The sequence below is a fragment of the Nicotiana sylvestris genome, chromosome 10 (assembly GCF_000393655.2).
Source record: "Nicotiana sylvestris chromosome 10, ASM39365v2, whole genome shotgun sequence".
NCBI lineage: Eukaryota > Viridiplantae > Streptophyta > Magnoliopsida > Solanales > Solanaceae > Nicotiana > Nicotiana sylvestris.
The window spans coordinates 35,851,910-35,996,088 of record NC_091066.1 but is presented as its reverse complement, the minus strand read 5'-3'; the positions used below and the strand labels follow the sequence as shown (position 1 = coordinate 35,996,088).

Below are 144,179 nucleotides of genomic sequence, written 5' to 3'. Positions count from 1 at the left end.
GATCTAAAAATCTGTGATGCCTGTGCTAGAGGAAAACATGTGAAGTCCTCTTTTAAGTCTAAAAGAGATGTGAGCACCTCAAAGGCACTAGAGCTTCTGCATATGGATCTGTGTGGACCTATAAGAGTGCAAAGCAGAGGAGGAAAAAGATACATTTTCGTAATCATGGATGACTATTCCAGATTCACATGGACTCTGTTTCTTAGAACAAAAGATGAAACTGTTGAAGTGTTTGTGGCCTTTGTGAAGAAAATCCAAGTGAAGATGGAGTCTAGAGTTGTATGCATTAGATCAGATCATGGGACAGAATTTGTCAATGTCAAATTTGATGAATTCTATAATGAAAATGGCATCACTCACAAGTTATTAGCTCCCAGAACTCCCCAACAAAATGGAGTAATAGAAAGGAAGAACAGAACTCTGGAAGAAATTGCAAGAAAATTCTTAATTGACAGTGGAATTGCAAAGAACTTCTGGGCTGAAGCTATCAACACTGCTTGCTACTTAGTGAACAGTTGCATGATCAGATCACTTCTGAACAAAACCACGTATGAATTGTTGAATGGAAGAAAACCCAAGTTGACTCACCTAAGAACATTTGGATGCAAATGCTATGTTCTCAACAATGGAAAGGATCAACTTGGTAAATTCGATACCAAGAGTGACGAAGGAATATTTCTGGGATACTCTTCTTAAAGCAAGGCTTACAAGATATATAACAAGCGTACTCAATGTGTTGAGGAAAGTGTCCATGTTATTTTTTATGAATCTTATCCATCATTTGAGAAGAGTGCTGAGGAAGATCAAGATGGAGAACCCTCACTAGTTCCTGGTGAAGTCATTAACATGACAAACGGAAAGGCAGATATGATGAGTCAAGTAAAGGAGCCAAATGAAGAAAATGCTGCCTCATCATCAACAGAACCAAGAACCTCAATTACAACCACTGAAGCTGAAGAAAGAGTGGTTGATGCAGTTCAGGAAACTCAACTAGCACCTGAGAGAATGATAGAGGAAAATCAGCCAAACATACCTTCCTCTTCTCATAATGAACCTCAGGCGTCTAACTGGAGACACCAAAGCTCTCATCTAATAGACAACATTATCACTCCTCTAGATTCTCGAGTACAAACTAGGTTAAGAGCCAGAAATTCACTTGCCTTCTCAGCCTTTCTCTCCCAGATAAAACCCAAAAATATCAAGGAAGCCTTGAAAGGTGCAGATTAGATTACAGCCATGCAAGACGAGATGCATCAGTTTGAGAGAAACAATGTGTGGCACCTAGTACCTAGACCCCCAGATCGAACCATTATAGGAACCAGGTAGGTATTCAGAAACAAGCCCGATGAACACAGAATTACCACAAGGAACAAGGCAAGGCTAGTTGTCCAAGGCTATAATCAGGAGGAAGGGATTAACTATGATGAAACGTTTGCTCCAGTGGCTCGCATGGAAGCTATTAGAATTCTAATTACTTTTGCATCTCATATGGAATTCACCTTGTTCCAAATAGATGTCAAGATTGCATTTTTGAATGGACTCCTTAAGGAAAAAGTCTATGTGAATCAACCCCCAGGGTTTGAATGTCATGAGCATCCTGAATATGTGTTTAAACTGGACAAAGCCTTGTACGGGCTAAAGCAGGCTCCTCGAGCTTGGTATGAAAGACTGTGAAAGTTCCTCTTGGAAAATGGTTTTAAGAGAGGGAAAATTGACAATACTCTTTTTTTAAAGAAACGAGGAAGGAACCTACTCATTGTTTAGGTTTATATTGATGATATCATTTTTGGAGCAACAGCTGACTCTCTGTGTGAAGAATTTGCAAAACTCATGGGAAGTGAATTTGAAATGAGCATGATGGGGGAACTAAACTTCTTCTTGGTTATTCAAGTAAAATAGTCCCCAAAGGGTATATCCATTTGCCAGCAAAAATACATTATGGAGCTCTTAATGAGGTTTGACATGGAAGCATCAAAGGTGATAGACACCCCCATTACAACTACCACTTGACTGGACATGGATGAAACTAGATCTCTTGTGAATCAAACCATGTATAAAGGCATTATTGGGTCTCTCCTCTATCTCACTGCCAGTCGACCTAATATTGTTTTCAGCATGGGGCTGTGTGCAAGGTGTTAATCAAATCCCAAGGAATCTCACTTGAAGGTTGCCAAAAGAATTCTGAGATATCTCAAAAGAACACAGAACCTGGTATTGTATTATCCATCAGGTGATAGTTTTAATCTGATTGGGTATGTTGATGCAGACTATGCAGGTTATCTTGTGGACAGGAAAAGCACTTCTAGAATGGCTCACTTTTTAGGTTCATATCTTATCTCTTGGGGTACAAGGAAGCAAAATTCAGTGGCTCTTTCAACAGCTGAAGCTGAAAATGTAGCTGCAACATCTTGCTGTGCTCAGCTTCTATGGATCAAGCAGTAACTAGAGGACTTTGGGGTACTCACTGAGAGTGTGCCCCTTCTATGTGACAACACAAGTTCACTCAACATGTCCAAGAACCCAATTCAACACAAAAGGACAAAACATATTGATGTAAGGCATCATTTTCTGAGAGACAATGTGGAGAAAGGGTTGATATGGATGAAGTTCTACAGCACAGAAGATCAAATTGCAGATATTTTCACCAAGGCGCTAAGTATGGAACAGTTTGAAAGAAACAGAGTGAAGCTGGGGCTGTTGAAGCCAAATTGAGAACCTGATTCCTCTTTAGCTGGCTTTTACTCTTAAGAAATAACTGGCTCAAAGTGTTTTCTGGCCATGTCTATGTCACGCCCCAACCTCGGGAGGCGCGACCGGCACTAAATCGAGTGAACCCAATTGAGCAAGCCTTATCAAACACTTTCTACCCAACCCGATATGATTAAGGAAACCATGCATTTGTTTATTTAAACAATAGGAAAGATTGCACATTCAACATTGTTAGTTCATTTTACATCACAACCTTAAGCCGTAATTAAGTTCCCAAGATTCAATACAATTTCACTTTAGAGAAATAAGATTTAGAATAACAACATAGTTCATAGACCCATCTAACACTCGTACATAACCCACACATACAGTTACGGAGCCTCTAAGGATACAAAAGACAATGATGACAACGCCGGAAACAAGGCCCCGTCTATACCTCAAAAGTGGATCTCTATATCAAAAGATGTACAACATAGCCCCTTGAAGGAGAAAGGGGCTCACCAAGACTTTGAGAAGAAGGTACTCCGCTACGTGCGATCGGCACTATCTGCAATGGAGCCACCTACATTCATTTAAAAATGTAGCGCCCCGGCAAAAGGGACGTTAGTACCATGGAATAGTACTAGTATGTATAACTAAACACTATCTAGTTAGAAGAACTTTCATACAAGAATAAGGAAATCACAAGTATAACTCAAACACTTTAAAGGATCACAACATTATCAAATAAAAGAATCATACAATTTTCACATTATTTTCCCATAGCTTTTAGTTTTGGGGCATCTCATACTTTTCATCATTGTCCACAATACCACCGCTATGTTGAGCGAAGTCCGATCTCGACCCGATTGGCTAGGCTGCCTCATTTGAGACATATATGTCAATCACAAATACAATACCACCATGTGTGCGGCATGGCGTCCGATCTCGGCCCGATCGGCTAGGACGCCTAGCCAAGGCATTTTCCTTTTCTATCAATCATCTCATTTCAATATTTGTTTCACATATATCATTTCATAGGCACTTGGGGCCACAATTATCACATCATTTCCACTTTCAATGTTAGATTTGTAGTTTAGGATAATATGTGCACACAAGGGCAAATAAAATTGTAAACATAGATGAGTCTTCACATAGATGGCACAATATATGCAGCTTCAATCTCACCTTAAGGTCTAAGCATCTCAATACATGATTCATATTCCTTGCACTCTTTCAAGTTATCAAGAATAGCACATTGATCATATTGAGACACATCTTTCACGCATATAAGGTCACAACCCCAAATTCATGTGAAACAACAACCAAAACAACAATTCAACTTTAATCTTACTGTATTTAAACAAACACTAACGGAGCTCAATTTCTAAAACACGGTGTTTTAGCCATACAAACCTCAGTAGAGCTTTCCTTAAACCCTTACAATAAATTTCGAAATTTCCTAGCAACTTCAATCTATTTTATGAAAATTACAATTTGAACCAAGAGTTAGAGGCATGAATGAGATTCCAACTCATTTAACTAAATTATCAAGCACTAAGTGTGCACAACTATTTTAGGACACTTTTGTAAGAGATTTTCATCATCCTATACGACAATTGTTATCTCTTTCGGTTCATAACCACCCCATACCCCATTATCTTTTATGCATGCAAGATTATCAGCCCTTATTCCCATGAACCCCCTTGCTAATCACTTATTTTAATGGAAATTTTGAAATTATAGATGAGGGTACAAGCTCTTACCTCTTAGGGTGAAGACCTAGCAATTTCACTTGACAATCTTCAAGGATTTGGGGCAAGGATGGAGTGGGGACTTGATGAAGATCACTCCCTCTCTTTCTTGAACTTCCTCTCTCACTCTATATGCCGTGAAATAACAGGAAAATGGTCTAATGGATTGTTTTAATGGGATGGGGTCGGGTTATAAAAGTTAGAAAATAGGAGCCCCGACACGATTTGTGATCGCATAATGAACATGCAGCCCGCAAATTGGACCACAAAAATGGTCCCAAAATCTGGACAAATTGTCTGGGTATGCGACAGAAATGCGGTCCGCATACCTGTTCTGCGATCGCATATTGCACCGCATAACTGCCTTTCATAAAAATTCCAAGGGGATTATGCGATGATCATGCGGACCGCATATTGATTATGCGATCGCATAATTGGCTACATAGTTGGCCTCAAATTAACCAACACACTGACTGGATCTGCGGCGACTATGCGGTCCGCATACCTATTATGCGACCGCATAATAGATCGCAGAAGCGCACTTTTCTGGAAAACATAATTCTTAACTTTTTAATGCACCGATTAATCCAAAGGGTCCGAAAATTCTTTTTTTTTTTATTAATTTCTAACACATGATCCTATCTTGGCAACACGAGATTCGGGTTTTTGAGTAGAAATTTCCACGGGGCCTTACATCCTCCCCCAGTTAAAATCATTCTCGAATGAGGATCAAGGTTCACTTATTAGCAATCTCTATGGAACCTCAGCTTTTCACAACATGAAATATATCCACAACTCTAAATTTGGCTAACTCCCTAAATTTTCAAAAATTTTGCCAGGGCTTTCTTTGTAACTAGGCCTATCCACCTGTTAGAGAGCCCCAAAAGCATATTCTAACAGCATGTGCACATTTTACAGTCATAACATAACCTGTACAATACTAACCATGGCCGCATAGGCAACATATAACCAAAACAGGATAGTTTTACATAGATCAAGTCATAAGATAAGAGTTCATAGGAACCAAATGCATAAAAGCTATTACATGACTATTCAAACAAATATGAGTACTTTTTTCTCATTTCTTCCTCGGCTTCCCAAGTGGCTTCCTCAACCTGCTGGTTCTGCCATAACACTTTTATGGAGGCAATTTCCTTATTTCTCAACTTCCGGACTTGCCTATCAAGAATGGCAACTGGAACTTCTTCATATGACAATTCTTCATTAACCTTAATAGTTTCAACTAGCACAATAGTGGACGGATCTCCCACTACCTTCTTTAACATAGACATATGGAACTGGATGTACCAATGACATCTCGGGTGGCAGCTCGAGCTTGTATGCTACCTGACCAATCCTCTAAATGATTCTGTATAGGCCGACATACCTCGGACTTAATTTCCCTTTCTTTCCAAATCGCATGATACCCTTTATTGGGAAAACCTTCAGAAATACCCAATAATCTTCTTTGAACTCCAAATCTCTACGACGAATGACCGAGTAAGACTTTTGACGACTTTGAGCAGTTTTCAACCTCTTTTTAATAATCTTGACTTTCTCCATAGCCTGATGCACGAGGTCCGACCCTATCAATTTAGCTTCTCCAACCTCGAATGACCCAATGGGAGATCTATATCTCCTACCATACAACGCCTCAAATGGTGCCATCTGGATACTAGCATGGAAGCTATTGTTGTAAGAAAATTCTATGAGTGGAAAATGGTTATCCCAACTACCTTTGAAATCAAGAGTACAACCACGCAACATGTCCTCAAGCGTCTGAATAGTCCGCTCTGCTTGCCCATCGGTTTGAGGATGGAAAGTTGTGCTAAGATTTACCTGCGTACCCAAACCTTGCTGAAATTTCTTCCAAAAGTTGGAAGTGAACTGAGACCCTCGATCTGAAATGATTGAGACTGGAGTGCCATGCAACCTGACTATTTCTTTGATATACAACTGAGCATACTGTTCCACTTTGTCGATAGATTTAACTGGCAAGAAGTGTGCTGATTTCGTGAGTCGATCCACGATTACCCAAATTGAGTCGAACTTACGTGGAGTGCATGGTAACCCTACCAGAAAATCCATATTAATCATCTCCCATTTCCACATTGGAATTTCTATTCTTTGGGCCAATCCACCGGGCCTTTGATGTTTGGCATTCACTTGCTGACAGTTTGGACATTTTGCCACGAAGTCCGCCACATCCTTTTTTCTGTTATTCCACCAATAAACTTCCTTGAGATCAGATACATTTTCGTAGAACCTGGGTGCACGGAATACCTGGAAATATGAGCTTCTGCCATGATCCTCTCCCGAAGACCGTCAATATCCGAAACACATAGGCGGCCTTGGTACCGTAGGGTACCATCATCCATGCCAAAGGAAAAAGTTGTGGTCTCGTATTTATGACTCCCCTCTTTCAGTTGTGCTAACAATGGATCGTTGAATTGCTTCTCTTTCACTTCCGCCACAAGCGATGATTCAACCCTATTATGCACAATTACTCCTCCTTCATTAGAGTCCGCAAGGAGAACTCCCAAACTAGCCAACTGGTGAACCTCCCTGGCCAACTGCCTCTGATATGCCTCCAAATGAGCCAAGCTTCCCATGGATTTTCGACTAAGAGCATCCGCCACAACATTAGCCTTTCCCGGGTGATAGAGAATATCAATATCATAGTCCTTGAGTAACTCTAGACATCTTCTCTGTCTCAGATTCAACTCCTTCTGCTTGAAAATATATTGAAGGCTCTTGTGATCCATAAATACATCCATATGGACCCCATACAAATAATGCCGCCAAATCTTTAGCGCAAACACCACTGCCGCAAGCTCTAAGTAATGAGCTGGATAGTTCTTTTCATGATTCTTGAGTTGCCTAGAAGCGTAAGCAATAACATTGCCATGTTACATTAACACACACCCAAGCCCAATCCTTGAAGTATCGCAATACACCATAAATCCCTCGATACCCTCTGGCAGGGCTAGTACCGGTGCTGTAGTCAATCTTGATTTCAATTCTTGGAAACTCCTTTTACAAGCATCGGACCATTGGAATTTAACTGCTTTCTGTGTCAATTTAGTCAATGGAGAGGCAAGAGTAGAAAACCCCTCCACAAATCTCCTGTAGTACCCAGCCAAACCTAGGAAACTACGAATCTCTGTTGGAGTGGTAGGTCTGGGCCAATTCTTTACCGCTGCAATCTTCTGAGGATCAACCATAATTCCTTCCCTGGAGACGACATGACCCAAGAACTCAACATATTCAAGCCCAAATTCACATTTCAAAAAATTTTGCATACAACTGATGTTGCTGAAGAGTCTGCAGAACTGCCCTGAGATGGTCAGCATGGTCCTCCCGACTTCAGGAATACACAAGAATATCGTCAATGAACACTATCACAAAGGAGTCTAGAAAAGTCTTGAAGACTCGATTCATAAGATCCATGAAAGCTACTGGGGCATTTGTTAGCCCAAAAGACATCACCAGAAATTCAAAGTGTACATACCGAGTCCTGAAAGTTATTTTTGGAATATCCAGCTCCCTTATCTTCAATTGATGATACCCGGATCGCAAGTCAATTTTTGAGAAACATGTAGCACCTTGCAATTGATCAAACAGGTCATCTATTCTTGGCAGAGGATATTTATTTTTGATTATGACCTTGTTGAGTTGCCGATAGTCAATACACATCCGTAGCGACCCATCTTTCTTTCTTACAAACAAGACCGACGAGCCCCATGGTGACACACTCGGCTGGATGAAACCCTTTTCTAGCAAATCCTTTAGTTGTTCCTTTATCTTTTTCAATTCTTCCGGTGACATTCTATAAAGTGGAATTGATTTAGGCTGTGTGCCTGGCATCACATCGATCCTAAAATCGATTTCCCTGTCTGGTGGGATCCCAGGGAGTTCATATAGAAAGACATCCTAAAATCTATTCACAACTGGTACAGACTCAAGGCTAGGTGTCTCGGCATCGGTGTCCGTAACCCGAACTAAATGATAGATACACCCTTTCTTGATCATCTTCGCGGCTTTAAGGTAAGAAATAAGCCGATCTTTAGGCACTACATTATCTTTCTTCCATTCAACAACGGGCTCATTAGGAAATTCAAGACTCATGGTTCTAGTACAACAATCAAGTTTGGCAAAGCATGAATAAAGCCAATCGATTCCCATTATTACATCTAAATCGACCATCCCTAATTCAATAAGATCGGTTGTGGTATTTCTACCCCACACCGTAACAACACAACTTCTATAAACTCAAGCAGCCGTAATTGACTCACCAACCAGAGTAGACACCGAAAATGGCTCATGAAGCTGATCCGGTTCTATCCCAAATTCCATAGCAACAAAAGGTGTAACATAGGACAAGGTGGAACCAGGGTCAATAAGTGCATACACATCATGATATTGGACATTCAGAATACCTGTAACAACATCTGGAGAAGCCTCTGTGGTCTGGCAACCACTCATAGCATAGAACCGACTGGGTCCTCCTGAACTCTGTGCACCACTCCTAGCTGCACCACGCCCTACGGTTGCTAGGGCACCTCGAGCTGGGGAAGGGATTGAAGATGTAGCAGCTGCTGGACTGGATGACTGTGTTGTGCCCCTACCCGCTCCCTGGTGGGATACACGACAATGCCTCTAAATATGACCCATCATCCCACATCCATAACATATGGGTAACTCCAAATAGCAAACCCTTGAGTGCATCTTCCCGCACTTGGGGCACAGGGACATTCGCTGCTGCTGGGACCTCTCTCCTGACTGACCCCATTGATGGGATCCCCTGTTGCCCTGACCGGGCTTGAAACGACTCCACTACTGCTGGCTAGGCCCTATTGGCGATGCACTAGCTGAAGACTGTGCAACAGACTACGATGGCCCTAATGATCCTTCCCTGAAAGCCGATCTTCCCCCACCTAATGACTCTCCCATGTTTCCTGTAGATCGGGCCTTACTATTACCCTTTCTCTCCATTTTGTTCATCAGTTTATGGTTCTCTGTGGCCTGAGAAAATGCTACCATCTTTCCATAATTCATATCAGAATTCAACGCAGCCGTATAAGCCTCATTAATAGTCAAAGAATTAAGGCCCTAAACAAATCGGCGCACTTTGTCCTCCATTGTGGGCAACATATGAATGGCATACTTGGACAGGCGAGCAAAATCCATGTGGTACTCCCACACACTCCTACTACCTTGCTTCAGATTTTCAAACTCGGTTGCACGGGCTGCCCTTGTCTCAGCAGGTAGGAAATGATCTATAAAGGCATCGGCAAACTCGCTCCACCTTTCCGGAGGGCTCCCCTCCTCACGGGAATCTTCCCACAACTCAAACCAAGAATAGGCCACCCCTTTCAGACGATAGGCAGCCAGCTCTACTCCCTCTGTCTCAATTGCACGCATAACCTTGAGGGTCTTGTGCATCTCATCAATAAAATCCTGGGGGTCTTCTTCTGGATTGGCACCCATAAACACTAGAGGGTCTAACTGAAGAAATCTTTTTACCTCTGGAACTGGTGGAATCCCCTTGCTGGCTAGATAAACTGGGTACAGCATTCGACCTCTAGGCCTGAGAGGCCACTAGCTAGGTCAACATCAGAATAGCTCCCCTAAGATCCCCATCAGAAATACCAGAACCGGAAGCTGGGGCTAAAGGCGGAGCAGGAGTATCAATGGGAGGTATAGTGGTACCCTCCGCAGGTATAGGAACTGGGGTAGTTTGCTCTGGAATAGAAGAACCAGGCAGGGTGATAGCAGGGCAACTACCCTCACCCGCAGTATCAAGCAGTGATTCATCAGCCACTTCTGAGGTGGCATTGGCTTCTTGGCCAATTCTCGCTTTCTTCTTAGGTGTCATTTACTGATAGATAGAACAATGCACTAATTAGAGAGGGAACATTTTCACCGCACGATCCAGAATATCAAAGAAGGGTGTTATTCCTAAATGCCCAAGTAGCCTCCAACTTATAGATGTGGTCGACTACATACCGATAAAAAGGCCTCTACTAGACACGGCTCCGAGACATCCTAGGACACTTCAAAACCTTAGGCTCTGATATCAAGTTTGTCATGCCCCAACCTCGGGAGGTGCACCCGGTGCTCAATCGAGTGAACCCAACTGAGCAAGCCTTATCGAACACTTTCTATCCAACTCAATATGATTAAGGAAACCATGCTTTCGTTTATTTAAACAATGGGAAAGATTGAACATTCAACATTGTTAGTTCATTTTACATCACAACCTTAAACTGTAGTTAAGTTCCCAAGATTCAATACAATTTCACTTTAGAGAAACAAGAGTTATAATTACAACATAGTTCATAGACTCATCCAACACCCGTACATAACCCACACATACGTCTACGGAGCCTCTAAGGATACAAAAGACAATGATGACAATGCCGGCAACAAGGCCCCGGCTATACCTCAAAAGTGGATCTCTATATCAAAAGATGTACAATATAGCCCCTTGAAGTAGAAAGGGGCTCACCAAGACTTTGAGAAGAATGTACTCCGCTATGCGCAATCGGCACTATCCGCAATGTAGCCACTTACATTCATTTAAAAATGTAGCGTCCCCTGCAAAAGGGACGTTAGTACCATGGAATAGAACTAGTATGTATAACTTAACACCATCTAGTTAGAAAGAATTTTCATACAAGAATAAGGAAATCAAAAGTATAACTCAAACACTTTAAAGGATCACAACATTATCAAATAAAAGAATCATACAATTTTTACATCATTTTCCCATAGCTTTTAGTTTTGGAGCATCTCATACTGTTCCTCATTGTCCACAATACCACCGCTATCTTGAGTGGAGTCCGATCTCGACCTGATCGGCTAGGTTGACTCATTTGAGACATATACGTCAATCACAAATACAATCCACCATGTGTGCAGCACGGCGTCCGATCTCGGCCTGATCGGCTAGGCCGCCTTACCAAGGCATTTTCCTTTTCCATCAATCATCTCATTTCAATCTTTGTTTCACACATATCATTTTATAGGCACTTGGGGCCACAATTATCACATCATTTCCACTTTCAATGTTAGATTTGTAGTTTAGGATAATATGTGCATTAGATTTGTAGTTTAGGATAATATGTGCACACAAGGGCAAATAACATTGTAAGCATAGATGAGTCTTCACACAGATGGCACAATATATACAGCTTCAATCTCACCTTAAGGTCCAAGCATCTCAATACATATTTCATATTCCTTGCACCCTTTTAAGTTATCAAGAATAGCACATTGATCATATTGAGACACATCTTTCATGCATATAAGGTCGCAACCCCAAATTCATGTGAAACAACAATCAATACAACAATTCAACTTTAATCTTACCGTATTTACACAAACACCAACGAAGATTAATTTCTAAAAGATGGGGTTTTAGCCATACATACCTCAGTAGAGCTTTCCTTAAACCCTTACAATAAATTCCGGAATTTCCTAGAAACTTCAATCTATTTTATGAAAATTACAAGTTGAACCAAGAATTAGAGGCATGAATGCGATTCCAACTCATTTAAGTAAATTATCAAGCACTAACTGTGCACAACGATTTTAGGACACTTTTGTGAGAGATTTTCATCATTCTATACCACAATTGTTATCTCTTTTGGTTCATAACCACCTCATATCCCATTATCTTTTATGCATGCAAAATTATCAACCCTTGTACCCATGAACACCCTTACTAATCACTTATTTTAATGGAAATTTTGAAATTATAGATGAGGGTACAAGCTCTTACCTCTTAGGGTAAAGTCCTAGCAATTTCACTTGACAATCTTCAAGGATTTGGGGCAAGGATGGAGTGGGGACTTGATGAAGATCACTCCCTGTCTTTCTAGAACTTCCTCTCTCACTCAATATGCCGTGAAATAACAGGGATATGGTCTAATTGGGTGTTTTTAATGGGATGAGGTCGGCTTATAAAAGTTAGAAAATAGGAGTCCCGACACGATTTGCGATCGCATAATGGACATGCGGCCCGCAAATTGGACCGCAAAAATGGTCCCAAAATCTGGACAAACTATCTGGGTATGCGACAGAAATGCGGTCTGCATACCTGTTTTGCGGTCGCATAGTACACCGCAGAACTGCCCTTCACAAAAATTCCAAGGGGATTATGCGATGACCATGCGTCCCGCATATTGATTATGCGATCGCATAATTGGCCGCATAGTTGGCCTCAAATTAACCAACACACTGACTGGCTCTGCGGCGACTATGCGGTCCGCATACCTATTATGCGACCGCATAATGGACCGCAGAAATGCACTTTTATGGCAAACATAATTCTTAACTTTTTAATGCACCAATTAATCTAAAGGGTCCGATTTTTTTTTTTATGAATTTCTAACATATGATCCTATCTTGGCATCACGAGATTCAGGTTTTTGAGTAAAAATTTCCACGGGTCCTTACAGTCTAACTCACTTCAATATCGTTGTAGGTAAACACGCATGATGAGCATAGAGGCGATAGATGCAGTGCATGAATGATAAAAGAGGATTGATTCTTTTCAAAAAAATAAAATCAAGAACCTGGTTCTTGTACCAAAGGTTAGTAGTTGTGTGCATCCTTTAATACACGTCTTAAAAAGGGTACAAAATACAACTACCATGTCATCAACGTTTCAGATCCTGCTGTCACGTCTCTTCATTTCAAAACGTTCCATCTCCCTCTAAAACATTGCAATTCTCCACGCCCAACCACTGTTTCAGAACCGGTGCTTATTCCTCTCTCTTCATAATTATCCTCTCCTTTTAAAAACCCTCTCTTCTGCTCTTCCTAACCATAAGTCTTACACTAGAATCACCCAAAAAGGAGGATCGTCAAACCACTTCTTTCAATGGCTGAGACGACTTCCGATCTCCCTGCCTCAGTTGTAACTACCACTGATCAATCTATGGAACCTTCCGTTCTTACTGAGCCTTCCTCACCCTCTATTACTCCTACTACTACAGTCACATGTTCCCCAGTTTCCCAATCTCTTCCTAATTTAGAAACCCTTGAAACTACTACTTTGTTCTCCCCATCGTCTGATGTTCCCATCAGTCAAACCCTAAGTGGAGAACAAGGTCAAAATCCTGAGGTCATAAAGGGTTCTGCCATCATTACCACCGATTCCATGGTTGTGGAACCACTGGTTGAGGAAGAGAAAAATGTTGTAACTGTGTTTGTGGTATCCGGTGATGGTGTATTGCATGAGATTACATCTCAGAAAAATAAGACACAAAGTGTGGAGGAAGAAGGGGACATTGTAGTTGTTGAAGGGGATGCAGTAGCAGATACTACTGGGGCATCACATGAGGAACTTGATCCCTCTCTAGAGGACCCAGATGAGGGCTCTCATCCCCAGGACAGTGCTATTCCTGCATTCGATGATGTGTCCCTGGAAATTCAAGCACCTGAAATGAGATCCAGTGATGAAGAAGACCTAGATAATGTGTCTCTTGATGCATTCATAAGTAAGATGAGGGTTGTGTCCACCCCTAAGTCTGAAATCAAATGACCTACTATCAGGCTTCAAGTTAAAGTGGCCTATGATTCTGCTCTTCAAAAGAGCAAGAAGAGTAGTAAGAAGAAAAGAAGAAAGTTGGTGAAAGATGGTGTACCTGTAAGTGATAAGGTGATCCCTGTAGTCGACGTGGAAGAGGGAACCCCAGAGGAACCTGGTTCACTTGTTAGGCGTTCTTCGAAAAAGACAAAGCCTATTTCAATAGAGAAAGGGTCAACATCTAGGTCTAAGATGAAAGAGGTAGTGAGTGAGTTTTCCATGTCTGATGAGGATTTCCTAGCCAAATCCAAGGGAAAAGGCAAAGTCAGTGGAGAGAAGTCCGGGAAACACAAGTCTGAATTTTTTGAAGAACCTGGTTCTGTGAAGAAAATGAGAAGTGAAGTCAGCCTTGGCTCTGAACGCCTGAGGCATCAAAAAGTTCTGTTGGGTCGTACGTTTGACCCAGCAATCTCTGAGATGGCTGGAATGCACCAAATTCTGGAAATGGTCGAGTTTCAACGTTGGGTGCATCTATTTCAAATTGATGCACCTAAGGTGTATGAGTAAGAGGTACAAAGTTCTTTGCTAGCCTCTTTTTAGTTGATACTGACCATGTTTGTGCTTTGGTCAATGGGGTGGACATCGTCTTTGATGTAAAATTGATTGGAGAGATCTTAAAAGTTCCTACAGCTGGTGTGTTCAGTGTAAGAGATGTGTGTCAGCATAACTTCAGAAATGAAGTGGTAAAAGACAATGTTAACTAGAAAGTGGACCAGATCCATAAGAAAGCACCACTCTTTGTTTACTAGCTGTTGTTTGAATTGGTTAACAATGTTCTATTGCCTCGAGCTGAAAGGAGGTCAATGACTTCTAAGTTTGACCTATTCCTAATGGAGCAACTGGATGGTTTTACTCATGTGAGTCTGCCTGCTATTATGATTGAGTACATGCAAAAGGTTTCCACCTTCAAAGATGATAATCATGTCCTTTCTTATGGATTCTTGCTTCCTCTAGTGTTCAAATTCTTTAAAGTCCCACTGGGGACGGGCAAAGTGGGGACTCGAAAGTAGACTTTCTTACAGACGACTTTGGAAGAGTGTGAATGTGTGGAAAAGTATGGGGGTAGGAAGTACATCAACCATTTCACAGCTTATCAATGCCCAGAATAGTACAGCTGAGAAATTTTATCGGTTAAAGGCCAGGAATGCTATCCTGGAAGGTCAGCAAGCTTGAGGGGTTCCGATGTCGAACGATGAAGTGGCTCGTTTGACACAAGAGAATGCTGATCTCAGGGCGTAAGTAGAGAACCTGAAAGCAGAACTGCTCAATGAGCAAAAGTCGGTAAGCGCCCGAATAGAACTCATTCTCCAAACACTTGTTGCAGCTACCAAGCCTTTTACTCCTAGTGCCCCCTAAGTACCCCTTCAGTGACTAGTTTCTCGATATGTTTGCTATGTTTTTCTTTTGATGGTTTGGAGGATGTTTTTGCTTTCTTTTTTTGTGTGGTTGAGATGAAACACTACTTCTCCCGTTAACAAGTCCAATGTTGCCTCTCTCTTTTTCAAAGTAGAGGCATATTAAAACTTTATTAATATTAATCCTCGTTTTATTATGTCAGTACTCTCTTTCTGTATTCTATTCTCTATCATGATTGTGTGAACATATGTGGCATGAGTTAGTTTAGCTGGACTTCTTTGTGCTATTATTTTTTTTAATGATGCCAAAAGGGGGAAAATAATACTCAGGGGGAACTCTGTGTTCCTTTAATACTTAAACTGGTTCTTACTGCTCTAACTCCACTCTATAAATGTTATGTTTGTCATCATTAAAAAGGGAAAATTGATAGATTTTAAATATTCTTGCCTTATGTTTTGATGATCTAACAAACTTACTATTAAGAACCAGATAGGGAACCTAACCTACTTGGACTACTGCACGCTTTAACGGATTCCAGCTAAAGGTGAACTGCTACAGTTTCAGGAGCTATGAACCTACACAAAGACCTAATACTCTTGTGGCTTCCTCATAGCAGTACAAAGTCAATTGGACACAGCTGGAAATGAAGTGACTGACGGCACTGTTTCTGCCGTACTGCAATGTCTCCAGCGCCCACTCATTCTCTAACCAAATAAAGTACTCACATCATTTCAAGTAATGTGATCAAGATGAACCCACAATGAGTTTTATCCAAAATATCAGGTGAAGGTTTCTGTTTCTCATTCAATCTTCTTGCAAAAACAGAGAAATCAATCCTCACAAGCTTGAAGAACAAGGTTGAACGCAACTACGGACCAGTTCCTAAAAGATAGCTTGTTGTTGTCCTAGTTGAGTTGTAAGTTTGTTATTTTACTTATTGTATCTCCTAAACTACTTACCTAGAAACGTTTGATTAGGAGTCCTCTTGTAAATCCGTAAACTCCTTGAGTTTATGTTGTGACTAGATTTAGTCATAAGGAAAAGTCTTTGTAATTGTAGAGTTACAAAGTGGCTTGTGGTGAGAGCATCACAAGTTAGAAAAAGCCTTTGTAACTAGGAAGTCACAAAGTAGCTTGTGGTAAGAGTACCACAAGTTAGTTGAGTAAATCCTTTGTAATAGGAGTTATTGCAAAGTGGCTTGTAATAAGGTCTTTACAAGTTAGTGAAGTTAAAAGCCTACAGGTGTAGGTCGTGATTTTTTGATCCCCTTGTGTGGGATTTTTCCACGTAAAAATCCTCTGCCTTATTTACATACTATTTTACTAGCATTCTCAGCAGAATCTTGTAGAGGACCAGGTACTCTACGGTTTGGTGGACTCATATGAACTAACAGATGGTTTCTATAAGTATTTGAATCCTCTGTATAGCCTGAATGAACTCGGAGGAGTTTAAGACTATGAGCATTTAGAAGAGATAGAATGCTGCCCTAGTAGGAGAGTAAGGGTGTAATTGTAATAAATGTTAAGATAATGATATTTAGGCTTTCGATTGAGTAATTATTCAAAGAGAATGGATTACATGAATTGTATAGGATTAAAATATCCCCATAAGGTGAATCACGTTGGGATGCTATGAAATACGATTATTGAAGTATAATATTGTCCCAAAGTGGATCAGGCAAATAACTCCAGATGTTCCCCGATGAGACGTGAGCCCTAGTGATAATATATTACATAAGAGGTTTCACATGGTCAACAACAATATAATCTCTCATAGGTGTAGACACATAGACAAGAGAACTCAAGGAATCACGAGATACACCCAAATACTAAGAAAAATAAGATGACACATATAAATAAGTGGATCCTGGATCAAATAAGACTGATGCATCTCTATGACAGACCGGAACAATACCGGGAATGACAGAGTCGGATGCAACTACCTCCATCCTAGCAGGAAGAGCATAATATTTGGCCTGGCCTCCCCCTCTAGGGCGACCTCTACCTGCTCGACCTCCACCTCGAGCTGGCTATGCAGGTGGAGTGGTAGTTGGTGCGGTAACCATAGCCTGAGGATCCAATGGAGCATGCAAAGCCTGAGTAGTCTATGGAGGTGTACCCTTCCTGAGTCTGGGGCAATCCCTCACCATATGACGAGTGGCAGGAGGTGCACTAGATAATGGAGGTGGAATGTCGCTGGATGCTGGAAGTGCTGAATGAACAGGGTGACTCATATAGACCCTACCATGACGAGATGTAAATGGGAACGAGTACCACTATATGTGCCAGACTCTCGAGACCTCTTGACATCCATCTCCTCTCTCTCTCCCGAGTCAGCATATCCTCCAATCTTCTAGCAATCCCCACTATATGTTGGTATGCAATGTCCATCTCCAACTTTCGGGCCATGCTAAATCTAATACTAGGCTAATCCCCTCGATAAATCGACGGACCCTCTCTCTAACAGTATCAACCAAGGTTGGTGTATGCCTAGCCAAATCACTGAACCGAACGGCATACTCCGACACGGCCATAGAACCCTAGTACAACTGCTCAAACTCTACATGCCATGCATCTCTGAGTCTCTAGGGAACATACTCCCTTAAGAACATATCTGAGAACTGAGTCTAAGTGAGTGAAGCTACCTCGGCCGGACTACCCAACTCATATGCTCGCCACCACTTATAAGTCGCTCCCTTAGGCTATAACATAGTGAAAGCAACCCCACTAGACTTAGCAATACCCATAGTACGGAGGATAAGGTGGCACTCCTCAAGAAAACCATGGGCATCCTCTAACACTAAGCCACTGAAAGTAGGAGGGTGGTACTTTTTGTAACTCTTGATCCTGAGTTGATCCCCCTCAAAAATTGTTGTCCTAATCTGGGGCTGAACTGGGGCTAACGCTTGTAGTATGCCCTTTGGAACCTGCTTGACCTTAACCTGCTACTCTGGGGTACGGGCAGCAGGAGTCTGTGCTCCTCCCCCGGCCTGGGATATGGCAGGGGCAAGTGGGATCAACCCTGCCTGAGTTAAAGTGTCGAACATGTCAAAAACTGGGTGAGAGTCTCCTGGAGAGCTGGTGCAGTAACAGGCATCTCAGGTGTATGTGCTCCAACTGGAGCTACTGGTGTCTCCTCTATAGCAGCTTGTGTGGGTGCTCTAACTGCACCACGTGAACGTCCTCGGCCTCTGCCCTGGCCTCGGCCCCGACCTCTCGTGGCTCTAGCAGGGGGCGCAGGTGTCTGGTCTTCTGATCTGGTTGTACGTGTCCTCACCATCTGTAAGAGAATAGAAAGATAGAAGTTTAGAATCCTGAAGTCAACAATTTCACACGACAAGGAATCAAAGAAGTGAAACTTTTCCTAACAGTTCCATAGCCTCCCGAAGATAAGTAAAGACGTCTATGTACCGATCCCTGAGACTCTACTAAACCTTCTTGTGATTCATAACACCTATGAGCTTAGAGCTTTGATACCAACTTGCCACGACCAAAACATCCGTTCATAGGATGTCATGACGGCACCTAGTCTCTAAGACTAGGTAATCCTAACAACATGCGAATAACTGAAATAACAACTTTAAATCTCGAAGCATCAACTGTATAAAATGAAAACTGCAACTCAATATGTGTACAACTTCCAAAACCTGGTAAGAAATAAGTCACAAGCACTAGATACAATATTGCACAATCCTATACATCACTTTCTATCAAGAACATAAAGAAACAAAGAAAAGACAGGAGAGAAGGGGACTCCGAGTCCTGCGGACACGGGCAGGTATACCTTGAAGTCTCCTATAAGCAAGTCACTCCACACACTAACATCGAGGCTGATAAGATGCACATGGATCTGCACAAAGCATGTGCAGAAGCGTAGTATGATTACACCACAATAGTACCCAGTAAGTGTCAAGCCTAACCTCAGTAGAGTAGTGATGAGGTCATGTTAGGGCCCTACTGGAGATAATAAGAACAAGGTAGAAGAATTTATGGAAAGTAACAACACAGAATCAAGAAACAGCACATACAACAAGAAAGATTACAAGAATCTTACATATTAAGGGAACAAAAAAACAATAGTACAGCAGACAGAGAAAATCAATAAGGGCACTTGATCGCTTCCAACTCCACACTACTAAAAAGTAGGAAGAGAGGATCGCAATAGATTTTACCCGATATGAGGGTCGGGATCGATTTCCACATGGAGCTAGGAATGGAGTGGAGTATCTATCTAGGCTAGAAGTGTGTATTTGTTCCAAATATCACATCTATACATTTTTGGGTTTTAGATTATAAACTACTATTATCAAACTCTTAATTGAAACTAGATTATGCTACGAGATAATTGCTAAGTTGTATCTAATAGGAAGAAGGGCACTAGGGTCGTGACATTACCTAGATGGCTAATTGACGGGTAAATGTTACTAAGGTTCGATTGACATACTTGGGGCTTATGCTATAATCGTTGCACAATGTTACCCACTCTCACACCTCTTGGTAGAGAGAGTGATTTTGCCCAATTTACTCTCTCGAGACCAAATGGGTAGGCAAATTAGCTCAAGCAACTAGGGTTCAATTTGGGTAATTACTCTCTCGAGGTTTAACCCTCTAATTAGGACTATCAATTCTCTTGAGTCCATCCCAATTCCTTGTTGGGTCAATTTTGGAGACTTAAGCTCTCTTTCTCAAGAAGAGCCAAGTCAACTTAGCACAAATCAGTGTTTGCAACCACCAATTCCTAGATTAAATAAAAAAATTGACCCAAATAACAAACACTCATAGTCAATCTAACAATAGATGGCAGCACCCATCAATTACCCACACTAGGGTTGAGCCACAACACTAGCTAATGGGTTTAGCTACTCATTCTTGAAAGAGAAAATAGAGAAATAGATGAAGAACAAGACATATTAATTAAATGCTAAATTAAAATACAAGAATCTATCGTTAATTTGAAGCTAAGATGCCAAGAAATGGCTATAGATCAAGTTCCCACGAGCGTAGCTAAGTTCTGGATATGTCTGATGACCTAAAAATGGTAAAATGTTCTATTTATACTAGGCTGGAAAAACTGGACAAAAATACTCATGTGGGGTTAGCGCGGGCTGCATAAAATGGATCGCGGTCGCGCTAGGCTCTTGGACTTTGATTCTGGGCTAAATGACTTGGGCTCCACGGACCGCGTAGAATGGACTGCGGCCGCAGAGGCAGCTGTCGTGATCCGCACAACCATGATCGCAGACCGCATTGGCATTTTGCCTCTCTCTGAATATCTCTTCCACGGACCGCACAAAAAGGTAGTGCGGCCACAGAAACTACATCGTGGGCCGCATAATGTGTAATGCGGCCGCGTTGCCTAAGCCTAGTTTTTGTCATCTCTCTGAATCTCTCTTCCGCACAAAAAGGCAGTGCGGCCGCGGAACCTTTACCGCAGGCCGCGCAGTGTGGACTGCGGCCGCGTTATTCTAAGCCTGATCTTGCCATCTCTCTGAATCACCTAGTGCGTCTGCATTCCATTTTGTGCGGTCCGCACTAGGCTTGTTTGCCCTCAGTTTACTTTGCCTTTGATACTTGAGCAGGTTTCACTTCTTTTGAGCCGATCTTTGACATTTCGTCACTTTGTCGATCAAACCTGCAATCAAGCACAACTTATGAGCCTTTTGGGACTATTTTGTAACGATTTATAATCAAACCATAGGCAAGAATGAGCATGAAACTCGTTAAAATCCCTACTTATCAACTCCCCCAAATTTAAGCCTTTGCTTGTCCTCAAGCAAACAAAATAAGACACACCCCTTAAGGGAAAATCCAAGTATTTCCAACTATCCTAAAGTAACCTCAACAAGCATCAATTGGGACTAACAATTGCCCTCAATACGAATGAATCATTAACAACATTTAAACTTTGAAAAACTATGGATCAAGTGTGACACAAGAGCATCAAGAGTTGACTCATTACATCAAAGAACTCTCTCAATTACTTTGGTCATTGTGGAACCCAAACTCACACATCCTCAACTCTCCCTAAGCAAACCTCACCTTTTAGAGTATTAGCACACAAACTGAGGTTAATGGGAATTCACTCATCTCTCTCAAGGAAAGGTCACAAGTCCGGCTCTAAGTACCATATGCTTGCCCCTCATGTAAGTATCCACTAATGTAAGCGTCCTTCAACTCAAGATCATATAGGGCTTTTGAGGAGTCAATGTGAAGGCTTTTGGTTCAGGGTAGGAAAAGTTTGGTCTAAATGGGTTCCATCTTCCCTTAAGCACTTCTTTTGATTCATTTGGCACAATTCTCTTGACTCTTTGAGTATCTCACTTCTTTTTAAGGGGTTAAAGAGACGTAATGTCACTCTTCTTATTGCACTTCAAAGCGTTTCTCCTTTTTCAACTTTTTCCATGCTTTTTTCTCTTTTGTTTTTTTTTTCTTGAATCCCTTTTTATTCTTTTTCACATTGGGCTTTCTTTTTGTCTTTTTCTTTGCTTTAGTACCTTTTACCACTTTTTTCCCTCTCTCGTCTCTCCCCCCAAACTTAGAATTTTGCCATTTCTCAAGGGAAGATCGGGTGTCAAAAGAGGGTATATTTTAGAACGGATATAAGCTTATAGTATTGGTTCTTGAAAGAAAATGGTTTAAGGCTCAAAAGGGTTAACTAGAGATTATATCATTGGTGGGCTATGGAGTTGTTCAACTATCATTTGGATCAAGGAGAGCCTATAATCACTTCTCAAGCCAAATTTCACTCAAGATTTCGCCTCAACAGACATTCAGGGCAAGTTCTAGACCATTGGCTCGGAACTTGGACTCACAATTCAATTTCTCACCACACAAGCTCAAGGATTGCTAAAGACATAGAGTCGGGGGCCCACAACAACCTTAGACACGATTGAGCCCACAATAGTCCCGAAAGACCACATGATGATTGTTTAGTCAACATAAGAGTCTCAAGGTCACGACTTTTACTATCCTAAACACAACAACTTGTCTTTGATCATGGGATCAAAGGCAAATGTGTTAGGCCCAAGTGAAGCTTTCCTTGAGGTACCCTTAACTATAAGTTACCAAAAATAAAAACAAAAACGGACTCAGACCCTTAAGAAGGTTGTCACGCCATCCATCATCGGGAAGAGCCACCTGGTTCACACAATATTCCACCTTTGAAAAGAACCGTGGCATTAAGAAAACCAAAGGCTTATTGAAGCGCCAAAAAACGAAACAAAAAGCTACAAGCCTATCTAAGAAGCTAAAAACGAAAAACAAAAAAATTACGAAAATAGAAAATAGAATGAATATATACAATAGGGGATTTGAATATGCAACGGGGGATGAATATATACAATAATGTAACTTTATATACAAACCAAATGAAAGATAAAAAGTGCGATAAAAGTAACGAAACGTAAGATTATATACAGACCAAAGATGAAAATAAAAAAGACCTAAAATGTAACAATATATATAGTCATCCAAAAATGTAGGGCGCACCTCCTCAAATAAAAGCTAGCATTGTCCCCAATGCCAACTAAACAAATAAGCACCAAAAAACATATATGGAAAGGATATGGGAACTCCTTAAGCTGTGTCCGTCTGAATGGGATCATTAGTGGTCCCCGGGTCCTCTGTATGCGCGGGAACCTCAGACTGGTTCCTGGTCTCCTACTGCTCAGCTGCTGGGACTGGGGCCTGGATCTGGACGGGCTGAATATCAGGAACATCCTATGGCTGACTGGAGGACGCCTCTGGTGGGTCCGCCAACTGGATGATTGCATCATCTGCACTGGGGAGCTTCCTCTTCATCTTAGGAAGCCTCTATGTCTACTCCTGTTGTGGCTCTACTGTTGGTACTGCTGCTGGAGCTGGATCCTCAAATAGCAAATCTAAAGGCAGCTGGTCTACCTTCAGTATGTCCACATCCGCTCTAAGCTCCTTCACTGACTCCTTGGAAGCCCGTGTTTTCCGCAGCTTCTTGTGCTCCCTGGAAAGCTCCTTCAGGGCCTTGCCATGTGAATCCACTACCTTAGCCAAGGCAGCCTAAGAATCAAGGATCTTCTTCTGGTTGGCAAGAATCTCCTTAAGTGAATCCTCGATAGACTGGGGCACCTGCACTGGCTGTGGTGCCGACTGAGCCGCAATGGTGGAAGTTAATGTAGACAACTTGGACGAAGCAGTCGCCATCCAGTTGTTCAAGCTATGAAGTGTCTGGCTCAGCTAGTGGGCTGTGATAGGATGGGCCCAAGAAGATGGAATCCCCGGGCCAGCTGAAGTAGAGGGACCAGCAGTAGTGGAAAGTCCAGAAGGCATGTCAGCAACTGTGGAGGCAGGCTCAGTAGCGGGCTCTACCACAACCGGCTCTTCAGACTGGCCAGTTGGGACAGAAGCAGGCAGCTTGTAATTCTTGTCCTTGGGGTTGTCTGACCCCTTAAAACTATTCCACAAAAACGGAGCCACAGGTTTGACCTTGATGTCAAAAGGTCTCTTCTCCACCTTCAGATCCCGGAATACATAGTGAGGGTGCTGGGAAAAGGGTAGTTTCGGTCATGCTCAACCCCCATTGCAGAAATGATGCGGGACATCATATTGCCCACGTTGATAGGGTATCCCGCCATAATAGATGCAACAAGAACAGCCCGGGAAAGTGGAATAGTCTGATCATGGGTAGTGGGGTCGATCCGACTGCACACAAACGTCAACCACCCTCTAGCCTCAAAGTTAAAGGTTCTTTGAAGTATTTTGGCCCCTACTTGCAACCACTCTGGAACCGCACCCGGGATTGCCAGGTATGAAGCTAACCACGAACAAACCTCCTCGCCCATTGCCAGCTTCTCATTGTAAAGGGACTCATCTTCTTCATTGAACCCCAGGTATTCATTTAGTGCCTTCCCAGTAAATACCATATTTCTGTTTGGCACTTTGGTCACTTTAGTGCCCTTCAAGATGTGGGCCACATTGCTATAAAATTCCTTGACCATGTGCTCATTCGCCTTCACACAATTATCTTTGAATTGCTCCCAACCCACTCGAGCTCGAAACTGTCTATGTACATTGGGGTATAGGAGTAGAAGGTCTTTGTCAATGAATCTCCTTTCAAAAATCACATTTCGTGTCGGCCACCATTCCCTAAACTTGTGGAACGCCACCTAGCTGACGAATATGTCTTCCCAAACAGCGAGATTTCCCATCCTATCAACACCCCCAACCTGAGGCACACCACCCCCAAGTAACTCCCCATCTCCCTCATCACCCCTAGCACCCTCTCCAGATATTGATGCTATGGGAGAGGTAGAGTATTCATCCCCACTACCTGCCGCTGAGCCCTCAGACGACCTAGAAGAAATGTTGATTGAAGCTTGAACATCGGGGGAAGAGGGAGGAGTGTCTCTATGTATAGCTCTCTCCGGATACGGGATGTATAGTGGGACTGAATCTGAAGGGATCTCCCCGGAGGGCTCGTACTCACTCCCCGTGTTGTCAATGGCTCTGTCAGCCGCTTTGATTGTTTTCCTCATGTCCTTTATGTTTTTTCTAGCCTGGGGAGTGAGTTTTACCATCCTCTGCTTCCCTCCTCGGGAAGAATCACCTCGGCCAGGTTGTTTCGAGCCTTTGCCTCATTATTTAACCATTATCTGCAAGCACAAACATCTAGCTTTGTTAGTATCAGCACATGCAGTGAATCAGTTATGGAAAATGAATTGCAGAACAGAAGCCACAAGCTGCAGAACATGTTGCAAAAACAGTGCATCGCGGCGCGCACAAAAAGGAGTGCGGCCGTACTGGGGGCACCGCGGACCGCTTAAAGGCGATCGTGGTCCATACTGAGGCAAGGTCTATAACACCACCTCTCTGAATCCAACCACCGCGGTCCGCACAAAGTAGCACCGCAGCCATGGTGGGCCAGCATGGACCGCACAGAATGCAATGCGGCCGCGTTGGGCAAGAGGTCAACTCCTGAAAAATCCTCGCCGCGGTCCGCACAAAGTGGTACCGCGGACCGCGTCGAAGCTCCGCGGACTGCACAAAAATGATCGCGGTCCGCGGTGGGTGCTTGGTCAAGGCACTAAGTTAGGGTCCTTAGTCTTGCATTTTTGTTCAAATTTTCACCTAACTTTGTCCCTACTCAATTTACCCAGTTAATAATACTCCTCAAGCACACAAAACTTAACTGTTAAACTAAACTAACATCAAAATTGAAGAATTACGGGGGGAAAGAAGTCTACACAGTTAATAGAAAAATGACATAAAATAAAATTAAATAATTAAAATAACAAGAAGTGGTTGAATTGTTACCAGATATTGAGAATAAGTGAAGAAACACAATGCAAACAAGCTAGTACGAACATGAGGGAAGATGAACAGTGATTTTTAGGTCTCTGAGAATTAATTTTTCGAAAAGGGTAACCGGTGACCTCTGAGGTCTATTTATAGAAAAGCACGTGGAACCCAGCCTCGCCTACCAGCGCGGCCGTACAAAACGGACTGCAGACCGCGCTGGATTTGTTCAGAAGAAGCTTGAGAAGGCAACCTCCGTGGTCCGCACAAAACAGACCGCGGATGCGGAGGTCCACCGCGGTCCGCACTTGGTCTTCACCAGGTGACAAACTTCAGAGAGTACCTCACTTGGTCTTCACCAGTGCGGACCGCACAAAGTGCAATACGGCCGCACTGGCGACTTCAGAGACTGTTCAATTTTTCCAAAATGTTTTGCACGGTATCAACACAATCCCTGCAACATCTCACAACCAATTAGCTCAAAAATCATTCCTACACTACAAAGAAAATCAAAGAAAACAAAAAGAAAAAGACATGGGTTGCCTCCCAAGAAGCGCCTGATTTAACGGCGCGGCACGACGCATGTTACCAGCACATCACTTTAGATGAAGAAATGCTACCACGTGGATGTCATCAAATTTTCCAAGATAATGCTTGATCCGGTGCCCATTAACTCTGAAAACTTCGCCATTTTTGTTCCTTAGATTAAGAGCACCAAATGGGGTTACAAACACAACTTCAAATGGCCACTCCACTTTGACTTGAGCTTACCAGAAAACAGACGTAACCGGGAGTTGAACAAGAGCACCAGATCTCCAACCTTGAACTCCTTACCCCGAGCATATTTGTCGTGAAGGTACTTCATTTTGTCCTTATACAAGGATGAACTTGAGTAAGCATGGAATCTAAACTCATCGAGCTCATTGAGTTGTTCAACACGAAGATTTGCCGCAACATCCCATTCAAAATTCAACTTCTCAAAGCCCACATGTCCTTGTGCTCTAACTCGACTGGAAGATGACAACCTTTTTCAAACACCAACCGATACGGAGACATACCAATCGGAGTTTTGTAAGCCGTCCGATAAGCCCATAGAGCGTCATCCAACCTTTTCGACCAATCGGTCCTATTAGCATTAACAGTTTTTGACAAGATGCTCTTAATTTCTCTGTTGGAGACTTCCACTTGACCACTAGCTTGAGGATGATAGGGGGTAGAAACCTTATGATTGACACCGTACTTGGAAAGCAACGTGTCGAAAGCCTTGTTGCAAAAGTGAGACCCCCCATCACTAATAATCGCACGAGGAGTGCCAAACCTTGTGAATATGCTCTTTTTAAGAAACACAACAACACTTCGGGCTTCATTATTAGGCAAAGACATGGCTTCAACCCATTTTGAGACATAATCAACCGCCACAAGAATGTAGGTATTCCCACAAGAGCTAACAAAAGGACCCATGAAATCGATGCCCCAAACATCAAAGATATCCACTTCTAGAATCGTATTAAGAGCCATCTCATCTCTTTTTGAAATTTTGCCCGCTCTTTGGCACTCATCACACCTCTTAACCAAATCACGCGCATCTTTGAACAAGGTGGTCCAATAGAATCCAAAACTAAGAACTTTCGAGGTAGTTCTCACCCCACCATGATGGCCACCATAGGGTGAAGAATGGCAAGCCTTTAAGATACTTAATATTTCTTCCTCCGGGACACATCTACGAATCACACCATCCGTGCAAATATTGAACAAGTATGGCTCATCCCAATAGAAATCCAAACTATCCCGCTTGAGCTTCTTCCTTTGGTTAGAAGAGAGCTCACACGGGATTATTCCGGTCACAAGGTAATTGGAAACATCAGCAAACCATGGCATATCCTTCATTGACACCGTAAGAAGTTGTTCGTCGGGAAATGAATCATTGATCTCAAGGCCGTCACAAGGCCTCCCCTCCTCCTCCATACGGGACAAGTGGTCCGCCACTTGATTCTCACTACCTTTCCGGTCAACAATTTCTAGATCAAACTCTTGAAGAAGTAACACCCATCTCATCAATCTTGCTTGGGAGTCTTTCTTGGTCATCAAATACCTAAGGGTCGCATGATCGGTGTGCACTATATCTTTGTCCCCCATAAGGTAGGGTCGGAATTTTTCCATAGCAAATACAATAGCCAACAATTCTTTCTCGGTGACTGTGTAGTTCCTTTGAGCCTCATTCATGGTCTTGCTTGCGTAGTACACCGGATGAAACATCTTGTTGATCCTTTGGCCCAAAACAGCCCCGACCACAACGTTACTAGCATCACACATGAGCTCGAAAGGCAAGCTCCAATTAGGTGCAGTAATGATGGGGGTAGAAGTCAACTTGAGCTTGAGAAGCTCGAATGCTTGCATACAACTCTCATCGAACAAGAACTTTGCATCTTTCTCTAGCAACTTGCACAAAGGGTGTACCACTTTAGAAAAATCTTTTATGAACCTCCGGCAAAAACCCGCGTACCCAAGGAAACTCCTCAACCCTTTGACAGAAGTAGGGGGAGGAAGCCTCGAAATCACCTCTATCTTGGCTTTATCTATTTCAATTTCTAGCTTTGAGATTTTGTGACCCACACTATACCCTCTTTTACCATGAAATGGCACTTTTCCGAATTGAGAACAAGGTTGGTGTCTTCACACCAGGCCAATACTCTATCCAAATTTTTTAGACACTCATCAAAATAATCCCCAACTACGCTGAAATCATCCATGAAAACCTCCAAGATATCTTCCACCATGTCGGTGAAAATAGCCATCATGCAACATTGGAAGGTCATCGGAGCATTACACAATCCGAACGGCATTCGAGAGAAAGCGAATGTGCCATAAGGACATGTAAAAGTTGTCTTCTTTTGGTCCTCCGGGGCAATTAAAATTTTATTATACCCCGAGTAACTATCCAAAAAATAATAGAAAGCACGCCCTGCAAGACGATCTAGCATTTGGTCAAGGAATGGCAATGGGAAATGGTCTTTTCGGGTCACCTTGTTTAGCTTCTGGTAATCCATACATACTCTCCACCTGGTGACCGTACGACTAGGAATGAGTTCATTGTTGTCATCGGTCACCACAGTCGTACCACCCTTCTTCGGCACACATTGCACCGGAGAAGTCCAAGAACTGTCAGAAATAGGATAAACCACATCGGCTTCTAACCACTTGATAACCTCTTTCTTCACCACTTCTTGCATCGCCTCATTTAATCTTCTTTAATGCTCTAAGGAAGGCTTTGCATCCTCCTCCAAGATGATTTTGTGCATGCAAAATGTGGGGCTTATTCCCCGAATGTCACCTATAGTCCATCCAATTACCCTTTTTTGCTTTTGAAGCACCACCAACGTGGCCTCAACCTGCATGTTAGTAAGGCAAGAAGAAAGAATAACTGGTAAAGTAGAATTTGAACCCAAGAATTCATACCTTAGGTATGGAGGAAGTGGCTTCAACTCCAACACTGGTGGCTCCTCAATTGATGGCTTTGTTGGTGGAGTTTTCCGGTTTTCAAGATCCAAAGATAGCTTCCTCGGCTCGTAAGAATAAGAGCCCATCCCATGTAGGGCATTCACGTACTCCACTCTACTAGCATCATCATTGACATCCATGTTCAAGAGCACTGCTTCAAGAGGATCTTCCATGTTGATCATAGCATTGGTATCATCCACAATCACCGCTGTGACAAGGTCTACAAATGAGCACACCTCGGTTCTATTGGGCTGCTTCATAGATTTACAAACGTGGAAAATGACCTTTTCATCTCCCACTCGGAAAGTGAGCTCACCCGCTTCAACATCAACCAATGCCTTCCCCATTGCAAGGAAAGGTTTGCCCAAGATAATAGGAACCTCATAGTCCACCTCACAATCCAAAATCACAAAGTCGGCCGGCAATATGAATTTGTCCACCCGGACAAGCACATCATCAATAATTCCCAAAGGTTTCTACATCGATCGATCCGCCATTTTAAGTCTCATTGAAGTTGGCCTAGGTTTCCTAATATCCAAAGTTTTGAAACCTGAGTAGGGCATCAAATTGATACTAGCTCCCAAGTCACAAAGAGCTTTGGCAAAATCCGCACTTCCAATGGTGCAAGGAATGGTGAAGGCACCGGGATCTTTAAGCTTCGGGGCCATTGAATGCACTATAGCAATAACTTGGTGAGTCATTTTATAGTTTCGTAGTCCATAGAATGCTTCTTTGTGACTAAGTCTTTCATGAATTTTGCATAGCCCGGCATTTGTTCAAGTGCCTCCACCAATGGCACATTAATAGATAAGCTTTTTATCATATCAATGAACTTTTTAAACTGATTATCATTCTTCTGATTCGCGAGCCTCTGAGGATAAGGTGGAGGTGGCCTTAGTAAAGGAGCCTTGGCTTTTGGCACAACCGGCTCGGGCATGTCAATCACGTGTTCCCTAGATGGGTTCACGGCATCTTGGGTTTCTACGTCGGCCTCACCAATATCAATCCTCACATCATTGTTCATATTCTCTTCAACTACATCTTCAACAATCAAAGGTACATCATCATCCCGCAACTCAACATCTTCATCCACAACTTGCTTTTGCTTTGAGGAATTCACATTACCGCCTCTCCCACTTCTTGTTGTAACTGCCATCACATGATTGTTATTTCCACCCTTCGGGTTCACTACCGTATCACTTGGTAGAGCACCCTTCGGGCGAGTATTCAATAACTGAGAGATTTGGCCTAATTGCACCTCCAAGTTTCGGATAGAGGTGTTGTGAGAAGCTAACTGTACATCCGAATCCGCATTCCTCTTTGTCATCTGCTCGAACATCATTCAATTCTACCCATATCATTACCAGAAGAACTAGGACCCTGAAAAGAGAAAGGGGGTGGATTGTTCAGTTGTTGGTACATTGGGGGCCTTTGAAAGCCTTGCCACATGTTGCCTTGGTTTCCATTGTTGTTCCACCCGCCTTGATTGTTGTTGTTGCCCCAGTTGATGTTATTTCCATTCCAGTTGCCTTGATTGTTGTTCTTATTACCCCAATTGTTGTTTTGGTTGTTGTTCTAATTGCCACCACTTTGTTGTTGATTGCTCCAATTTCCTTGGGGTCGCCATTGTTGGTTTGAAGAGTTGCCTCTATTACCTTGATAGTTGTTGACATATTGTACCTCTTCACTTTGGTCATCATAACCATCATTTTGACACCCATCATATTCATCAATAAATTGCTCAAAATTTTCTTGATTTTGTTGCCTCCTTTGCCTTCTCTTGTTGACAAGCATACTAACACCCTTCATGGCATTCACTTGGCGAGGATTCTGAACTTATTGCAATTGTGCCTTAGCCAATTGATTCATCGTGGTAGTAAGCTCAGCTATCGCTTTCCCGTGATCATGTAATTCCTTGTGCAAGTGGATAATGGTAGGGTCACCTTGAGGCACATTTGCTCTACTCTGCCATGCTGAAGAAGTGTCTGCCATTTCATCAAGTACATCACATGCCTCCTCATAAGAAAGTTTCATAGAATTGCCCCCGGCCAATTGGTTAACAATGCATTGATTTGTAGTATTTATGCCCCGGTAGAAGGTTTGTTGGATCATGGCCTCGGTCATATCATTATTTAGGCACTCCTTCACCATCGTTCTATACCACTCTCAGATCTCATGCAAAGGTTCCGTTGGCTCTTGCTTGAAGGCTAATATTTCATCTCGAAGTGTCGCCATATGCCTAGGAGAAAATAATTTGGCAATAAACTTATCCGCCAACTCATAACAAGTTGTGATGGAATGGTTGGGGAGTCTCTCGAGCCAATCCAATGCCTTTCCCCAAAGTGAGAAAGGGAAAAGTCTCAATCTCAATGCATCCTCGGACACATTCGTCTGTTTGCTCCCACAGCATGTATCTACGAACCCCTTGAGATGTTTGTAGGCATTTTGATTTGCAGTGCTCGTGAAGTACCCACGCTGCTCAAGTAAGGTCAATATCACATTGGTTATCTGAAAGTTGCCCGCCCGGATTCGGGGATGGACAATAGCACTTGCATAGCCCTGGTTCAGCAATACTCTGGGAGCCACTCTTGGAAGAACCGGGGGAGGGTCTGGAATATTGTCATTTGGATTAGCCTAGATAGATACTCAACTTCATTCCTAGCTCCCTGTGGAAATCGATCCTGACCCTCATATCGGGTAAAAGCTATCGCTTCCAACTCCACACTACTAAAAAGTAGGAAGAGAGGGTCGCAATAACTTTTACCCAATATGAGGGTCGGGATCGATTTCCATAGGGAGCTAGGAATGGAGTCGAGTATCTATCTAGGCTAGAAGTGTGTATTTGTTCCAAATGTCACTTCCATACATTTTTGGGTTTTAGACTATAAACTACTATCATCAAACTATTAATTAAAACTAAATTATGCTACGAGATAATTGCTAAGTTGTATCTAATGGGAATAAGGGCACTAGGGTCGTGACATTACCTAGATGGCTAATTAACGGGTAGATGTTACTAAGGTTCGATTGACATACTTGGGGCTTATGCTATAACCGTTGCACAATTTTACCCACTTTCACACCTCTCGGTAGAGAGAGTGATTTTGCCCAATTGACTCTCTCGAGACCAAATGGGTAGGCAAATTAGCTCAAGCAACTACGGTTCAAGTTGGGTAATTACTCTCTCGAGGTTTAACCCTTTAATTAGGGCTATCAATTCTCTTGAGTCCATCCTAATTCCTTGTTGGGTCAATTTTGGTGACTTAGGCTCTCTTTCTTAAGAAGAGCCAAGTCAACTTAGCACAAATCAGTGTTTGCAACTACCAATTCATAGATTAAATCATAAAATTGACTCAAATAACAAACACCATAGTCAATCTAACAATAGATGGCAACACCCATCAATTACCCACACTAGGGTTGAGCCACAACCCTAGCTAATGGGTTTAGCTACTCTTGCTTGAAAGAGAAAATAGAGAAATAGATGAAGAACAAGACATATTAATTAAATGTTAAATTAAAATACAAGAATCTATCGTTAATTTGAAGCTAAGACGCTAAGAAATGGCTACAGATCAAGTTCCCACGAGCGCAGCTAAGTTCTGGATATATCTGATGACCTAAAAATGGTAAAATGTTCTATTTATACTAGGCTGGAAAAATTGGATAAAAATACCCCTGCGGGGTCAGCGCGGGCCGCATAAAATGGACTGCGGCCGCTCTAGGCTCTTGGATTTTGATTCTGGGCTCTTTGACTTGGGCTCCACGGACCGCGTAGAATGGACCGCGACCGCGGAGGCAGCTATCGCGGTCCGCACAACCATGACCGCGGACCGTATTGGCATTTTTCCTCTCTCTAAATATCTCTTCCGTGGACCGGTCAAAAAGGTAGTGCGGCCGCGGAAACTTCACCGCAGGCCACACAATGTGTAATGCGGTTGCGTTGCCTAAGCCTAATTTTTGTCATCTCTCTGAATCTCTCTTCCGCGGACCGCACAAAAAGGCAGTGCGGTCGCGGAACCTTCACCACGGGCCACGCAGTGTGGACTGCGGCCGCGTTGCTCTAAGCCTGATCTTGCCATCTCTCTGAATCACCTAAGCATGTAGTACAAGTTGCAAATAAGAGATAAGATAAGTAGACATGTGAAATTAGGCTAAACGTGATGACCATACATACTAAAGTAACTTAATTAAGGCATAAAAAAGAAACTACTTAGCTAAAATTGGATTTTCAACATTTAGCCAGTGTATGCACTGGTCACCTTGCGTACACGACCTTTACATATTGTAAATTACCATAGTCGTACCAAATCCTAAGGGAAATTTCCCTCACACAAGGTTAGACAAGTCAATTACCTCAAACCACGCTCAATCAATCAATTAGAAGGCCTTTCACTAGATTTTCCATCTCTGAACTGCTCAAATATAGCCAAAAATAATTACATACTATAAATATAACTATAGGAAACTAATCTAAATAATGAAATTATGATTTTAGCAAAGAATTGGAAAATCTCCCCAAAAAGTCAACCCGGGCCTGCGTCTAGGAATCCGACCAAAATTATAAAAATCCGAACACCCATTCGATATCGAGTCAAGCTATAAAAGAATTATCCAAATTCGAACTCATTTAGCCTTTCAAAACTCATGAATTTGGTCTAAGAACTTTTATACCTTTTTCCTCAATTTTTCAACTCAAATCCTTAATTAATTGAAGAAATCGAAGATAGATTAGTAGAATTTAATTAAAAACGAGTTAGAAGCTCTTACCCCAAATATCCCTCTGAAAATTCTTCAAAATATCATCTCAATCCGAGCTCTTAAGTCCAAATGGTGAAAAATGACATAAACCTTCATTTTGGAATTTAAGTTTTGCTACCCAGTAATTTACACTATGCGATCGCGAAAATACCTATGCGGTTGCATAGAACAAAATTACCATCAACTCAAAAGCTTACACGCGAACGCGGAGTATCGGTCGCGAACGCGGAGAGGACTCTTCCCAAAGCCATGCAATCGCGTGCATCCATTCGCGACCGCATAGAGTAAAGCATCCACTACCCAGGTCCTCCCTTCTTCACTGCAAACGTGGAAACTGCCACGCGTTCGTGATTCACTGGCCTTGCAGATCGTGTATGCATTCATGTGATCGCATAGAACAAAACCACTACTACCGAATCTCAGAGCTTCGTGATTGCGTTCCCCCTTCCGCAATCGCATAAGAGGAAACCAGAACTGGGAGAACTAGAATTTCTGCAACTCCAAAATGATCCGAAATGCATTGAACAAGATCTGAATCACCCCCGAGGCCCCCGGGACCTCAGCCAAGCATACCAACAAGTCCTAAAACATCATACGAACTTTGTCGATCCTTCAAATCACATCAAACAATGCTAAAACCACGAATTGCGCATCTATTCAAGCCTAATGAACTTTTGAACTTCTAACTTTCACATCTGATGCTGAAGTCTATCAAATCACGTCCGGTTGATCTCAAATTTTGCACACAAGTCCTAAATGATATTACAAGCCTATTTAAACGTTCGGAATCGGGATCCGACCCCGATATTAAAAAATACACTTCCAGTCAAATTTTCCAAGAATCTTCCAACTTTCTAACTTTCGCCAATTTATGCCGAAACGACCTATGGACCTCCAAATCAACATCCGGACACGCTACTAAGACCAAAATCACCATACGGAGCTATTGGAACTGTCGAAACTCCATTCCGGAGTCGTCTTAACACAAGTCAAACTACGGTCAACTCCTACGACTTAAACTTTCAATTTAGGAACTATGTGTCCCATTCCACTCCGAAACTCTCCTGAAACCGACACCAAGCACCCCGACAAGTCATGTAACTATAAAATAAAATAGATGGAGCAATAATTAGGAGATCGGGGTTCATACTCTCAAAACGATCGATCGGGTCGTTACAGGGAGTAAAATAATTTCTCTATTATTTGAATGTTCGGCTGATCAAATCTTAGAGATCATATCAGTCTATAAATTAACAGATTAAATTCATATCAATGCAGCCTGGCACGTGATGATGCAGCCTCTTTCCAAGAATCTATCGTTGATGAAGTTTGGACTTGCAAATCTGAGTGCTAATTAATTATATTATCTAACATTTGTATAATAGTCAACGAAGTTACTTTTTACGCGGCGTGTTTATGTGACCTTTATTTTTGTTGATTAATGTACACATATTAGAGAATAGAAGTAGCCAAACTTCATCAATAATAGATTCTTTTTTACGCTAGTGTACTTATGTTACCTTTATTTTCTATCTTACACATTTTCAATGAGACATACAATATGGATTGGCTTCTAAAATTTTAGATGCAGTGGCAAATATGATTTTAGATATTGTCGTTTTCTTCATCTTTTTCAAGAGAAAAAAAAATTCCAATTTATGGAAACAGTAATTTTTAGTATCTGGTTGATTAGGTCAAGCACAAAAAAATATTTTCACCTCTTCTATTTTCTTCTCACACGTGAGTTGATACAGAACCAAAGCTATAAATAAAGAAGAAAAAAGCTGCTTGTTAAATTACTCACAACGAGCTAGTCATTGTGAATTTACGTTAACCGATCAAAATAGGGAAGTAGTTTAAAATATTTGTATCAATTTGACATGATCAAATCATGTCAGAATTTTATAAATAGATTATGACAAATTCATGCTAATTAATGCAGCGTCACATGATGCTGCAGCACCTCCATAATTAATGACCTCAATCTCGAAAAATATCATTCATTTTCAGACCCCAGAAATCTAGGTATTATATATATATATATATATATACTGCACAGTTATGTAGTAGTATATTGTCTTCTGTTTCTCGTCAGTTCATTGATATTTTCCATTCACAAACTCTGAACCAAGAAAGAAAAACCGATGAAATTCTCAAAAATGTGTTTGTATTTTTCAAATCTGTATTACACGGTTTTGTTTTGCTTTCTTGTTCTGGCGATCTTCCCTCAGCTTGTGGTTGCTGGTTCACCTGTCAAGTATCTTCCTGGATTTGAAGGACCACTCCCTTTTGAACTTGAAACAGGGTAATTAGTTTTGTTCATTTGCATGTCTTCATTAATTAATTGGAAGTTGGTTTTAGTCTTAACATTAATGTAACACTATATATACATATACTTGTATACATGTATAGAGATGAATTTTTTCTATATTGACGTACGATTAATCCTAAAACTAAGTTGTATGTCAGATACATAGGAGTCGGTGAAGCAGATGAAGTGCAGCTATACTACTACTTTGTAAAGTCGCAGTCTAATCCAAAGATTGATCCTCTTATTCTTTGGTTTACCGGAGGACCTGGTTGCTCTACGTTAAACGCCGTTGCACTTGAACTCGGTAAACCATATTCGTCAATTTTAGTTATCCTTTTATCGCCGGGTCCCATATTTGTTGAAGTTTATGCATAAAATTAGAGGTGTCAATTAAATGGGCGGGTTGAGCTGATTTTGGGCGGATAAAAATGGAACTTTTTTCACTTTTAGTCCGCGTCAGAAATTATTTATGTTCGGTAATCGAAAAAATGTATAAAATTTATATAATTTTTGTATATAACATACAAAATGGATATATATAAAAAAATATTTTTTCGGCTATTATTTTGAGAGCGGTTATACAGTATTATTTTCTCATAAAAATTGGTTGAGTCAATAAATAAGCAGGTCAATGACCCGTCCAAAAATAACTTGGATTGAGATGTGCTCGGTCAAGTTAGGCTAACATTTGGGTCATAGTCCAACCCGCCCAACTCTTACCAAGATTTAATGAATGTGTATTACTTTTTTATGAATTGTTTAATTATCAAATAAGAATTTTTTTTTCTTTTGTTATAGTCATATATAACATATCATACAAAAAAATTAAGATATTTTAGCAAAGTTACTTATAGATCAATTTGGGCTAAAAATCAGCCCAACTTTTGATAGATTAAAATGGGTTGGGTCAAAATGGGCTGAGTTCAACAAATGGACCGGTCAATGACCAGCCCAACCTTGAATGGGTTGGGCGGGCCAAATGAGTTTGGGCTCAAATTGCTGCCTTGCATAAAATTTACATGACTTTGACTAATTTTTGAAAACATATTGCAATGTCGAAATCGTAGAGATGAGATTAGGGTTTTGAGAAGAAGATAGAGAACCGACTTTCATTTCTTCTCTATAAAAAGTGAATTGAATAGTCTAGAAAATCTATTAAAATATCTATATATATATATAATGGGCCTAACCTGGATGCCCTTAGTTAACTTATCTGTACATTAAATAAAAGGAAGCCCAAATCAAGTTTTGTGTTTGGGCCCAGACGCCAAGTAGTCTTTCATCTCATCCCCCCCTCCCCCAAGTTTCTGGGAGTGAACACCTTCAACTTGGCTAAATGCTGCTAATGAAGAGGTCCAGACAAAGGCTTAGTCAGAATATTATCAGGTTGTTTTCCAGTGGAAATGTGGGATAGAGAAATCAAACCCTCTAAGAGCTTTATCCAAATGAAGCGGCAATCCACCTCTATGTGCTTAGTACGCTCATGAAAAACTGGATTCTTGGCTATGTGGATGGCTGCCTGGCTGTCACAAAACACAAAAACAGGAAGAGAAGCAAGCACACAAATATCAAAAAGTAAGCGAGTTAACCATATTAATTCAGCAACTACTTTGCTCAGTGCACGATACTCTGCCTCAGCAGAAAACAAAGAAATAATTGGTTGTTTCTTAGACTTCCACCCAATTAAACTATCACCTAAGAAAATACAGAAAATAGATTTGTGTGTATCTACACAAGTAGCCCAGTCATTGTCAGAGTAAGCAGTCAAAGAAAAATCAGAAACTGAGGAATAGAACAAGCCAAGGTCAACAGTCCCTTTTAGGTATCTTAAGACATGTAGAGCAGTTGTCATGTAAGGCACACGAGGAGACTGATTAAATTGACTAAGGTGTTGCACTAAAAAACACAAATCTGGTCTTATGTGAGTAAGGAATAGCAATTTACTAATCAAACTTCTGAGATACTGGATTAGGAAGTAAATCTCCAGAACCTGGCAATTTTAGATTCAAATCCAATGGACAAACTACAAAACTAAAATCGGAGCAATAATATTCTTTGAATAAGTAAAGGATAAACATCCTCTTATTTAAGAGTACACCACTAGGAAAGTGGCTAATTTCAATCCCCAAAAAATAGTGCAAAGGTCCTAGGTCCGTAATCTTAAATTCAACATCCAAAAATAGTTTAAGAGCAGCAATTTCATATAAGTCATCCGCGGTGAGGACTATGTTATCCACATAAACAGCCAATATCACCAAATTGTCAGGCATACCTTTAACAAATAAGGACTAATCATTAATGGAGTGAGTATATCCTCTTGTGCATAGAGTTTGGGACAACTTGACATACCATTGCCTAGAAGCTTGCGCAGCCCATAAAGAGATTTCTGTAGTTTACAAGCCAAAGGAGCAAAAGTGGAGCCAGACACACTAGAAACTGAAAGGCCAAGAGGAATTTTCATGTGGACTTCTTTATTAAGATCACCATGAAGAAAGACATTGTTTATATCTAATTAGAATAAAGACCACTATTTCTTGACAGCAACAACTATTAAACATTTGACAATAGACATTTTAACCACGGGAGAGAAAGTCTCATTGAAGTCTATCCCTTCCACCTGGGTATCTCCCCTAACAACCAGTCTCGCCTTGTATCTTTCAACACTCTCATCAGCCCTATATTTTACTTTATAGACACACTTACACCTAATTGATTTCTTCCCTTTAGGTAACTCAACAATTTCCCAAGTTTGATTGGTCTCTAAGGCCTCAAACTCCTTCCTTATAGCTTCCTGCAAGCAGGAATATGTGCAGCCTGAGAGTAAGAAGAGGGTTCTACTTCTGCATGTGGAAGAAGTACAGTTGTACCAGAAAAGGAAGAGCGAAGTTGATAGACATAATCTCGCAAATGAGAAGGAAGAGAATAATACCTAGTAGATTTTCTAACTGCCGGATTAGTAAGTAAAACTGGGGATGAAGAAGATAAGATAAAAGGAGCAGAATGTTATTGTTGGCCAAAAGCAGGAAGCAAAGGAGATAGAGGAGGAGACAGGGAGCCAGATGGAGCAAAATCAAGGGGAGAGGAAGCATCAGGTATAATAGGTGGAGAAGGAGCAGCAGGGGAAGAGGAACCAACAGGTAAAGAAGGAACATTGGTGAAGACATGTGAATGGAAATGAGTGTCATCACAGTACACCTGAGGTTGAGCAGGTGAAGAACGTGGCACAGATGTGGAGAAAGGGAAATTATTCTCATGGAATACCACATCTCTAGAAATGAAATATTGCTTAGTCTGCATATTATATCCTTTCTTGGCAAAAGGGTATCCAAGAAACACATGGTGTGGCTCTAGATTTAAATTAATATCTTTGAGGTATAGGAACAGTAGCATAGAATAAGTACCCAAAGGTCTTAAGGTGAGAATAATTTGGAGGAAAACCATACAAAAGTTCAAAAGGTGATTTGTTATTTCGAATTTTGAAAGGTAATATGTTAATGATATAGGCGGCTGTAAGTAAACAGTCCCCCCAGAACCTAATAGGAATATTAGATTGAAACATCAGTGCCCTAGAGGCCTCAAGTAAAGTTCTATGCTTTCTCTTTACCACCGCATTTTGCTGAGGAGTATGAGGGCAGCTAGTTTGGTGAATTATGCATGATCAGAAAAGAATGGGACAGCAGAGCTACTGCCTCCTAGTTCAAGAGCATTATCACTTCTCACTTTTTAAATAGTGACATTAAGCTGAATTTGAATCATTGCAATGAATGCCTTTAGTAAAGAAAAGCATTACTCTTGGACCCCATAAGATGAGTCCAAGTAGACCTTGAGTAGTTATCAACAATGGTACAAAAATATTTAGAGTTAGAATGAGTAGGGGTGTGGTAGGGTCCCCAAGTATCTATGTGAATCAACTGAAAAGGTTTGGTGCTATATATGGTACTATTAGGAAAAGGAAGCCTGGTTTTCCTAAACAAAGGACAAATATGACAAGAAAAAGATTGTTTATCAGAAAGGACATCGGACAATACAAAAATAGTTTTCATTCTCATAAAAGGCACATGTGCAAGTCTATATGCCAAAGCACATCTGATTTATTCATAGCAGTTTTATTGCAAAGTGAATTATGTACAGGTGTAGAATGTGAAACAGATGAAACATTTACAAGTGAATGATCAGAAACACTACTACATAAAGACGCTAAGCTGCAGATTGTGTTATTTAAAAGTTGGACTTCAGGAAAAGTATGATGAGGTGCATCCTGTTGCACCAGCTTATAAAGCCCATTGTCCAATTTACCAAGTTCCAGAGGCATCTTCAGAGAAGGGCCCTGTAACACACAAGAGTAAGGGCCAAACTGGACAATGCAATGTAACTGCTTTATAAGCTTTGACACAGAAATCACATTATGATGAAAAGAGGGAATGAAGAATACATTGTGAAAAGTGATAGAACATGTTAGAGCAAAAGAACCAATGCAAGTCACTTTTGCTTTATATCTATTAGGAAGTGAAACAAGTAAAGGTATACTGAGTGTAGTGATATCAAAGAGAAGATCTTTACTATCAGTCATATGATCTGTGGCACCAGCATCCACAATCCATACCGAACCAGAAGAATGTGAAAACATACAAGAAATAGAAGAACCAACTACATTAGTATGCAACAAGGAACCAGCAAAATTGGCAGAAGCTGCAAGCTTGGATTGTGGACCAGATTGACCAGAATCTGACACATGGGTTTGTTGCAGCAAGGTTATCAGCTGTGAGTACTGCTCCTTTGTAAGACCAAGCACCAAAGAACCCTTTTCAGACTGAATTCCACCCATCGGAATAGTAGTCTCATTCATACAGGCATTGGCCACCATCCTTTTGCCTTTAGTGAACTTGAAGTTTGGCGGGAAACCATGGAGTTTATAATATTTGTCAATAAGATGCCCAGGTTTCTTGCAATATTTGCAGAAGAGATTGCCCTTTTTATGATCAAAATTAACCCTCTGATTGTATAACTTTTGAGTAGAAATTAGCTAAGCTTGAGATTTATTAGAGAAATTCACATTGACAGATGATGACTCTAGATTAAACTGAGATGTGGAATTGACTTGTCTCTGCCTCTCATCTTGGAGAAGAATGTTGTATACAGTATCAAGAGATGGTAATGGATTCATCATTAAGAGATTACTTCTTATACTCACATATATTTCATTTAATCCCACAAGGAATTGGTGTACTTTATCTTCTTCCTCTTCCTTTTGAGTACCAGACTTGGCAGGGCGGACACAAGACTTTGAATGTTACTTACGCATCATCTCTAACTCATCCCATAATTTCTTAAGTTTGTTAAAATATGAGGCTATATCTGAGGAACCCTGAGAAGTAAAAGTAGTTCTTTCTTAAGTTCAAAGACTTTGGTTCCATTCACAACACCATATCTAATCTCCAACTGTATCCATATACATTCATCAGTTTCACAATATTGTACAGATTCAACAATAGTTGGGGTTAAGAAACTGGTTATCCATGATATTACCATGTTAGTACATCCGTTCCATTGTTGAAGTTATGGAGAACTATCAGGTGGTTTAGGATAAGTTCCATCAATAAATGCAATCTTGTTTTTCGCAGACAGGGAAACCACCATACTCTTTTTCCAACCTCCATAACCAGTACCAGAGAAAGGAAAAAACACCAAGCACGACCCAAGAATATCAGAGGAGTGAAGATGCAGAGGACTAGAAGGGTCAGGGAAGTATGTAGAACTAGAAGGAGTAGAACTATCAATTCCCGTCATATTCAATATTTAACACACAACAACAAGCCCCTCAGAATAAATGCTTGCAAAAAAGGATAACAGCCCAATATGAGAAATGACTTGCAGTCTAGAAAAGAATTACTTATGAGCAATAGATCGGAATTACCCCCTTCTTCAGCACTTGAAGAAGTTACATCCTTCACATATCAAAGACAATCAATTTTGAAGACGAAGCCAAACCAGGTATGAACCACAACAAACCCTAGTTCAAGAATTCTGAAAATTCACCACCAAAACTTGGAATCAAGAAGACTTCAGCAACAATTGAACATCCTCCACTCGATTACAGGGGGATTAAAGAGAAGGATCACAAAAAATTCAAAAAATAAATAAATTTTTGACGAGAAAATAGTCTCACTGATGAGACTACGAAACCCGACCAAATATGGTGAAGGTTAGTATCGGACGAACGAGAATGACAAGATCTTTCACATCCGGTAGCTCTGATACCATGAAAACATATAGCAATGTCGAAATCGTAGAGATGAGATTAGGGTTTTGAGAAGAAGATAGAGAGAGAAGTGATAGAACTGACTTTTATTTCTTCTCTGTAAAAAATGAATCGAATAGTCTAGAAAGTCTATTACAATATCTATATATACAATGTGCCTAACCCGGATGCCCTTAGCCAACAAATCTGTATATTAAATAAAAGTAAGCCCAAATCAAGTTTTGTGTTTGAGCCCAGACGCTTCATCTCAACAATTTTATTGATGCTTAATTCTCAGTTAAAATTTTGATTATTTATGTAGTTTTGCACTTTATGAATGTTGCTTTCTGATAATTATATTTTAGCCAATGTCAATGATCAGATAATTGTTACACATTTGAATTAATTATCATGAACTAAACCACGGGGTATACTTTCGGATAGAAGGAAATGTTTTCTTTTTCACATTTTTAAGTTTGTTTTCTTTTGCAAACCCTTTTAATATAATTGGTTTTGAATGAAACTATTTTTGCCCGATTTTTAAGTTACTAATATATGATAAAATTACTTAAACAAAAATCAACAGGACCTATGATGTTTGATGATAGAGAGTATAATGGTAGCTTGCCAACACTGTCTTCCAATCCATTTGCATACACAAAGGTGAGAGATAAATTAATACTATGCTTTGTGGTAATATGTTTTTCGTAGAAATGACACCAGATAGTCACTGTAAAGGGCTGATATTTATGAATTAGCCAGTGTATTCTGAATTTCAGTTTTTCAGTTTATTTTTCTATGACAAAAATGTCGTGAAATTTAGATTTTTAATTTAAAATTTTAGAACAAAATAAATACTGGCTAATCTCTAAATAGCGTCCCTGAGAATAGCTATGTGTGCACTTGCCTCTGCTAATGAATGAAATTTTAGGTGGCAAACATTATATTTGTAGATTTCCCAGTAGGGACTGGATTCTCGTATGCAACTACAGTAAAGTCAAATCATTCAAATAATTTACAAGCAGGTGATCACGCTTATCAATTTCTTCGTAAGGTAAGTTTAGACTTCATTAATGAATTTCAATTTATTTATTTTCATATGTACTTATCTTCACATGAAAAGTTTGAACTCATGTGGTTTTTTAATTTACTAATTTTCTATAGTATTTTACAGTGGCTATTAACTGAGCACCCGGAATATATCAATAATCCTTTCTATGTTGGTGGAGACTCATATAGTGGAATTACTCTTCCTGTTGTTACCCAAGTGATATCATATGGTAAGAAATTAAACATGAATTTTGGTTTATGCACTGACAGAGTAAATATTTTTTTTTGGGCCAGTGTACAGTTTAACCTATAATAGCGTGTGTAACATATATCCTTGCAGGGATTGATGCTGGAATCAAGCCATGGATCGATCTTAAGGTTGGTAATCCTTCATCTATTTTAGTTAATTATAAGAATAAAGAATTCAAATACAAGCATAATGATAGGATCCTTGGCGGAAACACAAGTACACAACATATGCTTGTAAAATAGACAAATGCGACATCAAATAACATGAAGTAAAAACGTTATACCAAATTAATGATATATTATTGGAAAGCAATATAGTTGCAGCTTCCACAAATCACACAGAGTTATTTGTTGAAGCGTTTGACCATCTTATATAAGAAGTTACTTTGTTAGAATTAGTATATTTATTTATTTTCTCATGTCCGAGACTGATTCTGTTTCATTTGTTAATCACATGGAAATTCTTTCTTAATATTGGTAAGACTCGAACTCATGAATACTAGGCTGAATTGTTTGACTATTTCATCTAAAAGGTAAAAATATTAGAGAGAACCCATTTTTATTTATTTGATTTTACTCTTGAGTAATTACTCTTCAATTAAGTTAGTTATGAATCGTCCACTAAATGGTGGCAGGGATACATACTTGGGAATCCAGTAACAATTATTCCTGATCAAGATAACTATAAGATCCCTTTTGCTCATGGGATGGGCCTTATTTCTGATGAATTATACAAGGCATGGAAACTACTCTTTCACATTGCTTCTTTTCTTTCAAGTTTTTGTTATCACCCACCAATACTTAACCTACTCTACTAATTAAGTGGATTTGATTATTTTCTTAAACAGTCATTAAAGGGTAACTGTGGAGGAGAGTACAACCATATTAATCCAAGCAACACACTCTGTTCAAAAGATATGCGTACTTTCAATTGGGTTAGCGATACACTTTCGTCTGATTAAATATCGATTCCTACCTGGCCAGTACTGTTTAAAGTTTAAACTAAACAAAATAACTTAAATCTTAATAGTTAACTTGTGCAGTTGCTTAAAGGAATTGTTGCAGCTCATATTCTAGAGCCCAATTGTGACCAGTCGTTGTATGGCTCAAGAAGATCGTTGGCTCGCAAGCTCCCTCTAGAGCTTAACACTCCTGCTAAACCTGGAGTAAAATGTCTAGTAAGATATATATTAAGCATCTTTTTTCTTCCTCTACTACAACGTCAGCATTTTGAAACAAATTCAATTTGGCTAAACGACTAACATTTGGGACCTGACAAAGTAGGGCGCCGTGGAGTAACAGTCACTTTTAAGCTCGTTATTTAAAATATTTATATTTTACAATGTATTTAAAGATTAGCCAATTTACCCAAATTCCAGGACTAAGTAGCTTGAATTTGGAAATTCAGGACTTAGTGTCCTGAATATTTGAGCTGCTATAATTTGAAATTCAGGACTAAGTGTTCTGAATTTCTGAACTACTAATTTAAAATTCAGGACATAAGATTCGAACTTCTGGACACAAATTTCGAACTTTAGGACACGATGTCCCGAAGTTTGAACTTTGAGGTTTAAACTCTAGGACGTCGTGTGCTGGAGTTTGTGCAAAATTAGCTAATATTTAAATATATTGTAAACTGTGAATATATTTTAAACAGAATGCTTAAAAGTGGTTACCTCATGTCATTTCCACGACAAAGTACTTGTTAATATTTTCTCATTTTCCTTGTCGATTCTATTATGGATTGAATGTTTTGTTGCGATTTTACCACTTGACCAAATATTTACGTTAGTGGGTGACAGGGCAGGGGCGGAGCCAGCCTTTCGGTCATGGTTCGACCTAACTCAATAACTTGAATCTAAATCTTGTATTTGTCTTAAGAAATTTATTGGATATATATAAATTATTAATTTAGAATGCAATAGCTTAAAAAAACTAGAATCTCGCACTCATTAGCTTTAAATCTTGCCTCCGCCTGTGTGACAGGGTGAGTCTGTAGTGTTGTAATTCAGCATGTATTTCGCATATAAAGTAATTGGTGCTCCTGTTGTATTTTATAGGGTGATTGGCTACATCTCTCTGAGATTTGGGCTAATGATGAGAATGTGAGAGAGGCTCTTCATGTTCGAAAGGTATGAAATTTTATTAAGAAAAGAAAAGGTTCAATTTGGAATACTGATGTTGATGACTAAGTTAGGAGATCAAACACGTACAGGGGACAATTGGAGCTTGGGAAAAATGCAGGAGTAACTTGCCTTTTACAATGAATGTGAACAACACTATATCATATCATGCATATCTTAGCACTAAAGGCTTGAAATCTCTTATTTACAGGTAAGAAATGTTTTCTAAGAAATATGAGAAATAATGGACTAGACATATTTCTTATGCAACTACGAAATTTTTGGGATGCCCCTGGCATTAATTCTTTCACTACCAAAAAAAATTGAAATTAGCTAGAACTTCATCGCTAATCTATTGTTAAATTGCTCGTAACTGACAGAATTTCTTGATAATCCATCGCTAAACAGGATTAGCGACGGATTTTTCTATTTCTCTATAGAATTTGTCCGTCTAATTCCTAGTATTTTTAGTAGTGTTTATTTTTGTTTCATCTCTTTGTTGACATGAACCTTGAGGATTCTAGCTTGACACTGAAGCGTAATAATCACATCTTTTGTTTTCATCTTTTTTCGAGAACAGTGGTGACCATGACATGATAACTCCATTTATATCAACGCAAGCATGGATTAAATCACTAAATTACTCCATTGTTGACGATTGGAGGCCATGGATTGTTAATGGTCAAGTTGCAGGGTGTGTTACCAAAATCTTATTTATTTTTCTTCACTTCTAACTTTATTTAGCACTCCTCTAGATTTAAAGAGTGAAATTGAAATCTTTAATCTTTATTGTTGCATAGATATACAAGAAGTTTTTCCAACCAAATGACATTTGCGACATTGAAGGCAAGAATAGACTTCCATTTGTTTTCTATTACCTAAATATATATTTACTTCATTCTTTTGGATCTAACTCATGAGGGCATTAATCTATTTCAGGGAGCAGGACATACTGCGCCAAATTGGGCTCCAGCGGAATGTCTTGCCATGCTAAAGAGATGGTTATCAAATAAACCACTCTAGACAAAAGGGGATTGCTAAGATGGTCAGCATCCCCCACCTAGAACCCAAGATCGTGGGTTTGAATCACCAAACAAATAGGATCAAAGGGGAATTAAAAGGGAGGGGAATAAAAAAAAAATGAACCACTCTAGCTGATTTTAGAATCTATTTCATAATTTTTTTTCTCATTGTTGTCTTTCTCTATAATAATGGTCTATGGAATCTCGTCAATTTTATGATAAATAATTTTAGAGATATATCTTTTGTAATTCATAAAGATTTGCAATATTCTTATAATCGTCACAACATTGGTTAGGACTTAGGGATGTGATACAATCAATATATATATATATATTAATTTCTCATATCTATATATATATATTAAAGCTATAAAGTTGCCATAAATAATTGATTATGTAGTTAAGCCAAGTGGCAAACTAATAAATATCAATAGTATATGGTAACTTTATTCTATATTTGACTATGTTAGTCAAATATATATATATATATATATATATATATATATATATATATATATTATGTTAGTCAAATATATATATAAAAATTTAAATTTGAATTAAAATAAAAAAAATATCTTTTATTACCATGTTATCATACTTAATTCGGTTAGTGATCATATGCAATTATATTAGGAACTTTTGTTATCTTAATTCAGATTATGTAAATTCCACTTCGCCTCTAGCAAAAATAAATAAATAATATTTCATATAACTATAAACTCTTTTACATTTAAAATCTTATAATTATAATTCTTTAAAACACTATAGCTAGATTTGAATAAAGTGAATTTCTTTTAAAATAAATATAATGTATAAGGTACATGTCTATGTTTATAACAACAAAAAAAGTTTAAAAGTTGATAAAAATTTACTTGCATATATAATGAAGTAAACCTACATGCTGGAGAAAGAAACATTACAAAAATCAATCAATATTCAACACAAGTTGTTTTTTTTCTTTTTGAAAAATATTTGTTTGAAGAGTCAATTTATATAAAGGACATCAAACAAATAACAAAACTTTGACTATATAATTGATTAATTTCTATTTAACTCCTTCTAGGAATTGAAGGATATAAGCCGACCTCTTCATTTAGCTGCAGTCAAACCAACATTGCAAGGGTGTAGTATTTTTTTCATTGAAAAATATTAGTTTTGAATCATTAGATTATGTGAAAGATTTTTTTCTCGAATTCAAAAGGAGGGATATTGGTTTCTAATTGATAGTTTCTATAGCGATTTTCAAGTGTAACGAAAAAGTATATTTAAAAAAATTGGTATTACGTGAAATAGTTATTTTTAAAATGTAAACAAATTATTTCGAAATGGAATTATTTTTTAAATTATAATGTAATTTTTAAAATAAAAGATAAGATATTTTTAAATTTTAGTAGAGAGTTTTAAAATAATTATAATAGAAGTCATATCATGGATAAAATCAAGAAACCAAAATCTTATGGATTATTACATAAATATCCGGCCAGATTTATTATTTACTTTTTATAGCTAATATACATAGATGATATACCTATTACACACGATTATACACATGTTACATATGAATTATAAACAAATTACACATCCTTAATTTTTTAGTTTAAGTGGTTGGGTGAGCTCCTGTTTAGGTTGATAAGATAAAGCCAAAAGAAAAATATGACAAAATTTCAACTAAAGATTAAAAATATAAATAGAGTTCTTATGTAGACAATATCTATTAAAACTCATCATTTTATTACGAAATTACTTAATTTTGTGTAACAAAAGAAAGAAAAACATAAAAAAAATAGGATAAAAGAAAATAAATATAGAAAAAATGTATGAAAAATTTAAAAATCAGAAATAAGAGACGACAACGAATTTCTTCTTCTGTTTCATCTTTGTGGAGTGTAAAAAATTTGGAAGATGATCTCATCGATTTCAAATATTTTTTTCAACTCAAATACATAGATTATAAGATAAGGATATCTTAGAATATTTTTTTTATTTACATTGTGTGTCGTTTTTAAAAAAATCACTATTGCTAACAAAGTGATATGATATTCAAATTTGAATTTAATTATAATTTAAGTAGTTTGCATTGAGGTTAAGCCAAGCATGGTGAAAAAATTGCTTAGCAATTTTAAGACAATATATGCAATGTTATATAATAACAATCAATTAATCTAACATTTAATGATTCAAAGAACAAAAAATCTGTATATGTAAGGGTATTCAAAATTTGAAATTTGTGGCTAGAGATATCGATAAATTCAAAATGGAGTCATACTGAAATAAAATTTACCGACTAAAGAATCATTTAAATTTTTTGCTAGCCGATTAAAGTAAATTTTAAATTAAGGATAATATCTTCACTTGCATCATTATAAAAATAATTATTTTATTGATATATATATAATGTTGTAGAAATTGAAATTTTAAAATAGAAATATTTTTTTTAAACATAATAGCATACCAAATAAGAATTTAAATAGTAGTAAAAGAGTCACGTCGTAACCAAAGAATCGTTCATATTGTGCCAACCTTTGTGCTTTTCCAGAGCTCATAAATACGAGTTATTATTTCGTGATTATTTTTAGGTTCCAATGACACCAATAAGAATGGTGCAAAAATAAAATTATCACTACGAGATTTGAGAAAATGTTAGCCTTTTTTCATGTAGTGTTTCATAAACAATATCTAACGATTATCTATAATTACCTAGATCGTTTAAATTTTAAGGTTATTTACATATAATTCAAATAACTCACATATTTAACATGGTTAATGTCAAATATCAAAATGGAGTCATACTAGAAAGAAAATCACTGGCTAAAGAACTTTTTAAATTTTAGATAACCGACTAAAATGAGTTTTGAATTAAGGATAATATTTTCACTTACGTTGTTCATATAACTATTATTGAAAAATAAAATTTTAGAAACTGAAAATTTAAAATAGAAATAATTTTAGAATATATCAACACACCAAATAAGAGTTCAAGCTGTCGTAAAAGAGTCAAGTCGTATCCAAAGAGTCATTCATAGTCTCAACCTTTGATTGTTTTGCCATAAATATGAGTTATTATTTTGCTTTCTGACTATTTTTTTTTATCCAATGACACCGGCGAGAATGGTACCAAAAAAGAAAAATAGAATTATAACTAGGAGATTTGAGAAATGTTTAATCATTTTCATGTCTTAATTAATATTCAATGATTATCTATATTTATCGAGAAGGTTTAAATTTTAAGATTTTTTACGTATAATCCAAATAACTCAAATATTTAATATAGTTAGTGTCCGCGCATCTGCGCGGGTGCTAATACTAGTTAAGAAATTCTAAGAGAATGTGATACAATTAGGTAAGAAATCTAAAATTTATAGGAATTGAATTACCATATATTTTATTAACTGTTCTGCATTTAAAAGGTTGCGATCTCGTGGAGGAAAATTTGGTGATATTAAGAAGTTACCTCTATTGAAAGAGATATATTTTCATTACGTTCAAATCTCTCCCACAACTTTTTCCAAGCTTATCAACAAATGCCCTTCTATTGTTGAATTAACGTTGAAAGATTGTTCCTCCCAAAATTCCTTCTGAGTGCCTTATCTGATTGAACTTAAAAAGGTTCATTTGAATGGCAAAAGAAATTGGGGCAATAGAAATAAAAGCACGAAATTTGGAGGAGTTCCACTTGTTTAGTTCATTATCGCCAGCACTGAAAACTGAAAATTGATTGTGAATACATTCCCTAAAGAGACCTTTATAGCAAGAAAATAAATAAAATCAAAGTTTTGAGTCATGAATTGGAGAATTTAAGCTTAAGTGATATGGTTGACTTACAAGAATCTATCATTGTATTGACCGGTTGGTTCAAGGCTAAGGCTAATGGAAGTTGAGATTGGATTGAAGTATGTTCGTGCAACAATAGGTTGCTTGAGTTGAGAACTTCTTATTACTGAAAATTTGGGCACTGGAATGAATGTTCAGATATAACTTTTCAGTGGAAAACATTATAGTGTTAGCAAGCAACAAGCTTTTTCCTTAAAGGAACAATGATACCCTACCAAACTGCAACAACTAGAAGATGGAAATAAACAACAAATAAAAAACAATTCTCAGCTGGACGCCACGCAAACAAAAAACTGATAGACCAATAATTTCAAATGCCTGGCTATCCAGCAGATTGGTAATATCAAGAGACAGAATAACATGTAGGAATTGACTAATAAAAGTCAGTTTAAAACTTCTCCAAAAGAACATACAAGTTCTGTTATCAGATAACCAAATGATAATAAGGGACAAACTCCTAAGCCAGCATTAACAAGTCAAAAATTGATCCACATCGTCGAAAGCTCAACCTTGGCGACTACACGATTTCCAGCAGCTTTTTTATATCCCTCTGCAACAAGAGCGTGAATCCATAAGAATCAATACACAAGTTATGTTATACAAGCAGTTGGAGGAAAAACTAGCACACAACAGTTACCTCAATTGTCAGAGGAGAGGTGGTAGGATAATAGCGATCAGCAGCCTGTCCATTCTTATCAACCAGGAACTTAGCAAAATTCCACTGAATATCATCCCCAAATATTCCCCACTTTCCCGATTTCAACAACTTATAAAGAGGAGATGCATTTTCGCCATTCACTTCAATCTAATTCAACACATAGTTGGGAATAAAAAGAGACCCCATTGAATAGTAAATCATGAATTCTAGGGAAACACGTTATTTCACAATGTAATGGTGTCCTTTTACAATGCAACACGAATGCTTATAGCTGACGGAAGATGCCTACGAATTTTATTGTATATAATCTAATTTAAGGATAGAAAGGCAGCTTTTCTGTTTTTTCAGGATATTCCAACAGAATAGTAATCACTTTTAAAACACTGAAACACAAAAGTAGAGAGAGGTCTGTTTAAAACATGGGACATACTACCAAGCAAATCATCAATTAGTAGCTAATAAAACAATGATCTATCAAGAATATTGTCCTTTCAATACCTTGTCAAATATAGGGAACTCTGACTTGAAACGTGTACAAACGAAGTCTAAGATCTGATCATTGCTCCCTGGTTCTTCCTCGCCAAATTGATTGCAAGGAAATGCCAATATTTCCAGGCCTGTGTTTAAATATGAAAAGAACTTTAAGTTTCAAAACTAAATGGAAAGAACTTAAAAGACAATTAATGGCAGTTTTAATGTTGAAACCATAATTATGTGATTCAAATAGTCTAGATGTAGACTTTAACTGAACATAATGTTTCATTCTTTTCAAACACTACCCCTTCTTCTTCTTTATTTGCAGAATTCATCCTCCGTTTAGGAGGAATTGGTCCAGGAAAAGAGAGATATAAGTTGAGAAACAACCAGAAGGGTAAAATGGTAACTTGAATAAAGACACATACCTTGATCTTTGTACTTCTCATATAATTGGTTGAGTTCTGCGTAGTTTGAGTTAGTCATCCCGCTGTGGACAACACAATCGATTACATTGAAAAGTTCAATGAAGTGAAATGAATCATAGAATGTGTAGAACGAATGAAAGAAAAGAAAATAGTTAAGATAGGTAGCAATACTTGAGAAAGCCGACAATGTTTTGTGTTGGCTGAAGTTCTTGTAATACTTATTGGTGATTAATAAAATCATTTAGTTACCAAAAAAGAAGAAACCAGTTCTTAGAGTTATGATTTTCATCTGAACAAAGGTTGTTTGTTTCCCTGGACTTCAACTGGTATCAGAGAAATTACAAAAAGAAATCACACACGCATACAACTATAAATATGATGGATGGAAATAGATGATTTTACCACTTGGAAGCAACATTCACGATAAGTAGGACCTTTCCTTTGTAGCTACTAAGATCTATATCATTTCCCTTTGAATCCTGTGAGCAAATGAGACAGCATGTTCAGGAAAGGGAAAAAGGTACAAGTAAATGAACAATTTCATTGTGGTCACTTGTACCTTTTTTATGGTATATATTTGTAGCAGACTCAACCAAGTTATTTCATCTTTTTCTTATGAGTAGGGGTCGGGTCGGATATGGTTCGGGTCGAAAACGGATAATGAAAAAAACCGATAAATTATCCGATCCGGCCCATATTTAATACGGATAAAAAAACAGGTTAACCGATGGATAATATGGGTAACCATATTATCCATGAGTTCTTACATATGATCACTTTTGGGAGAATTCTAAGTCTCTCTAACTTGGGGAACCCCCAATTTGAGGCTTTACAAATGTAAAAGTTAGACTCATTGGTCTTATCCATTTTCTAAATGAATAATATGGTTCTTATCCATATTTGACCCATTTTTAAAAAGTTCATTATCCAACCCATTTTTTAGTGGATAATATGGGCAGTTAACTGTTTTGTTTTAACTATTTTGTCACCCCTACTTATGTGTTTTCTCACTGTTTATAGGGCGAAAGCACATAAAGGTGCTATTTCAGCATGGGGAAGAACTAAAGCCCGGAGGCATGGGGTGAAAGCAATTAAGGTGTAGAGATACTAATAGAAATATCTAAGCATGTGTGTATCTTCTCTGCCTCCTTTCATTCTGTTGAATGGTTGAAATTCAGTATTACTTCAGGTCTTTTAAGATGTAAATGGGAACTATAAATGGACAAACATTGGGTAATAATGGGAGTGATTAGATAGTAAAGTTGGCATAAGGGATTGGCTAAGTGCATAGAAAGGAAAATGCAAAGATCTTACATTTATGAAAAAGAACCCTTTTACAAAAAATGGTAGGCGATTTCTTCCTACTTTCTTAAACCTTGGTGGCAGTGTTCTCAGTACTTGTGCCAGTGAAAGTTACAAGTAAGGTGAAATAGTCGAGGAACGCGCAAGATGGCCTGGACATCACTATTATTTTATTTTTGTTTTAGAAAAAGAAAGAAACATGCTTTAGGGGTGGCAATTTAAGTTCAAGCCCGTTCAACCCACCCAAGTTGTCGAACGTTGGGCAACTCATTGACCCGCCCAACCCGTCGAACGTTGGGCCGCTCATTGACCCGCCCATTATTTAACTTAGCCCATCTTGATCCAGTCGATCTAAAGTTGGGCTGATTTTTAGCCCAAACTGATCCATGAGCAACTTAGCTAAAATATCTTTTAAAATAATTTTTTTTTGTTTGGATATTATATATGAGCACAAAAAAAAAGTCTTAGTCAGTAATTAAACAATTCATAAGAAAGCAACAAGCATTAATAAAAGCTTGGTAAGAGTTGGGTGGGTTGGGCTATTACCCAAATTTTAGACCTTCTTGGCCCATCCCATCTCAACCCAAGTAATTTATGGGCGGGTCATTAACCCGCCAATTTATTGACTCAAACCCATTTTGACCCGCTCAAAATCCGTCCAACCCGCTCATTTGACACCCTAATTCTACTCAAACATAAGGTACTTATCATACTTTATACTTCCATCCAATCTTTCCCTCAAATATATGCAACCAAACAGATGAGAAATCCCTTCAATCGATGCCTATTCTAGTGTAATACTTCCCCTTTCAAAAAATTATTGGGGATCATACCTAAGCTTACTTTTTTTTTTTCTTAAAAAATTTGGCAGTATATATTGGACAGATATACAAAGAACTAGAGTTAGATCAGAAATAGAAGGGATTAAGTTAGTTATGGCAGTAGAATTAAAGACTGAGCACATTAGGAGCTAACCTTTACAGTGAAGTCAAAAACAGATTCTGGTTTCTTCTCTGATTGGCTGGCCATTGTTGATATGAGAATTTGGCTTCAGGTACCGAAGTCTGAAATCAACACCCCAAAACACAAAATATCCAACCAGGCATTGACCCATTAACTTAGGAAATGTAGAAGGTTAAATTGATTCTTTTATGAATTATAAAAAATGTTCGTCTTTAGGATATTCTAGGGGGGGAAATGGTCCTATTTGCGTCATAGGTTTAAAATAGTCCATTAAATATACTCTGAGCAGTTTTAGTCCTTTAGTGCCAATAATGCTGCAAAAGAGTTAAGTTGGGGGGGGGGGGGGGGGGTCGTTTGATATGGTGTAAAAGAAAGAAATAATCATCGTATAAGGGAGTTGTTAGAGTTATTTCATGTTTGGTATTTTCTATTCATATATTAATAATTGTATAAAGTTATATGCCAAATTGGATTATCACTTTCAATATGGAATAACTAATCCATGTATAACTTATGCGCATATGCAACAACAAACGAACAAAAGTATCGTTATTTTTTTCATAGAAGCCTATGAAAGTAAAATAGTCAAGGATACAATTGTAAACTCATAGCCTATTACTTTTAAAAAAATATATGTTAAATAATATCTTGTATATCTAATTTAGTACAATAAAGCAAACACAAAACAAGAAATAATTCCTACATACTAACTCATGTATTAATTACTAATTCCTATATTATTAATCCATATATAACTTGTTTTCGGACTAAACGACCCCTAGATATATATGGAATACATAGGGTAATGCCCAAAATCTAATTACTCTTTTAATAACTCCCCTCCTATGCCCCCTCCTCAATGATGATTCAATCTGTATTAAGTTTGTAAGTTGTATTTTCTGGTGATATCCAACGAATAAATTTGGTAAATGTTTTATTCTCACTTTTTAGACCATTAGTCAAAGCACTAAATTGGATAGCACTTGTTGTGACCACTTGGGGAGATATAATTATTGTTCTGAAGATATTATTGTTTCTGTCCTATCATAAATGCCATAGAATAAAGGATAATAGAGTGCTCCAATATATTATGGCTTGAATTATTGCTAAAGCAAGCATTTGTTCTTGATCAATTATATGGATAATTATTATTTATATGGTCAAGGGTGAAGACCCAGCTAAAAACAGCCGATACGTAGAATAGGAACAGCTTCAATTAAGAAGATTAATGTCACTGAACATAAGCTGACTTTTCATTGTTTCGAGAATAATGGCAACAACATACTGTATTCTTTTATACTAAGCAAATGTTCATAGTGCAGGCATATAGAAGCATTAAACATAGTAGTAATTGTTTCCAAATGGCTTAAAATTCAAACGCAGATAAGGTCGTCTGCTTCATTAGGTCTAAGTGCTTGCTCCAGCAGATGGCTGCTTCTGGAAAATCTCTTTAACTTTGAAGAGGGTTGCATGTATTTCATCAAAATGAGGTGCTGTTGCACTCTTTACATCATCAATCCACTTCAAAACATTCTTGTGCGGACTTAATATCCTGTCACGATCCTTCTCATCAACAAACTGCATTCAACAACAAAGATTCCATACACTGCTCAAGTCATGATATTCAGCAATGGATCAGCTAAGCCTAGTGAAATGTAGCATACAGTCAGATCTCTCTATAACAACATCACTATATAACAATCATTTACTATAAAAGCTAAGTTTTTATGGAACCAATTATCATCTTATTCTTTATAACAGCACTTTGCTATAACAGCCAAAAAGATCTGGAACAAACGAGCTTGTTATGGAGAAATTTGACTATATATTGAAAAATGCATGCACCAAGATGATGGTAGGATGGGATAAAGTAAGGTTATGCAACTGAATCTGCAATAATTGTATACGCTTTGAATTATTCTAAGTCGAAAAATGCAACATCACAAACAAGAAGAATCTCTATATATACCTCAAGTTGCATAATCTCACAGACTAAGTTAAGATCTGCAATGGAAGGTTGGGAATTTCCAAGCAAAAAGCTTCCATCTTTCTGCAGCCAATAGGTATCAATCTTTGCTAAAGATGCTGAAAGGATCTTCTCACCTTCTGCCGCGGCTTGTGGATTCAAAGGCAACCCAAGTGCAGGTGCCAATGTAGAATTAAGCACATAGCCAACTGAAAACAGAAGCTTTATTAGAGAGAAAAATTCATGATGTGATATAACAAAAGAACACTGAATTTGCAAATGTATATAGGCTTGCAGCGATTTTGAAACCATTAGCAAAGTATTTAGCGTGTAGCACATCCTTCACTTTGTTAATGCAAACAAATTTTCCATCTATTTTAAAATCCCAATATCCCTTCAGAATCTTATTCAATTACTCTGTGGCCTTCCTTTCCCAATTACTCAGAAATTCAAAAACCCATAGTAAATTGACCAAAGGAAGGAACAAATAGTTACAAAAACAATCTTCAACATAAACTCAAAGCACCTGAACCACGGCGTAAGTTAGAGTGGTGCCAATCCAGGACGGATTCGATTTTTGCTCTTTTCTGCAGGTCACTTGGATACCTTCAATATAAAGCATAAAACAGTGATAATTGCAGATTACAAACCTATAGGTTATAGTCAAGTCCCGGTGTACTAAGCTCCAGCTAGGCACGGGGTCTGAGGAAGGGCCAAACCACAAGGGTCTTGTTGCGGAAGCCAAATGTATATAGTGTGAATAAGTCACAACTACTATACCAAAAAGTATGACAGCCACCAAATAATAAATAAGACAATAAAGCAACAATAAAGGGAACACCAGAATTTACGAGGTTCGGCTAATTTTGCCTACTCCTCGGACACAACCAATATTTTATTTCACTCCAAAAATACAAGTGAAATAATACTAAAGAGAGAAATACAAATGCCTTAAACAGATGAGAAGGCAAATGAGAGGTGTGTTTAAATCCTAAACATTAAGTCTTCTTTTATAGGGGGAAAATCCCCCCAACTTTTGTTTTCCCACCGATGTGGGACAAACATTTTGCCAATTTCAACAAATCTCCACCTTGGCAAAATTCCACATCTTCAATTTTCTCTCAATAACAAATTTTGGTTGTGTCTTCATCTTCAATCTTCAGTGTTCAACAATGTTGATCAAATCCAAACAATGTTGAAACTTGATCGCAGTCACCACCTTTGTCAGCATATCAGCAGGATTCTCCGTAGTATGAATTTTCTTCACTGTGACTCCACCTTCTTCTATGATTTCTCGTACGAAATGATACCGAACATCAATGTGCTTCGTCCTTGCATGATACACTTGGTTTTTCGCTAATTGAATAGCACTTTGACTATCACAAAAAATTGTGATACCTTTTTGTTCAACACCAAGCTCCTTTAGCAATCCTTGAAGCCAAATTGCCTCTTTCACAGCCTCTGTAATAGCCATGTACTCTGCCTCTGTTGTAGACAAAGCAACTGTTGACTGCAAAGTAGACTTCCAACTAACTGGTGCCTTTGCAAAAGTAAACACATAACCAGTAGTTGATCGTCGTTTGTCCAGATCACCCGCAAAATCTGAGTCACAATATCCAACTACAGACTGATTGTCTTCCTGCTCAAAAACTAACCCGACATCTACAGTATTATGAATATACCGTAGAATCCACTTCACAGCTTGCCAATGCTCCTTCCCTGGATTGTGCATATATCTGCTAATAACTCCAACAGCTTGTGAAATGTCAGGCCTTGTGCAAACCATTGCATACATCAAATTTAAGTGACAATATTCGAAATGGGATTATTTATTTAATTCAGAGTCGCCACTTGGGAAAAGTTTGGCTTTTGGTGTCCCAAGTCACCGGTTTATCTTTAATCCCAAATCGAGGAAAATATTCGACTCTTCCAAATGAAGTCTGCGAACCAGAAATTCTAAGTAAGGAATTCTGTTGACCCGAGGGAAGGTGTTAGGCACCCTCGGATCCCGTGGTTCTAGCACGGTCACTTAAATTGTTATAATGGCTAAATATCTGATTTAAATACATGTTATGACTTGCGTGCTCCCATTAAGTTTAAACCGCTTTTATCATTATCATTTATTTTTATAGAATTGCAACGTCGTGAAGATGCGTCTCGAACCACGTCACAATCAATGCACCCGTGATCGTCAACACATCTTGACTTCGCTGAGATTTGGATTTGGGTCACATCAATGTGCACCTGAATTTGAGAATATATTTTAACTTAAAGTCGCGCCTAAAGAGTCTAAACGCGTTATTATCTTTGGGGAAGGTAGTGGAATTCTCTAAACAGTCCCTCCCAAATTCTAAGTATTTATCGTGATCAATTATTGAGGGCCCCGCAGTTTGCATTTTTATTCGGCGAGGCTCGTCTCATTATTTAAGAAGGGTACCCTACAATGACTACATTTCTACTACATTTATCTTTAAAGAGAAGGATGATGCCGAATTTTGCGGGTTTGGACAAATACGGACTGAATCCTTATTATGTTTGCCGAAACTAAACTTGTTTGATTACCTGATTGATTGTTCATAAGGTGGGGGTTACCGCATGCTTTGTCTTCATCGAGTGGATAACTTATTAATTCGTTAAATGAGATTGCAAACAAACTAACAACATATATTGAGTTATGTTTAATGACCTCCAAGTTCTATTTTTTAACACTTTAACCTATTTGAAATTGATAAACGAAATCGACTGTTTTACCAGGGGAATTACTACTAAGTGAACTCAAAAAATGGTTATTAGTTTTTCTCAACAATCATCACATTATTTCGAGACAAACAATCTATACCGAAACTCAGTATCGAACCTGCATTGGGCGAATGAACTGACAGGAGAACTGGCATTCATAGCCAGACTCTTAATGTGACTGCATGGGAGTTTGTTTGGGATACATTTATCCCGGACCCAGTACCACAATTTTGTTGATTCAGTGGTCTAGGCAAAATACATACAAGTGCCTATGACTCTATGTTATACAGTCATAACTAAACCAAACAAGTGTTATACTGAACTGAATGTATACTAAATCAAAACATGTTGTCTATGTCATACTGTCATTACTATTGAACAATGCTATCTGACAATCCATCTCAAACAGAATGTATGCTAGTTTATACAAAGTATTTGCAGTTTGCAGTAAAATATACAATCCCAAATATCATTCGACCTATTTTTAACACCAATGTTATAACATGAACAACTGTTCTTTTCTCTATTTCTGCTTCAACTTCAAACTTTCAACCATACAAAGTTTCAGAGGTTGTGTACCTGGAAATATTTGACAATTGGAGGAAAGGGGGAAGTCAGCAGAGTATGATGACAACAAAATGCAGCAGCAATCACAGCACTATCAGTAGCAGCAGGGCAGAATAGCAGCAGACAAAGCGATACAGCAAGAAAACAAGCTCGAGTGCAGTGATACAACTATGGCCAATAGAGAACAAATGGCCAAATAACAGCAGCACCCAGTGGAGTAGAATCAGAATTCCAGATAGATCAAAACAGTAGTAAACCAATGAAAGCACTCAACTAATAGACACAACTGAGATTTCAGAGGATCAGAATTGGTTTGAACAAATTGAAACAACTGAAAAACCCAATAACAATAGGAGGAAGAAAGTTTCTGATTATTGGTTGTATCCCTTCTATCCCTTAATCTCCCTCTATCTATGTGTATCTATTTTGCATGTATTTCAGCTCTCCTTTTCAAACTCCTCACAGTATGTCTATATTCTTTTCCCTTATCTATTCAGCTCTCTTTCCCCAGAAATTCCTCACTGTGTGTGTTTATTTTCTTTTCAGCCCTCAAGGTCCAGTCTCCCTCTATCTATTCTGTATATCTCCCCCTTTTATAAGTCCCTATCCTACTCTTTTTTAAACAGCCTGTTTTCAGAAATCCAGTACCCTTCCCATGTGCCTTCTATTTTCAATTCCAAACTTTAGCTAATTAAATATTAAACCCCATCAACATTCCCTGGCAGATTTTACTTTTAAAAGGTTTAAACACTTCTTTAAACTAAAGCCAAGTATGGGCAGTAGGATAGCATATGCTGTCAAAACATTTTAAAATCAAACAAGGACCTTTATGCAGGCCACAGGTTGTGCACAAAGCACATGAGGAGCACCAATGCACATGAGGTGCACCAATGCAAATGTTGTGCAGGAGTGCACATGCCATCCAATTCAGCATTTTAACCAAACATCCCTTTTACATTACTGATCTAAATCAACAGCTATAAGTAAACAAAATTGTTTCTCAATTGATTCAAAAAAAAAAAAAAAAAATGTTCGACAGAAACAAATCGCTTTGCTATGCTCAGATAGTTGAAACTAATTGACGACTCATGTCGACTCGACTATATTAGCATTATCGTACACAATCGTAGCCGAAAATCAAACATTCAGAAGTATGGGACACATGACTCGACTTATACTGATTAAAATAGAATGGTGCATCCGAGGAATCAGTTAGTTAGTACAAATTGGAATACAACCAATACGCATGCCGTATCAGAATAGGAGGAGAAGGATTCAGACAAACACAGATGTTCAAACAGAGTGGACGAACAAAAGTTGATAAAAATTCAAAACACAAATTGACACAAAACATGAACAGACATCTAATCCCTCACATGGACCAAACAAATAAGGGAAGAAGGCAGACTCACCTCAAATCCTGAAAAATCGGAAACCTTGAACCGGACTTGGACAGACTTTCTTAAGGCTGAACGGACTTTAATCGAAGTGTTTCTCAGATGAGAAACACTTCGATTAAGGTCCCTTGGACCTTAATTTCTTGGCTCGAACGGGTATGAACTAGTGACGAGGAACTACAAAGTTCCAAAACTCAGATCCGGGATTCATGTTTCCCTGGTTAGATTCGGACCAAACCAAGTATGGTTCGGTCACGAGGGGGGTCTGGGGAGTATCTGGTACAAAACTGGGGTTGGTTGGGTCAGATCGAGTTTTGACTCGAATCTTCGAATGAAGATTCGAGGACCTGGGGGGTGATTCGAAACATGGGGTTGGTAGATTTGGGTTCAGGATGGCCTGGGGGTCCTATGGTGTTCAAGGGAAGGTCACCGGCATCCATGCCGCCGGCTTTCATGGCGGAAGTATGCAGAGGCGGCTAGGGTTTTAGGGCTGTTCGTTTGGGGAGACGAAGCAGCCGGGGTATTGGATAGGGGGGGTAGGGTAGTGTTATGTACTTATATAGTTAGTGGGCAAGTGGATCCTGGCCGTTGGATGAGACGAGATGAAGGGCCAGGATCCTTCGGCTAACAGGGAACGACGTCGTTCCAAGGGTGAAGGGTTAGGGTCGGTCCGGGTGAGACGGGTCGGGTTTATTGGTGGGTTATGGGGATTGATCTTGGACCGTTGGATCGGCTCGGTTTAAACGGTTATGATGGGTTGGCATCGAAACGACGTAGCTTTGATGTTAAACTACGTCGTTTCATGGCCTGGGGGTGGGCTGTTTGGACTGGTGGCTTGGGCTGTCCGCTTGGGCTGAGTTCGTTGGGCCAATTTTAACAAATTGGCCCAAGTCCGGAAGGGCCTTTTCTTTCTCTCTTTTTTTTTATTTTTTTTTATTTTTTATTTCTTTCTTATTTGTTTTAAAACAAAACTAAAAAAAATCAAATTAAAATTAAATACACACTCAAATATAATTATTTGCGCACATACTAAAGTATTTCAAAACCGGTAAAGTCAAACCAAACAAAATCACGGACGAAAAATGCCTATTCACGATTTTCTATTTAATGACCGAATTACGGTTTGAATTACGCAGGACACATATATATTTTTTGAACTTTATTTTAATAAAGTAAATAAATAAGAATGGGCCAAAATCACAAATAAATCCACAAGGTGCCGCACAGAAATCCGAAATTGTACAGCGGGGCCAATTATATATTTTTTATTTCTTTTTGGAGCGATTGTCGTGTGAAGCAAAAATCACGTGCTCACAGCTGCCCCTCTTTGTTCGGAAACACGAAGGGTTTTCGTGCAAAGATCAAGTGAGCGTGTATGAGCGATTTTTGCCTATAGACCACTCCGTATGAAGCATTTTTTTTGAAAGATCTGACCGAATCTTGCTTCAAAGATTTCCTACATATCCTGGGCTAAACAGGAATCAGGTCAATGTAGTTCGGGAGGTTTTGGTAGCTGGGACTAACATGGGATTGCAATGCTTGCTGCTACTGCTGCTGCTGTTGCCACTGCTACGTTACTGACCGCCTTATTACAACCAAATGGAAATTGGAAACTGAGCTAACTACTTATATGCATGTCAACTGCTAGTTACAAGATTCCTATCTATGATTCTTTTACGACTTGATCTTGGGTCTTAGCTGATTCTGCTTGTAGACTCCGATCTGAATCTTGATGCTTGCGAGTTGCAGCGACTTGTTTAACCTCTGGGATACTGAGTGAGACGCGATTGGCAGGGTTCAAGCCCTTAATTAAACGTTGGAGTCAATCCTCCTTGCATTTACTCCGATATCTCGGGACATCTTTTTTTTTTTTTTTTTTTTTCTTCTTTGATTCCGAACTGGGATTCATCTCGTGGGTCATTTCGATTCATGTGGCTCGAGGTCAGACCTGCGGGAGAAAACAAACGAACGAAATTTTCTGCCCCAGTTTCACTAGGAAAATTTCGTTAATTAATCACCAGGAAGTTCATAAAATTGATGAAAGAGGATATGCGTGCTCAGTTCGGGGTTGGAGCCCTAATATCGACTAGCTGGGGAAAGGTTCAGTGTAGGGTTTAAAACCCTAACGCCGAACAAAGGAAGAATTCAGTTTAGGGTTTAAAACCCTAATGCTGACTAAAAGGAAAATTCAGTTTAGGGTTTAAAACCCTAATGCTGATTGCATTAAAAAGCTCAGTTTAGAGTTCAAAACTCTAATGCTGGCTAAAAGGAAAAAGTTCAGTTTAGGGTTTAAAACCCTAATGCTGACTAAAAGGAAAATTCAGTTTAGGGTTTAAAACCCTAATGCTGATTGCATGAAAAAGCTCAGTTTAGAGTTTAAAACTCTAATGCTGGCTGAAAGGAAAAAGTTCAGTTTAGGGTTTTAAAACCCTAATGCTGACTAAAAGGAAAATTCAGTTTAGGGTTTAAAACCCTAATGCTGATTGCATGAAAGAGCTCAGTTTAGAGTTTAAAACTCTAATGCTGGCTGAAAGGAAAAAGTTCAGTTTAGGGTTTTAAAACCCTAATGCTGACTAAAAGGAAAATTCAGTTTAGGGTTTAAAACCCTAATGCTGATTGCATGAAAGAGCTCAGTTTAGAGCTTAAAACTCCAATGCTGGCTGAAAGGAAAAAGTTCAGTTTAGAGTTTAAAACCCTAATGCTGACTAAAAGGAAAATTCAGTTTAGGGTTTAAAACCCTAATGCTGATTGCATGAAAGAGCTCAGTTTAGAGTTTAAAACTCCAATGCTGGCTGAAAGGAAAAAGTTCAGTTTAGGGTTTTAAAACCCTAATGCTGACTAAAAGGAAAATTCAGTTTAGGGTTTAAAACCCTAATGCTGATTGCATGAAAGAGCTCAGTTTAGAGCTTAAAACTCCAATGCTGGCTGAAAGGAAAAAGTTCAGTTTAGAGTTTAAAACCCTAATGCTGACTAAAAGGAAAATTCAGTTTAGGGTTTAAAACCCTAATGCTGATTGCATGAAAGAGCTCAGTTTAGAGTTTAAAACTCCAATGCTGGCTGAAAGGAAAAAGTTCAGTTTAGGGTTTAAAACCCTAATGCTGACTAAAAGGAAAATTCAGTTTAGGGTTTAAAACCCTAATGCTGATTGCATTGGAAAAGCTCAGTTTAGAGTTTAAAACTCTAATGCTGGCTGAAAGGAAAAAGTTCAGTTTAGGGTTTAAAACCCTAATGCTGACTAAAGGAAAATTCAGTTTAGGGTTTAAAACCCTAATGCTGATTGCATGGAAAAGCTCAGTTTAGAGTTTAAAACTCTAATGCTGGCTAAAAGGAAAAAGTTCAGTTTAGGGTTTAAAACCCTAATGCTGACTAAAGGAAAATTCAGTTTAGGGTTTAAAACCCTAATGCTGATTGCATTGGAAAAGCTCAGTTTAGAGTTTAAAACTCTAATGCTGGCTAAAAGGAAAAAGTTCAGTTTAGGGTTTAAAACCCTAATGCTGACTAAAGGAAAATTCAGTTTAGGGTTTAAAACCCTAATGCTGATTGCATGGAAAAGCTCAGTTTAGAGTTTAAAACTCTAATGCTGGCTGAAAGGGAAAAGTTCAGTTTAGGGTTTTAAAACCCTAATGCTGACTAAAGGAAAATTCAGTTTAGGGTTTAAAACCCTAATGCTGATTGCATGGAAAAGCTCAGTTTAGAGTTTAAAACTCTAATGCTGGCTGAAAGGGAAAAGTTCAGTTTAGGGTTTAAAACCCTAATGCTGACTAAAAGGAAAATTCAGTTTAGGGTTTAAAACCCTAATGCTGATTGCATTGGAAAAGCTCAGTTTAGAGTTTAAAACTCTAATGCTGGCTAAAAGGAAAAAGTTCAGTTTAGGGTTTAAAACCCTAATGCTGACTAAAGGAAAATTCAGTTTAGGGTTTAAAACCCTAATGCTGATTGCATGGAAAAGCTCAGTTTAGAGTTTAAAACTCTAATGCTGGCTAAAAGGAAAAAGTTCAGTTTAGGGTTTAAAACCCTAATGCTGACTAAAGGAAAATTCAGTTTAGGGTTTAAAACCCTAATGCTGATTGCATGAAAGAGCTCAGTTTAGAGCTTAAAACTCCAATGCTGGCTGAAAAGAAAAAGTTCAGTTTAGAGTTTAAAACCCTAATGCTGACTAAAAGGAAAATTCAGTTTAGGGTTTAAAACCCTAATGCTGATTGCATGAAAGAGCTCAGTTTAGAGTTTAAAACTCTAATGCTGGCTAAAAGGAAAAAGTTCAGTTTAGGGTTTAAAACCCTAATGCTGACTGGCTGGGGATAAAGCTCGAGAATACTACACGATCTATTTTTGAGTTTTCTTGTTTTAGATAAAAGGGAGTTTCGTGGAAGCTTACCTTTCGAGTGAATTCCTTATTGCCAAAATGTTTCTTGTACCTTCCTCTTTGGGCGACACCTGCTTCTTGCACGGTTGTCTTGGATTATACCTGTTTCAACTTTTCAGATAAAGAACAATTGTTAGTTCGGAAATGACGGTTGGTTCGGTGACCTTGATCGTTCCCAATTGCTTTGTTGCATCTCATATTTCTGTTGCGAAATCGCGCCATTGATTTGATTCGAATGGCGAAACCTTTAGACCGCTTAGGCTTGTATTTCCAGATTCTGTGATGATTTGCCTCGTAAGGCTCTTTTTTTTTTGTTGTCCCGTTTTGCTTGGAGGTCCTCAACGGGGATTTTATTGGAGGTATTTTGTGGGGATTTGTACAAAAGGGAAGCTTTGTGGGGAATATTTACAAAGTGGATTCTTTGTGGGGAATTTTGTACAATGGGCATGCTGGGGATTTATTTCAAAGTGGGATTTCTAGGATTTGTTGGGGTAAGCTTGTTGGGGATGTCTACAAAAGGACCCGCTGGGATGTGCTGGGGAGGTTCCATTTTTTCCCTTTTTTTTTTTTTTTTTTTTTTATAATTTTATAATTTGGGGGGATTCTGTGGGAGATTGTACAAGACTCTGTTGGGATTTGTACAGGGGGGAGACTCTGTGGGGATTCGTCCGAAGGTGGACTTGCTGGGGAAGATTTCAAGATTTCTCTCTTTTCCTTTTCTCCGGAACACCATCAAACGTCATGATTCATCATGCTTGGGTAATCATATCAACGAGATGAGGTGCTTTCCTTCATGAGACGGGATTCCGTGTAAACAAACCATGCCACCTACCCTTTCCGGTGTGTCCTGAACTCGGGGTTAAAATGCAAAAGGGATTCGAAAAGAAACAAAGCAGGGGAAAACAAATCAGAAAAGAAATACCCTTTTCGGGGAGAGAAAGACTTATCTGAGGAAGATAACGTTGGCTTTAAATGACATGACATGCCCTTTGGACTGGACGTCTGACCTTCTAAGAGCTTGCGTTTTCCTGAACCAGAAACGGACCTGTGATTCCAAACTGGTGGCATTCTGCCGAGACTTTCTTGGGGTGGCGTCATCCTTTTCGGCCGACAGCGCCCTTTGCGGGTTTTCGCTGGCTGACCTCTCTCATTTCTCTCCCTGTCGTTGCTCGATAGCACTCTTTGCGAGTTTTTACTAAACAAGCTCTCTCATTTTGGTTTCTCTTCTCCCGTCGCCTCGTGGTGCCCGAAGGTTTTCACCGCCGAGACTCTCTCATTTTATTTCTCTCAACTCAGGGTGTGCTGGTTTCCTTTGGTGATGCTTATTGGTTTCCCACCATCTTTGGTAATTGATTTGAAGGCTTGTGCCTGGTGAAGAGAGGTAGCTGATACTAAACTTCTCAAGTGTCTGACATGCCCCGGTTTTCAATTTCAGGGTGAATGGGATTTTGTTGTTGGTGTGACTGAACCTCAGGGAGAGGCTGCCTACGTATCCTTTCGGAATCAAGTCAAACGTAGTTCAGGCCTCAATCAATGTTTTTTTTTTTTTTTTTTTTTTTTTTTTTTTGAGAGGATTGGGTAGTGTTTAGGGAGCAGTGGGGAATAAAACCTTTGCCATTTTCGAATGTGTCAGGACCACCGGAGTATGATTTAGACGTAGTACCTCTTGACTGCATCTGCATTTACTGCTGTGTCGGGGTCATTTCCTTCGATATCACCTAAATACAATGCTCCCCGCGGCAGTATCTTCCTCACAATGTATGGGCCTTTCCAATTTGGGGCAAACTTTCCTCTTGCTTCTTCATGATGCGGCAGAATACGCCTCAGTACCAATTGTCCTACTTCGAAATTCCGAGGTCGGACTTTCTTGTTGTAAGCACGGGCCATCCTTCGTTGGTATAACTGTCCGTGACAAACTGCAGCCATCCGCTTTTCATCAATCAACGTCAATTGCTCCAGTCGAGTCTTAACCCACTCGCTGTCCTCGATTTCTGCTTCGACAATGATTCGAAGTGAAGGAATCTCTATCTCTGCCGGTATTACGGCCTCGGTTCCATAAACCAAAAGATAAGGAGTCGCTCCCACCGATGTGCGCACCGTAGTGCGATACCCCAATAACGCAAAAGGTAACTGCTCATGCCACTGTCGGGAACTTTGTATTGTTTTCCTCAAAATCTTCTTGATGTTTTTATTTGCAGCTTCTACAGCACCATTGGCTTTTGGCCGATAAGGAGTGGAATTCCTGTGTGTTATCTTGAATTGCTCGCACACATCTCCCATCAAGTGACTGTTCAAGTTTGCTGCATTATCTGTAATGATAGTCGCAGGAATACCGAAGCGACAGATAAGATTTGAGTGTACAAAATCCACTACAGCTTTCTTGGTGACCGACTTGAGAGTGACAGCCTCTACCCACTTTGTGAAGTAATCGATGGCAACCAGTATAAACCTGTGTCCATTCGAAGCCTTTGGTTCAATTGGTCCAATGACGTCCATGCCCCAAGCGACAAATGGCCAAGGTGCGGACATGGGATGCAGTTCTGTGGGAGGTGCATGAATCAAATTACCGTGCACCTGACACTGATGACACTTCCGGACAAAGCTAAAGCAATCCTTTTCCATGGTCATCCAGTAATAACCTGCTCTAAGGATCTTCTTCGCTAAGACATACCCGTTCATGTGAGGTCCACATACACCTGCGTGTACTTCGTGCATGATCTTTCTTGCTTCCTCGATATCGACACATCTTAAGAGATTGAGGTCCGGAGTCCTCTTATATAACAATTCACTGCTCAAAAAGAAACCACTTGCATGTCGCCTAATGGTCCTCTTTTGATCTCCAGTTGCATGCTCGGGGTATTCTTGTGTCTTCAAGAATTTCTTGATGTCATGGTACCAAGGCTGCGTATTTGATCCCGCCTCGATTACACAGCAGTAACCGTGTCTTTCCTTGATTTGGATTTCCAAAGGATCGACGTGGGCGTTGCCCGGGTAGGGTAGCATAGAAGCCAGAGTAGCAAGTGCATCTGCCAGTTCATTGTGAAACCTCGGAATATACCTGAATTCTATTGAGTTAAAGCGCTTGCTGAGGTCCTCCACATGTTGTCGGTATGGGATAAGTTTGACATCCCGAGTTTCCCATTCGCCTTGAACTTGCCGGATGATCAGGTCAGAGTCTCCCATAATCAGTAAGTCTTCGACATCCTGATCGATTGCCATATGTATGCCCATAATGCAGGCTTCATATTCAGCTGTATTATTTGTGCAGAAGAAACGAAGTCTAGCTGTGGCGGGATAGTGCTGACCGGCAGGTGAGATCAAAATTGCCCCGATCCCTATACCCTTGGCATTCACGGCTCCGTCAAAGAACATCTTCCAAACATGAGCTTCCTCCGAGATCGCTTCTACGGTGTTTACCTCTTCATCCGGAAAATAGGTATCCAATGGCTGGTATTCCTCATCGACCGGGTTTTCGGCCAAATGATCTGCTAACGCCTGGGCTTTCATTGCCGTGCGAGTGATATAAACTATGTCGAACTCCGTAAGCAAGATTTGCCATTTAGCCAGTCTCCCAGTAGGCATTGGTTTCTGAAATATATATTTCAAGGGATCCAACCTGCTTATGAGGAATGTAGTGTGGGCTTGGAGATAATGCCTCAGCTTTTGAGCAACCCATGTGAGAGCGCAGCATGTCTTCTCCAACAGAGTGTATTTGGCCTCGTAGCTGGTGAATTTCTTGCTCAGGTAGTAGATCGCCTGTTCCCTCTTCCCGGTCACGTCGTGTTGCCCCAGGACGCAGCCGAAGGAGTTCTCCAAGACTGTCAGATACAAGAAAAGTGGCCTTCCTGGTTCGGGAGGGACCAAGACTGGGGGATTCGAAAGGTACTCTTTGACTTTATCAAAGGCTTCTTGACACTCCGTTGTCCACTTAATCGCCGCATCCTTCCTTAACAACTTGAATATGGGCTCACACGTGCTTGTCAGCTGGGCAATAAACCGACTGATGTAGTTCAGCCTGCCCAAAAGACTCATCACGTCTTTCTTCGTTCTTGGGGGAGGTAGATCTTTGATAGATTTTATCTTAGTCGGATCTAGCTCGATACCTCTCCTGCTTACGATGAAACCCAAAAGTTTACCTGACGGAACTCCGAAAGCGCATTTGGCTGGATTTAGCTTCAAGTCATACTTCCTTAGCCTCTCGAAGAATTTCCTCAAGTCTTGGATGTGGTTATCCTGCGTCCTGGACTTGACTATAACATCGTCCACGTACACCTCTATTTCCTGATGCATCATGTCATGGAAAATGGCGGTCATGGCCCTCATGTAAGTAGCCCCAGCATTCTTTAAACCAAATGGCATGACCCGATAACAGTAGGTGCCCCAAGGCGTGGTGAAGGCAGTTTTCTCGGCATCCTCTTCATCCATCAATACCTGATGATACCCAGCGTAACAATCTACGAAAGACTGTATCTCGTGCTTGGCGCAATTGTCAACGAGGATGTGGATGTTGGGCAGCGGGAAATTATCTTTAGGACTTGCTCTGTTCAAATCTCGGTAATCTACACATACCCGAGTTTTCCCGTCCTTTTTCGGTACTGGAACCACATTCGCCAACCATGTTGTGTATTGGACTACCCGGATCACTCCTGTTTTCAGTTGCTTGGTGATCTCCTCTTTAATTTTGTCACTGACCTCGGTTTTGAACTTTCGTTGCTTTTGTTGAACCGGAGGACAATCAGGATGAATCGGCAATTTGTGAACCACTAGATCGACACCTAGTCCCGGCATGTCATCATATGACCAAGCAAACACGTCTTTAAATTCAAGAAGAAGTTGAATTATCGCCTCTCGCGTTTTCTTGTCCGTGTGAATGCTTATCTTGGTCTCCCGGATTTCTTCCGGGGTTCCTAAATTTACCGGTTCAGTGTCATTCAGATTCGGCTTAGGTTTATTCTCGAAATATTCCAACTCTCGGTTTATCTCCCTAAAAGCCTCTTCCGCATCATATTCTGGTTCTGGATTCATTAATTCGCAATTAAATAGCTCATTGTGACCTGGGCGTGAAGTCCGCAAGCATGTCATATTTAAAGCCGCATTATTAGGACTGAAAAGGAAGATAAGAGGAAAAGTAATAAAATCAGGACGAAAGAAAGAATAGGAAAGCAATGATGATTTTTTTTATTATTTTCTTTTGAAAATTGGAAGACAACAACGTTTACAACTAGGAATTCGGAATAACAAACGAAAAGAAGAAAACGTTCAAGTTATGTCCCGGAGATCACTTGTGATACAGGAAAGGTGGCAGGACAGGTCTACCCGGACTTCCGTCTAGTTGGGACTGGCGTGATCTCCCAGTTTTGGAGCTTGGCGTTTGGCCCCATGTATATCATCTCAGCAGTGCTCGTGCCTTCGCCTGGTTGAACCATGTGGACCTCGTAGAGCATTTCCCTCATTGCCCCACATATTTCCTCGATTTCCTCAACTGTGAAGACCTCATCTTCTTCTTCTTCAGTGTACCCTGGCCTGACAAAAGTCGCATGTAAATCCGGCAGTGGTCGAGGCAACTTCCAGCCCTCACTTCTCCTTTTCTTTGCCCATTTTTCGTCTGCTGGAGTAGGTTTGAAACCTAGTCCAAAAGGTTTCTTGACGACTGGTAAAGTAATGGGTTCCGTCGTTCCCTGAAGATTTCGTCCAAGCCCCTTCCCTGGCCTAAATCCGTGTCGGATCATTTCTTTGGCCACCATAACCGAAGCGTTAGACAAGAAAGGCTGGGGGCAAGGTACTCCCTCTTCGTGCTGCTCTGCCAATACCACCTCGAAAGCTTGATAGACCGTATGCTCACTCCCTTCTCTTGGTTCAAGATACGGGATAGATGGGTCCCGATAAATGGCATGTTCATCTTCTCCATGGACCACGATCTCTTGGTCTTCATACTCGAACTTCACCATCTGGTGAAGAGTAGAAGGCACGGCTCCTGCCGCATGGATCCAAGGCCTGCCAAGGAGGAAATTGTACGATGTGTCCATGTCTATCACCTGGAAAGTGACTCGAGATTCGACTGGTCCTATGACCAGCAACAGGTCTATTTCTCCCATGGTGTCTCTCTTGATACCATCGAAAGCTCTCACGCAGACGTTGTTGGGTCGGATTCTTCCGGTCTCAATCTCCATTCTTTGCAGCGTGGAGAGCGGGCAGATGTCAACACCTGATCCCCCATCCAGCATCACCCGCTTGACATAGTAGTCCTCACATTTGACTGTTAAATGCAATGCCTTGTTGTGTGCGGCTCCTTCCGGGGGTAGATCGTTCTTGCTGAAGGAGATTTGGTTGATGGCGAAGAATCTTTCTGTCATCCGCTCTAGTTGCTCCACCGAGGTTTCGACCGGTACGTATGCTTCATTCAGGGTTTTCAACAGGATCTTTTGATGCTCGGTTGACCTCATTAATAGTGACAGCATGGACACTTGCTCAGGGTGCTTGCGCAGCTGGTCTATCACTTCGTAATCCGGCATCTTCATCTGTTTGAAGAATACTTCCGCTTCTTCAACACTCACAGGCTCCTTTGGAGGGAAGCGCCTTTGTGTGGCGTTGTTCAGTTCTTGGGTATTTGAGTACCCTCCAACGAAAGTATTTTCTGGAAGTTCTTCCCTGACCTCCTTACCTTTATATGTTACCAAAGTCTTTTGATAATTCCACGGCACTGTGGACGGGTTGGTCATTGGCTTTTGTGGCACGCGTCCGATAACCACTGGCTCATTCAGCCGAGGTGGTTGAATCGTCCCCCGGACCACATAGGCCCCTTTTGGCACGTACATAGGTTTTGCTTTTTTGATCCCGAAGTTCTGCGTCTTCTTGGCTTGACCTCGTGGTATGTAAAGAACTCCACCCTTTGCTGGTACTACTTTCCTCTCCACCTTCTTTTCGGGCTTGCTTTCTGCAGCTTTGGCCTCCTTCCCCCTTTCTGATTTCTGGTCTATTTCAGGCCTCCTTGCTGTGTCGACAATGGCAATTATGGCTTTCAAAGCAGGGTCGAACTCTTTGTCTTCACAAATCATGCCGATCAGCGGCCCGTTATTGTGAGCGGGCAATGGATTGTTAGTTACATTTGGGATCTCTTCGTCCCTTAGCACTATCTTCCCCTGCTCTATCAAATTTTCGACCACTCTTTTCAATGACCAGCAGTCGTTTGTATCATGCCCCTCGGCCCCTGAATGATAGGCGCATCTGACTCCGGCTTTGTAAGAAGGAGATGTCGGGTTTTGCCTTGTTTGAGGGATGGGTTGTAGGAAACCCAACTGAACCAACTTTGGGAACAGAGTCGAGTATGGCTCACCGATGGGCGTGAAAGTCCGCCGTCGAGGTGGCTCTTGGGGGCGGTAGTTATTTTGCGGGGGTTGTGGGTTATAGTGGTTGCGGTAAGGAGGCTGATTTCTGGGAGGTGGAGCTGGGCCTCGGTTGGCTTGTTGTGGTGAATGGTTATAAGGTTGGGCATTCATGACCATATAAGGTTGATGAGCATATGCCGCATTTGAGTGGGGGTAGTAGTGTTGTGAGGCACTTTCCGGAAAATGGGGCCTGTGATGACGATACTCCCTTGCTTCAGAGGCTGCCATAGCCGTTTCTTCCTTCTTCTTCCCCCTTGTCGTCCCTCCAGACCCGCTTTGGATGGCCTGAGAGGTTGCCCTTAGGGCTGCTTGACTCAGAATCCGACCCGTTTTCAGCCCATTCTCTACCATTTCTCCTATCTTGATTGCTTCCGCGAATGGCTTACCCATGGCCGACATCATGTTTTGGAAATAGTCAGACTCTTGAGCCTGGAGAAAGGTAGTGACCATTTCCACTTCATCCATGGGAGGCTTTACTCTCGACGCCTGTTCACGCCACTTGATAGCATACTCTCTAAAACTTTCCGAAGGCTTCTTCTTCAAATTCGAAAGAGAGTTTCGGTCTGGCGCAATGTCGATGTTATACTGGAATTGCTTTACAAAATCTCTGGCGAGATCATCCCATATATGCCATCGGGACATTTCCTGATCCATATACCATTCCGAAGCTATCCCTACTAAGCTTTCCCCAAAATACGCCATTAGCAGTTCTTCCTTTCCGCCGGCTCCCCGCAATTGGTTGCAGTATTTTTTAAGGTGTGCAATGGGGTCACCGTGCCCATCGTATTTCTCGAACTTGGGGGTCTTGAAACCCGTCGGCAGGTGCACGTGAGGGAACATGCACAGGTCGGCGTAAGAGACGCTCTTTTGCCCGCTCAAACCTTGCATATTCTTCAAACTTTGTTCAAGGCTTCTCATTCTCTTAGCAATCTCATTTTGTTCTGCAATCCTGGGGTTCTGTTCCTGTCCCGGTGCGAGTTCGCACTGAGGCGGTAGAGGATTATTGTTGGTAGCGAACCTGGTTGGTTCCATTGAGAACGATGGTGCTTGGAATGTAAAAGAGGATGAGTCAAAGCTTGGCTTGTATGTGGCAGGCTGTGCCGTAGCTGGGCAAGGCGATGCAGTAAAGATATTCATGCTTGCATCGGTGGCCGACATTCGGGGATGAGGCTCAGAAGGTGATCCGGCGGAGAGAACGGAGTTAGCTGGGTACCCGAATGGGGTAGCAGGGTAATTTATGGGGACATTAGAAGTCCCACCTGACCTGGAGAATAATTCAGGGAATCCGGGGACGACACTTGGCGGCTCTTTCCCATTGTTCCAATCATCCAGCATTTCCAACATGCGGAGCCGCAGGATTCTATTTTCTTCTGCAGTTGCGGATTCAGGCGTGAGGACGGCTGAGATTGAGCTCTCCTCAGAGACGGGGACTGTTTGCAATGGAATTTCCGAAGACATTTCCACACTTCCTTTTGACCTGGTGAAGTAGGTGTGAGTACTGTTTCTGGTCCTAACAATAGGTAGTTGAACACCTCTCCTTGACCTCGTGAAGTATGAGTGCGAGGCCAGACTTTCACCAAACCAACCGTCTTTTCAAAAACCCTGGAAACATGCTCAATGACAAGCGCACGGTTAATTTGTAGCAGATAACAGATAGTTAATCTCACGTTGGGCATGATGTACCTATACAGTTAAGTGGATTACTATATGTCTGCTACGAGAGCATGCGTCATTCCGGTATTTTCCTCTTATTTCCCCCTCTTTTTTTTCTTCTTTTTTTTTTTATCTTATTTTCATTTATTTTTCTTTTATATATATATATTTTGTAGCAAAATAAAATGCGATCGGATCCGATGAGGATTGCCTACGTATCACGATACTCACGTGAATCAGATCATTACGTAGTTCGAAAACACGAATGAACGTGAAAGAAACAAAATCTTTATTATTGAAACAGTCTATTACAAACTACATTTTGCAAAAGAAAAAGCAAACTTTGGAAATAAACCTAGACTCAAAAAATAGACTAAAAATCACCCTGATGACAAAACAGGCAGAAGATGCTAAGATACAGATTTGACCTATGAATGCATTATGGTTTTAAAAATTGGTTTCCGCGGGGCGTCGTTCGGCCTCGCCGCGGTCCTAGGCGTGAGATCCCTCTCAAGTTGCTCTAGCTCGTGCATAGTCTGCTTGACATAACCCATTACTGCCGAGAGGACGGTAGCGCTGGTCATGTTCTCACATCGTAGGCATCGTCTGGTGATGGCATGGGCAATGGCCTTGATCCTATCTCTGGTTTGCTTCTTCTCTACGAGCAGGCGTTTTGTCTGATCGCTGCATATCTTGAAAACTTGAGCATCTTGTACATGCTGATGCTTCAGTCGTCGTACTTCCAACTTCATCTGGGCTATTGAGTCATACCAGTATCTGCTCTCAATTTGGAAATCCTTGGCCTGATTAGCTGTTTTGATCTCAAGTGCAGCCATCTCTCTTTTTATCTTAGCAACAGTCTTCTCATGGTCGCTTTCCAATCGATTCAGGTACCTGCGATGCTTATCCGTTCTTGTATCCCACTGTGCTTTGAGCTCTGCTATGATGTTTTCAGATTTCTCCAAACCATCTCGCCATTCCCTGATTTCACCTTTTAGCCCTTTTATCAGCTGCTCGTCCGATCGACGCCTTGGTTGTCTATCTGCATCCAACCTTATCTGTTTGATCTGGGCTCTGAGCATTTCATTTTCTTGAATCAACCTGTTCCGTTCTCCCAGATCGGTAGCAACTTGCACGTTGTGTTCATATTTCAATTTTTCCACTTGTTGCTTTAACCCGCTGATTTCGGTGCAATAGCCTCTTTCTTTTGCTAACCAATCCCACTGCTTTTGTGATGATTCGGTAAAATTCCGGATGTGGGGTCTCTTAGCTGGCCTTTCATGCTCGAGTTCCCTTCTGTACCATGCAAGGTAACCTGGCGCCGTTTCTCCTTTGGCTTGATCCCGCACGCAAGTATCTGATTTCAAATATTGACCCTCATTCCAGATTTGGCGAATCTTTGCTTCTGGGAACTGTCCGCTAGGGCTTATCTCAATTGCTTGAGTGCTTAGATCTTCCTCATGAGGTACTGTCTGGCATTTTCCGAACTGTCTTAAAACTCGGCCGGGTGCGTAAGGTTGAATGCTCTTAAGCCCCATCAGCAAGAAATGAGTTTTAGTCGCTGACATATATAAGACCTCATCAACGGGCAACCATCCCAACTTCCATTGTATTTGGCTGGCAGTAAGAGCTTGAAAGAACGAGGTCCAAGCCAGGACTCCTTCGGGCAAACTGATCTCTTTGGCTCTTGCGTAAGATTCTTCTATGCGGGTCTTACCCGGGGAACCACGGCTCAAAATCTCGGAATGATGGCAAAGGTGCTCGGTCATCCATATCTGCAGGAGCAAGTTACAACCTTCGAAGAAATTTCCCCCAGCTTTACAAGTTGTGAGAGCTCGAAAGATGTCGGATACCACCATAGGCGCGAGAGTACTGTCACTTTGCGTGAGTAAAGTGCTGACGACCCCCGATATCTTCAAATCAATGTTTCCATCTTTCCTGGGAAATACCAGAAGTCCCAGAAACGTTATCATGAACGCCACCCGTCTGTGCTCGTCCCATTTCTGACGAACTCCTTTGCTGCACAGTCTGTTGATTGGATTATTGAATCCCCCCTCGTGACCGTATCTATCATATATGAAGCATGGAGTACAGAATCCGGCTGCTAGATCCGGGTTGTGGACTGTTCTAGGTATTTTCAATGAATCCAGGAACCGATGTACCGTGACGACTCTTGGGGCGACCAAGTATTTTTCCCTCAACGGAAGTTCAGTATTCCCGATGTATCCGGCCATTTCTTCCAAAGTTGGGGTGAGCTCAAAATCAGGGAAATGGAAAACATTGTGCGCCGGGTCCCAATAGGTAACCAAAGCTCTTATGATATCTCCCCGAGGCTGGATTTCCAACAGACCCATAAGACCTTTCAGATTTTTCTTAACCTCACTTTGCCCTTCAACACCTAGATCATTCCACCATAGCCGTAACTTGATAGGGATTTTGGTCATTATTGAAAAATGTTCATTTTGCATCGTGCTCATCCTGCACATTTATTAAGGTGATTTTAACAAAAATGAATGACTCAAAATATTTTTCAAAGGGGACCAAGCTTTGAATACGGCCTTTAAGCACTTCGGGGACGAAGATTTTAAGGCTGTGTGGGTCTAAAAACGCTAAGCAAAACCCAAAAGTGGCCATTTATGCAAAGTCAGCCTTCCGGCGTCCCTTTCGGGAACATTCGGCTATTCATGTCAAAACAGCATCACCTGACTTATTTATGACTCTTTAAAAATTTGAAACATATATTTTTTTTTGATTTTGGCTATTTTAGCAAAATGGGGGTTGAACCCGACGAGGGTTGCCTACGTATCTCACATCCGGTGAGAATCAAACCGGCGTAGTTCGGGGATATCGTAAAATAGGGAAAAAATCGAATAAACCTAGAAATCAAGAATGCGTATTTTTTTTTACATTTTTGAAAAGAGATAAAGATTATATTGTATTTCTTTTTAGGAAAAATTTGGACCTTTAGTCTGAATTCATAAAAGGGGTACTACGAAAGAAACAACACATTTTTTTTGAATTATGAATTTTTTTTTTTTTTTTACTTTAAAAATAAATACCCTTTTTTTGATTTTGAAAGTGATAAAAGAAGATTTTTATAAAAATTTTTTTTTTTAATGACTCTCAATAAACAAGACAGTTTTTTTTTCTTCTTTTTTTAAGAAAATTTCGGCAAGGTTTTGACACTACTTGGACATTGGTTTTATTTTTCCGAAATTAAGTAATTATCTCCCCTACTTTCGGCAATTTTTTTTTTTTTTTTTTTTTTTTAGGAACCGGTCGACATGCGGAATCGAAGCAAATAAATGCATAACACAGATAGGAATGCAGCATGATGGTCTTTCCATTTCAGGTTGCCTGTCCTAGACGGACCCAACCCCGGTGTTGAGTCCCCCTAAGTCAAATGCAATGTGATGCAAATAAGCGTTCCTATTAGGGATCCGGCATGAAGTTTCGTTATACTAGGTTTAAACCTTGGTATTTGTTCTAGACCGTGTACCCGAGCGGACAACTCGAGTCGAGGAGGGGGCTACGTACCGGGGACCCGCGAGATCGTCCGGCTTTGTAACTTGTCCGTCCTCTTTCTTATTTTAGGTATTGACATTAACAGAATAGGGAGTCTCGACCAGCGAGCTTCTCCCCGGAGGTAAGAGGAGAAGGGTTTCGGCACAGTTTATATACAGTTCAGATAATATCAAAGCGGTAAAAGACAGCATTTAGCACATTATGCAAAAACATGTAATAAAGATCAGATAATAAAGCCAAATATAACAATTATTCTAAGCTCGAATTCTTGAACCCTGAACCAGTGGTTCTGGGTCCATTAGTCCCCAGCAGAGTCGCCAGAGCTGTCACACCTCCTTTTTGCGCGCCCCGTCCCGAGGGGTTAGATGCGCGGGTGGAGTTTTTCCAATTTAAGTGACAATATTCGAAATGGGATTATTTATTTAATTCAGAGTCGCCACTTGGGAAAAGTTTGGCTTTTGGTGTCCCAAGTCACCGGTTTATCTTTAATCCCAAATCGAGGAAAATATTCGACTCTTCCAAATGAAGTCTGCGAACCAGAAATTCTAAGTAAGGAATTCTGTTGACCCGAGGGAAGGTGTTAGGCACCCTCGGATCCCGTGGTTCTAGCACGGTCACTTAAATTGTTATAATGGCTAAATATCTGATTTAAATACATGTTATGACTTGCGTGCTCCCATTAAGTTTAAACCGCTTTTATCATTATCATTTATTTTTATAGAATTGCAACGTCGTGAAGATGCGTCTCGAACCACGTCACAATCAATGCACCCGTGATCGTCAACACATCTTGACTTCGCTGAGATTTGGATTTGGGTCACATCAATGTGCACCTGAATTTGAGAATATATTTTAACTTAAAGTCGCGCCTAAAGAGTCTAAACGCGTTATTATCTTTGGGGAAGGTAGTGGAATTCTCTAAACAGTCCCTCCCAAATTCTAAGTATTTATCGTGATCAATTATTGAGGGCCCCGCAGTTTGCATTTTTATTCGGCGAGGCTCGTCTCATTATTTAAGAAGGGTACCCTACAATGACTACATTTCTACTACATTTATCTTTAAAGAGAAGGATGATGCCGAATTTTGCGGGTTTGGACAAATACGGACTGAATCCTTATTATGTTTGCCGAAACTAAACTTGTTTGATTACCTGATTGATTGTTCATAAGGTGGGGGTTACCGCATGCTTTGTCTTCATCGAGTGGATAACTTATTAATTCGTTAAATGAGATTGCAAACAAACTAACAACATATATTGAGTTATGTTTAATGACCTCCAAGTTCTATTTTTTAACACTTTAACCTATTTGAAATTGATAAACGAAATCGACTGTTTTACCAGGGGAATTACTACTAAGTGAACTCAAAAAATGGTTATTAGTTTTTCTCAACAATCATCACATTATTTCGAGACAAACAATCTATACCGAAACTCAGTATCGAACCTGCATTGGGCGAATGAACTGACAGGAGAACTGGCATTCATAGCCAGACTCTTAATGTGACTGCATGGGAGTTTGTTTGGGATACATTTATCCCGGACCCAGTACCACAATTTTGTTGATTCAGTGGTCTAGGCAAAATACATACAAGTGCCTATGACTCTATGTTATACAGTCATAACTAAACCAAACAAGTGTTATACTGAACTGAATGTATACTAAATCAAAACATGTTGTCTATGTCATACTGTCATTACTATTGAACAATGCTATCTGACAATCCATCTCAAACAGAATGTATGCTAGTTTATACAAAGTATTTGCAGTTTGCAGTAAAATATACAATCCCAAATATCATTCGACCTATTTTTAACACCAATGTTATAACATGAACAACTGTTCTTTTCTCTATTTCTGCTTCAACTTCAAACTTTCAACCATACAAAGTTTCAGAGGTTGTGTACCTGGAAATATTTGACAATTGGAGGAAAGGGGGAAGTCAGCAGAGTATGATGACAACAAAATGCAGCAGCAATCACAGCACTATCAGTAGCAGCAGGGCAGAATAGCAGCAGACAAAGCGATACAGCAAGAAAACAAGCTCGAGTGCAGTGATACAACTATGGCCAATAGAGAACAAATGGCCAAATAACAGCAGCACCCAGTGGAGTAGAATCAGAATTCCAGATAGATCAAAACAGTAGTAAACCAATGAAAGCACTCAACTAATAGACACAACTGAGATTTCAGAGGATCAGAATTGGTTTGAACAAATTGAAACAACTGAAAAACCCAATAACAATAGGAGGAAGAAAGTTTCTGATTATTGGTTGTATCCCTTCTATCCCTTAATCTCCCTCTATCTATGTGTATCTATTTTGCATGTATTTCAGCTCTCCTTTTCAAACTCCTCACAGTATGTCTATATTCTTTTCCCTTATCTATTCAGCTCTCTTTCCCCAGAAATTCCTCACTGTGTGTGTTTATTTTCTTTTCAGCCCTCAAGGTCCAGTCTCCCTCTATCTATTCTGTATATCTCCCCCTTTTATAAGTCCCTATCCTACTCTTTTTTAAACAGCCTGTTTTCAGAAATCCAGTACCCTTCCCATGTGCCTTCTATTTTCAATTCCAAACTTTAGCTAATTAAATATTAAACCCCATCAACATTCCCTGGCAGATTTTACTTTTAAAAGGTTTAAACACTTCTTTAAACTAAAGCCAAGTATGGGCAGTAGGATAGCATATGCTGTCAAAACATTTTAAAATCAAACAAGGACCTTTATGCAGGCCACAGGTTGTGCACAAAGCACATGAGGAGCACCAATGCACATGAGGTGCACCAATGCAAATGTTGTGCAGGAGTGCACATGCCATCCAATTCAGCATTTTAACCAAACATCCCTTTTACATTACTGATCTAAATCAACAGCTATAAGTAAACAAAATTGTTTCTCAATTGATTCAAAAAAAAAAAAAAAAAATGTTCGACAGAAACAAATCGCTTTGCTATGCTCAGATAGTTGAAACTAATTGACGACTCATGTCGACTCGACTATATTAGCATTATCGTACACAATCGTAGCCGAAAATCAAACATTCAGAAGTATGGGACACATGACTCGACTTATACTGATTAAAATAGAATGGTGCATCCGAGGAATCAGTTAGTTAGTACAAATTGGAATACAACCAATACGCATGCCGTATCAGAATAGGAGGAGAAGGATTCAGACAAACACAGATGTTCAAACAGAGTGGACGAACAAAAGTTGATAAAAATTCAAAACACAAATTGACACAAAACATGAACAGACATCTAATCCCTCACATGGACCAAACAAATAAGGGAAGAAGGCAGACTCACCTCAAATCCTGAAAAATCGGAAACCTTGAACCGGACTTGGACAGACTTTCTTAAGGCTGAACGGACTTTAATCGAAGTGTTTCTCAGATGAGAAACACTTCGATTAAGGTCCCTTGGACCTTAATTTCTTGGCTCGAACGGGTATGAACTAGTGACGAGGAACTACAAAGTTCCAAAACTCAGATCCGGGATTCATGTTTCCCTGGTTAGATTCGGACCAAACCAAGTATGGTTCGGTCACGAGGGGGGTCTGGGGAGTATCTGGTACAAAACTGGGGTTGGTTGGGTCAGATCGAGTTTTGACTCGAATCTTCGAATGAAGATTCGAGGACCTGGGGGGTGATTCGAAACATGGGGTTGGTAGATTTGGGTTCAGGATGGCCTGGGGGTCCTATGGTGTTCAAGGGAAGGTCACCGGCATCCATGCCGCCGGCTTTCATGGCGGAAGTATGCAGAGGCGGCTAGGGTTTTAGGGCTGTTCGTTTGGGGAGACGAAGCAGCCGGGGTATTGGATAGGGGGGGTAGGGTAGTGTTATGTACTTATATAGTTAGTGGGCAAGTGGATCCTGGCCGTTGGATGAGACGAGATGAAGGGCCAGGATCCTTCGGCTAACAGGGAACGACGTCGTTCCAAGGGTGAAGGGTTAGGGTCGGTCCGGGTGAGACGGGTCGGGTTTATTGGTGGGTTATGGGGATTGATCTTGGACCGTTGGATCGGCTCGGTTTAAACGGTTATGATGGGTTGGCATCGAAACGACGTAGCTTTGATGTTAAACTACGTCGTTTCATGGCCTGGGGGTGGGCTGTTTGGACTGGTGGCTTGGGCTGTCCGCTTGGGCTGAGTTCGTTGGGCCAATTTTAACAAATTGGCCCAAGTCCGGAAGGGCCTTTTCTTTCTCTCTTTTTTTTTATTTTTTTTTATTTTTTATTTCTTTCTTATTTGTTTTAAAACAAAACTAAAAAAAATCAAATTAAAATTAAATACACACTCAAATATAATTATTTGCGCACATACTAAAGTATTTCAAAACCGGTAAAGTCAAACCAAACAAAATCACGGACGAAAAATGCCTATTCACGATTTTCTATTTAATGACCGAATTACGGTTTGAATTACGCAGGACACATATATATTTTTTGAACTTTATTTTAATAAAGTAAATAAATAAGAATGGGCCAAAATCACAAATAAATCCACAAGGTGCCGCACAGAAATCCGAAATTGTACAGCGGGGCCAATTATATATTTTTTATTTCTTTTTGGAGCGATTGTCGTGTGAAGCAAAAATCACGTGCTCACACTAATAACTCCAACAGCTTGTGAAATGTCAGGCCTTGTGCAAACCATTGCATACATCAAGCTACCAACAACATTTGCGTATGGTACCTTTGACATATACTCTCGTTCAGCTTCATCCATTGGCGACATATTAGTACTTAGCTTAAAATGGGGAGCAAGTGGAGTACTAACTGGCTTAGTCTTGTCATCTATGCCAAAACGTTGTAGTACTCTTTTCAAATATTCTTTCTGAGATAAACAGAGTTTCTTTGAACGTCTATCTCTTATTATCTCCATGCCAAGAATTTTCTTTGCCTCACCCAAATCCTTCATCTCGAACTCCTTCTTCAGTTGAATTTTCAACTTATCAATTTCTTCCGAATTCTTGGAAGCTATCAACATATCATCAACATATAGGAGAAGATATACAAAGGAACCATCTTTAAGCTTGTGCAAATACACACAATGATCGTATTTGCTTCTCTTGTACCCTTGCCGCAACATAAACTCGTCAAATCGCTTGTACCATTGTCTAGAAGATTGTTTCAATCCGTACAACGATTTTTCAAGTTTGCACACCACATTTTCTTTTCCAGCAACTTTGAATCCTTCTGGCTGAGTCATGTAGATTTCCTCCTCCAAGTTTCCATGTAAAAACGCAGTTTTTACATCCATCTGAACTAGTTCCAAATCCAATTGTGCTACCAAAACCAACATAATTCTAATGGAGGAATGTTTTACAACTGGAGAAAACACTTCATTGTAATCAATTCCCTCCTTTTGAGCATATCCTTTGGCCACCAATCTTGCTTTGTAGCGAACATCTACTTGGTTAGGAAATCCTTCCTTCTTTGCAAATACCCATTTGCACCCAATTGCTTTCTTTCCCTTCGGGAGATTGGCCAATCTCCATGTATGATTCTGATGAAAGGACTGTATTTCATCATTCATGGCAATCCTCCACTTATCTTCTTCTGAACTTTGGACAGCATCTTTATAAGTGGTAGGAACATCATCAGCTACAATTGAGGTTGCACAAGCAACTGTCTCTATGAGACGAACAGGTTTCGTTATTGTTCTTTTTGGCCTGCTGGTTGCTATTGATTCAAGTTGTTGTTGAGGTTCCTGAGTTGGAATCTCCTCTACTGGCTCTCCTTCCAGAGGGTAATCTTCATTTGTTTCCTCCTCTGCTTCTTGTGTAGGAAAAATAAATTTTCCCTCAAACTCCACCTGCTTAGAAGCACCTTTATTTTGTTTGGTATCTTCTGTTACCTTATTTACCATAGCAGATTCATCAAAGGTAACATCCCTGCTGAATATTACTTTCTTTGTCATAGGACACCATAAGCGATATCCTTTGACTCCAGAAGTAATTCCCATAAAAATAGCCTTCTTTGCCCTTGGATCCAATTTTGACTCCGTCACATGATAATATGCAGTTGAGCCAAACACGTGCAAAGAGTTATAATCTACAGCAGGTTTTCCATACCATTTTTCAAATGGTGTCTTGCCATCAATAGCAGCAGATGGTAGACGATTAATGAGGTGGCATGCATATGTAATTGCCTCAGCCCAAAATTCTTTGCCCAAGCCAGCATTGGACAACATACACCGTACCTTCTCCAGCAAGGTCCGGTTCATACGTTCTGCCACTCCATTCTGTTGTGGTGTATGTCTAACAGTGAAGTGTCGGACGATGCCATCATTTTCACAGACCTTATTGAAATGATCATTTTTGTATTCACCTCCATTGTCTGTGCGAATACACTTGATCCTCCTGCCTGTTTGATTTTCCACCATCGTCTTCCATTTGAGAAAAATTCCTAGCACTTCATCTTTGTTTTTCATTGTATACACCCACACTCTTCGAGAAAAATCATCAACAAAGGTTACAAAATAGTGCTTCCCACCCAATGAAGGTGTTTTGGAAGGACCCCAAACATCAGAGTGTACATAATCCAAAATGCCTTTAGTATTATGGATCGCTGTACCAAATTTAACCCTTGTCTGTTTCCCTTTGACACAATGCTCACAAAACTCCAAGTTGCAAGCCTTGACTCCTTTTAACAATCCTTGATCTGATAGAGTTTTCAAGGATTTTCCTCCAGCATGTCCCAAGCGCATGTGCCATAGCTTGGTTGCTTCTGCCTCTTTGTCGTCACTGGATGTCACTGTCACTGTCCCAATAACTGTACTGCCACGATAGCGGTACATATTATTATTCTTCCGATTAGCCTTCATTACCACTAGTGCACCGGAGCATACTCTCATCACTCCATTTTCTGCAATGATTTTGAACCCTTTTGATTCTAGGGCTCCCACAGAGATGAGATTCTTCTTCAAATCCGGTACATATCGAACATCTGTTAATGTTCTGATCATTCCATCATGGTTCCTTAATCGTATTGAACCAATGCCATATGAGGTAAGAGGGCTGTTATCCGCTGTGTGGACGACTCCATATTCTCCTTCTTGAAATTCCACGAACCAGTCCCTGTTGGGACACATATGATAGCTACAAGCCGAGTCCATCAACCATATGTCTGATGATGTTGATGACTCTGTTGTAACTAATGAGAAGTCTGAATCATCACAATCAGCTACATTTGAATCCATAATGGCCTTTCCATTGTTATGTTTGGCCTTATTCTTCAACTTCGGACAGTCTTTCTTCCAGTGCCCTTTTTCTCGACAAAAAGCACATTCATCTTTGCTGGGTCTGGATCTTGACTTGGATCTTCCCTTCTTTGTCCTCATTTGATTTTGAGGACGACCCCTCACAAATAGTGCTTCCTCCTTCTCTGCCCTTCTGTTTTTCTCGCTTTCTTTGTTCATAGCTGTACAAAGCCGAACAAACTTCTCTGAGAGAAACTTCGTCATTTCCATGGAGTAGAGTAGTTTCAAGGTGCTCGTACTCATCAGGAAGTGACGCCAACAACATTAAGGCCAAGTCACCATCATCATAAGTTGTATCCATATTTTGCAAATCTGTGACCAACTTATTGAAACTGGTGATATGTTCATTCATCGTGGTACCAGGAACATAGGTGAAGTGAAACAGTCTCTTCTTCATGTACAATTTATTTTGACTGTTTTTCTTCAAAAATTTATCCTCCAGTGCTTTCCATAATTTACTTGCAGAAGTTTCCTTTGTGTATGGATATTTCTGCTCTCTAGCAAGGTAGGATCGAATGGTACCGCAAGCAACACGGTTGATAATTCTCCAATCTTCTTCTCCAATAACATCTGGTTTCTTTTCTTCAATGGCCAGATCTAGCCCTTGTTGAAAAAGGACATCTAGAACCTCGCCTTGCCACATCCCAAAATGTCCGGACCCGTCAAATATTTCTACCGCAAATTTCGCATTTGACACAATTCTTGTCATAAGCGAAGATGCCAATGATGACGTATTGTTGACACTTGATGTAGATTCTTCTTGTTTATTGTCTCCCATCTTTGACACAAATATTATTTAATAGCTGACGACACAAATCAAGATTATTTCCTTTCTGGTGTGGAAGATCAGACTAAGCTGCAACCACAGAGCATACTCAGACAGAACCTTGACTCAGTTACCAAGATAAATCTTTTCTGATGTGGAAGATCAGACTATGCTGCAACCACAGAGCATACTTAGACAGTACCTTGGCTCTGATACCAATTGTTGCGGAAGCCAAATGTATATAGTGTGAATAAGTCACAACTACTATACCAAAAATTATGACAGCCACCAAATAATAAATAAGACAATAAAGCAACAATAAAGGGAACACCAGAATTTACGAGGTTCGGCTAATTTTGCCTACTCCTCGGACACAACCAATATTTTATTTCACTCCAAAAATACAAGTGAAATAATACTAAAGAGAGAAGATACAAATGCCTTAAACAGATGAGAAGGCAAATGAGAGGTGTGTTTAAATCCTAAACATTAAGCCTTCTTTTATAGGGGGAAAATCCCCCCAACTTTTGTTTTCCCACCGATGTGGGACAAACATTTTGCCAATTTCAACAGGTCTATTGTACGAAGCCTTGCATTTCTGCAAGAGACTGTTTCCTCGGCTCGAACCCGTGACCTCCTGGTCACATGGTAAAAAGTGTTTACATTAAAAGAAATTTGCTGATAAACAAGAATTGTAAATTAAGAAGTGGACAGTACTAAACGTACCAATGATCAGCAACTTCAGGAAATGCAGAAGCTAGATATCTTAGAATTGCATGACTGCAAAGAAGAGAAAATTTGTGAGTCAGTTTTAAAAAACTAGTATAAACAAAACATAAATTACATCACTGGAATTGTTAAATAATTTTCAATCAGAAAGGCAACATTAAATTTCATATTAAATTTAATATGATCATGAATAGAAACTCAGGGGAAACTATCACTTAAAGGAACTTCTAGCGCACATAATTTAAATCCATCTGCTTACTATCAACAATTTACAAAAAAGGGGAAGTATACGCATACACACAGTCTTATACACATAATTCTGCTTGTGGCTGTCGTTGGTTAAAGAAATGACCAATTTTTTAAACGAAACATAGAAATCCATCTATCTTCCATTAAAAGGGAAGAGGTTGTAGACCTAAAAATGGACAAACAGGAATCAACTAATAACAATACAAGTCACCTCCCGCAACCGCGTTTTGTCACTCTTTTGAGTTTACAAATATTTTCTACCCTTTATGTGAAAGCAAGTATAGCAACTATGCGCTGACTTGTAAAAAATATTTACACAAAAATCTACTGTTAATAATTGCAGGTAAACCTCTTAATAAATATTAATTATTAATATAATAAAAATGATTGAACGTACTATCATAAGTTAAAATTCACCGATCGTGTAAAAAAAATATTTTATATTATTTGTTTATTACTTAAAATCCTATCAAGTAAGTTACATAAGAAAATTACCTTTCAAAAAGCGTAAACGATCCATGAACTATAGCTGGTACTTGCTTCATGGGATTAATTTCTGCATATGAAATAGAAGTAATATTCAAAAACAACTCCAAAGAGAGCGTAATATATTAAGTGAGTAAAAATTCAAGCATTTGAAGACGAACCTGCAAATTCAGGAGAACGATGTTGGCCTTTGGAAAGTTCAATAGGGACTTCCTCAAATTCAATTCCATTTAATCTTAAAAAACAAAAACCCATAATATAATCAGATTATGATGATTCAGAAAAAAGTAATCAAAGTTTAAGTCAAAGAGTGGAATTAGAAAGTTACTTGCAGAAAATAAGAAGAGCACGAGAAGGCTGAGATAAGCGATCCACATAAAGTTTGAGCGACATCTCTTTGCTGGCTATGGATTGTGATCAGAATTGATTCTTTACTGTGAGATGTGGTGAAATGGAGAAAGGCCGCGTATTTAAAGCCTTTTCGTATTCCGACTGTTGGGGAGTTGAGGAATCGTCAATAACAGGACCCTTTTAATGAAAATCAAAATTACTACTCCTCCCTTTCACTTTTACCACTTTTCACCGATGATTTGAAATGCGTAATTAATATTGTGGGTATAACAGGAACAAAAAATTGTCTTCTCTTGATATGTTAAAAGTGACAAGTAAAAGTAAAAATATATTTTTAGAATACTAGACAAGTAAAATTGGACGGTTGGAGTATTTACCAATGTGATTTTATACCAAACTTAACCATAAATTTTGGCAATTTTTTATTTTCAAAATTTTTCTAAAAACATTATTGTGAATATGATCTGTTTTTGAAAAAAGTTTAAATAAAAGTTTCAAGCTCCAAAAAACTGATTTAATTTAGTTTTTGAGACTATTCACAAAACTTTAACTTTTATTTTCCAAATAAAGTACAAGTCCAAACACAACTTTAACTTTCAAAAATTAGTTTTCAATACAACTTCAACAACTCTTTTTTCAAGTTTTTACCAAAAAAATATAGATACTTTTTTCGCTAAATATTTTTGTAGTACGTTTTAAAAGAGTGTCACCTTTTATATTTAGTAATTTTTTTAATTTTAACATCTCATTTTACCTTTGATGATATTGTCTTATACAGTTGACATGACATGTTCAAGATTAGAGGCGGGGGTGAGGATTTGAACTTCATGAATTTTAAATATTAGCATGGTGAATATTAGGTGTTTGTAACTAGATTTTATATTTAATCTTTGTACATATTTAATAAAAATTTAATACAAATACAAGGTTTAGACTAAAACTACTGGGTTCATCCGAATCCGTAGTTATAATTATAGTTTTTCCCCGATTCAAGATCACAAGATTCAAAAGATATTTTGATATATCATACAAATATCTAATTTAAAACCACAAGATTAAAAAAAATCTTTATATTTTTAAAATTTCATGTCCCGTCCAAATAAGATACCTAAAATGAACGGATGGAGTATCACTTATCATAATTTAGCAATAAAATTTTTATGCAAGACATATATGTTGCTTTTATTAATTTGGTGCAAATACCATACAATTTCTCCTTGTTTTCACTCTGCGCAAATACGCTAGTTTAATCTCCATAGCAAGATTCCATCCACATTTTTTGATCAAGGGAGATAATGAGAACTATTGTGTGAACGAATCTTTTGCTTTTTGTATGTATGTCTAGAAGAATATATCTTCTTGGTTTACTTACGTAATGAATAATGAGGAAATATGGTCGTAAATTAAGGCTTTGTATGTAACATTTGGCCCAATTGATGACGAGTGGGCATATCGAAGATTACTAGGAAACACAACCAATTGGGTTGGCAAAACACAGCCGAATGGGTTCACATTTTTGTAGTCAAATTACAGCATTGTTTGTAACCATCTTCTGGAAGTTTACGAAGATTCCAGTGTGTTTCCTCCTCTTCATTGTTTGATGAAGATGCATTGAAGGAACGTTTTACAAAGTATTATAAATGTGTTTCCACCTCTTCATTGGGCAAATAATGTGGATAGAATTCACCTGTTAAAAGTGGTAATTTTTCTTCGAGTATGATAATTTGAGTCTTTTTATTTCCTGAGACCAACCTAAATTCTTGCTCGACTAATAAGTTGACCCACCTAAATTACTAGTTGTTTATTTGGTCAAGTTTCTTTTTGGCCAAAAGTGTGTAGATATGTAATTTTTGATCCTCCCCGAGATTTTTACACTTTTTAGTACTTAAATATTTTTTTTAGCTCTAATATTGTTACTTTGCCTATTTTTGACCTTTTTGCTTTATTTTCTCTTAAAATGAAAACTACAAAAAATATTTTTTTTTTACTTTAGCTAATTAGTATTTCTCTAGCAATTTTTAGTGTATCTTACTTTGGTTAAAATTAAAAAATTGACAAAAAATAGTCACATGATTTTAGAGTATTAAGTTTTCATTTTATTAGTCATAACTTTGATTTAATGCTATTTTAATACTTGTACTACACACTGTTTTTCCTCTCTTGTAGTTCCTACTTTATTTTTTTAAAATTAAAAAGAGTCTACGTTTTTAGGATTATATATATTAGTATTTTTCAGCTTTTGTTTTATCAAGAAAACAAAAAATAACCAAAACAAAAAAAACGAGAAGAATGAAATCAAAAGAACGGCAAAAGTAGAATCGAAACAAGAAATGAAATAGTGGACATAGTCTCTTATCTTATATATATATATATATATCACTACAAAAAAAATAGTGTTTAGCGACGGCCACATTCCATCACTAAATCAATGTTTTCTGTCGCTAAAGTTGTTTAGCGACGGAATAGCGCCAGATTCAAGTTGGTCCCTAAAATTCTCGCTGCTAGGCTTATAGCGACGAAAAATGCCAAACCGTCGCAGAATTAGAGACGGAGTAGCGACGACATATTTTTGTAGCAAAGTTTAGCGAGGGAAATATCCATCGCTATATAGCTTGTTTCTATTGCTATTTTTATGCCTTTCGTCGCTGCAATACATAATAAAATTCGTCGTTTGTTCTTATAGCGACGAAATTTTCCCTCGCTAGCCGTGTTATAGCTTATTGTCCCTGCTTTTTGCAACAAAAACCTTTTGTCGCCAATTCATTACAAGATTTAATTTTACGCGATAATTTTAGCTACGGAACGTATCCGTCGCTGATTTATTTTTACTATATTGCTAGTTTTTTAAAAAAAAAATTATTTATTATTTTAAATGTACTCTGTTCAAACATATTACATAAACTATTAAATACACTTAATAAAAAGTCACTGATATTAATATAAATTCAACAAGGTCCAAAATATATAGCATAATGCATATAACAGTATCATTAAGTACAAAAAATCCACAAGGACCAATAATAATATCCAACAAAGTAAGCTAACTATGCTAGGCTAGAGAGTTACGGTCATCATCAGAACCCAATGCATGAACCTCATCAATGTTAGCAGCAGTAGAAGATGTTGGAATTGTAGGTGCCATATTAGTATTTGGCTGATGCGAGGGTAAAGAAACTAATTCGCGTACCCGCTCAACGATTACAGGAACTATATGATCTGTCAGTGCAGGAATCAATCACATCACTAACTCATCCAGATTCCCTGTCGGTGTTGATTGAGAATTTGGAGGTGTTGTTGACGATTTAGCATCAGATCTAAGAGAGCCATGAAGATTTGGCCCGTAGTAGCATTTTGCTTGCGATCCAAGACCATATACTCTTCTTTTCTTTTCTCCTCCCGCGGCTTGATAATATGCTTTACACTGATCAATATCAGATTGAGTTTGTGCTTGTTGTTGTAATATCTCCTGATATTTTTTTTGTAGAAGAGTTAATAAGAACATTCAATTTACAAAATGAAAAAATATATGAAAGTAAAGTCAATTAAAAAGTTATCTTACATGTACGATTCGGGATTTCTCAGCAACAAAAAATTTTCCATCATTACCATGAGTATGGACGTGCAAATGCAACTCATTTGGTGTTGGATCTTGACCCTTTTTAACAGCCTATACAAAAATTATTCAATTAAGAAGATAGAGAAACAAAAGGGTATAGTTGGGCAATTAGGAACTAATGACAGCAATAATACTCTAGGAACAATCCAGATTCTAGTCAGTGATTACAACTATATGTGGAACTACATGGAGGACAAGTAACCAATGAAATTATTCCAGATAGGACAAGTAACCAATGAAACTATATGTGGAACTACATGTCAACTGAAAACAAATTCAGTAGAAATATTTTACCCACATCACTGATTTGTATGTATTTGTATCTTATTCACATAGTAATATAAGCTCAAAATACAACTAACTTTAATATTGATTCTGCTTCCTTTTCAATATACAGGACATGCTTATTGCAGCAATGGACACTTCAGCCACATCAGTAGAATGGATAGTCATTGAGCTTCTAAGGCACCCTCAAGTAATGAAGAAATTACAAAGAGAGTGACCTTACTTAAACCGAAATTAAAGAACCAAACAAATAAACATCCTAGCATGTTAAAAGTTGACTTTCTTGAGTGTTGCATCTCAAATGTATTCCATTTCCAAACATCATATTCCAAATTATATTTCTACTACTGGTATGTTCTTGTTGTTGTAACCAACTGCAGGCTTAGGTTAATGCAGACATCTTTTAGTATTTCTTCACATAATGTTAGCACATTATCAGTATATTATGAACTGCTAATAGTCGAGAATTTTTTTTTGTTTTGCCAGCACTCTCACAGTTACACTCTTACACTGATTCATGACACTGCCCTCATGCTCTCCTCCATGACACTGATTTATGACACTAATTGAGAATAGGCAAAAGGAGGAAAGATGAATTATAATGGTAAAAGCAACTACTACATTAAAAAATCTATAAACCTTTTTGGTTCAAAAGACATGCAAAAGATCCTTTATACCATCTTTTTAGGTGATTTATACTTTAATAACCATTTGAGCTACAACCAGCACCCATGAATCACAACCTAGCAAAAGCTGAAACAAATGCTCTTTGTTTTCTAGTAGTAATATTGTCTATCATTTATGTCTTCTGCAATTTGGTGGGCCAGCACTAAAGAAAGGCTTCCAAGACTCGAGGAGCCAACTTAAGATGCCCTTATTGAAAGAATCCCCTTTCCTAATTTTCAGTTTATAGAGAGAATGAGGAAATGGACAGTCAATGAATTGCATATCCCACTTCCAAGGTATCATTTGGTTTATTTTGACTTACTTGAAACAAGTAGTAATAACCTATTTGAGACAAAAAAGAGTGCTAGTTAGAGAAGCTTCTATTCTTAAAGGGGCATGACAGATTGCTAATTCTACTATCAATGAGATGGAAAAGTTATAAATACACTTACAAGTCTCTTCTGATGCTCCCCAACACTGATAAAACCACTTGTATGAGTCCCAATGGCAATTTCGCTTCCACCACAATGATTTTTTGCATTTATTTCTGACTTTTCAATACACTTAGGATCTGTTCAAAGTCTCAATCAACTTTCCTACACATTATTTGGAATAGCGTCCGATTGCACCATATTTGCTTTTAGTTTGCTAACAAAATCATTGTATCTTTTTGCTGCCCTACGCTCCCATTGGATCTGCACCGCACTATCAATTGAAGAATCCCAATAGAAGTCTTCTGAAATAATTTTATAAAGTAATAACATTAATAAGTTACATATAAAAGTTAATATACTTTCAAAATCTAATTGTGATGGATTATACTTTGAATTCTCCAAAATAAATTTTTTTTAACTCATTTGAGACGTTTTTCCAGTTGAATCCATTAAGATCAAGTTCATTCTTGAAAGACTTAGTTATAAACTCAGAGCATTCATATGAAGGCTCTAACCTGAACAAATTAGAAGACACTATTTAAAGGAATACAATGTATCAATAACAATATATCAAAATTAATAGTACAAGTATGGACTAACCCTGTAGGAGAAATAGTAAGAAGCGTCCGCGGTCAGCGGGTACTGCTACACTCAATTTTGCCTATTATGTTTCTTTGAGAACATGTACACACCTATTGTGTTGCTCTGATTATGGGTATTTGGAGATGGTTCCAAATTAATAGTTGGGGTACTACCATGGCCTAATGTTTGAATAGGTGGCGTACTACTAGGACCTAATATTTGAACTTGATTGATGTGATCAAGTCCACCTGAGGAACTCGTACCACCTTGTTGAGGATTGATTGTGGTAATGGGAACAGTAGGCATATTTTCACAAGTAGCAAAATTACCCCTAACTAAAGATTTACCTACACGGCTTGCGCTACCTCGACCTTTACCTCAAGGTATATTTCCAATTGCTCCTTTTCTTGGCCTGCAATGGGCTGCTCCAACTTAACCTGAGCATTACAATCTCTGAAAATTCAAACAAGCAGAAGCTAAGTTACAGAAAATTCAAGCAAAAACCATTTATTCGACCAACTGATGTGAAAAATGTATGAGTAAGTAACATGTCGCATTGAGAAGCAGATGAATGATTAAGAGGTCCAAATTCACAGTTTTGGTTATACATCAAGAGGATCCAGTTCTCCATCTCGATGAGTTCGAAATGAGACTACTGTAGCTTTGTATAGCAGCATATTGAAAGTGAATCTCAATCTATCCCATAAATTCCATCAAAGGAGCAGTTGCATTTAAAACTCAGTTAGTATTTTAATTTTACAAGTTTGTCAGATTTCATAAATTAGATCCCTTGCTTTGTCAAGTGATAGTGTAACGTATCAACGCATAGAAGCTAAGTTAAACTCTTATATTTGAACTAACATAAGCTATTAAACTCCATTGCGGGCACCTGAAGAGATCAAGGGAATGATCAAGGAAACACCAACAAAAATAAGCATAGAATCTGGAAAGCACTAAAAGAACTAGCACGTTCTATAAAAACAATGACTTCTCCCTTGTTAGCTAATAAACATGTCTCAAACGCCAAAACAGCAACCAAGAACCTGAAATCACTTCTCATATCAGGTTTCTAGGAAGATATTAACTTACTAGAAGTCATACCAGTGGCTGCAGTTGCATCAATACTAACCGATATCGTCATTTGTGTCGAAGAAATTGCTGATTTTGTTAATGAGCTTGCTTCTTTAGCTCATTTTAGCAGCAAAGAAACAAAGGTAGATTCATCAAAAGAATCCAGTATTGAAGCAACACAAAGCAGAAAAATGCATGCTTGTTCTCAACATGTTGTTATTACTATTCAGTAAAATGACTAAGCCTTTCCTTGTCTAAAATATCATGTACTTACCTGTACTGACAACCAGTTTAAACACATGAGCCAACGGAGGAAGTAACTCTCTAAATATATTGTTGAATTTGATAACTTCTTTAGACCAAAATACAATGATCTTGGCTCCAATTAATTTTGAATTTAGATATATTAATCAGGTAATAATATTAAGTTGATAATAAATATTATTCTACTGCTACGAAAAAGAGTCAGACTAATGTAAAAAGAGGCATAACACAACGTAAGCTAGAAGAGTACTATACCATTTAGATTACTACAAACGTGGTATTTGATTCGATTCTCTATAGATTATACTACAAAATAGATACATGACTTATAACATGCCACACAAATTACTAGAAAAATAAAATTCAATAAAAATATAGTAGTGCATTATCAACACACTAGTCATCATCTGTTTCTTCTTCAAGCTCTTCCTCATTATCATCCTCATTTTCATCCTCAATTTCAGACTCGTCTTCTGAATATTCTTCATCGAACTCTTGATTCTCTATCAATAGTCCATCATTAATAGGTTCAACCATTTCAATTACATCCCCATTTGGATCATGTAAGATTATATTTTCATTAGTGGTGAAATTCATATCTATCAAATGGACTTCAACTTCTTCAACTTGGAATGGAAGAGTCAGTTCTAGAGTTGATGTTATTGCCTCATCAGGAAGTTCAATAACATTCCGAGGTTTAACTTTCAAAACAGCTACCCAATCATCCTTGTCCTTTTTCGTACTAGGATAAGGCACATAACACACTTGAGTTGCTTACATCGCAAGAATAAAAGGTTCGTACTTGTTAAAACGACGGCGATGGTTCACATCGACTAGTTTGTATTGGTTATACTCTTTGACACCAACATTCACGGTTGGATTAAACTATTCACACTTGAATAACATAGTTTTCTTTAAAGGTTCTTCGCGGTATTCCAATTGTATAATCACTTGTACCCGTCCATAATAGTCACCAACATTTGGATCCGAGATATAAACTCCACTATTAATTGTTGATCTTGCACTACCATGACATTCCATGTGAAATTTGTATCCATTAACAAAATATACCGGATAATATTTTGCGCTTATTAATGGTCCATGAGCAAGACTACACAAGAATTGGTTCTCAATGTGGTTGCATCGAACCTATTTCAAAAAAATTATAAGACTTGGTTTAATATAACAAGCCAATTTAAGTACATAATTGCTTAAAAGATAATATTTTTTATAGTCTTACATATTCTTTGAACTATATAGCAAAACATGTTTCGAGACTCTCATTTATTTGATCCTGAGATAGGTTGGGGAATTTTTCTTGCAACCGTTGTATGTACATACTTCGTTTCAACAAAATAAGTTAAATACATACTCAAAATATATGGATATTTATTATTATTAAAAAATGATACTTTACAAACTGCTCAACCTCTACACAATTTAGTAGAATATAAGTTTGGGCTGCCTTGATTTCTTCGAGGGACAAACTTCTCTTTTTCCTTCTCCCCATAGTCGGCCTGGATGGGTGAATATTGATAAATTTTCTTCAAGATTTTCCATAACACCATCATCATCATTACGAGCCACATTATGATTACGTGTCATGACATGAGGTTCAAAATAATGAGAAAACAATTGTGTTGATTCCATCATCAAGTATGCTTCGCAAATTGAACCCTCGACACTAGCTTTATTCCCTATCATTTTTTAAGAGTTCGAAGGTGCCTATACAAGTAAATGGATAGACCATTAAATTCATAAAGTCATGTGTATCATATTTGTCATAATAAGAGCATAAAAAGTTCATAACCTCTCAAAAGGATACATCCATCTATATTGTACAGGTCCAGCAATCCTTGCTTCATGTGGTAGGTGTACAGACACATGTTCCATTGAGTTAAAGAATCCAGGAGGAAATATACGCTCCAATTTACACAAGATCTGTGGGATGTCTGCCTCTAATCTCTCCATGTCCACCACTCGAACAATAGTCGAGGTGAGATCCTTAAAAAATAAGCTCAATTCCGTAAGTACTTGCCACACGTTACTAGGAAGTAGCTCACGAAAGGCAATAGGCATTAATCGTTGCATGAACACATGGCAATCATGACTTTTCATACCAAATAATTTATACTTGTCTATGTCTAGGCACCGACTCAAATTCGAAACATTCCCATATGGAAACTTCACATTTTCCAACCAATTGAACAAGGCAATTTTTTGATCCTTCTCTATTGAATATGTAGCTTTGGGATAGCTTCCATCAATAGGATTCTTTTCCAATCGCGGTCGATCACAATAGTTTACCATATCTTCACGTGCATTTGGATTGTCTTTTGTTTTGCCATCAACGTTAAGAACTGTGTTAAATACATTATCAAAGACGTTCTTCTTAATATGCATGACATCGAGATTATGGCGGATCATGTTAGAGCTCCAATAAGGCAAATCCCAAAAGATGCTTCTCTTTTTCCATCCACAACACCTAGAAATTCTCCCATTAACTTCTTCTGCATCTAGCTCAGTTACTTTTCTCAGTCCTAACTCACAAATTTGGTTCAAGATTTCCTCTCCTGTTCTAAGGGGTGGTGGTAGCCTTCTGACAATCTGATCTTTACGAAAGTTTTTACGATCTCTCCTAAACGGATGATTTTGGTCAAGAAACATTCTATGACTGTCAAACCAAGTTGTTTTCCCACCATGACGTAATATGAAGGATTGTGATTCCTCCATACAATAAGGACATGCTAAGTTACCGGCAGTACTCCATCCAGATAACATAGAATATGCTGGAAAGTCATTGATTGTCCATATCAAAGCGGCCCTTAATTGAAAATTTTATTTTTTTGAGATGTCAAATGCTTCTACACCCGTCTCCCACAACAAGGTCAATTCTTTTATTAAAGGTTGTAGATAAACATCAATTTTTTGTTTAGGGTTGTTTGGCCCTGGAATAATGACAGTTAAGAACATGTACGCCTCTTTCATACACATCCCTGGAGGCAAATTGTATGGAGTGACAATCACTGGCCATGATGAGTATTTCCTCCTTGAATGACCAAAGGGCTGAAAACTATCAGTACATAATCCCAACCTCACATTTCTTGGTTCAGCAGCAAAAAAGGGATGAGTTCATTGAAATTCTTCCAAGCCTTAGAGTCTGATGGATGACGCATTACGTCCGCCTCTTGTATGTGCTCATGATGCCATCTCATATCAGCGGTTGTAGCATGAAATGCATATAATCTCTGCAATCTAGGAATCAAAGGAAAATAATAAGTTTTTTGTAAGGGATTAATTTCCTCTTACGAGAACCGACACGACGTTTGTACCTCTGGTGGCCACAAAACTTGCAAGATGTGAGGTCCTCATCTTCACCCCAATACAACATACGTCCATAATTACAACAATCAATCTTTTCAACTAGCAAACCCAAGCTACGCACTCGCTTCTTGGTCTCGTAATAGTTATCAAGCATTGTATTATCTTCTGGTAAAGCATCTTTCATCAATTGCATCATTTGATTATAACCTCTTTGTGATAAAGTACTCTCCATTTTAATATTTAGCATCCTAGAAACCACTACGAGTTGAGAGAGGGAAGAACTAGGGTATAATTTTGCATTAACGGCCTGTAACAAATCATAAAACCTTTGGCACTCAAGATTTGGCTCCTCCTCCATTGAAGGATTAGGCTCCGCCGACATTGAAGGTTCATAAGAATGAGACGACTAAGGTTCAGTATTATTATACGACTGCCAGCTCATACCATGGCCAAAATTAGGTCCAGCTGCATCCAAGATCATTTGTCGATATGGATTCTCATATCCAAATTCAGGTTGTTTGCCACCATGCAAATCACCACTAGAAGACATCTCACCGGTCACATTTTTTCTCCTTGATACTTCCAAAGAAAATAGTTCTCAACAAATCCATATTGATAAATGTGTAATATAACAATTTCAACATCCAAGTATTTAATGTTGTGACATTTTTTACATAGACATCTAACATTGTCACCACTCATGTGATTGCGCTGAGAACAAGCAAACTGGAGAAACTTGTTCACACCAGTTATGAAACTTGAATTAATACCCCTTCGTCCATCCAATCTTTTGTACATCCATTCACGCTCTAGATTGTCCATGTTCCTATTTAATATTAAAATAAACAAGACCTTAGAGTTCTTTATTTAATAAGACATCAGAATGCTTTCTAAAAAGAATAACAAGTTGATATTAGAATAAGATGAGAATACTAATACCACAATCTTGGAATGAAAACAAATCTTGAAATGCTCAGTTCCTTTCTTTGACCAAAATAAGAACCTCAAATAGATAAATGAAATGATATATATTGAGGATTACATAAGTCAAAAATGATACTAATTAGAATGCCCTAAAATGTAATTTATAAATTATTCAATTAAACCAATGAAATAGAAAAAGGCACAATCAACAGAACAAGGACATAAGAACTCACCAGAACTTGAAATGCCTTTTGGATCAAGCATGAAGACTAATAAAAACTGAATCTTTCTGAGAACTTTTACCACATAAATTCTTGTCGACCTGCAAAGAAAATTTTCAAATAAAGGAATAATAAATTAGTGTATAGCAAATGCAAAAGTAGGACAAAAATCTTCACAATTCAAAACTAAAAGGACAGTATTTTTTTTCCATAATCCAAAATGTTATTGTATGAATTTGATTTTATGACATTTAATGGTACTCATTCCCTTTAAATTTCCAGATTCAACTAATCTTTTCAGTTCATTTTCTTATAGGTGGGCTTCATGCTAGAATTACTATAAAGGGGGTTGACTTTCTATATTCTTGTGAGAGTGATCTGCCTTCCATCCCCTATATTCAAAAAAAATAAATTAAAAGGTTGAAGCGGAAACACTAGTAATACAAGGACCAAAGATGACAACTGTAATGAGCCAAGTGAAGAACCTGGAGGTTTCTGTGTTAGTCTTGGGTCAAAAAAAGCCCTCTTCTCTACTTACATGGTACTTAATATATATTATCCATTCACATTTAGTAAGAAAAATTACAATAAGAAAAACACTAATTTTCAAACTCTTCATTTTTTACATGATGGATTTTTCCTTTAATTTTGCAACTCTACTACTACAGTCTGTGTGGGCCGAGCAGTGAAGAGGAATTTGTGGAACAATGCATCAACACATTGGATTGCTTGACAATTGGAGTAAGGAAGCAAATCAAAGGCATGGGAGGATACCTTATCAGCACTAGATGGCAGGAAATTTGAAGGGACAAAACAAGTAGAAGCCAGTAAAACATGCGAAAGCAAACAAAGCATGTTATCAAAAATAAAAACAGAATATAACTGTTAGTCTAAGTAAAATCTATAGCGCTTTATGCAAATGAAGATCAGCACTACTAAAAATCATGTTTCCTGGTCAGATAGTAATGTATAAGACTATATTTTGACACAATAAGTAGAATCTAAGAGTCTAATTTCTCTATCGGTACAGGTTTAATAGTATATAACCTTCTCTCGAACTTCAAGTCTTTTTCAGATGCATATCTAGTTTAGTTGAAATATCAAACACAAGGAATCTAATTTTTGATAATCCAATGTGTAATAAAAAAGGTGGAGTAGGAAAATTGGTTCATGCACAAGTAGTTTAAAAGAAAATTTCTAAGAGGGACCAGGTAAGTCCAGGGACATTTCAAAGCAACTATTAAATGCCAAACTGAAAAATGAAAAATCATTGGAATCATTTTCTTCTAATAAAGTTATAAAAATTTGGTGGAATAATGATGAGAATAGTACATTGGATTTACTTCCATCGCTGCATGTACTCATATCTAATTCAACAAGTATGATGCCTATTTACAATGTATCTATCAATGGAAAATAAGGGTATAAACTTACTATTATTTTTAAATTAGGAAGAAATAAAAAAGGGGAAGCGGATGCAGACCTGGATACTCAAGAAGAACCCAACAGATTTTGTATGTTTTTCTGTAGAATGAAAAGGAAGAAAAATCACAAAGAAGCTTACCCTTTCACCTGAGAATCTTGCGGAGCAGCAACATACGACTTCAAATTTCAGAGTTATGCAGCAAAAATTTAGCAATTTCGAAAGTTTTCTTCTAATTTTCATTCAATAACCCTAGATTCACGCCCAATTTTTGTATTTGAAGAAAAAAAAAATTCACATTGTTGAAGGAGTGAAGGAGTCTGATAGAGAGGAGAGAAAGTGGGTTGTTGCCCTAATTGTTCGAATAGTCTGTCTTTTGACCAAGTTATTTTTATTTTTTAGACGGAATTTTTGCGACGGCAATAGCGACAGATCAAATTCTGTCGCTAATAATAACTAATGAAAATTTACTTTAATGGAACTATATATTAGCAACGGAAATAGCAACGGACCAAATTTCTGTTGCTACTATCATCTAATGAAGCTTTATTTTAAGGAAACTAGCGACGAAAATTTTTGTCGCAATCAACTTTGGAATGTCTTGATAAATAAAATGAATGCAGCAACGGATTTTTTGACGTTAAATCCGTCGCTAGATTTTAATACTTTTTGTCGCCGCACTTTCGTCGCTAATTTTGTAGGTAAAATAAAGGCGCTAATATTTAGCGCCAATTTTAGCGACGAATATTGGTTTTTGTCGTTATTCCGTCGCTATTTTTAATACAATTCTTTTTGTAGCTTATTTGGCGACAAGCTATAAAATTCGTCGCTAATCCATTGTTATGTAGCTACGGAATATCTCTTGTCGCTAAATTCCATCGCTAAATGCTATTTTTTTGTAGTGTGTGTGTGTATATATATATATATATATATATATATATATATATATATATATATATATATATTTCTTCTAATCACCTTTTCACACCTCACCTTTCTACATAATTCCTCCAACAAACTTATCACATGCACACTACAATTTCATACATACATGAATACAGTGATTTTAGTAGGGGAGAACCACAAAATATTCCTTGGGGACCACTTATATTCTTTCTTCCTCCCCAAGCACTCACCTAGGCTCACAATTAATATAAAGGGGATGAGAGGGCAGTGATAAAAAAGAACAGAGAGAGACGAATAGGAGGAGATAGAGCAAAATTGGGGAAAACACAGATCTGGAAAAAAAAAAACCACACCTCCTCTTTTCTATTTCATCTTTTTCCTAAAATCCTTCATTAAACCACTCTCAAACACTCCAAAGAGCCCATTTTTTTGCCATGAAAGTCCAACCATGAAACCTCCATTAAGCTACTCTTAAACTCCATCAAACAACTCCAAAATTACTCCAAAACACCATTATTTACAGTTGAAAAATGCAGCAAAATGACCATTGAAAGAAGCTCCAAAAGCTCACTAAAAGTCAGCAATAAAGCCACCACAAACACCTTCCAAACCCAGCTCGAAAATAGCCCCCAAAAGCCTCAAATGTCATCAAAAAACTTACCCCAAAAGCACAACAAAGGTAGTTTCAATTTTCTCCATTAATCACGTCGAAGCTCTGTCACCAGAGGTCGCCGTGCCTGGTTCGGTTTGTTCGAATTCTCTCATCGAGTTTACATGTTTGTATTCAATAAATCTTCATGTATATAAAAGTTATTAGGTGGAGCAAAAAATCCAAAGTGGAAGATATAGTTGGGAGCAAAACGGACTGGCGACTCTGCTGGGGAAAAGAACCCAGAATTTCTTGTTCAAGGTTCAGAATTCGAGCTAATAATATCTGTTATAGTTGGCTTTATTTATTATCTGATTTTTATATGTTTGAGCCTAATGTGCTAATTACCGCTTTTTACCGCTTTGATATTGTTTGGACTGTATATAAATTGTTATGAAACCCTCATCTCTCTGAGTCTTCTAAATCATCTGGGAAGTGTGCACTTCATGTGACTTCTCTTCTATTAGAGTCATATCCCAATTTTAGAACGAGGTTCGGACAAGTTGCAAAGCCGGTGAAGCTTCTGTATTCCAGGTACGCTGCCCCCACCTCGGCTCGAGCTGTCCGCTCGGGTAAGCTAGGTCTAGAACAAATAGACCCATGTTTTTAAACCTAGAATAACATAGCTTCATGTCGGATCCCTAGTAGGAATGTTTTTTGCATCATGTGCATTTGACTTAGAGGACTCAACACAGGAGTTGGGTCCGTCTAGGACATGCGTACCTAGAAATAAAAGACCATCTTGATGCATCTTATGTGCTACATGTTGCAATCTTCAAGGGTAAAAAGGGTCATTTGGCAGACCAATGATGGTTGAGGGTAAATGAGAAAGAAAAGAGAGTGAAGTGTGAAAATAAAGTAAGCAGGGCTTAGTTATGTTTTTCTTTCACATTTTTTTAAGAAAAAGACAAAAACAAAAAAAAGTGGAAAATCCATAAAGATTTTGCACTTTCCCATCAGTTTCCAAAAAAAAAAAGGAAAAAAGAAAAATCCAAAAAGAGTTTACATGTTTCATCATATTTCAAAAAAAGACGAAAAAATATATTTTTAAATTAGTTGTTTTTTTGAATTCTCGCCCGTATCCAATCTTCCGAACTACGCGAACCTGATTCTCGTCTCTCGGGGCGTGATACGTAGGCAACCCACATAGGGTTTTGTCTTCCTAGTAAGTCTTAGATTCTTGGCTTTGCGGGGTCTTGGCCAAATCTTGCATATCTAGCCACTTTTGGCCACATCAGTCATTTTGCAAAATATGGCTAATTTCGCAAAGTGGTTTGTTTAATTGTGTTTGGAGAGTCTTCAATCCAAAATTAGGTGTCTCTTTACTTTATGGCCCATCCTCGTCAAATTTGCGTGTCTAGCCGCTTTTGGCCACATCGGTCATTGTTGCAAATGGGGGTCATATTCGCAAAAGTGGTTCAGTGACCCATGTTTTAGAGTTCTAAGTCCACAAAAAGGTGTTCTCTCTGTTTAAGGTCCATTGTGTTGAATTTGCATGCTTAGCAATTTTTGTCCACATAGACCATTTCTATAAAATGGGTCATTTCTACAAAGTAATTTTTCCATGCCTTAGAGGTCACTTTTGTCGAGTTTGCACTCCTAGCCACATTTTGGACACATCAGCCATTTTGCAAAAATAGCCTCAATCATGTCTTGCATGTGTCCAATATGGAGTGTTCTCTCATATAGTATTCTAAGTTTTTAACTCTATTTGGTTTTAGTTTTTCATACAGGTGTGGATCTACTTACCGAAGATTGAGCATGACAGATACCCCGAGACCATCCAGTCAAGACCGCTACATCCTGGAGTTGCTTAAGGAGATTTTTTTATGTTTTGAGTCTTTTTTATGTGTTGTCTTGTAATTTATTGTCATGTTCAGTAGTACTGATTCTTTTAGTTGGCGTCAGAGTTTGTTGTAGTATAGTTGAGTTTGTCAAGTCTTCCGTATTGTATTTCATGTTTTATATTTGAAAATCGAAAAGAGTTGTAAATGAAAAATCCAAAAAAGATTTTTAGTTTTAGTTTAATTTATCCATCGATCTTCCCGAACTACGCAATGATCTGATTCATGCGGCGTCATGATACGTAGGCAACCTACATAGGGTTCGATCGAATTATTTTTTTTATTAGAAGAAAAGGGAAAAAAGAAAAAAAAAGGAAAAAAAGAGGTGAAATTATGGGATGTGGGAAAGAGAGGAAAGAAAAGAGTGATAATTAGAAAAAAAGAAAGAAATATGAGCTAGCAAGCGCTAGAAAAGAAACGAAAAGGGAAGATTAAAGGGAACAAATTGAGATGATGCCAAGTGACCTGGTGACCTCGAAGTCATTCTAGAACCGTTAATTGTTGTTAGGTGCATTGTACGCAATGTGATATTTTTAGCTGTTAAATGCCCTAACGCTAACATGATGACCTCATTTTGTTCCCTTTTGTTATCTTTATTGAGCAGAGGGGTGGTTGATTTGTGGTTCTTAACACAAGGTCAAAGAGCAAGGTAGCCATGGATGGCAAAGAGTTGGACACAGGGGTTATTGATCCGTCTAAGGGAATTGTCGAATCAGAATCTGAGTTGAAAAAGGGAGGTCCAAATGTTGAAACATCAGATGGAAGAAATGTATCAGTCTTGGATCATGGGGCATCTTCCACTTTCATTCCCCACTAATTACACTGAAAATCCTGCAACTATTCCGCCACTGTCACAAATCCAACTTCCTACTGGTGCTGATATCTCTCCACAACCTTTTCACAGTCCACCCATCAAAATCACCTCATATCCCGCTCTTTTGGCCACTCATGCTCTTGTAGCTCCTCCACCAGCTATTTTTCCTCGATCCTCTAACGAGAATGTGTTCAAAGTCCCCGATGCCCAACACTGTGCTCCAGAACCAACTTTCAAGGTCTCGGTTCCCTATCTCACGCTCCTCATTTTGAGCCTCCCGGTGAAACTGAAAAGCCTGTTAAGACAGTGGAGCAAGATGAGATAACCAGGAAGGTGAAAATCTTAGAGAAGTCTTTAAGACACATGCAAGGGATAGGGAGCCAGATAAGGGTGTCTTACAAAGACTTGTGCTTGTTTCCTGACATCCAACTGCCCGAGGGGTTTAAAATGCCAATGTTTAATTTGTATGATAGGCGTGGAGATCTAGTAGCCCATTTGAAGGGTTATTGCAGTGAAATGAGAAATGTTGGCTGGAAAGATGAGCTGATGATGGTGTATTTTAGTGAGAGCCTGACTGAGGCAGCTTTGGAATGGCATACTCATCAAGATGTCAGTAAGTGGCATACATGGGGTAACATGGCTCAAGATTTTGTTCGACACTATCAGTACAATGAAGATATTATCCCAGACCGCTCCTCCCTATCTCAGATGGAAGAGAAACCCAACGAAGGTATTAGGGAGTTCAGATGGAACGAACAAGTGGATCGGGATAGTCCTCCCATTGATAGAAAAGATGTTTCTGAGCCCCGCCAACGGTAGGATCCAGTGGGCATTCCCGCTCAACGCTTTCAGCCTCAATACCGACCCCATGGATATCCTCGTGCTCCAAATAATCCTCCCCAATGCTACTTCTCTCCACAAAATCCCCAAAGTCATACCTCACCTTCCCAGTACCCTATCCACAATGCACCGCCATATGCTCCACACCCACGAGACCCGCGATGGCCTGCACCATTTCCGCAAATATCTTACCCGCCTCCTCAAGCAATCAACCACCTACCCACAAAAGGTTCCAACCGAGGCCAGAGTACAAAATGAGAAGGCAGCAACAAAAAGAAAAGTCTTTCACTCCTATTGGAGAATCATATGCCAGTATGTTCTAAAGGTTGAGGCAATTGGACATGTTGAAGCCGATTCAGATAAAAATGTCGAACCCTCTTCCAAAGAATTTTGATTTTTCTCAAAGGTGCGCATATTGCTCTAACGCCCCGGGGCATGACATAGAAAAGTGTTAGAATCTAAAAGGAACAGTCCAGAAGCTTATTGATGCAGGTGATATTACCGTGCAAAATCCAAATGCAACAGATACTAGCCAAAGTTCATTGCCTGTTCATAATGAGACGCATATGGTAAACATGATTTGTGTGGAAAAGGAATATGAGAACTCTTCTGAGATCCTCGGAGGGCCACTTGCCGCAAAGCTTTCAATGCTATCACTCTTGGTTCCAAAAGTTGATCTTAAGAACGAGCCGGCAAAAGGGACCCAAAAGCAATTTGCTAAGGACAATGCTATGAAGACTTGTGACGGTTCTAGTAATGTTGATGCGGAACTCAGTGGCTAGGATGTCGAGCTTGGTGATTGGAAAGATGCTCCTTTCTTGGCTAGCCGGGGAAGATTCTTGGTAGGTTATTTTGTTGTCATTTTTCTTGTACGGGTTATTTCAGGGTTGTAATCCGGATATTGTCTTGTGACTCTCAAACCCTTCTATCCTTTTATTTTGCCTAATTTGTTTAGTCGTAGTAACTTATTTAGTGTTATCTAAGTTTGTTCCAGGGTTGTAACCCCACTTTAGTTTGCTTGTTTTGTTGTTCGGACCCCTTCACTGTTTGTCTAATGCAATTTTCTGTTTTCTGTTATTTCTAGTCATTTTGTTTAGTTCCTATTTTCTTTTATAGTTCTTTTCCTGCTGACCCTAGTGACACAACATGCACGCATAATTCTCAGCCTGGTCTTAAAAGTTAGTTTAGTCATGAAGCAATGAAATAATTTTGAAGATGATAGGGACATTTGAGAGAAATAAGTAAAGGCGTTTTGAGATCACTTCAAGCCCAAATTGTGTGAAACTGGGGTAGATAGAACATAAAGAAACACTATTGAAATGCATCCTGCCGCATCAGGTTGAAGCTAAAGGCAAGTTTGCCCCAAATTGGCAGGGGTCATTCATGGTAACGAGAGTGTTGTCCAATAGTGCTTTGTATTTAACAGATGTAGAAGGCAAATATGTGGATATGGTTATCAATTCTGATGCAGCCAAAACATAATACGTATGATTTTTTTGGTTTGTTCAATTGTGTTGTTTGTATTTGGCATACTTTGAAGATTGGAATGACGAAGACATTTTATTCTGCTATCTAAATATTTTATCCTTTGCACCCTTTGAGCCTTATTTATTTTCTTTCATATCCCTCTTTTGAAATCAGAAGCAGAGTTTAGAAATACAGATACAGAATAAAAAAAATAGAAAAGAGGAAAAGAGAAGAGAAAATAGAGAGAAAAAATGGGAACAGAGTAAAGAAAAGAAAAGAAAAGAAAAAAAAAAGAAAAAGAAAAAGAGAGAGAGAAAAGTACAAAAACAAAGCAATTCCTATGTCTTGAACTACATTCGACCTAATTCCTTTTAAGGATACGTAGGCAGCCTCATGGTTCGGTCCCATCAAAATAAAAATTCAAAAGTCCCCCAAACAAAGAAACTAGGGCAGAAGTTGTGGTTGTTGTAAGAGATCTGATTCCAAAAGTTGTAATTTTGACCCCTTTTAAGCTGTTTTTGAACCTTTATGATACGCTTTCTTTCTAATCCTATCCAAAAACCTAAAGTACGGTCCAAAGAAAGACCTCCCGATCAATCTTTGAGTAGTGCCAAGGCAAGCGAGTTATAGGTATGATTCACATAAGGGGAAACACTCCGTTCTACACAAGGAAAAGAAAAATGAGAGAGTCTTATCGGTGAAAACCTTCATAGGCACCATAAGGCGATAGTCAGTTGAGAGAAAGAACAAAATGAGAAAGGCTTGATGGTGAAATCCCTTCGGACACTACAAGTCAAATAAGGATCGTAAATCGGATTGGAAAATTGGAGCATTGAAGCCCAGTTTCACGGTTTAGGGGTACAATAAAAGTTGAACATCAGACTTGCTTGACAGATTAGGCCACTTAATCCAAATGTGCATGTCATGGTCATTAGAGTTGGTATCCACATCTGATAAGTTTCTACTTTATACTTTTCTTGTTAGGAATCATCTCTTTTCATTGTCATTTACTCTGTTCCTTTTGTCTTATTTACTTCCTCTTCCTGAGTCTGTTTGGTCAGAACAAGTGAGAAATGACTTCAAAATTTATTACCAGCATTCTAATTGCACAAATGGAGTCTAGCTAGCACATCAAAGCGACATAAGTCAGGAAAGAGTAGTAGGCGCACTGAGTTGGCAACAATCAACGTGTTTTGCGATTCATGAGCAAAATGCAACAGATAGAAGGTATTGAGTTTGAATGAATTAGAGGTATTGTCTGTGATAAGGGTGACATAGAAAGTGGTTTGTCAATAAACAAGCAATGTCTTTCAAGTTGAAATCAAAGTTATCATGGCAAGTGAAAGAGAAATCACCCTCAAAGTCAAGGCCACAAACCAACCACCATATTTAAATTCACAAGTTTTCTTTGTTTGAAACATGGATGAAAGCTATATTCATATCAAAGCTTGGAAGCTTGAATTTTTCAGGTGTAATGGCCCAGTTCTGCTTACGCAAAGGCTATTGAGAAGATCACACATCACCCCTAGGAGACGCACTTCCTAGCCTAGGTCTTTCAAGTTATGTTTTGTTTTAGGAGACACACTTCCTACATTGAGTTTTTCCCCTAGGAGACGCACTTCCTGGTTTGAATCATTTAAGTTTCACCCATTAGGAGACGCAGTTCCTAGTCAGGGTCTTTCAAGTTATATTTTTGTTTTAGGAGACACACTTCCTAAATTGAGATTTTACCACTAGGAGACACACTTCCTATTTGGTTCATTTGAAGTTTCACCCCTAGGAGACACACTTCCTAGTCTGGGTCTTTCAGGTTATATTTTTGCTTTAGGAGACGCACTTCCTAGTCTGGGACTTTCAGGTTATATTTTTGCTTTAGCAGACGCACTTCCTAGTCTGGGTATTTCAGGTTATATTTTTATTTTAGGAGACGCACTTCCTATATTGAGATTTTACCCTTAGGAGATGTACTTCCTAGTCTGGGTCTTTCAAGTTATATATTATTTTAGGAGACGCACTTTCTAAATTAAGATTTTACTCCTAGGAGACATACTTCCTAGTTTGGGTCATTTAAGTTCATTCATAGGAGACACACTTCCTAGCTTGAGTCATTGAAGTTTCACCCCTAGGAGACGCACTTCCTAGTCTGGGTCTTTTAGGTTATATTTTTGCTTTAGGAGACGCACTTCCTAAATGGATAGTTCATTCCTAGGAGACACACTTCCTAGTTTGGAGTCATTGAAGTTTCACCCTTAGGAGACGCACTTCCTAGTCTAGGTATTTCAGGTTATATATTTGTTTTAGGAGATGCACTTCCTACATTGAGATTTTACCCCTAGGAAATGCACTTCCTAGTTTGAGTCATTAAAGTTTCACCCCTAGGAGACGCACTTCCTAGCCTGGATCTTTCAGGATACACTTTCCGGAGACGCACTTCCTATATTGAGATTTCACCCCTAGGAGACGAACTTCCTAGTCTAGGTTTTTCTGGATATACTTTTGGGAGACGCATTTCCTAAATTGAGATTTTACCCCTAGGAGACGCACTTGCTAGTGTGAGTCATGCAAGTTTTACCCCTAGGAGATGCACTTCCTAGTGTGAGTCATGCAAGTTTTACCCCTAGGAGATGCATTTCCTAGTGTGAGTCATGCAAGTTTTACCTCTAGGAGACGCACTTTCTAGTTTGGTTCATTCAAGTTTCAGCCTTAGGAGACGCACTTCCTAGTTTGGTTCATTCAAGTTTCACCCGTAGGAGACGCACTTCCTGATCTAGGTCTTTCAGGTTTTATTTTTAGCGGACGCATTTGTTGGTCAAAGTTTCTTGGTCTTACTCACAGGAGATACGCATCCTAGTCGAGTCTCTAGTTTACTTTCATCATTGCATCAATAACATAAGTGGTTTTTAGTTTTGCTAATAACTCACAAATCTTCCAAGTGCAAACTGGGGCAGAAAATTTTGTTTGTTTTGTTGTTTGATTGCAGGCACCCACCTGGAAAACAAAGGAGTTTGTTTTAGAATTATCTCAAGTTTCAACGGAAAGTAGTTACGAAGGAAGACGAGTCAAGTTCAGCAATCAGACACCCACCTGGAGAACAAGGGAAGACAATTCAAGTTTCAAGGGAAAGCAGTTCAAGTTTCGAAAGAAGACAGGTCAAGTTTAGCAATCAGGGGCCCACCTGGAAAACAAGGGAAGACGGCTCAAGTTTCAAGGGAAAGCAATTTCGAAGGAAGACAGTTCAAGTTTCAAGGGAAAACAGTTCGAGTTTCGAGGGAAAGCAGTTCAAGTTTCAAAGGAAGACAGTTCAAGTTTTGGCAATCAGGCACCCACCTGGAAAACAAGGGAATTTACTTCAGAATGCAATTCAAGTCAGCAACAAAAGAAGCTCGCGGCAAGAATACAAGTCAACGGTCCAAGATGATCAACAGAAGTTAGTCACAATCCAGAATTAAAAAAAAAAGGCAAGAAGTGAATCCAAATGCAGAAGTTGATGAAAGATGGGAGCTACTCAAGACATGACTGAAGTCACAAGCATGGTGTGTCCGGTTTTGATCCGAAAAGCTGAAGAAGAATGAACTAGCACCTACAACTAACAAGCACCAAGGTTCAAATCTAAAGTCTGCATGAAGAACCATTCAAGACTCAAGATCAAGTTCAGAAGACTTATAGATAGGAATTTTGTAACTCATAGTTGACAGGCGTAGTTAGTCTTTTTCATTTTTTGATTTTGATGTAATAATAGGATCGCGGACCGGAACCTCGACAGAACGGCACCTCGATCAGCTCTCCACCTCAGTATACTCCATCAGCTCATTCACTTTTGAACTACACGTGGCCTGATTTCTTTATAGCCAAGGATATGTAGGCAGCTCAGATACTAGGGCTCGACCACATTCTCTTTTTTTTAGTTTTTGGTCTCTCTAAATAAGGGTCGGGTTAAAAAACCTATCTCGTCGTTCTTTGTCTGAAAATACTTCGTGTTTCCAATCAAAGAGGGGCAGCTGTAGACATGTAATTTTTGATCCTCCCCGAGAATTTTACACCTTTTAGTACTTAAATATTTTTTTTAGCTCTAATATTGTTATTTTGCCTATTTTTGACCTTTTTGCTTTATTTTCTCTTAAAATGAAAACTACAAAAAATATTTTTTTTTACTTTAGCTATTTAGTATTTCTCTAGCAATTTTTAGTGTATCTTACTTTGGATAAAATTAAAAAATTGACAAAAAATAGTCACATGATTTTAGAGTATTAAGTTTTCATTTTATTAGTCATAACTTTGATTTAGTGATATTTAATACTTGTACTACACGTTGTTTTCCTCTCTTGTAGTTCCTACTTTATTTTTTATTTTTTTAAATTAAAAGGATTCTACACTTTTAGGATTATATATATTAGTATTTTTCAGCTTTTGTTTTATCAAGAAAACAAAAAATAACCAAAAAAAAAGTAAAAAAAATGAGAAGAATGAAATCAAAAGAACGGCAAAAGCAGAATCGAAACAAGAAATGAAATAGTGGACGTAGTCTCTTATCTTCTTTATTTTCCTTTAAATATATATATATATATATATGGAAGAAATATATATATATATATATATATATATATATATCTTCCAATCACCTTTTCACACCTCACCCTTATACATAATTCCTCCAACAAACTTATCGCATGCACACTACAATTTCATACATACATGAATACAGTGATTTTAGTAGGGGAGGACCACAAAATATTCTTTGGGGACCACTCATATTCTTTTTTTCTCCCCAAGCACTCACCTAGGCTCACAATTAATATAAAGGGGATGAGAGGACAGTGATAAAAAAGAACAGAGAGAGACAGATAGGAGGAGATAGAGCAAAATTGGGGAAAACACAGATCTGAAAAAAAAAAGCCACACCTCCATTTTTCTATTTCATCTTTTTCCTAAAATCCTTCATTAAACCACCCTCAAACACCCCAAAGAGCCCATTTTTTTGCCATGAAAGTGCAACCATGAAACCTTCATTAAGCCACTCTTAAACTCCATCAAACAACTCCAAAATCACTCCAAAACACCATTGTTTACAGCTGAAAAATGCAACAAAATGACCATTGAAGGAAGCTCCAAAAGCTCACCAAAAGTCAACAATAAAGCCACCACAAACACCTCCCAAACCCAACTCGAAAATAGCCCCCAAAAGCCTCAAATTTCAGCCAAAAACTGACCCCAAAAGCACAATAAAGGTAGTTTCAATTTTCTCCATTAATCACGTTGAAGCTCTGTCACCCGAGGTCGCCGGCGAGTTTACCGTGCCTGGTTTGGTTTGTTCGAATTCTCTCATCGAGTTTACATGTTTGTATTCAATAAATCGTCATGTATATAAAAGTTATTAGGCGGCAAAAAAAATCCAAAGTGGGAGATATAGTTGGGAGAAAAATGGAGTGGCTTCACTGTTCAAGATAATATGAACACCTCACTGTTCTTTGGCTTTTCAGATGTGCTGTATACATAGATGTTTGTTCAATAAGCAATTTGTCCATGGATTTAATGTTTTACTTTGTATCATTCTTTGTGTTTTCGTGGATTGTTAATTCTGGTAGGTGGGGTCTGCGTCCATTGATTTAATGTTTTAATTTGTATCTTTCTTTGTAGCTTGCTTTAGACGCGATTAATAAATTATCGTGGTCATGGGTACGGTTTCCATGGCATGGTCACGATCCATAAATCTAAATTCAGGTGTGCATTTCATATGATCCGACCATAACTTCGAATATTAATAATAAAATAAATATGTTGTAAATCGCGGGTGTATTTCATGTGACGCGGTTTGCAATGTGTACGACGATCATGATTTGTTCCATAAACACTAAAAGCGGTTTGGAAGTTAAAAACGCACGTAGGTTTAAAATGTGTAATTAATCAGATAATTAGGCCAATTATTAATAGTTAAGCGACCGTACTAAAACCACGAAATTCGGGAATGCCTAACACCTTCTTCCGGGTTAACAGAATCCTTACCCGGATCTCTGTGTTCGTAGACCATAAATAGATTCAATCTTCCTTGATTGGGGATTTTAAATCGATGACTTAGGACACCATAAATTATCCCAAGTGACGACTCTGAATTTTAAATAAAATAATCTCGTTTCGATTGTCACTTAAATTGGACAAAACTCCCTTATACCCCTCCGGGGATAGTAAAAAAGAGGTGTGACAAAGTATTTTTTTTAAAGTTAAGGTGTTTGGCCAAGCTCTTATAAGGAAAAAAAGTGCTTTTGAGCAGAAGCAGTTTTTTAGAAGAGAAAAAAGTAGCCAAAAGTACTTTTGAGAAAAATACACTTAAAAGCACTTTTTAAAAGCTTGGCCAAAATATATTATTGTTCAAAAGTGTTTTTCAAATTAATTATCCAAACACAAACTGCTTCTCACCAAAAGTACTTTTTTTAAAACGCACTTTTCAAAATAAGTTGATTTTAGAAGCTTGGACAAATAGGCTATAGGAGATCCATCTTATAATAACAGGGTTTATGCATTTGATGCCATTTTTTAACCATGCAATAATCTTTTGTTATTTTCTCTTATTTGTTTCCAGGGACAGACCAACGTGGGGCCAAGTGGGTCATCTGAACCTGTTGTTTACCCGTAAAACAGTATGGCTAAATTTTATAATATGGTTTATAGACAAGCGAATCAATTTAATCCCAAAATAATAAATAAATTAAATAAAATGCAAGACTTAGCGTTGAAATTGAGATAAGACAAGAAACAGCTTGGTTCCCGGAGCAAGGCTTCTGTAGACAACAATAAGAATATTAATAGACAGAAAATAAAGTATTATTGAGCTTAGAATAATATGTAGCATAAGTTTGTCAGAAATTTCGTATCTTACAATGGTTGTTGAACTCACTATTTATAGCTATACCTAGGGAACAATGTCCTATGATCAAGCCCCTCTTAAATGACAATTATGGGGGCCATTGATGAAGGTGTAATGGCAGGCTATGAATGACAAGATTCTTTGTAACGGATTGTGTATTTAATATTGAGAAATATTCTTCACTGAATGTCATCGGGTGATAAATATTCATTTGTCCTCATTAGCAATATTCCTTTCGGAGTCTACCCAGTGTCAACCGAAGCTACTGTCCATGGTCTTGGTTTCCACTTGCCTCGTTTTTTGTCTGTCTCCGGCTCCACGTGTCGCCCTATTATTCGAGTATTTAATATGAACCAATTTTACCCTAAACAGATAGTCCCCCTACTTTCTGGTGGCACATCTTTGTGTCATTGGGAAGTTGGTGAAGATACCTCTCTTGGCAGGAATTTTTTGATCCCTTTTGAAAAGTTTCTGACGCTCGATTAGATGTACGTCTCTCCGCATTTGATGCCCCGAACACTCGTCACTCCACGATTTTGCAATATTTTAACTGGTCTCTAGTTAATCATGGTCACGATTTTAGTCGCCTATTTCTTTACTTATATGCCTTATTCTTCTTCTTTTACGCTTCACAGTTCTTCAAACTCTCTAAACTTCTTTGCATTCACCTCTTTCTTTCTTTCACTCTTCTTCTTCAAAGAACTCTTATTTCCTTCTACTAACCATGACTTCCTTCTCCAAGAATTCAGGTTCTCTTAAAAATAAAGAAAACACCGATAATGTTGCCCCTCCTACGGTAAGTACCATCATTCCCAGAAGACTTAAAACAACCAAGGATTTCGAAGAGAAGTTTCCTTCTACAAGCTCTCGTACATGGGCTGTTGGCGGATACCCTTCTTCCATCCATCCTTCTTGCATTCCTGCTGTGGAGGAGGATTATGATTGCCATGATCTGAACATCATCGCTCCCGAACTGGTGAAGCAAGTAACCTTTCCGAAGAAAGGTTTTATGTACGTCTATACGTACCCATTAACTTTGGGTGCGTTTTCTTTGAGCGGGGGAATTGACCCCATGATTTTGGAGCTGTGCCACAAATACCAAATTTGTTTGGCACAGGTGGGCCCTTCGGTGTCGCAAACGATAACCTATCTACGACAGTTATGCTAGGAGATGAATGAAGAGCTCACCTTGGCTCGCATGAGGAACCTCTACTTCCCCAAGATTTTCCGTGGGGGAGTAATAAATTTTATCAAATGTGACCATCATGCTTTGCTCAGCAACATGGATGACGACAAAGACCATGGATTGATGGAGCGGTTCATTATTGTTGCCACCAGAGATATCATCCCATCCATAACTCCATCTTTCCCTGAGTCTTGGACTCATACACATAAGTTCAAACTCTATCTTTTCTTTGAAAAAAGGTTATTTCGTGTTGTTACTTATCCTTCTCTTTTTATTATTTCAACAACTCGGTGGACATCACCAAGGGTTGAAGGCTTGGACTAGTGGGTTCAGAATATTCTAGATATTACCACGCCTGAGACCTACCGGTGGAAAGAACAGGCCTTAAAATACGGGTGGAAGACCAAAAATCACAATAAGTTGACTCGTGAGATTGATTTTATCCTCATCTTATTTTTTGTGTAAGAAAATTGGTTAACTTCTTTTTTTCGTTGAATTCAGGTCTTCCGCAGGGCTCTTTTACCATCCCCGATGAGGATGTTCTGGCTGATCATGCAGAGGCTGCGAGGTTACTGAAGGAGGCCTTCACCCGAATAGGCTCCATCAGATCCTGTTTTGATGCAAGTGCTTCCTCTCGGAGTCCCTGGCCAGAGAACAAGCAACCAAAAAGGTGGCACTCTTCCTCGGCCGAGAGCAAAAATAAAAAAGGTGAAGAGCATTGCACCCGAGCCAGCCGCAGTCACTAAAGTGATTAATGATGATGGGGAAGCCAGTGATGAAGGGGCTTCCTTATAGAGGAGGCAACGACCTTCATCAGCTCAATAGAATGCTCAATCTTGAGAGCTTATAACACCAACCGAGGACGACGCCCAAGCGCTCTAGGGAGAGTATGACCTAGTGGAGAATGTCAATTCTCCCTTTCGAGCTCCAATCGATGTTCCTAGTACTATGAGGCTGAGTACCGGGCCTCTTCCGTCTTGGGTTGATGAGCAACTGATCTGAGCCAACCCTATACTATTATAGAATGGCAAGAACGGTCAAGAGTTGAATCAACTCATCAAGGAAACTCTTTCTATAACATTGGTCATTGTGGAACCCAAACTCATACTCCTAGATTCTCCATATGCAAACCTCACTGTTAGATTGTAGTACTCAGAACGAGGATTGTGGAAAACATACTCATCTCTCTCAAAAGAAGGTCACAAGTCCGGCTCTAAGTACCATAAGCTTGCCCCTTATGTGAGTCACCACTAATGTAAGCTCACTCAACTCTAGATCATATAGGGTTTTTGCGGGAATGTAATGAAGGCTTTTGTTTCAGGGTAGGAAATATTGGTCTATGAAGGTTTCATCTTTCCTTAAGCACTTCATTTGCTTCATTTTGGCTCACATTTTCTTGACTCTTTGAGTCATTTACTTCTTCTTTAGGGGATAGAGAGATACACTGTCACTCTTTCTTGTTCATTTCAATCCTCTTTCTCCTTTCTAATCTTTCCAAGCCTTTCATCTTTTGCTTTTAATGAATCCCTTCATTTCTTCTACATTGTTCACTTTCTTTTTGGCTTTTTGGCTTTTTCTTTCTTTTTCTTTTTGCCTTCCTTTTCTTCATTTTGTACCTTTTATCACTTTTGCATTCCTCGTCTCTCCCCCCAAACTTATGCTTTTGCCTTGTGCTAAGGAAAGATCGGGTGGCAATAGAGGATCATTTTAGAATGGATAAAATCTTGTATCATGGTTATTGAAAGAATAAGGGCTATGGCTCAACGGGGTTGACTAGGGATGTCATTCTTGGTGGGATATGGATGTTTTCAAGCCTCAATTTGGATCAAGGAAAGCCTATAATCACTTCTCAAGTCGAGATACACTTAGGATTTTGCCTAGACAAATATTCAGGGCAAGTTCTAGACTTATTGGTGTGGGATTTGGACTCGCAAATCAATACCTCACCACACAAGCTATAGGATTGCTAAAGAGATAGAGTCGGGGCCCACAAAAACCTTAGCTAAGATTTGATCAACACAAATGGTTCCGAGAAACCACTCAATGATTGTTTAGTCAACACAAGAGTCTCAAGGTCACAACTATCATCATTCTATACACACCAATTCTTTTTTAACCATAAGGTCAAAGGTTTGCCTGAGGCACTATTTCTCACTAGCTACTATCTACTCAAAAACGAAAAGAAAACAGATTCAAACCCTTAAGAAGGTTGTCATGCCATCCATCATCGGGAAGAGCCACCCGGTTCACACAAACTCCACCTTTGGAAGAACCATGGCATTAAGAAAACCAAAGGCTTATTGATCACAAAAACTTGTAAAATAAGAAGCTACAAACCGAAAAAGAAGCTACTAAATGAAACAAAAAGCTATGCTATTAAGGAAACTTGCAAAAGAAGTTATGAAGTAAAATGTGGAAAGTAAACTAAATATATACAATAGGGGATTGAGACGAATATACATAAGAGGGAATGAATATATACATGGAAAAGTAACTTTATATACATACCAAAATTGAAAAATAACGAAAAGTAAGAAAATAAATGGTAAAGTTATATACATACCAAAAGTGAAAAATAAGCATAAAGAAAAGTATTATCATCATTACAAACCAACTATCAAATCATCAAAGTAGGACCACCCCCTCAAATAAAAACTAGCATTGTCCTTAGTGCTAAATAACCAAAAATTGGATCCTGAGGGAGGTGCCTTAGGCCAGCCAGGTGATCCAGGGACCTAGCCATAGGACCCCATGCAGACAGAGGACCCATAGGGAGTTTTCTTTACTCTCTACTCTTCTTTTTGATCTTCTCCAACTCAATCTCTACATCATCAACCCGAGGCATCACTCTCTTCCTCTTGGGCTCTCTCTCAGTCTCATGCTCCTGAACCTGCTCTGTCTGAGCTGCTGGAAGCTGGTCCTATAATAGTAGCTCCAATGGTAAGTGGTCAGCTGACTTCATCTTCTCCACCTCTCGCCTCAATTGTTTCACCGACTCCTTCGAGGCCCAAGTCTTTTTCAGCTTCTTTGTCTGCTTGCTCAGCTCCTTAAGTGTTTTTCCTTGAACTGCAAAAGCATCCATGATAAGCTTTTGGTTCTCCAGGAGCTTCTTCTGGTTGTCCAGAAGCTCCTTGAGAGACTCCTCCACTGAAGCTGGTACCTGGGGCTGTGTGGGAACTGACTGGGTTGTCACTGAACTAGATAGCACAGATAGCTTAGAAGTTGTTGCATGTATCCAGTTGTTGATGCTGGAGAGTGTTTGGTTCAACCTATGATTAGTCAAAGGGTATGCTGACGAGGATGGTACTGCAGACAACATGAAAGTAGATGGTCCGGAGGCAGGATCCGGTATGGCAGTGGGAAGCTATGAAGTAGTGACTACCACTTCTGGCTCTTCAGACTGGCCAGTAGAAGTAGTAACTTTGCCCTTGGATCCCTTGGATTTGGGGTTGCCTGGACCCTGAAGGCTATACCATGAGAAGGGTTTCTTGGGCTTTACCATGATATCGAAATCTCTTTCCTCCACCTCCTAATCCTCCAAGTACATGGTGAGGAAGTTCAGGAAGGGGTAATATCTATCACCCTTGTTGACTACTCTAGTGATCACCCTAGACATGATATTACCGACATTGATCGGGAACCCCACCATGATAGCCGCCACTACAATCGCCTGGGAAATCGACATGTCACTATCTTGAGTTGTGGGGTCTAGTTTGTTACATACAAAGGTCTCTCAACCCTTTGCCTCAAAGTTCAGGGTGTTCCTCAAGATATGAACCCCTGCTGCCAACCATGATGGAGTAGTATCCGGGAGGGCAAGTAGTGATTCCAACCACGGGCGAGCTGCTTCATTCATTGCCACCTTCTCTAAGTACAGCGACTCATTTTCATCATTGAAACCAAGATACTCATTCAGAGTCTTTCCATCAAATTTGACCTTCAGGTTCCGCACCTTAGTCACAAATGTGCCCTTTTTGATGTGGGAGGCATTGGCATAGAAATCCTTGACTAGGTGCTCATTAGCATCCAGCACATTGCTAGTGAAGTATTCCTAGCCCACTCTTTCATTGAAGTGCTGCTTCACATTGGGGTTATGGGGTAGAAGATCCCACTCTATGAACTGACACTCATGTATAAGTGACTTTTGAGGCCACCACTCCCTGAATTTGTGATATGCCAGCTCACTGACAAACTACTATTTCCACACCTCCGGGTTTCTTGTCCTTTCCACACCTCTGGTCTAGGTATCACCCCCTTTCCCATCATCTAGTACCTCAACATTTACATCTATGGGATCCTGTCGAGGTCATAAAGCTGTAGGTGAGGTTGAAGCTGAGCCATTACTACTCTCTGCTGAGCCATCAGATGACTCAGAAGAAACATAAACAGAAACATGAGTAGTAGGAGAGGATGGGGGTGTAGGCTCGTCTGTCAATCTAGGTCTCTCCGGGAAGTCTGGTACATGTATCGGTACAGAGCTACTCTCTAAGGCCTCTTGGGAGGGAACATACTCACTCCCCTCGGAGTGGGATGCAACTCTGTTTGCAGCTTTGATATTTTTCCTCATTTGCCCAATTGATTTTTGTACTGCTGGGGTTAACTTAATTTATCCTCGTCCCCTACGCCGGGAGGACTCTCCTTTCCCCTTTTATTTCTCACCGACACCTCTAGATTTAACCATTATCTGCAAATATAATCAGCGGAAAATTATTAGTACTGGTGTTAGAAAAAGCAGTGAAGAAAAGTAGAAGAACAGTTGACAGTGCTTGAAAAAAATTACAGACCGCTGACAGTGGAAAAAGGAGCGCGGCAGCGGAATGAGCACCACTGACCGCGAAAAATGCACTGCGGACCGCGGAGGTGTGGGGATCAGACTACCCACCCTCTGATTCTATGTTACCGCTGGGCACAAAAAATTGGGCACGGCCGCAGAAGTGCACCGGTGTTTGTAAAAAATCAATCGTGGCCGCGGACCCATGTTATGTTCTCTGAACCTAAGCACCGCTAACCGCAAAAAAATAATCGCGGCCGCAGAATTCAAAAACGGCCTGAGTCAACCTAGGGTTTCAAATTTTTCATGCATTTAGCAAGATCATCTACATTGTTAACCCTAAGTAGCTATTAATTAATAAGTCCTAACTAGTTTAAGCCTAATTTAATAAATATTAATGAACCCTAGGTCAAAATTTAAAAGAGAAGAAGAAGAAGAAGTAAAAACTACCAACTAAAAGAAAAACAAATACAAAATTAAAGAATAATGAAGGAGTGAAATCACCAGATGTGTAATGTGCGATGAAAATGGACTCTAATTTTGTGTTTTGCAGATTATGGTGTGGATGAACAATGATAATTTTACTATGAGAGTCAAATGAGCGAAAATGGTAAAAGGCTTCCTGAACTCCTATTTATAGAAATACCCTGGGACCCACCATACTTACCCAACGCGATCGCGGTAAATCACTACGGTTCGCGCTTGTGAAGAACAGAAGACCTGCTTGATTTAAACTACCCTGAGAGCAGTAAATGATACGCTGCCGCGGTTAGGCACCGCTGACCGCAAAGAAAGCACCGCGGATGTGGTTGAAACTTCAAAGAGGTCTCATTTTGGAATTTTCAGTCCCGCATCCACCGCCAATTTATGCCTCCGCGATAAGGCCACTGCTGACAGCGAAAAATAGAGCACTGTCAGCGGTGTAACTTCAGACTGTTGCATAACTTTTCCAGGTTAGTCCTACATTGAATCAAATATTCCTACATACATCTCACAACCAGTTAGTTCAAAACAAAGCCTACACTAAGAAGAAAATCATAAAGAAGAAAAACATATGGGTTGCCTCCTAAGAAGCGCCTGATTTAACGTCGCGGCACAACGCAGGTTACCATTAATCATTTGAGATAGATCATTGCCACCACGTGACTGTCATCAAACTTTCCAAGATAATGCTTCACTCTGTGCCCATTAACTCTGAAGATTTCACCATTTTTATTTTTCAAATCAAGAGCACCAAACGGAGTTACAAGCACCACCTCAAAAGGTCCACTCCATTTTAACTTGAGTTTCCCGGAAACAGTCGTCAGTGGGAGTTGAATAAGAGAACCAAGTCACCTTCCTTGAATTCCTTGCTACGGGCATACTTGTCATGTAGGTACTTCATCTTGTCCTTATATAAGGACGAGCTGGAATAAGCATGAAACCGGAACTCATCAAGCTCATTGAGTTGCTCCACCCGGAGATTTGCTGCAATATCTCATTCAAGATTTAACTTTCTCAAAACCCACATAGACTTGTGCTCTAACTCAACCGGTAGATGGAAAGCTTTCCCAAACACCAACCAGCATGGAGACATACCAATCAGAGTCTTATAAGCAGTCCTGTAAGCCCATAAAGCATCATCCAGTTTCTTTGACCAGTCGGTCCTATTTGTATTGACAGTCTTTGATAATATGCTCTTAATCTCCCTGTTGGAGACCTCAACTTGCCCACTAGCTTGAAGATGGTAAGGAGTTGAAACCTTGTGATTGACACCATACCTTGCAAGCAAAGTATCAAATGCCTTATTGTAGAAATAAGAACCCCCATCATTGATGATATCTCTAGGAGTGCCAAACCGAGTAAAGATATTCTTCTTGAGAAAAGCCACCACACTTCGGACCTCGTTGTTGGGTAAAGCCACGGCCTCAACCCATTTGGAAACATAATCAACATCCACCAGAATGTATGTGTTGCCACATGAACTTACAAAAGGTCCCATAAAGTCAATGCCTCACACGTCAAATATGTCAACCTCAAGAATATTGGTGAGAGGAATTTCATCCTTCTTTGAAATTCCACCTGCTCTCTGACACTCATCACATCTCTTCATAAGCTCACCCACATCCTTGTACATTGTAGGCCAATAAAATCCACATCTAAGCACCTTTGAAGCTGTTCTCGCCCCACCATGGTGACCACCGTAGGGAGAGGAATGACAAGCATCAAGAATACTTATTTTCTCCTCTTCTGGAACACATCTTCGGATAACACCATCATTACAAATTTTAAATAAATAAGGCACATCCCAGTAATAGCAAGCTATCCCGTTTGAGCTTCTTCCTTTGGTTAGAAGAGAGCTCACACAAAATAATACCAGTCACAAGAAAATTGGTCACATCCGCGAACCAAGGCATGATATTCACAGATACGGAGATGAGTTACTCATTAGGGAATGGATCATTAATTTCAAGGCCATCACAAGGCCTCCCCCCTTCCTCCAAGCGGGACAAGTGGTCCGCCACTTGGTTTTCACTTCCTTTTCGATCAACAATCTCAAGGTCAAACTCTTGAAGTAATAGAACCCATCTCATCAACCTTGCCTTGGAGTCCTTCTTTGTTATCAAGTAGCGGAGTGGTGTATGGTCAGTATGAACTATCACCTTGGCACCCATGAGATAAGGCCTAAACTTCTCCATCGCAAACACAATTGATAGCAACTCTTTTTCAGTCACCGTGTAATTCACTTGAGCATCATTCATTGTCTTACTTGCATAATACACCATGTGAAACATCTTGTTTACTCTTTGACCCAAGACAGCTCCTACCGCAACATCACTTGCATCACACATGAGCTCAAAAGGTAAGCTCCAATTGAGTGCGGTAATAATGGGATTGGTTGTCAATTTGTACTTGAGAAGTTCAAAAACTTTCATGCATTCCATATTAAACACGAACTTTGCATCCTTTTCCAATAATTTGCACAAAGGATTCACTACCTTAGAAAAGTCTTTGATGAATCTTCGGTAGAACCCCGCATGCCCAAGAAAACTCCTAACCTCCTTAACTGAAATGGAGGAGAAAGTTTTGAAATCACTTCAATTTTCGCCTTGTCCACCTCAATACCATTCTTTAAGATCTTATGGCTGAGTACAATGCCCTCCTCGACCATAAAGTGGCATTTCTCCCAATTAAGCACTAGATTTGTCTCCTCACATCGGGCTAACACTTTGTCAAGATTCTTCAAACACTCTTCAAAAGAGTCACCCACAACACTGAAATCATCCACGAATACTTCCAAGAAGTCCTCTACCATGTCAGTAAATATAGCCATCATACACCGCTGAAAGGTAGCCAGTGCATTACACAAACCAAACGACATCCTAGAAAATGCAAAAGGTGCCATACAGACATATGAAAGTGGTTTTCTCCTGATCTTCTGAAGCAATCAAAATCTGGTTGTAACTTGAGTACCCATCTAAAAAGCAATAGAAGGCACACCCAGCAAGTCTATCCAGCATCTGGTCAAGAAATGGCAATGGAAAATGATCCTTGCAGGTCACTTTATTCAACTTCCGGTAGTCTATGCTCACCCTCCATCCGATGATAATCCTGGTGGGAATCAACTCATTTTTCTTATTGGTGACCACAGTCATACCACCCTTCTTCGGCAAAGGCAAAGGCTTCAACTCCAAAATAGGAGGTTTCTCGATTGAGCGTTTTGTTGGTGGAGTCTTTCTATTCTTAAGATCCATAGAAAGCTTAAGAGGCTCATAAGAATAAGAACTCATTCCGTGCAAAGCATTGACATACTCTACCCTACCTTCATCCTTATTCATATCAAGGTTCAACAATACCGCTTCTAAAGGATCCTCCACATTGACCATGGCACTAGTATCATCAACTATCACCTCTGTAATAAGATCCACAAAAGAGCAAACTTCAGTACTATTCGGCTACCTCATTGATTTGCATACATGAAAGACAACTTTTTAGTCACCACCCGGAAGGTGAGCTCCCCTGCTTCCACATCAACCAATGCCTTCCCAGTTGCTAGTAAAGGCCTTCCCAATATTATAGGCACCTCATAGTCGACTTCGCAGTCAAGAATCACAAAATCAACAGGCAAAATAAACTTGTCCACTCGGACAAGAACATCATCAATAATTCCAAACGGCCTCTTTATTGTTTTATCCACCATTTGCAATCTTATTGAAGTAGGTCTCGGTTGAACAATACCTAAAGTTTTGAACATGGATTAAGGCATCAAATTGATGCTTGCTCCCAAATCACACAAAGCCTTTGCAAAATCCGCATTCCCAATGGTACATGGAATGGTGAAAGCGTCAAGATCTTCAAGCTTTGGAGCCATCAAGTGCACAATTGCACTTACTTGATGAGTCATTTTGATGGTCTCACAATCCATATATCTCTTTTTAGTCACCAAGTCTTTCATAAACTTGGCGTAACCCGGCATTTGCTCAAGAGCTTCCACCAAAGGAACATTGATCGACAAGCTTTTCATCATCTCAATAAACTTCTTAAATTGGTTTTCATTCTTTTGCTTCGCAAGTCTTTGAGGGTAAGGTGGAGGAAGCCTTGGCAAGGGAGCCTTATCCTTGGCACTACCATTTCTGACATATCTATCACGTGTTTCCTAGACGGGTTCACGTCATTTTGAGTCTCCACCTCATTATCATGAATATCAATTCTCACTTCAGCATTCAAATTCTCTTCACTCACTTGCTCATCAACTATAGGAATATCATCATCTTGTACTTCAACCTCATCACTCACAACTTTCTTTTGCTTGGAGGTATTCACTTCAACACCTCGACCGCTTCTAGTAACTACCGCCATTGCATGCCCGGTATTGTTCTCACCCTTCGGGTTTACTACCGTATCACTAGGTAGAGCCCTCTTAGGGAGAGTATTCAAAGATTGTGAAATCTAGCCAAGTTGAACCTCCACGTTTCAGATTGAAGTATTATGGGATGCCAACTAGGCATCAGAGTCGACATTATTTTTCATCATTTGTTCAAACATCATCTCGATCCTTCCTATCTCATTGTTTGACGAGCTAGGACATTGGGACAAAAATGGAGGCGAGTTGTTTGGTTGTTGATACATCGGAGGTCTTTGAAAGACTTGCCCCCCGATTCCCTTGATTGCCATTATTCCAACCCCCTTGGTTGTTGTTTCCTCCCCAATTGTTGTTGTTGTTGTCACTCCAATTGCCCTGGTTGTTCTGGTTGCCCCAATTCTGATTGTTGTTCCCCCAGTTGCTATTTCCCTGTTGGTTTTGATTTCCCCAATTTCCTTGGGATCTTCACTGTTGTGGTTGGTTAGGAGCATTGCCCTTTTGTCCTTGGTAATTGTTCACGTACTGGACTTCTTCACTTTGCTCATCATACCCATCATCTTGGTTGAAACCACTGCTACCTTGCTCATATTGATATGGATTTCCCTGAATTTGTTGACCTCTTTGTCACCTCTTATTGACCAACATTTTTACACCTTCCATAGCGTTTACTTGTCTCGGAGCTTGAACTTGCCGCAATTGAGCTTTAGCCAATTGGTTCATTGTTGTAGTCAATTCTGCTATTGCCTGGTCGTGATCGTGGAGCTCTTTGTGTAGGTGAATGATAGTTGGATCACCCTGTGGCACATTAGCTCGACTTTGCCAAGCTGAGGAAGTATCAGCCATCTCATCAAGAATATCATAGGCCTCAGCATAAGGCAGCTTCATAAAATTACCCCCTGCTAGCTGGTTCACCACACATTGATTGGTCGTGTTTATACCTCAATAAAATGTCTGTTGAATCATTGCTTCATTCATATCATTGTTGGGGCATTCTTTGACCATTGTACTGTATCTATCCCATATTTCATAAAGGGACTCATTTGGTTCCTGTTTGAATGCTAAGATTACATCCCTCAATGCAGCCACATGTCCCAGTGAGAAAAACTTGGCTATGAACTTATTGGCCAACTCATCCCATGTAGTGATAGAGTGGTTGGGGAGGCTCTTGAGCCAGTCCAATTCTTTCTTTATAAGTGATAAGGGAACAATCTCAGTCTCAATGCATCCTCCGACACATTAGTTTGTTTGCTTCCCCAGCAGGTATCCACAAAGCCCTTTAGATGTTTATATGCATTCTAATGGGGAGCACTTGTGAAGTACCCTCGTTGCTCCAATAAAGTCAATATAACATCTATAATTTGGAAATTGCCCGCCCGGATCCGGGGTGGGACAATTGCACTTGCGTATCCTTCATTTGGAAGCACCCGAGAAGCAACTCTTGGAGGAGGCGGGGGAGGGTCTGGAACATTGTCATTAGCCTGGTGGCCTCTTCTTTGACCTTGAGGTACTAGAGGCACATCATCTTTATCATTATCATCTACCTCCTCCCTCGGTATAGCATTTCCAAGATTATCGTTGTTTGCCATTTTGTACCTGAATCGATTAACTCACACAAGTTAGTTAAACAGAAGGAAAGAAAAACAAGATACAAAACTAGTCAGATAGATAGCCAAAACCGTTTAGCTCCCCGACAACAGCGCCAAAATGTGATCGGAGCCAACCCTATACCACTATAGAATGGCAAGAGCGGTCGATGCAGCTTTTACCTGAAAGGTCGGGATCGAATCCACATAGAGCTAAGATAGGTTTGGAGTTGGGTTTCTATCTAATCTAGCAGTGTGCGATGTTCTTAATTGCACTTCCAATCATTCTTTGTTTGTTTACTATTCTACTTTAATACTAATGAATCAGGAAAATAAGCTAAGTATGATATTTTTTTGTAAGGTTTTCTTAATTGGTCTAAAGGCAGTAGGGAAGTGACTTACACCTAGGTGGGTATCTAATGGGGTCTAAAACTTAGGGCAGACTTGTTTTAATTGGGATCATGATATAGCCATTGCACGTGACTACTCACTCTATACCTCTCGGTAGTTTGAGTGACTTTGTCCTAATTGACTTTCTCAAGCCTAATTGGGTATAAAACAATGCAAGCAAATTTGGCTCAAGTCGGGTATTACTATCTTTAGGTTTAACCATTTAATTGGGGCTATCAATCTCTTGAATGCACCCCAATTCCTTGTTGGCATAAACTTCCTAGACTTAGTCTCTCTTTCTCAAGAAGAGCCTAAGTCAAAAGGCACAAATCAGTGTTTGCAACCACCAATTTAACATTTAAAGCATAAATCAAGCCAAATATCATTCACCCATAAACGTTTAAGCCCTAAAATTAAAGACCCATTAAATACCCACACTAGGGTTAAGCCACAACCCTAGCTAATGGGTTTAGCTACTTATAATCAAAGAAGAAATCAAAGATGGAGATGAATTATAAGCCATAAAAAGTAATTACAAGATTAAAATCTAAGATTAATTGCTAAAGATGTTCTACTCAAAAAGGTAAAAGGAGGCGGTTTCACGTGCTCTACAAAACAATAGATGACCTAAAAATCTGAAAAAGAACTATTTATACACAGCTAAATTTTTGGGACAAAAATGCCCTATGGAGGTTCTGCTGACAGCGGAAAATGGACCGCTGCAGCGCTATGACTAGCGCGGCTATGCAAAAGCCACCGCGGACTGCGGTCTTCAGTTTTTAGCTCCACTTCTGGTTCTCTGATTCTCACTTCCGCTGAGGGCGATAACTTGACCACTGCCGCGCAAAAGCCACTACTGTCGTGCAATTTCACCACGAGCAGCAGTAACTTGTTAAGCCCAAAATTACAGCTCTCTGAACCTTGCCACCGCTGAGAGCGAAATCAAGACCGCCTCAGTGGTGGACCCTCCGCGTCCGCGTTTGTTTCTATGCTGTCAGCGCTTTTTTGACCCAACTTTTGAACTTGTGCAGGTTTCACTCCTTTTTGAAATGGTTATGACTTCCTTGTCTCTTTTTGACCAAACACTGCAAACAAACACAATAAGTTAGCTTTCGGGAATACTTGTACACACTTTTAATCCAAAACCTAACCAAAAAGGAGCATAAAATAGGCTAGAATCCCTAGTTATCAGCAACCTACAACCAGTGATAGCAAATAAATAATCAGAGGACAAAACAAAATCTTGAATTCATTTGCCAATAGAAATCAATGGAGTCTCGCTTGATGCTGGGGAGATGAGATCTATAGTTGGGGATATAGTCTCGCTTATAGAGGCAGAGTACACGCGCTAGCGTGCTGCCTTTGCCGCGACTGCTTCTCAACCCACAACACCATCAGCTTCATCTTATCCCATATCGATTATACCTTCATCACCAGTAACTGCTATATTACCCCCATTGGCCGCAAACACCCGATAGGAGTATGTCCCTCCTCCCAGTCCCAGACTATGGAAATTTGGGACACAACTATTCGACTCCTCTGCAGATCCCCAGAGGAGGAAGAGTGTTTCCCTCTCGATTTCTACCGAGTGCCATCTGCTGACCTGGCCAGTGGAACTCGCCAATTACCTAAAGTCGTTGGCTTCAAAGAAAGACAAGAAGAACACTCTCTTTCGAGGGAGTGTATGATAAATAAGGTCATGCACAATGCAACAGTGGTATGGTACTCGTTCTCTTTACTGTATGCTTTCTCTTGATTTGTTATGATAGGATTTCTAACTTGGGTTTTTTGTTCGCATGCCAACTTCCTTTCTTCTGAGGGCCTTCAGAAGTTGATCCTTGATAAAGAGAAGCTTACGTCCGAGCGGGATCAACTATTGGTCGAGAGGGACCAAGTTGTTTCTCGTCTCCCGGTACTGGAAGCACAAGTTGCTAAAGCCGGTGAGTTAGAGGCTCGGTTGTAGCAGAGCGAGAAGAAAGTGATGGCCCTCAGCCAAGAGGCTCCTAGTTAAGTGTACAATTTCAAGAATCCAAGGCTAAATGGTCTGAGGTGCAAAATATTGTACTTGTTGCTGTCGAGTGCGAGGCTGACTCTACTAAGATATTGAATAACTTGGAGGCTGCCTTGAACTCCAAAACTGAAGAGGCTGGTGCTGCTGAGGAGAAGCGTGCCCAGTTGGAGGAGAAGTACAATAGGGTCATGTAACACAATAAGGTTCATATCCCTATTATCCGTGACCTTGATCTCAACCTTAGGGCCATAAGATCCGAGCGGGATAGCTTTTTGATCGAGGTTGATCGGCTTAAATCAGAGCTCCAACAACGAGGAGATTCCCTCACTATTGAGAAAACACATTCTACGTATAGCATGAGGATAAAAACCGTGGAAGAGGCGAAAGCGGGCATCATTGACTTTGATGCCAAGATCGCCAAGGCCCGAGAGCTGGAGTCAACCACCCGAAGGTGCCTCCCGGCTCTACCCGATGTAATTGACTCTTTCGATTTTGGTTTCGAATTCTAGAGAACTGGGGAGGAACTTGAAGGGGATAATGATGAGGACCAAGATCCCTAGCCAACGGTAAATCCGCCTACTTCTCCTAGGGGCGCTGATGCTTTTCTTCCCCTGAGTTCTGGGGATGTAGTAGTTTACATTTTTGCTTTCTTTTCCCTTTGTTGTTTTCTTTTCATACTTTTGTACTTGTGCTGCTTGGCACGTTTATTATATAAAAGTGCTTTTCGTTTAAGCATACCGCAAATTTTACTTTTTTGCGTCGAATTATGCAACACTTCGAGTGCATTTTTCCCCGATAGCATTTTGGTTCTGGGCATAAACTCTTCCGGAACCAACCCTTTACTGTGATGGTTTCATAAGAGAGGACCCTCTTATGTTTACAGTGCTCTTGAAGAGGACGTCTCCTGATCATTCCGACACTAGCATAAGAAGTACTGATTAGCTTTCAAATGATAAAATTAATGCATCGTTTGGACAAGAAACAAGATAAAAATAAAAGGACTTTATTTTATTCCTTCTATCTTCAAAAGTACATATGCATTCATTTTTCTGAAAAGAAATTGCCATTACTTATGGCTAATTTATACAACTTATTTCTATGGGGTTGGCCGCACAGTCCCCGGTCCCGATGATACATCTTTGTTCTCGAATTTGATAGTCCCACTTTCTGTGGCAATCAAGTTTCCATATTCACGTAACATTCTCCTCCCCCGTCCATTGTTCGAATGTGGATAATGCGAATTGGAACACTAGAAGTATTGCTCCTTTGAAGATTCCACTAGTGAATGGTTGGATAATATTTAGTCTGATAGCAAGCTTCATTTCCCGTTAGGAACTTTTCTACTGAGCCAAAGATTATCTAACCACCCCCAATGGCTTGTAGTAAAGGGGTACTCGTGAATGGTCGGATATCTTTTGGTTTGATAGCAATATTTGTTTCCCGTTAGGAGCTTTGCTATCGAGCCAAAGAATATCTAACCATCTCGTAGTGGTTTGTTATTTACATGCCCTATCGTTTAAAGGTCTTATTTCTGTTGATGACACTTCCTTCATAGTATGCTTTCCGTATGTTGTTTTCGGGCCACCATCCTTATGTGCGCCAAGTCCCTACATTCGTCAAGCAACTCCAATTTTGCTAGCAATGCTTTGTTGTTTGTTTCTTTGTCTGCCCGAAAATATCTCATGGTAGGTTCTCCCACTTCCACTGTGATCAAGGCTTCTACTCCATATACAAGAGAAAAGGGTGTCTCTCCCGTGCTTGACTTGGCCGTTGTTCGGTATGCCCACAACACTCTCGGTAACTTTTGAATAATCACCTTATTTGTTGATTTTGCTTGTCCATTTGCGCTCGGATGGTATGGTGAGGATGTGATTCTTTTGAATTTCAAGTCTTCAAGGAATTTTGTGACTTTTGCGCCTATGAATTGTGGCCCGTTGTCGTAGGATATCTGTTGATACCCAATTTTCTATATATTTTCAATATGCAAATAACTTCAAAATAGCATATATATATATATATATATATATATATATATGCATATATAAGCATGTCCAAGTGTTTTATTATTTTCCATAATTTTTGAAGGTTTAAATTGATTTATTTTCTCCCTTTTTATCCATAAAATCCCAATAATTATTTCCAAAATTATTATTTTGATAATTCATATACTGAATTTTTATATTTATGCCAAAATATGGCTAATGTAATTTTTACATATTTTTACAATTTTATTTAGTATTTTTAAAGCTAAATATTAGCCCTTTTTAAGGTTTAATTAGGTTTTATATTCATAAAATTGGATCATGTATTTTTAAATTATTATTTATGTGTTATAAATTATTTTAGCCTTATTAAATTAGTTTTCAGAAATTATTTATTATTTTTATAAAATTAAAAGGGAAAAAATGGCTATTTAACTTATAGCCAAAATTGGCTTTAAAATCTAGCCCAATCGTATTCCCAATTCCCCAACCCAATTCCAATTCAAATCAGACCCTAACCCAATTTTAACCCAAGCCCAAACTGGATCCCTACTTACCCATTTGATCATGACTGTTGATCATTCAGATCAACGGTCCCCTTTTCCCCTTACCATTTTTAACCCAAAACGACCCCTAACCTAATTCATTTGTTACGGTCCGCTGCCCTTGAATCCTCTCTCCTCTTAAACTCTCTTTGAAACTTAAAGCCAACCCTAGCCGCCGCCACCCAAACTAACCCTAATTCCCTTCGATCCTCACCCAATCCATGGACTCCCATGGCCGTTTGAGATGTATACCGGTTGTGAGCATGTGATTTTTGCCATATATGAAATACTCCTTTAAAATCCCCAAGAAAATAGGTTTTCTGTTAATTATTTGCTATTTTAGAAATTTTTTGTAGAATTTTCTTAATTATTTGCATTTTTCTTTGCATGTTTAATTTTTATTTAAATCATGAAAATTACCAAAATATCATGCATTGCATTTAGGATTTTGTTTTTACATTTTTAGAATTAATCAGTAATTATTTGTTTTATAAAAATTTGAAAATCACAAGATAGCTCATTTTTACATTTTTTGTCTTTTAATTTTAGTTTATTGATTTTCCTCTTTTAATTTAGAATTAAGTGATGTCTACAATTTTTATAATTATTTAATTAGTTTAATTTCAAACTTTTTAGATAATTTAGGATTTTTTATTATTAGGATTTTTAATTAAAAAAAAGAAAAAAAAGAGGAATTAGGAAAAGAATTGAAAGAAAAAGAGATTATATGTCTTGAAAAAGTGGGCTGATTTCACATTTGGCCCAAATTGTTCCCCTCAAATTTGACTCCCCAGCCAAGTGCCCCGCTGGTTCAGCCCAACGAAAATGGACCTGACCCATCATTTGACTCGCCCGGTGCCCTTTAATATATAAACCATCTTATAAACATTTCCCCAATTCCCAAACCCTAGACCTAACACAGAGACGGCGCCTTTGACACTGTTCATCGTCTTACTCTTCGACTCAGCCCTCAACTTGCCTGGAACTCAGGCGAGTTCACTCAAATGGTCCTCTCCCCTCCACGTTATTTGATTCCCAACGGTTTTTGTCAGAAAGAATACGAATATTCTCTCCAAATCGCACGATTTCTGTACTATAAGGACGATTTGCTAGATGAATGGGAGCCATGGATAGATGTAAATCGATCCACGCCTTCCATTTGTCCCAAAAATTGTTCAAAAAACTTGAAGATTTTCGGATTTTTGGCAGAAGATTTGAGATTTTTGAAGGCTATATATATGAGGTAAGTTCTGTTTGCTAGGTTAGAAGAAAATATCAGGAAAAAAAAATGGAGAAATCTTCAGTAAAATTTAGTCGAAAATTTCTAGGGTTTTTTAGTTATCACCCTCTTCAGGCCTTCTTCTTTTCTTCAGAAAATATACCAAAAAAGGCACAATGGTCTTAGTTTTTTTTAGTCGAGTTTACTTTATTTCGAGCTGGTCGTCTTCTATTTTTATCTTTGATTCGTAGCGGTTGTGAACATCTGCCCATATAATTGATTGGAACTCGAGCAAGCTTTCTTTCAGTTTTCAGGAAGCGTCAGAGCTCCTCGGGTTCAGCCCTTTAGTAAATGTCTTAGCTGCCCATTCATCTGGCACGGCCGGGCCTGTACCTTCCTGGCCCCTGCATGGGCCTTGATGAAAGAACTCGCGAGCATCTCAAAAGAATCTATTGAGTGCTCGGGTAAAAGTGAATACCGTGTCACGGCCCCTTCGTGAGGGTTTCCCCAAATTTCTTCAGCAAGACTGACTCAATCTCGTGTGGAGCTAAGTCATTTCCTTTCACCGCCATTGTGTAGGTGGTGATGTTCTCCTAAGGATCCAAAGTCTCATTATATTTTGGTACGTCTGGCATTTTGAACCGCTTCGCGATTAACTCGGCTTGAACGAAAACTGGGTATATTTCTTTGAGTCGGGTCCTTTCAACACTGGTGTTGCACCCGGAATTTGGTCCATTCGGGTGTTTATTTCCCTCATAAACAGCATGATCTCGATTTTAAAGGAATCACTCCCGTTATTATTACCAGATCCGTTGTTGTCCCCCCGGCCCCGTCGAAGCCGACCTCACCCCTCGGGGTATTGTTATCAACCCTTTACGCTGTTCGATTTGTAAGAGCACAGGGAGGAATCAGACCTCATCCACTCACGATGTTGGAAACACCCAGCAGCGCTTGCCTCAACTTTGTAATGACCTGGTCTTGCTGCGAGAGATGGGCCATAATAGCCTTTTGTTGTTCTTTCGGGATTCTCACTGTTTCCGCAACGTGCTCGTCTTTAGTGTCATCAGGATTTGCCTCCCGTACGTGTCGTGGATATTGCCCGCCATGGACCAGCATGACCACGTCCTCCTCATTGCGGGCGTCACTTATCGAATCTTCATGTTGAGGTGGATTTCCTTGTGCCTCAACATTGTGTGCGATGTTGATATTGTTATCTGCCATCTTTTACGATTTTTTTTCTAAAAAACAAAGAATCAAACAGATTAGTAATAGATGCAAGTATCAACTCAATTATATAACTGTCTAAGCCTCACGGTGGGTGCCAAACTATTTACCTTTAAAATGGTACAGTTGAATTTATAACGTTGTTTATAGATAAGTGAATCAATTTAATCCCAAAATAATAAATAAATTAAATAAAATGCAAGACTTAGCATTGAAATCGAGATAAGATAACAAACAACTTGGTTCCACGAGCAAGACTTCCGAAGACAGCAATAAAAATATCAATAGACAGAAAATAACGTAGAGCTTATAATAATGTGTAGCATACGTTTTTCAGAAATTTCGTGTCTTACAATGAATGTTGAAGTCACTATTTATAGCTACACCTATGGAACAAGGTCCTAGGATCAAACCTCTCTTAAATGATAATTATCGGGGCCATTGATGAAGGTGTAACGAGAGGCTATGAATGCCAAAATTCTCTGTAACGATTGTATATTTAATACTGAGAAATATTCTTCATTGAATGTCATCGGGTGGCAAATATTCGTTTTGTCCTCGTTAGAAATATTCCTTTCGGGGTCTGCTCGGTGTCAACCGAAGCTACTGTCCCCGATCTTGGTTTTCAGTTGCCTCATTTTCCGTCTGTCTCCGGTTTCACATTTCACTCTATTATTCGAGTATTTAATGTGAACCAATTTTACTCTATATACCCGCTTCACGAAAAAAAAATAACACTATGTATATAGTTATATTTTATCTTTCTTCTAGTAAATGTTGTTATATAACTTTTTTTTACCTCGCGTAGCACAAAGACACTGTCCAGTGCACTGACAAAGTAGGTTCAAATTTTCTAGAATACCTAATTAGAAACGAGTCAGTTGCATTTACGGGCACTCTTTTTTCCCTATATACAACACTCTTTTTCTTCCAATATACATACAACAAAGGAAAATTTTTACTTCTCCTACATCACTCTCCTTTTTTCCTATATATATATACGCCATAGGAAAATTTCTATTTCTTTTTTTTTTTAAAGACTAGGAAAGCTTTATATACAAAATTTAGGAAAAGAAAATTACACCTTTCTAATAAAAAATTATTTTTTTGACGTTTTTGTATATTTATTTCTTTGCATTTTGAACCTGCTTGATGAAAATTCTGGGTCTGCCAATTGCATCTACTTACAAGTTAGAAGATCCTATCCTCCCCCTATTTCCCCACCTCTCCCCCTCCCCCCTCCCCCTCCCCCCAAGATGATCATCAATACCGTAAAAATGAAAAGCAAAAGGAAGAAAAGAGGAGAAGAGCTGGAGAAAATTAGTAATAAATATTTGTATATTAAAGGTCTGTTTGGAAAGTCACCCTGTAAGTGGAATTAATGTAATTACTAAAATAGTAATTACACAACCTAGTAATTACGACGACTTGTTTGTTATCACAACGTAATTGTAGTATAATTACAAGTACTGTTTGGTTGCAATGAAATTACACAGTTAGATTAAATTTTAAATGAAGCAATTATCAAAACTTAAAAGTTAATATAATAAATATATGCGTATAAATAATTTTTTATAAGTATAAATGATATTAGATTTGGTATTTAAGATGCATAATTTTTTTGAATATACACTAATTAGCAATCATATATTTATAACTAATATTGTAAAAATAATTGATATATATTTTTCAAATTAATAATATTTAGTTTAATTAATTATAAAAACTAAAAACATACATTTTGTACGAACATCATGCATGGAATGCATGTTTGATAAAATAAATTAATATTTATAAATATAATATCACAACATTATGCAAATGTTTGACAAAACTAATCTATCAATTCTAAGTAAAAAATAAACAACATGCAATGTGAAATAACAAGTCAATAGCACTAATAGAAGTAAATTGAAACCATAAATATAACACAATTTCAAAATCCCAAAAAAAAAAAAAAATACTTTAACATATGTCAAGTTCCAACATAATTAAAGTAAGTTCCAATACAACTTAAGATTAGGAAACATAATAAGTTTATAACCTCATTGAACGACGAAATTCTACTTTAATGACATCACTCATTTTATGACAAGTTTGTTAATGGCTCATTATTTTTAATATTGGGAGGTGTAGTTTCAAAAACTAGAATAATAACACAATTACGCTAAATGAAGAAATAAAACAAATAAAAAATAGAATACACGAGCAGTTTCATGGAATCACAAGAAGTAAAGGTAGAGAAATAAAAAAAATAGATGTACACAAAAATATATTCCAAAATTAGAAAAGAATTAAAAAGTAAAAATAAAATAAAACAAAAATTAAAATAATGGAAATAAAAATTTATAAAGAAAAAAAATTAAAATAAAAACAAAAAAATTAAAAAGTAATCTTGTAATTACTTTGTGTAATTACCACGAATTCTCACCTCCCCTTAAGAATTGAAGAGTGTAATTACACTTCTCCAATAAGACCCAATTTCATGTTGACCAAGTAGTTACTTGGCTATACAAACATGCTAAACTGTGTAACTACATCTAATTACACCCAAATTCAATTCCTACGTAGCTTTTCAAACATGCTATAAGTGTATCTACTATTTGGAGTTTCATTTAAAAAAAAAAAAAGAACAAATAAGTACTTTGAGTAAGAAGTGTGAGCCTGTAAAATGATTAGAATTTGTATTCCCCTTGGAGACAAAATCTCCTCGATTTCCTGGTACAGAAGCAAGATACAGACGTGACTCAACTCAAACAACAAAACAAACACAAATAGTTTTGTCATTATTCCAATCTGGTCAACCTTTCAAGCAGATTATTCATTGTTATAGAGAATGCATCTTGGAATTTCTCCAGCTTAGATTTTGGATCTCCGTACACCAATCCAGGTAATAATTCATAAATGATGTATCTTCTCATTTTCTCTCTTTCCCCCGCAGGAATTTTCATAAGCGTCTCCACAACATTGACTTTCATATTTCTCACATCTTCTTGATCTATGAAAATTGAATACTTCTTGTAATCTTCTGGTAAATGCCAAGGATATTGATAGTATGCTGTAAATGGATCAAATATAACCGGAATGCAACCCGATATCAGAGAATCAAATACTGATTTTCTCGTCGGGCTATCACCCGGAGGCTGCAAACAGAATTCAGATTCCATGAACAGCTCGATGATGGACTCGGGTTGATCACATGCACCCGAACTACAATTCAAGAATCTGCATTCACCAGTTTCTATTGAAATGCACTGGTTGATCAAGATCGACCTAATGCTTTCTGGTGCATCAGGTCTTGGTGCACCAGCAAAGCTCACGAGGCTTTTTCGATTTGCCTTAATGATTTTCAGCTGCCATGTTATTATATCATCATCTGATTGTGGGTGGAAATAAGTCGGATGAGGTATTCCTATGTCGTTAAGATGCCATGGTTGTCGTTCTATCAACAGCTTGACTGGATTCTGCATTTCGTCTAGCTCCAAGAACCTACTTCCCCAATCGGAATTGTTATATCTTCTGAAGTCCCAAGAAATTTTTCCAAGGACAAATACATGGTCTTTACCTGCAGAGGCAAATGTAGCTCACGTGTTATAGGTTCAACTGAACCCAATATTTCACAAACAGAACATGTATATGCATGTAAAAAGATTCACTATATTTCAACAAATATTAAGTTCTGAACTTATAATTTCAATGATACATTGAGTTCCGTGCAAGTATTTTAAAGATTGAAACCATCAAATTTAAATGTTCTATTTTACCTGATCTCTTAAACCAAGTTGGTTGAGACTCGAGCCATTTTGCAAGGTCTAGTCCGAGAGAGTCCTTGACATCATTTGAAACATTCTTGAAATGCCATCTCAAGACATCAAGTCCAGCATAGAAAGGCACATAAAATAACTCTGCTTCACTTCTGTTCATTACTCTACAAGGATGATTCAAAATCCTGGAGTGAAATATCAACTCCAATGAATACTGATGAGTTTGGTACCATCCTTTTCCTAGCTTTTCTACTGGCTCACCCATTGCATCATTGCTAAAGAAACTACAGAGATCAACCCAAGGAACCATGTCAGCACACTGAGATACCAAATCTTTGTTGAACTTTGTTGGCAATTCATACACATATATTCCCCTACCATCACACTTTGCATTGTTTTGGCTCGATGTCCACGATCGATGCACCATTAGTTGATCTTCCACATCATTATAAGCCACTAACAATTCCTCGTCGCTTTTAACCATGCCATTTCTGAAAGCATGGTACCCTGGTGGTATCGGTATTCCAAGACGTGTAGATTTTTGTTGCAAATCATTAACCAATTTCGTTGCAGTACCATTAACGGATGGAAAACTACCGTTAGAAAAGGAGCTAATTGGTGTTTCAAGATTTGGTTGTGTTCCAGCAGAAATACAATAAAGATCATTGAGTTTTCGGGATTGGAAGCAAAGATGGATAATTTTACCAGAAATAATGGTGGTAGAAGAAGACCAAAAGAAGATTAAAAGAAAGAAGAGGATTGCAATAGGGATAAGACATAGAAGTTTAGCTAGGATAGAATAAAAGAAGGTGCCAAGTTCTTTTTTGGAAAGCCTAGCTCTCTTTTTGGAAAGAGAAGAGGTCATTTTCTTGGTTACTAACAAGGATTTTCTTGATCCTTTCTCTTCTAGTATGCTTTTAATTTCTTCTAAACTGGACATGATATTTTGTTAATTCGGGCTCAATTTAGAAAATGGCTGAACATGAAAGCACGTAGTAGCATGACAAATACCAACATTGAGGGCACGTCTATAGGATCCATGCACTTAGATATATACTTAAGAAAGGAACTTAAAGCAAATTTTTTCTTTTTAATTATCTTAGTCGCTACCCAGTCTAATAAGGGGTCAAAGTCACATAGTTACAAATTGTATCTTTTTATATTTTTTGTGAGATGGGTAGGCCGGCAAATAAGGGCAAAGAATATTAGAAGAATTTAAAGAGAAAGTTGACTTGTTCATTAATATTTTCTTTTTTGTTTAATACTTGTGTATTTGAAGTATACTAGTCCGATGACTAACTTGAATTCATGTTGAGTAGGCGCTCTAACGAGGCAAAGCGCTTCTTCTTTATCTCCGGGCTCAAAGACAAAACTTTCCAAGTGTGACATTTTAATAGTAGTATATATTTTTACATAAATATCTGGCGGATAATAATTTACCACTTGAATGTAGTGTATATTTGTAAACTCAAGACATTGCATTTGCCAAGCTTCGAAATATAAAAATGCGCAAATCACAAATCCCCAAAACTTTCAAAATTTGCGGGGGATAGAGATTTTCGTATATATTAGTAATTCGTAGATAGGCGATGAGAATAAATAAATCTTTTTGTCCTGAATATGTCGGTTATACCTCGGTGACGTCCAAGGCAGCAGATTTTGAGTAAACAATAATTTACTTTTTATTATACCCTATATTGATGAGAATTATTTTTTTTAAACATATAAATAATAATCAAACATGGTTTTAGTCACAAAAATAATATTAAGTAAAAGTTTGAGTTCTTGAATTTCAATGATAAATATTGATCATGAAATTAGCACACATATAAAGAATTTTATTCATTTATTCATGATCTTTTCTAATAATATTTATTTAAGTAACAAATTAAGTTAACCTATACAAAAGAATTTATTAGTAATTTGAAATTAGAATATCTTATGAATATTGTTTTTGTCTTAATAACCATGTATATTATGATTCGTTATGTAGTAATCAATAAAAATGGACAATTAGGTTAATAATTTTATCATAATATTATAATTGATTTCAAATTATAATTATTACGAAAAATGATTAAATGCCAATGTTATCCTATTTGAAATTTATTTTTAAGGGTAAAAAGGTTTATTAATATTTCGCTATGAGGCTTTGTGCTTTTATATATATATATATATATTGATTAAAAAATATAACAACATGTATTTTGCTCGCAAGAAAGAAAAAATATTGCATTCTGTCTATTAAATGAACTTAAAAATAACTTTTCAATTTTTTTAGAAATGCTCTTAGATCTTTAAAAGTTATGTATTCTTGCTAAAACTGAAAAGTTAGAATTTGAATATACATCAATTTCAAAAATTTAAAGTTTTTATTTTATACTCGAATATAACTTTTAGTAAGCATACTTATATATTGAGATTAGGTGCACACGCAACGTACATAACGTGAATTTTACCAAATAATAAAGTCTCCTAACCAAAAAGAAAATTGTGTGTGTGATTTAAGGCAAAAAAATTTAACCAAAAATATCTCCTAAACCTAAAAGATATTAACTACAAAATAAACGCATTCAATACTCCAACATAGGGGCGAAAATTTAGGCTAGGCAGAATTTTTAATTGCAAAAAGGGTCTCCAAAACCTTAAAGCTATAAACTACTCCAACATACGTAGGGAGTAGAACGAATAGGAAAATATTTAGGCAAAATTTTATTGCCTTTCCTAGATGGTTAATAATAGGAGAATAATTAGATAGCTATTCCTAAATTATAGGAGAATTAATTAAGTGATTATTTTTAAATATTAATTGAATACTTAAATTACTATTTTATCTAATGTGAACTCTATATTTTAAAGAGTAAAAAAGGCGAACGATATTTCGCTAAAGGTCTTCGTGCTTTTAATATAGTATAGATAGATTAGAAAACCACTATTTTCAAAATACCTTAAACACGATTCTCTCTATAAAAAAAATAAAAAAAAATAAAAAGCCAAATACTACCTAAGTGGAGAGGTGGATTAATAGACGCTGGAAAGAAAAATACATGAAAAAATGACAAGACAAAAATAAAAAGCAAAGGTTAATCTCACTTAACCTCTTGTTTTTCAAGTTCTAATGCATGTGTATTAGGTTAGTAAATGATTAATTTGGCAGGTGGTAATATTAAAGAAGAAGAAGAAAATGGGGTTTACACTTGGGAATTGTCAATTGGTCAGCTATTGTAATTTTATATTAATTGTACTTCACCTATATTAAATGGCCATCACATGTACACTTGTCTCGCTAATCTATGCTGTTTAATGCAGGTTCGTTTCATTAATTGCCTCTTAAATTAAAGTTTAAGATACTCGCTTAGTTGACTTCTCCAAAATATGTAAAAGATATAGGATATAATGGTGTACCACGAAAATTAAAAGAATATTATTATTTCTTAACATTAACTTTACAATCTAGCTGTACTAATTTTTTGTTTTAAGAAATGTGTTATCCTCGTACAGATGTCAGTGGGTGAATTAATAAGATGAAATAGAAAAATAATACCCCAATAATCTGTGATGGGAAGTGATATTGCCAAATCCCAAATAGATTCATCAGATATGTTCTTATTTGAGGAATTTTTGCAAAGTACTTAGAGCCTAATTATCATACATAATTATAGTTTGCTTAATTTCCATTCAATTATTACCAACTTGTATCAATTGTATTCAGACGCACAACGAATATCTCATGCATCAACTGTATTTGTTCGCGCAATGAATACAACCAAGGCAAAATATAAGGGTTTAGACATAGGCTATAACTTGTATCGACTGAATTCGTTCGCACAACGAATACGACCAAAGCGAAATACAGAAAATAGAATCCTCTGATTGAGAGTCGAACTCCATATTCTGCTTACTAAGTGGGCGCTCTAACAAATCGAGCTATAAGAGCTTTGCTCTTATTTCAGTACTGAATTTGATATAAAATTCAAATATAGCTACAAATGATAATTTTCTAAAAGTATAGCTACGAATGATAATTACAATATCTAAAGTAATTTTTCCTTCTTATTTTGACTTCTTATCTAACGTACCTAATTCTTAAGAGTAAGCAAATTGAGTTCAGAAAACACAAATTTAGATAAGGATAATTATCCGAGCAGAGAAAAAAAAAGTGAAATTATGAGAATAAGATGGTTTAATATAAATATATATTTTCTATCTCAGTTCTATTATGTAGATATACAATGGAATTTTATGTCTAGAAATTTTAGAAACTTTAAGTACGTCACATGAAACAAAAATGTTTACTAATAGTTGAGAGAAAAATATATAATCTTTTGGTCCAGATTTTAAAAGTGAATCTAAATTTAGGCAATTTAAGAATCACATATTCACATGCAACATTTTTCAAAAAATAAAACGCTTTACCACGTATGCAAATGCAATACAAGTGACCAGACGTACAATGGATTATATACACAAAAAGGTTATGCACATCCTGTGCTTCACCAAATCCGTGAATATATGATATAAATTTAGTGTGCACTTGCTAAATTTATCACTCAACTATGATGATATATTTTATTTTAATGTACTGTAACAACAACGCACTAGTGGTCTAGTGGTAGTATAGTACCCTGCCATGCTACAGACCTGGGTTCAATTCCCACCTGGTGCATCAGGGGTATTTTTTATATTTTCTTTTGGAGGCCAATTCACTCACCAAGATAAGAAGTTAAAATTTCTGTATCACTCAAATGACCTGTGAGTGTCTGAAAAGTTTAGGAGGTATCACATAAAGAATGTTTAGTATGATTTCTTCCTTTTTGCCCCATAAATCTTCAGTTGTTCACATGGTTTACCTTTGTGTACGCCTCCAATAAAGTTTTAAAATGTCCGCAGGTGCAGCAAAGGTTTACATAGTATGAGAAACCTGAGAATCTAAGAGCAACAAATTTGTACAAGTAAACCTACTCACCAAAGTCCAAATATATTGAGTTTCCAGCCTCATTTGCTACACTAATCGAAGAGCTGCATCTGTTTTCCACATGTCTGTCCATGATTGCATCCATTTTTAGCAGCTATTATACAAAATGAAAGTAAACCTAAGACGCGAGTAGCTCCTACTAGTACAAACAAGATAGTAGGAAGGCGAAAGAACAAGAAGAAGACCAACATGCCAAGCCATGAAGAGAATTGTCCCAACAGGATAGGATCCCTCGGGACAAACATTCTTGTGGCAAACTTCAGCAGCAATATCTATGCCTTGGATGAAACGATGAATGAATTTTCATGATACATGGATCATTATATGGTGCTGCTTCCCGATTGTGATCGTGAATGTACACAGTGTCTTACAGTTGAGAAGATGAGAGAAGGCTCCGCCATTGCTCCATTTCCATAATCTCCACAGGCTAGCCTCTTTGGTACCGGTGGTATAAGAGAGATGCCAAGCTCATCAATTATCATAAGGTGCCGCTCGGTGAATGGGTTATTCCACATTAATGTATTCATGGCTGGTGCCACAAAGAGGGGTTTATCCTAGTCCCATGCTCGCACAATGCAGGTCAGCAAGTTATCACACAATCCACCAGCAATCTACAAACAGAAAATCACATCTCAATTTATGTGCAAAAATAAATGAAGAGTAGGCTACTAGCCTCAAATGACTGTATAGCAGGAGATACTAAATCCTTCACATATTTTATGTTAATATCAGACAATTCTGGATGTCTTTTTTAAATTATTTATTTTTTTAATAACTGTGGTGTCCGGTCCAGCACCTTGACTAATTCCATGGGCTTGGACAGATTGGAAGAAATCACCAAGGGTTTTTGCCTTCGCTCGGATTTGAACCTGAGACATTGTGGTTCTCAACCCATTTTATTGACCACTAGGCCACCCCCTTGGGTGCGTCTGTTTTAAAATGAATTTCCAGTCTTGTCACTTTTTCCAATTTCAGGATTGCTCATGGGCACACGAGTATTCAACAACAACAACATCAAACCCAGCACACGAGTATAGTATTCAGGGAACCAAATTCCATGATAATAACTTCAATAAGTGACTGTTCCTCAGCCAATTTTAGTCATTTTTGAACATTTAAGTTCATTCTAAACATTTATCTGAACTTAGTAATACTACTAATGTTAATAGTATAAGAGAACAAAATTCATTTCTGCAGCAGAATGTACCCCAAATCATGGAAAAAAAATTATGAATAAAAGGATATAACAAAATATCACCTTTCCAAGCGTGTTTGCTGACAAAGGGGCAATAACCATGATATCAGCCCATCTACGGAGCTCAATGAGTAGCACGCTATCACCTACTTTATTCCAAGTGGACCATTCGTGTATAAAGGACGACATCTTTTGGAAATGACAGTTTGTCTATGAAATGAAGAGAAGCTTTTGTTGCTACTGCTTTGACTTCTGCCCATTGAGAAAAGCAATGACATAGATTTGCAAACTT

The 144,179-nt window shown here is 38.7% G+C and overlaps 4 protein-coding genes and 2 pseudogenes across 4 annotated transcripts; 1 reads left to right on the top strand and 5 right to left on the bottom strand.

Annotated features, from left to right (window-relative positions):
* Positions 1-36,028: 36,028 nt before the first annotated feature.
* LOC104219078 (serine carboxypeptidase-like 17) lies at positions 36,029-47,117 on the top strand. The gene is made up of 14 exons (XM_070160408.1): positions 36,029-36,228; positions 36,393-36,538; positions 43,059-43,135; positions 43,404-43,526; positions 43,647-43,752; positions 43,863-43,900; positions 44,407-44,508; positions 44,620-44,706; positions 44,815-44,949; positions 45,832-45,903; positions 45,987-46,105; positions 46,475-46,588; positions 46,695-46,740; positions 46,834-47,117. Exons 1-14 carry the CDS (start codon positions 36,068-36,070, stop codon positions 46,915-46,917), a joined length of 1,410 nt encoding a protein of 469 aa, XP_070016509.1. The 5' UTR covers positions 36,029-36,067; the 3' UTR covers positions 46,918-47,117.
* Positions 47,118-51,031: 3,914 nt separating this feature from the next.
* Positions 51,032-54,827, bottom strand: LOC104242771 (probable glutathione peroxidase 8). The gene is made up of 6 exons (XM_009797851.2): positions 54,585-54,827; positions 52,710-52,786; positions 52,308-52,369; positions 51,904-52,022; positions 51,385-51,552; positions 51,032-51,297 (listed from the first exon to the last, which is right to left on the bottom strand). Exons 1-6 carry the CDS (start codon positions 54,636-54,638, stop codon positions 51,265-51,267), a joined length of 513 nt encoding a protein of 170 aa, XP_009796153.1. The 5' UTR covers positions 54,639-54,827; the 3' UTR covers positions 51,032-51,264.
* A 937-nt stretch (positions 54,828-55,764) lies between these two features.
* Positions 55,765-88,164, bottom strand: LOC104242772 (glutathione S-transferase T1-like). The gene is made up of 7 exons (XM_009797853.2): positions 87,988-88,164; positions 87,821-87,894; positions 87,669-87,729; positions 86,922-86,975; positions 57,065-57,144; positions 56,542-56,747; positions 55,765-56,150 (listed from the first exon to the last, which is right to left on the bottom strand). The coding sequence occupies exons 1-7, from the start codon at positions 88,050-88,052 to the stop codon at positions 55,980-55,982; spliced, it is 711 nt and encodes a 236-aa protein (XP_009796155.1). The 5' UTR covers positions 88,053-88,164; the 3' UTR covers positions 55,765-55,979.
* Positions 88,165-91,059: 2,895 nt separating this feature from the next.
* Positions 91,060-93,899, bottom strand: LOC104242776 (uncharacterized; annotated as a pseudogene).
* Positions 93,900-136,633: 42,734 nt separating this feature from the next.
* Positions 136,634-138,704, bottom strand: LOC104242773 (xyloglucan-specific galacturonosyltransferase 1-like). The gene is made up of 2 exons (XM_009797854.2): positions 137,718-138,704; positions 136,634-137,518 (listed from the first exon to the last, which is right to left on the bottom strand). Exons 1-2 carry the CDS (start codon positions 138,655-138,657, stop codon positions 136,740-136,742), a joined length of 1,719 nt encoding a protein of 572 aa, XP_009796156.1. The 5' UTR covers positions 138,658-138,704; the 3' UTR covers positions 136,634-136,739.
* A 3,806-nt stretch (positions 138,705-142,510) lies between these two features.
* LOC104242774 (probable phosphopantothenoylcysteine decarboxylase) overlaps positions 142,511-144,179 on the bottom strand; it is a 3,429-nt pseudogene continuing 1,760 nt past the window's right edge.

What these genes read in the sequence shown, in the direction of transcription:
- LOC104219078 (XM_070160408.1), top strand. Translation starts at nt 36,068, where the DNA reads ATGAAATTCTCAAAAATGTGTTTGTATTTTTCAAATCTGTATTACACG. An exon ending in ATCCATTTGCATACACAAAG is followed by an intron (nt 43,136 to 43,403) that starts GTGAGAGATAAA and finishes ATGAAATTTTAG; the next exon opens with GTGGCAAACATTATATTTGT. An exon ending in GTTAATGGTCAAGTTGCAGG is followed by an intron (nt 46,589 to 46,694) that starts GTGTGTTACCAA and finishes ATTGTTGCATAG; the next exon opens with ATATACAAGAAGTTTTTCCA.
- LOC104242773 (XM_009797854.2), bottom strand. Translation starts at nt 138,657, where the DNA reads ATGTCCAGTTTAGAAGAAATTAAAAGCATACTAGAAGAGAAAGGATCA. An exon ending in AACTTGGTTTAAGAGATCAG is followed by an intron (nt 137,519 to 137,717) that starts GTAAAATAGAAC and finishes TTGCCTCTGCAG; the next exon opens with GTAAAGACCATGTATTTGTC.
- LOC104242772 (XM_009797853.2), bottom strand. Translation starts at nt 88,052, where the DNA reads ATGTCGCTCAAACTTTATGTGGATCGCTTATCTCAGCCTTCTCGTGCT. An exon ending in GCTCTTCTTATTTTCTGCAA is followed by an intron (nt 87,895 to 87,987) that starts GTAACTTTCTAA and finishes TTGTTTTTTAAG; the next exon opens with ATTAAATGGAATTGAATTTG. An exon ending in TAACTTACGCCGTGGTTCAG is followed by an intron (nt 56,748 to 57,064) that starts GTGCTTTGAGTT and finishes TTCTGTTTTCAG; the next exon opens with TTGGCTATGTGCTTAATTCT.
- LOC104242771 (XM_009797851.2), bottom strand. Translation starts at nt 54,638, where the DNA reads ATGGCCAGCCAATCAGAGAAGAAACCAGAATCTGTTTTTGACTTCACT. An exon ending in TTTTTGACTTCACTGTAAAG is followed by an intron (nt 52,787 to 54,584) that starts GTTAGCTCCTAA and finishes ATTTGCTCACAG; the next exon opens with GATTCAAAGGGAAATGATAT. An exon ending in GTGAATGTTGCTTCCAAGTG is followed by an intron (nt 52,370 to 52,709) that starts GTAAAATCATCT and finishes TGTTGTCCACAG; the next exon opens with CGGGATGACTAACTCAAACT.